The following is a 144,179-nucleotide window of genomic DNA, read 5'->3' as shown; positions in this document are numbered from 1 at the left end:
TCCTGTCTCCTCCTGGAAAGACTGCCAGCCAGGCAGGGCATGGATCTATTAAACAGATGGTCAAACTTATAGCTGAGGACTCTGTCTACTCCCTAAGATCCAATAACTTCAAATTTCTCCCAGATAACATGGTGGGCGTCTACCTCAAGCATCTCTACAGTACAGCCAACATTTCATTGATGCTTTACAAAGTAGGCTTTAATAGCAAATTTAGCCCATGTTCTCCGGAATTGTTCTTCACTGGCTGCCAGGAAATTTATAGTAGTGGTATAAAGCAACCTTAAATTGTTGCCAGTATAGGTCAATGGGTGAGCAAATTTTGTATCTCACAATATTTTTTAATTTCAGTTCCTTTTATTCCATTGGCAAACAAATGGGAAATCACAAGTCACCCATGTCTTTGCTAAAGCCACAATGAATGCAGCACTAAATCTTCTAGGTTTTATTATTGAATTTCCTGGGGGTTTCTGTTGAATGGTACAGAACTGTAGGTAGAAAATGCAAGCATCATTTGTTATGCTTTTATTTATTGCATGCATCATAAACTATTTTTATGGGTATAATTTAACACAAAACATAATACAATAAAATCCCAATAAGATGGAAATATGCAATATAAAAAAGTAGACGTGCTGACATAGCATAAAATAATACAAATGCTAACAATAAAATCATCTTTAAGTATAACCATAACATTGAATTTAACATACTAAAGACTTTAAGGACTCATAGAATATAGAAACTAAAAGAACAATGTATCTGTGGCTAACTTGAATTCTAAGGAAGCTTCCCAGAGCATACATATCTAGATGTGTTTAGAAGTCATCTTGGCTATGTCTTAACCACTAGACCCAACTAATTGTCTTTCTTATCCTTGAGTATTTCCATAGTTCTCTGCGCTAATCAAAAGTTTACTGCTACATACAGAGTAACATTATCCATTTTATTTCCCAATTGGATTAAATTACCTCCATGTGAGACTTAGAACACAGAAAGAGGAGATCCTAGGGGAAAATGTTGGCCATGTATGGTGCCAAACAGATTATTTATTAAATTATTCATTTATTTATTTATTTATTTATTTATTTATTTATTTATTTATTTATTTATTTATTTATTTATTTATTTATTTATTTATTTATTTATTTATTTATTTATTTATTTATTTATTTATTTATTTATTTATTTATTTATTTATAGGATTTGTATGCTGCCCACTCGCGAGAGACTCAGAGCAGCTTACAGATAAAAAGGAAGGGGGAAACATACAAAAAATTAAAAAAACAACATTAAAATTCCACAACATTCATAGCTTAGGATGGGGGCTGGATAAATCAACAGCCCCAGGCCTGCCGGAACAGCCAGATCTTGGTCGCTTTGCGGAAGGCCGGAAGGGTAGTAAGGGTCCAGATCTCCATGGGAAGATTGTTCCATAGGGCCAGAGCAGCTACAGAGAAGGCCCTCCCCCAGGGAGTCACCAGCTGACATTGACCAGCAGATGGAATCCGGAGGAGGCCTAATCTGTGCGATCTTATGGGTCTCTGGGAGGTAAATGGCAGGAGGTGGTCTCTCAGGTAGCCAGGTCCTATACCATGTAGGGCTTTAAAAGTAATGACTAGCACCCTGAAGCATGTCCGGAGACCAATAGGAAGCCAGTGCAGCTCGCGGAGGATAGGTGTAATGTGGGTGTACCTAGGTATGCCCACTATCGCTCGCGCGGATGCATTCTGGACTAACTGAAGTCTTTGAACACTCTTCAAGGGCAGCCCCATGTAGAGTGCATTACAGTAATCCAGTCTTGAGGTGATGAGGGCGTGAGTGACCATCCGAAGGGCCTCCCAGTCCAGATAGGGTCGCAACTGGTGCACCAGGTGAACCTGGGCAAAGGCCCCCCTGGTCACAGCTGACAAGTGATGTTCTAGCGTCAGCTGCGGATCCAGGAGGACTCCCAAATTGCGGACCCTCTCTGAGGGCCATATAGTTTCACCCCCCAGGCTAAGAGATGGAATAGCTGGACCATCCTTGGGAGGGAGCATCAATAGGCACTCGGTTTTGTTGGGATTGAGTGCAAGCTTGTTTGTTCCCATCCAGACCCTGACAGCCTCCAGGCACTGGCACATCACTTCTACTGCTTCACTGAGTTGGCACGGGGCGGACAGATACAGTTGAGTATCGTCCGCATATTGGTGGTATTTAATCCCGTGCCAGCGTATGATCTCACCCAGCGGCTTCATGTAGATGTTAAATAGGAGGGGGGACAGGACCGAACCCTGCGGCACCCCATAATCGAGGGGCCTGGGGTCGATCTCTGCCCTCCAGCCAACACTGACTGTGACCTGTCCGAGAGGTAGGAGGAGAGCCACCGTAGAATGGTGCCTCCCACTCCTACCTCTTGCAACCGTCGCAGAAGGATACCATGGTCGATCGTATCAAAGGCCGCTGAGAGGTCAAGAAGCACGAGGATAGAGGAGTGACCCCTATCCCTGGCTTGCCAGAGATCATCGATCAGCATAACCAAAGCAGTTTCTGTGCTGTAACCAGGCCTGAAACCGGACTGAAAGGAATCCAGATAATCAGTTTCATCCAAGATCCGTCAGAGTTGAAAGGCCACCACCTTCTCAACAACCTTCCCTACAAAGGGGAGGTTGGAGACTGGACGATAGTTGTTCAAAATGGCTGGGTCCAGAGAAGGTTTCTTCAGGAGGGGTCTCACCACCGCATCCTTTAGGAGGTGCAGGAAGGATCCCTCCCGGAGAGAGGTGTTAACTATCGTCAGGAGCCAGCCATGTGTCACCTCCCTGCTGGTCGAGACCAGCCAGGAGGGGCACAGGTCCAGTATACAGGTGGAGGCACTGACCGCTCCCATGGCCTTGTCCACTTCCTCAGGAGCGACAAGTTGAAACTCGCTCCATAAAATCCGCTCAAGACCTTCCCCCGGTACCTCGGCTGGTATCGTGCAATTGGAGTCCAGGTCCATCTGAATCCGAGCGACTTTATCTGTCAGAAACTGGACAAATTCCTCAGCTCTACCTTGTAAAGGGTCATCCGCATACCTCCCTTTCAAGAGAGAGCAGGCTATTCTAAACAAGGCGGCTGGGCGCGATTCTGCGGATGCAATAAGAGCGGAAAAATGCGCACATTTTGCCACCCGTATTGCCACGAGATAGGTCCTGATATAGGCTCTCATCAGTGCTCGGTCAGATTCAGAGTTACTAGCCCTCCAGCAGCGCTCTAGGCGTCTCTTTTGGTGCTTCATCTCCCAGAGTTCCTCGGTGAACCAAGGAGCCCTCCAGAGTTCCTCGGTGAACCAAGGAGCCCTCCATTACCTCAGAGAGGCCGTAAAGGCGCAATCCGGTTTAGAGCCGCCGCCGCCGCCGCTGTATTCCAAGCAGCGACTAAGGACTCCTCCCGGCTGTGGACGAGAGCGTCAGGTATTTCTCCATCTGAAATCCTATAGGGTCCCTCAGGCGCCTTCTTTATAAAGATTTAGACCAAATAAATGCACAGAATTATCCAGTGGAAACAATAATGACACGATACAAAATTCTAAGTTGTGTCCTTTGCATTTTGACATTATAACGCATATTGTGTCTTTTGTCCCTTGTGGACATTTATGTCCGGTACATTCATGCATTAAATTTAAGACAATATATGCTTAAATCATAGTTTGCTAAATGTCTCTATTGATCTAATTTGCTTGTATAATCGATGGGGCAAGCACAAATTAAGTCCAAGGGAAATCAAACATACAAGACTATACTGCAAAAATGTACTAACTAGGACACAAATGAGGAATCTGTGGTCTTTAGTACTGCTGAACTTTCTTCACCACTGGCTATTCTGCTGAGGACATTCTAGATAGAGGCAGCTTTTCCCAAACAGACTCTGACTGATATTCTAAGCAAATAAGTATGACTATATCCCACCTATCACATAATGTAATAGTGGGAGTCACAGAAGTGGCCATTCTTCATAACAAAAGCTGTTCCCACTTCCATGGCCTTCTAAAACCTCATGAGAAACTTGTTAGAGTAGACTTTTAGAAATTCCTATGTTATGATGCCAAACTTAGACAGTTTTTGTTCATTATTCATTGTTAGGAACATAAATCTAATGGTTGGGTTGGCAATATATAAATCATGTAACAATGCTATACCTGTTTCTTTAAATCATACTGTAAAATGTGATTGGTTGCTGTTTTCCTCAATTGGCCACAAGAGGGAGCCAGAATGACTGTTAACTCTGTCTGTTAGATGCTGGGCTGTTCTGAAATGAGTGTTCTGGAAACTGGCTGTTAGAAAGTGCCGTGAGCTATTGTAAGTTTTGCAACTGCTAGCAAACAGTGAGTACTAAACTGATTATATGATACTGGACTGTTATTTGGATTATCCCTTAACTGAAATATGTTGATGACTGACTGTCTTATCCATGTATGACTTGAACTGTTTGATGGACTCTGAAACCTCTATTTCTACGAAAGTAAGAGCCTATTTAAACTGCAGTGTCTCTGTATGCTGGTTTGTGTGCTCTCCAACACAACTCTCACAACGCTTCGCTGAATGACCTCGCTCTCCCAACGGGGAGCTTACCTAACAATTTATATTGTAATATTGTTGGTTATGCAGAATTGATACTTTTGCTCCTATAGTATTTATATTTGGAATATTTATAAGAAGAATCAGTCTGTTGTTTCACATCACACACAAACACACACACACACATGTATATATGTATACCATGTTTCCCTTTTGACCTCCAAAATAAGTACTTGGCCTTATTTTGGGGAGGTCTTATTATTTTTGAGGTGCAGGAGACAGCGAGCGTGGTTACCTCATAACTGCTGCTGCGTTGCAATATTTTTTGGGAGGGCTTATTTTGGGGGGGGCTTATTTTAGCACATGCATTCAAAAGCCTGATTGGGCTTATTATCCGAGAGGTCTTACTTTTGGGGAAGCAGGTGTATGTATGTATGTATGTATGTATGTATGTATGTATGTACGTACGTTTTAAACTATAACCATTGCAATATCTCAACAATATACAACTTTCTGTTTCTTTTGTATTGTTTAGCATTATACAAACATAGACTGGCTTCATATTTCTGAAACTGGTGCTGTAAATTGAAGCAATTTAGGAAAGGCTAAAAACATTTTCATTAAAGGGAAGCTGAAACATTAGTTCAAACAGTTGGACCTCAGCTGAATTATGTTCTTGTTGAAAGAGGTTTCCAAATGCTGGCCTTACTGGAGTAGAAAAATATCATTGCCTTCTCTGGTTCATTAGATCTCTGAGATTTGAAGATGCTGAGAACAAAGCCAGCCAAATAGAGTGAGCATGAAGAAAGTAGCATTTTCCTTGACAGGCACTGCAACACCTATTTATTTCTGCCTTCCTGATTCTTTTCATCTCATCTCAAAACTCTGGATTAGTCATTTCTGCTACAATTCACTGACTGAGTACAGATTATGTTTTCAGAATTAATACTGTGCTTCTGAAACACAAACATTCTAGTGGATTCATCTACCTGTGGCTCTTAGTATAATACAGGAGCTAGTCCTGAAGTTCAGAGTTGATTTCTCAAGCAGAATCTGTTTTAGCTCCTATAGAAATGACTCTCATGGAGCCAGTTGCCAAAACCTTCACTACATGTAGAGCTGAAAAGAGCAATTGCCCTCTCTTCTGGTCATCTACCATAAGTAGAAATCAAGCATGCCCCACCTCTAATTGTGAATTTTTCATAGCTTTCACTTATATAATTAAGAAATCACAGATGAAATAGCATAACCCAGAAATAAGACAGGCAACTTTAAATAATGCAGAACTATTGAATGAATAAGAGTTTACAATGAAGTGTTTCATGCAAAAATTATGGATAAAGAAGAGAATCTCTGAAACTGTGATAGGAACTTTCACGTCTCATTAGTGAGTTCATTGAAACAAAGACTGCTTTGGTTTACTGAATCTCTTCTTCCTGGGCTTTTGATAGCTGTATTGAATTACTGTATATTATATAAGCTGATAGCAAACTCCTCTTCTAATAGTTGGTTCTGTCTAACTTTCCTCTGGTCACTTTCCCGTCTTCCGTGATGTCTTTTGACCCTAATCAGATGCCATCTTCAAAGTGAGTAGTGCAGTCAAAAGGCTGGCAGGAAAAAAATCATTTTAATTTCCTTCCAAAATATGCATGTCTTTGTAAAAAAAAAATCCATGCTGCAGTGCCATAGGTAGTGAAACTTAAAAGAGACTAGAAGATTTGAACGTCGGTTCTGGAATCTTGCATCTGACTTTATAAATTCATAATGCTTTCATATTTCCTGCAACCCAGCAATAATGCCTTGAAAATAAGTAAAAAAAGAAAACAATATGATTAACCAATATGAGGAAACAGATCTGCTCTACTATATATTCTTCTATATGAGAAAAAAAAATCTATATATGTATACATGTATTTTATTGGCTCAGGGATGCAGTGGCTCAGTGGTTAAGTTGCTGAGCATGTCGATCAGGAAGATTGGCAGTTAGGTGGTTCGAATCCCTAGCGCCGCATAACGGAGTGAGTTCCCATTACTTGCCCCAGCTTCTGCCAACGTAGCAGTTCGAAAGGACATAAAACTGCAAGTAGAAAATTAGGGACCACTTTGGTGGGAAAGTAACAGTGTTCCATCCACTTTCGGTGTTTAGTCATGCTGGCCACATGACGTCTTTGGACAGCACTGGCTCTTTGGCTTTGAAACGGAGATGAGCACCGCCCCCTAGAGTCGAGAATGACTAGCACATATGTGCGAGGGGAACCTTTACCTTTATCTTATTTTATTAGCAAGGTTGATTCCATGCTACAGCCTAATAACTTTGGTTGCAGGTTGCAAATTGAGGCAGATGATAGAAAATAAATAAATAAAAGTGAGTTGGATTTACTTCCCTTTGGAGACATTGTTATTGTCGTATGACAGAATCCTGGGCTCAATACAGGCTGAGCAACAATCTTCACTACTTGAGTTTGCACCAGTTTCTATTTTATCTCATCCCACCTCAAAGCATTTTTTGAACAAAAGGGGGAAAGAAAGCATCTGTCATAGAACCTGCTGCAATAAATAGTTAAATGTTTTTCAGACTTGGAGACTGTTGAAGGTTAATGACTGCGTAATTCTGCCATAAAAGAAAGGACTGATTTTCAAGCTGACTCTGTTTGAAACTTCATTTCAAAATCCTTTTAGCAGCAAACTTAATACACTTCCTTCATTGTGCTTGGCTTTCTACTGCTTACCTACTGTATAATCAGTCATTTCTCTCCTTTCATAAAAGTTGTTATTATCAAAGTCATTTTAACTCGTTCTTTGTTTACTGTTTGAATTGACAATGCACAGGCCTCTCCTAGACATGGCAGACATGTGAATAGAGTATAAATTATACCTGGATAATTAAACATGAAGAGACCAACCCCTCTCTCACTAACCCTAGAGAAACAAAGCAGAACATTCAGGTCCACAGTTTATTGAAATATTTATGATACCTGGAAATGGGACTAAGGCATTTTTTTAACCAACAAAATGCTGATAGACTGGTAGTAAAATAAGCTTACAAAGGTGATGAAAATATTTGATTGGTTTTTACTTCCATCTTTTTCTTTCAGCTTGTAAAAAATTACTGGGCAAGTTTATTCCACAACTGCGTGGAGGTTCCAGTGATGACATTTCAAGGCTGATTTGAAAATGTTAATTAAGAGGGAACTGGCTTGTGTTTATTAGAGACTAGCCAATCACCCTGTGTTGCCTGGGTTTTATTCATAGGGGGGAAATGTCTAGACCAAACGTAATTTCTAATGTTAGATTTTTCTTCTTACCAGAGGGAGTCCCCTTGCGGAATACTATGAAACCATTACCATGGCAACTCCATTTTATGGCAGTACAGTAGAATCCACTTTAAGCACAACAGGCTGTATCTTAACAGAACACACACCCTGAGGGTTTTAGGGGTGTCTTACCCCCACAATATTTGTTTCCAGAGAGTAAGTCATCTGTGTACCAAGTTTGGTTGAAAGTGCTCAAGGCATTCCAGAGTTATGCTGGAATAGATAGATAGATGATAGATAGATAGATAGATAGATAGATAGATAGATAGATAGATAGATAGATAGATAGATAATAGATAGATAGATAGATAGATAGATAGATAGATAGATAGATAGATAGATAGATAGATAGATAGATAGATAGATGATAGACAGACAGACAGACAGACAGACAGACATTACAAAGAAGAGTGAGTCTGGGGAAAGGCAGGAAGCCAAGGTTCACACATTGTAAGAAAGTGATGGAATGCTTAAGTATGTTGGTTGAATAACCCCTCAATAATTAATAAATACAATATCTTAAGACCATAAAGTATAATTTACCAAACATTGCAAAACGTTGCCAAATAATATATAACGTTGTATAATTTGTAACCCCAGCAAATGAGAAGAAGAAATGAAGGAAACACGTGAGGCTGAAATATCTTCTAAAGAGGATGAAATTTCATTGTCTGAACTTGTGAGTTGGTTTCCTAACATTTCATTATCAAGCCAGGTACTTTCTTCAATGGAGTTTAGGGGATGGTCATTGCTCTTCTGTTTATAATGGCTTCAGGTGTTGGTGTGTCAAGTGATGGGTCAGCTGTAAGTCATCAGTGAGTCTTGTGATCTCGTGATGGGTCTTGTGATAAGGAGATTACCTTTATAAGCCCTTATAAAGAGAAGAACAATGACATCTCCTGAACCAGGGGTCTCCAACCTTGTCAACTTTAAGACTTGTAGACTTCAACTTCCAGAACTCCCCAGTTAGTATGGCTGTCGCAGGAATTCTGGGAGTTGAACTATACAAATTTCAAAGTTGACAAGTTTAAAGAGCCCTGTCCTAAACTCTGATGAAGATATTACCTAGTTGGTAAAGAAACATTTGGAAACCAACCCATAAGCTTGGAGAACAAATCTTCACCCCCCTCCTACACCTGAGTGACAGATATTTGCCACTATTGCATATCTTCCAGTCTTTAACTAAGGTTAAGAATCATAAGGGATATTAGATTCATATTTATCTATTTATTTGCAAGTCATAATCTATACGTCCTAGGGATCAACAGCACTAGAACAATATTAAAACCAGGGAAACAAACCAAGAATAATATGTCACAACATACAAAGAGCCAGGCAAATATCAACATTTACATCAAGAGTTTCTTGTTTTAAAAACCTCCAGGAGAACTACTTGGATTTTTTCCTTAGCAGATGTTTTAATTGTCTTTTCTGTGATCTAAACCTATAGCTCTAATTATGACTTTTGAATCTGCATAGCAACTATCATGTCCTTTTACATTGTGCATGTTATTACAATGCAGGAAGAACCAGGTAATCAATACCTCAGCTTCCTTCAATGTCCATTTGTGCATTTTATGGTTGAAAAGGGAGGGAACATTTCTTTTTTACTGCAGGTTTCCCTTTAGGAAATTTAGAGCTGTGGCATCTTCGTATAAAGAACCCCAGGGTGCCTCTAGGCTATATCTTTAGCTTGTCCTGCTCAAGAAATTAAATAAAATGAAGAAAATGATTTCTCTCAGCCAGCTTGTGCTATCTGGGAAAATGGGATTTTCACTTCCCTGCTGGTATGAGAGATGAAAACAAAAGGTCGGCCAAAATGAAGGCTGAAGCTGAATATATTTTCAGTCTTACTCCTTTCATGTAACAAAGTGTCCTTCTGGACTTTCTACAATGTATTGACTTAACTGGAAAAAAAAGCATCTGTTAGTTAAGAATGCAGAACAATGGCTCTCTTCTGATAAGCACATCCCTGTGATTTAGGTCATTCAGTTTAAGTTGGTCATTTTTAAAAATTATATACACAACAATGGGAAATCACAGCCACCAGTTCTTTAGTTAGTGTTGGCCTTCACATGTATCATTTTCCCCCCTCAAGAACCACATATGTTGTGATGCTGGCCGACACATGGATTGCCCCAGATTGCCTACTCTTGGTTTAAGCCAGTTGTAGAACAATTTACTTTAGATGACTGTTAGATTATTTAAGACAACACTTTGAAATCATCAATATTTCCCCAATATCATTGAAAGAAGTTATGAACTGGAATGAGGTCTCCCTTTACAAAATAAAAGCAAATGTGATGCTATTCTGTGGCTACCAGTTATAATTTTTATAAAAGGAGAAAAAACATTGCTTTTCCTTCCTGTTTGAAAAATGTTAGCAACCGGTTCTCTGCCCGGTTGCTGTGTTGGTGTGGCCATGGGGATATGGTCTACTCAGCCTCCTGCACCACAGGGGCGGGGGTTGCCCTCCTCAGGCTCCAGAGGCTTTCCTCAAGCATCCGGGATGGCGAAAATGGCCTCCCCTGGGCTCCAGAAGCCCGCCAGAGGCAGGAAAAAGGCCTGTTTCCAGATTTCCAGAACTTTCAGGAGAACCATTTTTTGCCCTACCAGAGCCTTCGTGTGGGCCCTGACCTTACCTGGCATGATGAATAGGCCACGTGGAGACTCCTCTGAGGGATGGGGTGGGGTGGGTCCTTCCAACTACCTATTCGACGAACCAGATGTAAAATTAGCATCCGGTTCATCCAAAGTGGCCCAAACCAGCTGAATCCCACCCCTGGAACTGCTGCTGCAGGTTTTTCAGAGCATGTAAAAATGCATCTTTAATAATAACATGAAATGATACTGAAATTTTGCAGTTGATTTTTGAGGGTTTTATATTGGAAAAAGTAATACAAATTGAGTATGTCAGCTGTGTTATATTTGAGGATAGTTATGCTGAAGGCAAACCCCCACAAAGATTAGTGCTCCAGCACAATCACAATGATTGTTGCAAAAAAACCCATTCAGACATAATATTTTTCAGTCTTGCAAATAATGTTTTAAAAGTACCTGTCCAGTAATTATTGAGAAAAATTGATATTTATGCTAAAATTAATGCTCATAGTAACTGAGAGCTGTAGGAATCATCCATCACTAAAATATTAAGAAGCTTTTGCATATGGATCCATTTTATGTATATTTGCTGCGCAACCTGAATTTTCAGTACTGGTAGTCTTCCTCTTGGGACTATAATTAGGTCTGGAATTATGGTAATTGTGGCAATCATTAAGCCAATCATCATGTCACAGAGGTGGTATTCTGCCGGTTCTGACCGGTTAGCCTGAACCGATAGCGGAAATCACAGATGGCCCACCCACCCACCCCCATCTCTATGCTATCCCATTTAGGCACTTTTTAAAGCCAAAGTGCATGCACGGAAGGCTGAGCACATGTGCAGATGGGACGTGGTCACATTTGCAAACCAGTAGGGAAGGTAAGTGAATACCACCCCTGATCATATGGCCATCTCCAATTTTACAACCTTATCTATAGAGGTAAGTAAACATCACAGTTAAGCAAACACCATGATCATAAAGCAATTCCATTTTCCCAATGGACTTTTTTTTTTTTTGCTGGAAACTGGGGAAAAAACCCACCAGAAAAACCAGCAAAACCCACCAAAAATTGCAGTCAAAGTCATCTAGCAAATAAATGCAAATCAGTTGCCAATTGCTGAAAATATTATCATGTGACCACAAGGGTACATTTCAGGAGTGGGTTGCTGCCAGCATTACTGCAGGTTCATTGCGTGCATGTGCAGTTGCCTCTAAATTGTTATGCGCATACAGAATTAAAATTAGGACTAAAAACCATGCCGGCAATGCCAGCGGCAACCAGGGAACCGGTTCAGAGGCATAGCCAGTCTGGGTCACTGCCAGTTCTGCGACCCAGGCCAACATGCCACTACCGGTTTGCCCAAACCGGTGTAAACTGGTAGCAACCCACCTTTGGTACATTTGTGACTGTGAGAAATTTGAAAATGGGCTGTAAGTAGTTTTTAGGGATATCACTCCTTTAAGTTAAACTAACCAATTAAGCAACCGGTTATTAAGCAAAGACTACTTGTAAAGAAAATCTTGAACCAATATGAAAAAAGAGACCAGCGTTTCTATTAGTATCTATTTTCCATCAGCAAGCTTTTTGAAAAAGTCATGAAGAAAATTTCATGTATATCCTGTTATTTTTGAGGGTTGAAAGGACCTGAAAGAAAACTACTTCATCTTTGTTGCATTAATACTTACTAAAAAGTTGAAGAAGGTCCACAAGGACATCTTGATGTAAAAATTCAAAGTTTTGTGCTTGCTTCCCAGCAGTTTTAATAAATTGTTTTTCTTCTCTGTACCATGTTTTCCTTTTCCTACTGTGAAAGACAATAGATATTTGAGACTGAAATGAACACTAAGCTGCAGGTCATCTTGTATATGCTGATTTGTGGGATTATAAGAAGAACTTGTCCTGAATTGAAGAGTGAAATGCCTACTGAGCTCTCATAAAGAACTATTTAAAGCTTCCTCAATAACTTGGTAACAAAAAGGTCAAATAAGAATTGCAAGCAGGGAAGCTGCTGGAGATCTCCAGCAACACTGAAATAAAGGGAAGGAAAACAAGTCAGGGAGAACAAGCATGTTATCAGCCTCCCTATCTGTTCAGGGACGTTTGAACATCTGTTTAGGCTGTAATTCTATTTCCTTAATGCCCAAATCTGTCCACTTTTCACAAAATGATGACTAGCATTAAAGTTAGAAGGTACAATGTAAACTGAACTTCATTTTGTAGTCAACATTTGTAACTGGTTGAATTATGGTTGGTATGTTAAACCCAGGATGGACAATTAACACGTTGGGAATGTCATCAATCTGGATCTTAGACTCAGTGGAAGGTGTTCTAGTTTACATCATGATGAAGGAGAGCTTCATGTTATGTGCCAGTTGCACCCTTTTGTGGACTGGGAATTCCTGCGTTCAGTAACTCAAGCCTGGTTAATTCCAAGACTGGTTGGATATTGCAACACAGTCTACATGGGGTATCCTTGAAGAGTATCCAGAAGTTTCAGCTCCTACAGAACACAGCAGAGGTGGGTTCCTACCAGTTCAGCCCAGTTTGGCCAAGTAGGTAGTAACTTGGCTTACCACGCCTCTGAACTGGTTCTCTCATAGGTGCTGCCATCTTGTTTTTTTGCTTATGCACATGCACAGAAACATTTTTAGTAGTGTGCATGCACGCACAATGCATCCCTGAGCAAACTAGCAGTAGCAGCAACTGGAACCCACACCTGGAACATAGCCACATTATCAGTTCTTGGGGCTTTTAGAGTATCCCATGTTATACTGCTGTTCTGCAAGCTGCACTGGTTGCCAGTTTGATTTTGTGTCCAATTCAATGTATTGGTTATCTTTATAGCCCTTCATGGATGAGTTCAGGTTATCAGAGGAACCAATAGGATTAGCACATCTCACCCAGGCGAGCAGAAGAGGCTTGCTGCAGACCCCTACCAGTCAGGGAATTTTGACTCATAGGTTCCAGGGAAAAAAGGCTTTTCTGTCATGGTAGCCACCCTCTGGAACATTGCTCCCCCTCAGTGAGATCCTCATGCACCTTTTTGGCCTTTGAAAAGGGACTTGAAAACTGCCAACTAGTCTCGGATCCCAATGGGGAAGTGGCACTCAGGAGGTAGTTAATGGCCCCATATCATGTACACTTTGCTCTGTTCCTCTCCACCTTGGTCAATTGAATTTTAACTTAACTTTAAATTTATGGTCCTTATTTATTGTTTAATATTTTATTTGGTATTTTTAATGAATGACTGTAAACCACTAGAGTTGCCTTGGCAAGATGGGCAGTTTAGAAGTTAAATAAAAAAAAGAAAGAATGAATGAATGAATGAATGAACAGATGAATGAAACCGTTCAATAAAATCCAATCAGGAAAAGACCTCAAAAAACAAGCTGTGATGTAATCTGATAATCACAGATCTATTTCACATGTGTAGAATTAATGTAAAAGTATCCTTTGGGGTGGTGATGGGTGGGGAGAAGGAATGAAAAAAAATGTTCATCACTGATCTTAAATTTAGAATAGATTTATATGGCTAGCTAGGTCCCAAATAGTGTACAGCATTACATAAGTAGCTCCAATTTGATTGGAAATGCATAAATAGCTGGCACATGTTTTGCAATAAAGGTTTATATGATCTAACTGGTCACTTCACCAACAGTCAAGTGACCATATTTCAAATAAGCTGAAGTTTTCATGTCATGCATGATAACTAAAACAAGCTATCACCTTCTAACAGCAGTTTAATTTTATCAAATTTCATTTCATGACAGCAACGTGATGCCATGAGTTTGGTACACGTGATCTTGCCTTCGTTATACTTTATCTTCTACAGAAGTTTACAATTACTAATTCCAGAATTCTACAGATTTGGCTGGATACAAATGAGAGGCAGAGCTGATAGACTCATTGTACTTGAACCCAGGTTTGTGAATGGCTTCTTCCAGGTATTTGTTGAAAAGCATAGAGGACAAGAGAGTTTATTGCAATACTTCATAGCCCAATAACTTTGGAGGTAGCTAACATTTCCCATTATCATCTTCTGGGCTACATCTCCCAGGATGATCGGAATTGCCATAATGCTTAATCCCAACTGCAATAAGTGATGTACGATAAGTGAGGGGAAATGATACTAAAACTCAATAAGTTGCTAATTGGTAATGAACTGGTTACTGTAATGATTCATTTAGCTTTTCAAAAATGTTAATGTAAGTCAGTCACTCTAACTGAGGATTGGGGGGAAAATTCAGATATGTTTTAAATAACAATGGATTTATTTGGAATATTAAATAATGCTTTATATATAATCCATTAAATTTCATTTTTAATATTTTCATTGACTATATAAAATATTTTACAGATTGTATTCTATATTCTCAGCTCTCCTGAATCTTCAGGAATCCCTAGAGGTTTGGAGTAAAGAAATTGATGCAAAATGTTTTCTCTGAATGCTGTTTAATTGTAGCTTTCCAAATACACTGACATTATGAATCAAGTTCCAAAACTTTCAAAGGTCTCATCAAAATTCTTTTTCTCAGGATAAGAAACAGGATCTGCATATTCAGGAAAAGTTGCTTAATACAGCTTTTGTGGCAGGAAGTATTCCAGTCTTTGCCAGAAGAGCTTGCCATATTGAGATCACATAGTATCAAAAAGGCAATGCCCCTTTCTATACATCAGCAGAGTGGGGATGTCAATCATTATTCTTTCACACTGATTCCTTCTCTCTTACATAAGACATGGCAGCTTAAAGGCAGAGATCTACACTGCATGCTTTTGGGGGGCTTAATTTGCAGAGGAATGAAGGCAATTTTGCCCACTTAGAATATGGTTTCCATTCTTTTCACAGGAGAAAACCACAACTTTGGTATTCAAGAGTGCTCTGTATACCCCACATTTACTGGAAATGGCAAGAGCTGGGAATTTTGCTAAAATGTCCCAGTGCTTATTCCAATTGGCACAGACAAAATGTTCCTTAATTGACTGTTCCAGGGTTGGCCTCACCATTAGGCAGAGTGAGGAGGTATCTTAGGCAGTAGATTTTGGATGACATAAAAATACCACTAAGTATTAATAGAAGCACGAAGACTAATATATATCCAGTCAATTTTACTTTCAAATTTGCAGTGTAGATTTCCACACTGGTGGATTTATGTTCAAAGTTTTTTTTAAATAATCTGGCCTACTTATAGGTTTTCACAGGTGTAGGTATGCTGGTCTTGTTGTATTCGGGTCTGGTAGGCAGGACAAAGCCAGCCCTAGTCAACAAACGAGCCCCACCCACCACCCAGGCAGTTACAACACAAAACAACAATAGACACACAGCCAGCACTAATCAGCACCAATCTACCAATCATGATACAACCAAACAAACAACCAATCATTTCACTTACTGAAACAAAGTCAGCACTCCACATACCCCCACCAAGATTTATAGAAAGACGGCAGCTCCGATTACACTTTATGCCCAAAACTCAGATTGCTAGTGAGACCTCACTGAAACATTGCCAAGACAATCTCAATCTTACACAGGAAAAGACCCGAATACAACAAGACCAGCATATATATATATATACCAACATCCTATGTGGCTGAGGTACTGGCTGTGGGTCTATTGTTCTTTTGTGTTGTAACGATCTCGGTAATGGGCTGTGTGATAACATCCTGAGCTCTATTGTAGTGATATCCTGAGTCCTGTGCTGCAACCTCCTGGGGGGTTGGCTGCATTGTAACATCCTGAGCCTTTGCTTTGTAACCTCATGAGTTCTGTGATGTAATTCTGACTGTCAGAAAAGAAGAAAAAACCTCCTCCCTCTTCTAGCACCTTAAAGCAACAGGACATGAAATTGATTTTGAAAGAACCAAATTAATCTCCAAAACTGAATACTTCAACAAGAGAATAATTATGGAAGCCATCGAAATAGAGAAACACCCCCACAACATGAATAAACGTGATGATAACTCCTGTCTACCAGACATCTGGAAACTAGCCCTAGTCAGCTTACAATGGGCATAAGAAGAGTTTTTGCTACAAAAATAAACAAAAATTAAAAATCCACCATTATCTTACATTTTTTTCTAAGTGAATCTGATTTCTTTCAGGAAATGATCAATTCCAGTCAGACTTTGTCCTGATTAGAGAATATCTTGTCATAATTTCTTTGTTTGATTTTATTTGCCTATCAGAGTAGGAAATTTAATTGTTTTTTGAAATAGCTTTTAAAATAGAAATTGAAGGAAGAAAAAAAAACATGGATACTCTTATGGAAAAAAGAATGTTCTCATAAACCAGTATTCCCACATGCAATGGCAAAGCAATATGTAGGAACTGAAAACATGGATTTGATTGAATAAATTTCAGAAAACTTTTAGTGATTACCCAAAAAGCCTTTGCAAATATTCCAATAGATTAATATAGGATTTCACAGCCAGTATCTGTTTAATGACCTGGGCTAGACAACATATTTCCTGATGTTTCATTAGCAATCATTCATTTATCAGAACTGTACTTTAACACATCAAAACCATGATGGTGGGCATTCCCAGGGTTTGGAAAGAGATTTTTTTTCTATATCCCAAAATCTTAAGGAGTAATGCATCCTTTTTAAAAAAAAAATTGAAGTGTTCTTTGGTTTCCTGGAAAGGATTCTAGAAATTGCAACCTCAATCTCTATTGAGCAGAACACTCCACAAAGACTAAAGATGCCCACTGAAAGTGTTCCTAAAAGAGCTTTCTGGGAAAGGTCTTCTGGAAAAGTAGGAAAATCAGCATATCACTGATCCCACTAAGTTAGTGGGAGTGGCTTGTTGGCCATATGACCAGGTGGAAGTGGCTTGCCAGCCATGTGACTGAGTGGGAGTGGCTTGGCAGTCACATGACTGGGTGAGCGTGGCCAACTTGTAATATGTGGTGAAACTCACTTAACAACGCTCTTGCTTAGCAACCAAAATGTTGGCTCAGAAACTCTGGCATTTGAAGCACACAAGTCTTAAAGCTGTCAAGTTACAATACCCTTGCACCTCTAAACCTTTAGAAAAAAAACCCAGAGGTGTTCAAACTTGACAGCTTTAAGACTTGTGGATTTCAACTCCCAGAATTCCTCCTTCAGTCATGTTGGCTCAGGAACTCTGGCATTGAAGTGTGCAAGTCTTAAAGCTGTCAAGTTACAAGACCCTTGCACCCCTAACCCTTTAGAAAAATAACCCAGGGATGTTCAAATTTGACAGCTTTAAGACTTGTGGACTTTAACTCCCAGGATTCCTCTTCTCACTCTTCATCTTGATGATGTGCGGACGGGTGGGGGGAGGGAGCTGGAATCGGTTCTAAACAGCACTGTAGATTTGTGAGAAGAGGTTAGAACTGGCAGGAACCCACCCCTGCACTATGTCAAGAAAATACTCTGGATTTTTCTCCCGGATGCTTGAGGGTATAAGAATTCTCTAGTTTAGTATAGAAAGTGGCTCGAATCACATTACTATACAGATAGTCTCACTGATACTCTAATAGATTATAATACATATGTTAACAGCTTTAATTGTACCAGAATCTCCTAGTAATGCAGCTGAAATTTCTATATAAGAACAACAAAACTTCCAAGATGGATTAGGTCAGGGTCATTTAGTCAAGCCAAAAAGATGCTTCTGGGTTGCTCAAGCAGGAGACAACTGGTCTCTCCTGCAACTGGTGTTTGGGGGAGGGATGCTACTCCAACTTGGATGTAATACTGAGTTTTCAAAAACAGTAATCCTTAAAAGATTTGTCCTCTGAATGTATCTAATCCTCTTTTAAAACTGACCTAGATTTCTGCATTCATACATCTGGTAGCAATGAACTGTACAGCTAATTATGCACTCTGTGAAGAAATCCTTCTTGGTCTGTTGAAATTTACTTCCCATCAGCTTCACTGGGTAAAGAATACAGAAAAAAATGCTTGTCTATTTCTTCCATGCTATGCATTATTTTGTACATCTTAATCATGTTCTCTTTCAGTAAGATTTTCCCCCCAAGGTGATTTCCCATATATTCTAGACCAGGGCTGTCAAACTCGCGCCTGAGGGCCAGATGCATCATGCGCTGGCCACGCCAAGGGCGGTTTAGTGAAGGGGGAAAAAAAGTCTTGATATGTTACATGATGCCGCCATGACAACACAAGTTTCCACCACTGAACTATATCTTTCAGAGATCCTGGAGCACCGGGGAAGTACCAGAGGACTGGAAAAGAGCTGATGTGGTTCCCATCTTCAAAAAAGGGGAAAAAACAGATCCAGGAAACTACAGACCTATCAGCTTGACCTCAATACCAGGAAAGATTCTGGAAAAAATAACCAAGCAATGAATTAGCGAACACCTAGAAGCAAACAAAGTAATAGCCAAAAGCCAACATGGGTTTGTCAAAAACAGATCATGCCAGACTAATCTTATTGCATTCTTTGATATGTGACAAAATTAATGGATCAGAGGAATGCCATCGATATAGTTTACTTGGACTTCAGTAAGGCATTTGATAAGGTAGACCATAACCTACTACTAGATAAAGTAGAAGAATGTGCGTTAGACAGCATCACCACCAGATGGATTCGTAACTGGCTGACCAACTGCACTCAACGTGTAGTCCTCAATGGAACTGCATCTACATGGAGGGAAGTATGTAGTGGAGTACCTCAAGGCTCTATTTTAGGCCCAGTACTCTTCAACATCTTCATCAATGATTTGGATGAGGGAATAAATGGGGAACTCATCAAATTTGCAGATGACACCAAGCTGGCAGGAATAGCCAACACTCCAGAAGATAGGCTAAAGATACAGAAGGATCTTGACAAACTTGAACATTGGGCACTATCTAATAAAATGAAATTCAATGGTGAAAAGAGTAAGGTTCTACGTTTAGGCAACAAAAATGAAATGCAGAGGTACAGTATAGGTGGTACCTTGCTCAACAGTAGTAACTGTGAAAGGGATCTTGGAGTCCTAGTGGACAACCATTTAAATATAAGCCAGCAGTGTGCAGCAGCTGCCAAAAAAGCCAACACAGTTCTAGGCTGCATAAATAGAGGGATAGAATCAAGATCACGTGAAGTGTTAATACCACTTTATAATGTCTTGGTAAGGCACACTTACCAAGGCATTATCCTGAATGCAGGAATACTGCATTCAGTTTTGGCTACCATGATGTAGAAAAGATGTGGAGACTCTAGAAAGAGTGCAGAGAAGAGCAACAAAGATGATTAGGGGACTGGAGACTAAAACATGTGAAGAACGGTTGCAGGAACTGGGTATGTCTAGTTTAATGAAAAGAAGGACTAGGGGAGACATGATAGCAGTGTTCCAATATCTCAGAGGTTGCCACAAACAAGAGGGAGTCAAACTATTCTCCCAGGCACCTAAGGGTAGAACAAGAAGCAATGTGTGGAAACTAATCAAGGAAAGAAGCAACTTAGAACTGAGGAGAAATTTCCTGACAGTTAGAACAATTAATCAGTGGAACAGCTTGCCTCCAGAAGTTGTGAATGCCCCAACACTGGAAGTCTTTAAGAAGATGTCGGATAGGCATTTGTCTGAAATGGTATAGGGTTTCCTGCCTAGGCAGGGGGTTGGACTAGAAGACTTCCAAGGTCCCTTCCAACTCTGCTATTGTATTGTATTGTATTCTGTTCTAGACTATTGTCATAAGGAAGGTACCCTTTTGATTGTTGCTTTCTGCATTTTTGCAGCTCTAGAATATCCTTATCCAAGTATAGTTGCAACAGTATGATTACAACTTGAAGTGATCAAAGATGTGCTATTTAGTACTGAACAATTAAATAGGGTGACCCCATCATAAAGTATTATGATCAATTACTTATTTATGCAAAGGATCTGTGGCATCTATGTCAATAATCATGAGGTAATTAATCTGAAAGACATTTTGGCACTTTTTCACATTCCATATACAAATGGAATATACACTACTTTATCTTTAGTAGTGGCGATGAAACATTGAACTTCACTTTATCTAAAACAAGGGTGTCAAACTCATGTTTCATCATGTGACATATCTCTACTTTTCCCCTCTTCACTAAAATGGGGGTGGGTGGCCAGCACACGACACATCCGGTCCATGGGCTGCGAAGTTGTCACCCTTGATCTAAAAGAAACAAACTAGTTTGAAACCAGGTGATATTCTTAACTCTGTTTGCTCCTTGACCTCAATGTCTGATGCCTGCTAGGTTCATCACTAGGTAATTTGGAGTTTATGGAAGCGTCTGAGGACAGTAAGTATCCCCTTGCTTCTGTTTTCATAACAGCTCCATTTTCAGAAGTCTGGAAATACACTAAATGCATAACATCAAACAATACAAATATAAAATATGGAATATTGTTAAAGACATTCTAATGGGACCTCGTTTGGCATGACACAGTGTTAAAATTGATACAACCCCCTGAACAAATCATTGATCCTTGGAAATCAGATCCATAGATTATTGCTTCATATTTTTTTAAAGGACATTTTAATGATTTTTTTTTCATGAGCTTTTTTTTCATGAGCTAGATTTTTTTCCTGTCTATTTGGCTTTGCATCTGTGACTTGAACAGACAACCTTATGGAAAAGCATCAGACACTGAAGGAAAATCTGATTCTTGGTAATTTGGTTTTTTCATTCCTGGCATTAAAAAAAGGTATGGTAGGGTTTGCCAATATTTAACCATAACAAATGTTTTAAAAGAGCAAAGAACGGGGGGAGGGGCAAGGAAGGGAGGGGGGAGGTTCTTGCAATATCATTCTAAAACAATTGCTAATTATAACCTTATATTGACCCCTAGTGGCAGTATTAGGTGTAATTATTCCTCTAGTCCAACATTATAAGTTTCGCATAACATGACAGTATTTAATGGATATTCCTTTTTTATAACTTTACAGCCAAGTGTTACCATCATTCATAAACCAGCTTTCTCAACTTCACATTTCTAACGTGTTGTGAGGGGGAAACTTGAATTTTCAACATATGAAGGTGGCATTTTCAACATATGAAGGTGACAGCCCCTGAGAGAAGCTGCCAAACACCAGCCCTGATTTCTATTCAAACTGAATTGCTTATCATCTCAGAGTTAACTTAAATTCAGCTTTATAAACCTGGATGGCTTCCTGGGTTCGGCAGAAAATGGTATTCCTGTGATATAACTTGAGGACTGCTTTTTAACCATACAATGCTTTCTGGTGGGGCATAGTAAATCACGCCTATGTAAGTGCATTCCAAATCTATTGATTACAATAAAACCTACATTACCTCCTACATAGGTAAATGAAATTTAATATGCCTAACCAGTGGTGGGATTCAATTTTTTTTACTACTGGTTATGTGGACGTGGCTTGGTGGGTGTGATGTGGCTTAGTGGGTGTGGCTTGGTGGGGGTGACAGGGGAAGGATACTGTAAAATCTCCATTCCCTCCCTATTCCAGAGGAAGGTTACCCCATTCCTTCCTGATCAGCTGGGACTCGGAAGACAGAGAATAGATAGGGGCGGGGCCAGTCAGAGGTGGGATTTACCAGTTCTCCAGAACTGGTCAGAACCTGCTGAATACCACCTCTATGCTTAACACTAGCTGAAACATAGCTGCATATTCTTATTAATAACAAAGCTGTGGGAGTCTAGATGGGGATGAACAACAGGTTCAGCTTCAACCCAGCCTGAGCAAGATGGAGCTATTTTGAGCATTAAAGCCTCATGGACCTGGTGATTTTCTTGTCTTACTTCTTTCTTACAGATGAAGCTGTTGCACAATTTGGGAGTTTCCTGAATACACAGATCCTGTGTAAAAAGCTGCTGGAAGCTGCAGCCACGGGGGAGCTTTGAATAGTTTTGTGTTATGTATGAATTGCACCCCTTGAAACTCTTTGTGTTGTGTACCAAGTGCCCTTGGAAACATCCAGAAGCTTCAATTTGTCAAGAATGCCATAGTGTGGGCAGTTATGGTACGTCTCACTATGCCCACATTGCAACTTTGCTCTGTGAGCAATACTGACACCTAATTTGCTTCTGGTGCAGTTGGTAACTATATAACCCAGCATGACAAAAGACCAGGATATTTGGAGGACTGCCTTACTCCCACTGTTTCTATCTATCCCATCAGGCTGAGCAGGAGGGGCATGCTCTGTGTCCCATCTATTAAGACTGTCATCTACCCAGACTCAGGAAATGAGTTTTTGCCATAGCTTTGTCTGTACTCTGGAATACCTTAATGCCAGAGGTTTGGCTGGCCCCAACTTTGCTCGCTTTTCAGAAAGCCATGAAGAACTGACTGTTTTCCTAGGCATGGGGGCCAGGAGAATAATTGAGTCCATGCTGCCACTATATGGTGTTTTAAAGAACCACTTTGTATTTAGTTGGCTGAGAAATATATTGTTTAATACATCATATTGATGCTTTGTTTTTAATCCATGCTATCTGCTCAGATTCACACCTGTGAGATGAGCAACCATTTAAATCTACTGAATTAAATTATATATATATATATATATATATATATATATATATATATATATATATATATATATATATATATATATATATATATATATATATATATATATATATATATATATATATATATATATATATGTAATCAGTATGCTTCCTCCCATATTTGGGCATACCAGGGGTTGTGACATAATACATACCTATTTCCCTGGCCTAGCTGATAAAGGAAGAGATCCTGTGGCTTAGCGGTTAACATAACTGCCTGATATGTAATACAGCCCAGGTTCGATTCCCAGTAAGGGTATGGCTAGCTGATGAGAGCTAAATAGCTCGAAATAGATCTATACTAGTCTCCTTTTATTTATTTATTTATATATATAAAAGCCTAATACAAAAATCACCTAGAGCATTTCATTGGATATAATTCATCTCAAACAGAGAAAGCAAATTATCTGTTTTGGAAAGAAGTAGAAAACAGCTGAGCTGGTAACATAAAATAGGAAAGTCTAAACAAATCTTGTTTTAATGAAGCATGATCTTGTCCATATACATACTGTACAAACTTGTTCTGATTTAATAGTTGTTAAATCAATTGTACATAAACATGCTTCCAATTAATTCCTGAGAATAGAATCTACCAATATTAAGATGAAATATGGCTTTTCCTATCTCCCAGGGTTTTCCCTCTATCCTATGAAATCCATTTCAATCTTTCTAACTCATTTCCAGGATCAGAATTTCTCTGGGAAGTCTTTTTGGGGTGACTTCTTTGTTGGGAAGTGGCAGGATGCGGCCTCCATGGCATGCTTCATCTCTGTGTCCGTCCCTTGCTGTCCACAATTTCTGATCTGAAAAAAGGGCTCCAGGGAAGTGCTCCCTCAGGAGGTCTTCCTTGTGGAAATTTACTGAAGAGAAGAAAGCTCAGGAGACTGTGGACGGATGAAGAGATGATTGTGCAAAGAAATTCAGAAGAAGTCATACATTTTGGTCACCATATTAATAAGTTAAATGTAAGAAATTCACAATTAATCCAGAGAGGTGAGACAATAATTGGTTGCCTAACAAACTGAATGAGAATGAGACACAGAAGAATTGTTTGGCACTGCATCCCAATCGTCCTTCTTTACTGTAAGTGTCTCATTTACTTCTATGATTAGAGCTGCCTATATATGAGGAAGCATGGCTAGCCACCATATCCATATTTCATATCCCAATTGCCCTTTACACACACTACTATATTAAGGTCACTTGGACACAGTCCTTGAAAGCATCAGGCATTTCTTTACTGCAAAAATGATCTATAAAGCTGAAAATGACATAAAGGGGAGTCATAAACTTAAGCTAAAATTCAAATCTCCCTGAGTGAATTCACTTTCAGCAGATTTGAAAAAAAAACCATCAGAAATCCAAAAAATATCTATCCTTGAGGCATTGCACCAGACTGTGCCTTGTTGGGATGAATGAAGCTTGCATTAATGAAGTACTGTGAGGATTGAAAGCACTGCTTTTATTTTCACAGTTCATCCTTATTTTGGGCAAGACTGGAGTAGCCACCTCCACAGTTTTGACAGGAAGTTTCTTTACTGGAAGAACAGTCCGCCTCTTCAGCTCAGTTTTGGCGACAGATCAGGAAAAAGTAATATCTGATTTCCTTGACACTTGGCGTTCCTCTTTCTTTTGAGCTTTTAAAAGAATTCTCTTTTCATCCTTCAAAATAGTTGACCACAATATAAAATAGCTCTGTCAGCTGGTTTTATTCCTTCCTTCATTTACAGAGCCAATAATTTCTGCCTGCCTTACAAATTAATTGTATTTTATCAATCTGAAATTATGACTCTTCTCTGACTTCTATCTTGACCTTACAAATTTCACTACATTCTATCTACAAACAATCTACATTCACAATAACTATATCAACCCACAAGAAGGAGAAGGGCTACCTTCTGGAAAGCCTTAAAACAGGATTTAGGGCCAGGATACTAATGAAGTTTGATCTGTGTGTTTTCTTCATTTGACAGTTCTTTTGGTGGCATGTTTGATTGCTTTTTTTTCTTTAGTGTCTTTATGTGCTTGTTTGACTTTTATGGTTTATTAGCTACCCACAGTTATTTGCTTAAAATGGGCAGTCATGCAAACTAACAACATAAATAAATAAAAATAGTATGTGTGTTGTGTTGACTAGCATTCTGGAGTTGAATTTAAGACTCACACTATGTCCATTGTGATCCTTCCTTCCTTCCTTCCTTCCTTCCTTCCTTCCTTCCTTCCTTCCTTCCTTCCTTCCTCCCTCCCTCCCTCCCTCCCTCCCTCTCTTTCTTTCTTTTTACTTCTTCATGTATTGCTTTTTGGTTAGGTTTGTCTAGCCTGGCTCTTTGCTGATATTTATTTTTGAATTCATTCTCTAGCTACCTTAACAAGAAATAGAGTGAAGCCAATTTCACACTGTAATAACTGACAAGATGGCAATCAGTTTTGGCTGGATAGCAAGGAAAACCTCTAATCATTATTCAAACAATCCTGTAGTTAGAGAATACATAGTGTCCATCCTGTGAAAGATCTCTTTTGCATGAATAGCTCACCAATTTTCTGATTATTTTTTCTTTCTTAAAAGGAAGGTTCTTTTGTTCTTCAAAAATATTCTGCAATGAAGCTTAAAATAAAGGAAGAGTACTGTACAGGATTCTATATTAGAAGAAAAGGGAAACAAAAATATGGAGACTCTCAGGTTTTGGATATTGCTTCTTATTCTCAGGTTCAAAACAAGCAAGAGAAAATCTCATTTAATCTAATTCTCTGTTGACAGACTTTAGCTAATTAAGTTCTACAGCACATGGTATGTGTCAGCATTCAGCTTGAGTATGGTAGAACTTTTATACAGTTTTCACATAAAATAGTAATTACAATACTGTAACATTATTTTTCTTGCTTTCTATCAATTCTGTGAGTTTTGAATCAGAGACTCAAAAATGCATTTTGAGCAAATGATGTTCTGAGTTGGTGGATATGAGCAACAATGTGTTATGCAGGTGCAGTATTTAGAATTAAACTAAGCAAGAATACTTTGAATACAATATGGAAACTATTTGTACCCGTTGGCTGGTTTTTAAAGCCCTTTACCAGTGCTTTCTTGGTAGCCTAACAGATTTAAGAAAATAGCAATAGTACTTAGACTTATATAACCATTCACACTGCTTTACAGTCCTCTCTAAGCGGTTTACAGAGTTAGCAATTGCCCCCAACAATCTGGGTCCTCATTTTACTGATCTTGGAATGATGGAAGGCTGAGTCAACTTTGAACCTGGTGAGATTCAAACAGCCAAATCTGAGTTAAGAAGATGTTTAGACATAGGCAACAATGCCAAATCTAAATAATCTTTTCATCCAAATACTGCAACACTCTATTAGCTTACATAGTATTTGCTATATTGAAGATATTAGTTTGCATGGTTTAGCATAAGTGTGCTTAAGGTAAATACGAATATAACCTAAGGTAAATATGAGTATAAGTTAAATTTGTAGTATACTAGCCAAAATGTCCAAAACTAATTGGTACTATCCTTACCTTCCTATGGATCACTGCATGTGTACAGGCATAATTCTGGCTGATAAATCTAGACTACACAACTCTTATCTTATCAGAAAATGTTAGATGAAAGATCTGATTGAAAAGAAAAAACTATGACAGAGAGTGGAGGTTAATATTTGTGGGACCACCTGGCAACAACCCTGTTACAGGTAGTCCTAGCTGACAAAGAGTAATTGGGACAGGGAACTCTGTCACTAAGCAATGCGGTTGTAAAGTGTGATATCATGGGACAACACTGACATATGCTAGCAGTTGTGGGAGTCCCACTTGCTACTGTTAGGTGAATCCTGTGCCATTTGCAACTTCCTGCCACCTTTTTAATTGACTTTGTTTCTGGGAAGCCAGGGGTGAAGGTTAGACTTAGAATAACTTTATTGTCACTTTGAATGTACACTAAATTTCATTGCATACAGCTCTCAAGGGGTCACCACTTCCAATAGACATTATATAAACATGACAAAATAAATAAATAAATAAATAAATAAATAAATAATAAATAAATAAATAAATAAATACAGAATTATGCATATACACACATAGTGTATATTATATGACACAGAGAAACAACATAGATTAATTTGGATGTACACATGTATATAGTGAGAAAAACGAATCTTGCAAGTTTGCCAGAGGGATGGCCTAGGCAACAAAGCTCTTATAGAATCTGGTAGTTCTGCTAGAAATACTTTGAAACCTCCTCCCTGAGGGGAGCGACAGAAGCAGACCATGAAGTGGGTGTGTGGGGTCTCTAACAATGTTTTGAGCTGTAAACACATAGTGCTTATAAGCAGTATACTGAATGACAGGAAGTGAGCTTTCTATAATCTTCTCGGCTGTCCTTACCACTCTCTGAATGGACTTTCTCTCTGAGGCACTGCAGCCACCAAACCAAACAGTGATGCAGTTTGTTAAAATGCTCTCAATCGTGCCTCTGTAAAAAGTGGGCAGGACAGAAGGAGAAATAGCAATAGCAATTAGACTTATATACCGCTTCATAGGGCTTTCAGCCCTCTCTAAGCGGTTTACAGAGTCAGCATATTGCCCGCAACAACAATCCGGGTCTTCATTTTACCCACCTCGGAAGGATGGAAGGCTGAGTCAACCCTGAGCCGGTGAGATTTGAACAGCCAAACTGCAGAACTGCAGTCAGCTGAAGTAGCCTGCAGTGCTGCATTTAACCACTGCGCCACTTCGGCTCTCCTCATGTACTCTCTTCATCCAACACAAGAAATGCAGGTGCTGGTTTGCACGCTTCACTAAGGATGACATGTGGAGAGATCAGTGGTGAGTTCCTACTGGTTTGGACCAGTTTGGCCAAAACGATAGTGATTTGGTGGCCTGAGTCGCTGGCCTGCCATGCCCCCATCTTGTTTTTTGCTTCTGCGCATGCGCAAGACAATTTTAATTGTATTGTGCATGCGCATGTAGCATGCCCACGAGTGAACTGGCAGTAGTGATTGCTGGAACCCTCCCCTGGGATAGACTAGATCAGATTGTTAGTTATCTGCAGCCCCAAATATTTAATTGTTGCAAGTGTGCAACAATTGTGTAGCAAATGTGATCACATGACTGCAGGACTCTGCAATGTCATAATTGTAAGCTGGTTGCCAAGTACCCAAATTGGGACTCTGTGACCTCATGGTTGTTGCAACAACCATACCTATGAGCAACTCTTGTTACCATCTCTCATTCAGCAACATCATAAGTTTGGATACTTGCTGAACAAGTAGCCATTCAGCAAGGATTACCTGTATTTAGAAGAGAAGTAAATGGTAAAGATCATGTATTAGGAAACAAAGGAAACAAAAGGAAGAAAATATATTGTACAGTATGTCAGTAAAATTAATAGACAGGGGTTTTCTTCTGAATGGCAGGGGCTGGACTTGAATACTTGCAGAGAAGTGAAAATATAGGTTTACTTTGGAAGGAAAGGCAAAATATGCTAGAAAGTATGAATTGGTATTGCCTGTGTTGTTGGTGCAGATGAAAGTTAAAATTCATAGTCTAGTGATTGTTGTACATTATGCTTGGATGAAGAGTGGAAATGGAAATGGAAAAACCAAACGTGAGTTATTTGGGAAACTGTGCAACAATCTGAATGAATGAGAGCCAGAAAAAAATATTGTGTTAGTTGACATAAATGGATAAATGAATGGAAATGAGATTGGAAAGTATTGACAGGGAAACTGAGACCCCATAAAGAATAAAAATGGTGATTGAAAAGTATCTACTTAGAAGAAGTCTGTTTCCAAGAGGTAATTTAAGCATATTCATATGTGGCAAACGAATCAGTGTGTATTCAAAGCATGGCTGATTGATTTTTTTTATGATCAAAGTTTAAGAGAATCAGTGAAAGATGTAAGAAGATATTGTATAATTATATATTGTATATTTTGCAGTTAGTGAAAGATATAAGAAATTTTAAATGCTGGCACAACCTTTATTTGACAAAAGTAAAAACAAAAAAAGAAAGAAGTGAAAGTAAGTAAAATGAAAGTAGAGTGACTGCAAGAATGAAAATACATGTTTGGTATGAAAAACTATTTAGCAAACAGATTTATCTTCTATAGAATGAAAAGATGGCTCCAATAAAAGGATATGGGAGCTGCTTGGAACAATGAAAAGAATTGTGTTGCAGAATTGTAGAAGAGTGTGATGGTGTGCATGGAAAAAAAGGGAATTGGTTGCTGCAAAATTGGAAATGAGAAAAAGATATTGAATAGAATAGAATGACAGAGTTGGAAGGGACCTTGGAAGTCTTCTAATCCAACCCTCTGCTTAGGCAGGAAACTCTACACTACTTCAGACAAATAGTTGTCCAATCTCTTCTTAAAAACTTCCAGCATTGGAGCATTCACAACTTCTGGAGGCAAGTTGTTCCACTGATTAATTGTTCTGACTGTCAGGAAATTTCTTCTTAGTTCTAGGTTGCTTCTCTCCTTGATTAGTTTATAATCCATTGCTTCTTGTGCTTCCCTCGGGTGCTTTGGAGATTAGCTTGAATCCCTCTTCTTTGTGACATCTCCTTAGAATATTGAACAATTTATATCATCATTATCATCATCATCATCATCATCATCACCACCACCACCACCACCACCACCACCACCATTTTAGCCATTGTCTATCCACTGGAGGAAGGCCTTTTCCACATGTTTCCAACCAATACGGTCTGACCTTTCTTTTCCCAATTGAGCCCACAATACTGATGTCACCAATCCATCTACAAGACATCAAGGAAAGGATACAATTAGAAGAGAAAGAAACAAAAGGAAGCCTTTTTAGTGAAATTAAAAAGAGAATAAAGAAGGGTAAATGAGGAGCTTCTGGAAAGGAGAAATGGAATTAAAAATAACAACAAAATTATTCGGAATTAAATTAAAGTGAACAGATGCTGGGAGGAACATTGAAAAATGTGTATGATAATATCAGATGGAACTGAAATGGGAATGAAATACAGAGGAAAGAAAAGGAGACACCTAATGAACTTTTGGGGCTTACATAACAGTTTCTGATCAAGTGAAAAAATAAAGAAGAGACACTTAAAAATTGTAAAGAGAATAATGCAATATAGCAAAAGCAGAATACCAGGAAATAATCCAAAATTGTAAGAAAGTTCAGGAAAGCTAGTCCTCAGAATTCAATGAGGCTGGCCATGAATGCCAAAAATAACAAAAAAGATTATTCGGTGTTTGTGTGTGGATCAAGAACAAAGTCAAAGAAGTGGTTCTCCACTGGCTGGAGAAGATGGCAAGATGGTAATGGACAACAGGGAGAAGGCTGAACTGTTTAAATCCTATTTTGCACCTGCCTTTTTGCAAAAGGAAAGGGGAAAATTCATCTTGCCAAAGGTCACACTGTTAGGATAGAAAGAAAAAGGTCAAATAGATAAGGAATTGGTGAGAGAATACTTAGTCTCTTTGAAAAAAGGGTTCTGAAGATTGTGTTTTTGTTCTTGGCAATTGAAAGATTGCTCTGTTTCCCTGTACAATGAAGAAGGTAACAAGAATAAGCTCAAAAATATAGAGAGATCAGTTTGTCAAGTGGAAAGAAGACTGTTAAGTGGAAAGAAGGTTGGCAGAATTCAGATCAAAAGGGTATCAAAGGTTGCAATGAAGAAAATTTGTGATTTGAAGGGAAGATTTTTACTCTTCAACAAGTCATTGAGAAATATATGAAAGTGAGAACACCTATATTACATTTGCTGATTTAGATAACAGATACTGTATGATAAAGTGAATGTACTTGAATTATGGACATACATAAATATGGATTTGAAGGTTGGTTGCTGAATGCAATAAAACTGTATACAATGGGAGAAAACATCAATGAGAATAAATGAACGTATACAAATGGTTCAACATTGACAAGGGAGTAAGACTAGAGTGTGATGTTTAATGTATTAATGGTTAAAGAATCACTTATGGTGTTGACAGAAGTGTATTGGTTGGCAACCTGAATGCATGCATATTTTTGAATGCAAGTGATGCCGTGTTGTTGGTTGAGGACACAAATGATTTGCAGCAAAAGTCATAGGTATAAATTGAATGATGCATGAAGAGTGTAGGACTGAAAATTAATATATCAAGGGAACAATATAGTTATATTTGATACAGAAAATGGAGTACAATAAAGCCATCCATAAATGCAAAGACCTATGGCAAGTAGATGAATTTGTGTACTCTGGCAGAATGTTGACTAAAGATAAAGAACTGTATGGAGAAATTTTGAAACATGCAAATGCTGATGCAAAGTTTGTGGGTAATTTGTGATTTGTGCAAGGAATAAACTTTTATTGAAAGAAATGAAAGTGACTGAGTGTAAGAGCATTTGTCTATTTATTTTGTTATATGGAAGGGAGAGTTGGATACGACAGGAGAAGCATAAAAGCAAGTTGCCAGTAATGATAAAGGAGAGGAAAAAATATATATGCATGAAACGAGAGGTCTAGAGACTCCTAAAAGACCCCTAAAAGCTACAAATGACCCCATTCCAAACTTGGTAAATGCGGTGAATGCAGTGAACTGTGAATGTCTGATCTTTTCTTATATGGTCTTCTGTCCAGAGAAAAGCTTTCAGCCTTCCTAGTTTCCTGCACTTTAGTTGCATGCCAAAGAAAGATGTATACTCCTCCTGGATCTTTTTAAATAGAAATGCTATTTGTCAGAGTTAAGGGGGATTCCTGATGTTGAGAAGCCATTGGAGATCCCCTTCCCGCCCCCTGAGACATTTGGAAAAATAATTTTGCTGTTCATGTATTTGTTGAAGAACTTTTTAAAACCCAGGCCTAAATGAGCAAGGCAAAGGAACAGAGAGATAATGATAGAATGGCTTTTGAGTCTCTGTGGAATTTTGTATCAGAAGATAAGAATGATAAAAATATCAATACTAGTCAAATTAAATGTTCTGGAAATCTCACCTTTAGAGTGTCCATACACATGTTTTGGTTTCTTCTATGGAGCTGCTGATTGACACATTTTGAAACTATATACTTTAAAACACCCTAGTCATGATACAACTCTTCAATGCCATCTTTAAAAATAAATGTCTACTCTATGCTGGGCAGATATCAAATGATTTCCATTTCACTTCCAAATTTGGTTGATAGTATCTTGTCACACAATGCATCTCTGTGTCTCCAGAAGACTGAAAATGTTTTGTAAATACAAGGTTCAGATGTACGCCATATGTAGAAACCGTAACAAACAACCTCTGTGGAGCAATAGTCATTCAGACCCTGCTTGGCAAGGCAAGGACAGCAGACAAAACAGGCTTTTAATTTGGCCTTATGAAGGTGTCTATGGCAACAGAATCACTAAGCAAATTTTATGTTTTTTGTAGTTGACACAGAATACCCACCCTTCTATTGGCTGACAAATCTTCCTCCCAAGAATATATTATTTAGAAAGATCAGAAATAATTATGTAATCCAGTGTAATTAATATCTTATATAACTCTTATAAAAGCTCTATTAATAGCTTGTGTCCGAATGTGTCATGCACTATTTGATTTGATAACCTTTGCTTAGGATTCATGGTTTGTTATTTCTTCTGCTTAATGGAAATGGTGAAGTTCAATACTGCCATGTCATCACAATGTAGGGTGTTCCATGTATTTACAAATTTGTCTTTCAAAAACTTCCAACTTCTATTTTCCAGGAGCATTGCTTTTTAATTTTTTGGCACTCTAGTCTGTAATAATTATTTTTGGGGCATGTTCTAAAAATACAATTACATTGTATGTATGTATGTATGTATGTATGTATGTATGTATGTATGTATGTATATGCATGTATATATATAATCCTAATTATCCTAATCTGCTGATGTCAGTTCACTGTTGTCAACAACCTGATGTGCAGAAAGAATAAATTTCCAGGCTTTCCAGATTTTAAAGGCAACCCTCTACAATATTGCATGAATCCTGTTGGCTAGAGTCATTACAATTAAATAGCAGAATAAGGAAACTGGTAAAGGTCCAATAAAATGAGAAATAGTAATGTATTTTCATTCCATTTCTGTCCACACTTTCTCCATGTAAATACAGCTGGTGGCTACATCATTTGGCTCCTACCACATCTTGTGCTAATACCATGGATTTCTCATCTTGTGTCATATATAGAACTTTTGTTTGTATATTCTTCATTTTTAAATTCTATATAAGAAATGAGGGATCACATAGCAGCGGTGAATTATTATTTGAAATGCACACCACTGACTTGACCGGGAGAACTTTCCTAAGATGATGAAAATACTGTATACATTTTCCCCAATTTATCACTCTTTTTGACATTTACTAATGCTTCATATTACTGCTGTGCTGAAAAAACAAATTTTTCTTCCTTGAAAGTTTTCATTCAATTTAATTCCAAATTTCATTTCCATTTTTTTTCAAAGTAGAAAGAGATTAACCACCACCAAAACAACAAACCTTAAAATGGTCACTGGCAGCATGTAATGTCTTTGTATTTATTTATTTATTTCTCAAATGGCCACAGTCAATGTCTGAGTATCCTGTATTTCTCTATACATCTCCCATCAATTTCAGTGGGTCCTGGTTGAACAAAGATAAAATCTGGATTTGAAATACTTTCCTTCTGATCTCTGTCGTCTGACAACAGCAGTGTCCATGTTCCATGGTTTTATTTCATGATTTGGGGAGAAGGACAGGTGTTGAATTCTAGGAAGATTTAGGTGACACCAGCTTTTCTTCCTCAACATTCTGCTTCATTTACCTCTTCACGGAGCTATGAAGTGATGTTTTTGCTCACTGTAATCCTTGTACAATTCCTTTCAAGAAGAGATGGCTGAAGTATGCCACTATTAAGAGTAATTCTTCTCTGTCCCCTCTAATTCTTCTCATGAAAATGCAATGGTGGAAAAGTGCAAAATAAATAGTGTGAAAACTATTCCAGCTTCTTCTTCAATATTTTATTCATCCATCTGGAAACATTTTTTCAAAATGGACAGGTAGTCATCGATTTACAATGGTTCATTTCAGTGACTGTTCAAAGATACAACAGCACTAAAAAAGTGACTTATGGCCATTTTTCACACTTACGACCATTGCAGCATCTTCATGGTCAAGTGATCAAAAGTCAGATGACAAGCAAAGTCAATGGGGAAGCCAGATTAACTTAACAACTGTGTTACTAATTTAAGATATGAAACAGAGGTGGTATTTAGCAGGTTTGGACCAGTTCTGGAGAACAGTTAGCAGAAATTTTGAGTTGTTCAGAGAACCATTAAATACCACCTCTGACTGGCCCTGCCCCCATCTATTCTCTGCCTCCTGAGTCCCAGCTGATCAGGAATAAATGGAGATTTTGCAGTAACCTTCCTGGAATGGGGAGGGAATAGAGATTTTACGGTATCCTTCCCCTGCCATGCCCTCCAAGCCACACCCACAGAACCGGTAGTAAAAAAAATTGAATACCACCACTGATATGCAATGATTCACTTAACAACTGTGGCAAGAAAAGTTGTAAAATGGGGCAAAGTCACTTAACAAATGTTTCACTCACATAAATTTGGGCTCAATCATAACCCAAGGACTACCTGTACCTTCCAATCAAGATTCTTAATTTCAGCTAAGAAGTATGCTTATAAGTATCTCCTTCCACTTCAGATTCCACGTGGCACAGAAACATAATGGAACACTCCCAAGACTAAAGGACGTTTGACTGTTCACTGTGACTTCTAAGCATAGTCCTCAGCTTTCCAAATGTAAATCAAAACTAATGGCTGAGGGACTGTTTATACATAGATACATAATCTGCAATTCTGAATAAAAAATGAAGTGGTTTATACTGAAATCTGTATTCACATCAAACAATGTGATTGGAAGAATCTGACTTCTACAGATAAAAGTTGTTAATATTTCTGAAGCATTTATGCGTTTCATAAATATTCAGAGCTATTTTTCACAGTTGATAAGTATTTCTTGAACTGACTTGGCAAGCATAATTTGCATTCATTTTAGGAAGTAGCTGGAACTGATAACTGGATTGCTCAAGAACTTCTAGAAATATGAAATATGATCCTTAAAAATCCCTCTGTGACGATTGCCCCAGGAATGACATCCTTGGAGGACAAGGAGATTACAGTCTTCAGACTATAATGAGAATGGCTTATGTTTGCTATTCCTCATGCACGCTGCAAACCTGTCATGAAAATAGATTGCCCTGGTTTGGTACTATTTTCTGTTCTTGTCATGATAATAAGACATCAGAAGTTTAATGTTCAATATAGGCCATGAAATACAATAGTATATAAAGATGTGTGGATATTAAAATGCTTGCAACAGCAACCTCTAGCCTTTATACCAAGGTACCAGAAGCCAGATTGTAAAATGCTCACCAGGATTCCAGCTTATTACCTTTCTCTTGATGAGATTTATTTGTAATTTAAAGGAGATGCGCATGCAAGGTAAGGTGAAAGAAACTTTTACATTTGCTGGATTGCTTCTTTATCCATTCCATGGAAACAGAGTTCCCCTGACTTAGAAAGAAAGGGACAAATTGTCCTGAGGGAGAAAACTCCATCCATTCAATGGAGCATCTGTAGATCTTTTTATAACTGCTTTCATAATATTTCCCAGGTGAACAGTGCACTATTTCTTCCAAAGGCCCACTTTAGTGCTTTAGGAGAAAATGCCTGCATTTTTATTGTTGGAATGGATCTTTTGGATATGATTGCTAACCCTTGGCCACCTTGGATTCCATTTTAAAACAAACAGGTTCCGTTTTATGAAACTGTTACACATTGTTCTATTAATTTCAGCTTTGTAAGGGCCAGAAAAACAGTCCTGAGATTGTTCTGATTTATATTATATAATTTGAATTTAATCCTTGTTGGTTTCTAGATTTTATCCTGGCAATTGACTATTTTATTTGAACCTGTCCACAAAGGCTCTCTTAAAATGATTGATTGATGGAATGAATATAAACACAATTTATCCCATATCTTCTGAAAAAAAGTTGTGCTTTCTGGGATAAGGACACAACAGTTGAGATCATTTATATACTTTATACTGTTTGTAGTTGTACATGTGATACACCAAGAATCATTTGTTGAAATGGGCAGTTAAAGGAATGAAATAAAAATAAATGAATAGATAAATAAATCTAATATGCTGCAAAATTCTGCTTCCACTTAAAGATTTTAAAACAGATTTCCACTTCTGCTTCCATTTTAAGATTTTGTTTAATAAAGAAATCTGGATAAAAGTGATCATTTATAGAATTTAAATATACCATTAGCAATAATGGACTTGCGGGTTGGCAGTTTCATCAACTCCCTGTTCTATGGATAAAATAATTTATATGAATAATTTCTTCCAATAAAGGTTAGTGATGAATTATAGATTCATGAGTTCCTTTATTCCATCTGCTTCTGTCAGGCTTTGCCTCCTTGTTTGAAAGCTTTAAGTCCAGCCTTGATCAGAAGGAAGCCATTTCTTTTGGTGATGCCCAGCTTTTACTTTCTATTGTGGAAATCAACACTATTCGATTTTTGGGAAGATTAAATATGGAGAAAGGTTGCATAAGAATACAAGTTAGGAATCACAGGTTCATTCAATTCTTAGATTCAGATCAGTTTCAAAAACATGCCCTGATTCACAGTTGTTCCCCTTCTTCTGTGTGTCAATCCAGTGCCTTGATGTGTGCATGCTTGAAACAGCAACAAAGGTCAGTGAGCCTTTAAGGCCTCAGTGACTACAATCTAAAACCAAGCAAACACACAAACATCATCATGAAAACCTTATGCCAGTTCACAAAAATGAAATGGACTATTCTCATTTGAAATCAATACAAGACAACTGACATCTCTGAGATATTGTAACCTTGTGAAGTTTGGCATTCATTCCTTCAACACTAGCGCACTGAATGCTGATCCCATCCCATTTTTGCTGGAAGGGATTAAAAAAAAAAGCTTCACCAGCACAAAAGCTTATCTGCAGAAATTCTCCGTGTGCATTTCAGGCAAAGAGAGAACCCACAGGGTTCTTCCTACTACCGTGGTAGACAAGGCTGCACATACACTGCTGTGTGTATTTAGAGTTCTCGCTTCATTTTCCATTTGAGGATAGGACTGGTAAGTCTCAGTCAGTAAACATATTTTCAATTGCGATGCTGTATTCTTTCTTAGAACACTTGTTCAAACCTAGTAAAACCTATAATATTGACTCCCACCAGGGATAAACTCCCAAATTATAGGTGTTGAAACTGCTGAAGTTATAAAAGGTAATACAATCCACTCTCAAAGTCCTGTACTCAGATTATCTGTGGTGGAAGTCATAACTAAACAACAGCCATGGGTGAAATCTACTTACCTTCATTACCGGTTTACAAATGTGAACTTTTTTTTTTTACTACCAGTTCAAGCTAACTGGTCCGAACTGGTAGCATTTCACCCCTGACAACAGCCAAAAAGAAGCAGCCAAGTAATTTGTACATGCTTAAAGGAATCTTTTTCATCCATCATGTACATGTTCCATAGATGTTGGTGGTACAGGAAAACAGGGCCCATTTTAAGTCCTGCCCCAAGCTGAATTTTGGATTTACAGGGGTTTCTACTCACATTTATTCTCACAGCGTTGGCATTTTTATAATATAAGTTTCATTACTTCAGGCTCCTCAGAGACAGCTGCCTTCATTTTTAACTCCCTTTATTCTGTTTGGAATACGTCTGTATTTGATTTTGGTTCACTGTGCTTGGCAGGTCAAATGTCACCTTTATTCTTTCCTCAAAGAGATCTGCTGGTCATTTCAGGACTCACCAAAGGACCATCTGTCAAATGAATCATAATCTCAAGCTTAACCCTCATCAACAATTCATACAACAGGTGACACGACTTGTATGAGTTTTGTCAACTTTATTCCTCTGCACTGTTTTTCAGTTCTTTCCTTGGTAACCTTTATCTGTATAGCTTTTCCTCATTCACCCTTGCCTCAGTCTCCTTTCAAACCCCATGCCTGTTTAACCATTCCACGCATCTGATAAAATGAGCTGCAGTTCACAAAGCTTTGCCTTTAAAAAATGCCAATTAGAAGATGCTCTCCACCAGACTCCTCTTGATGTTGAGTATAAGTGTGGAAGTTGCAGGATCCAATATAGGTCAGTCACCGGGAACAGAGTTTTAGTCTTCCAAGCTTTTACACTCATGCTGGAGCCATCCTCAGGGAACTTCTCTCTAGCAGAATGTGTCACATTCTGTTGTGGCCCACCAGGCTTGGACAATGACGAGGTTGGGAAAGAACTTGCGCCAGTTCTGGGGCTTGGGGAAGGTTCTAATGGATGCTCAGCGTCGGACACAGAGATAGAGCCAGGGCCATCTGACATTTCCCAGCCACCAGAGGCAGCTGCCTTTGGAGGCTGCTATGAGTGAGGAGGAAGAACAGCTGGGGCATGTTCCAGATGCACTTACGTGTAGAGCTTTTAGGAGAGGAGAACAACTGAGGACAAGGAGTCAACTCTGGAAGCAAGGCACATGTGGACGCTGAATGGCCCCTCCCCGACTAGGAAATAAATAGAAGGGAGTGGTTGTCGTAGGATACAACAGTTCATATTTCTGAAGATTTTGCTCATTGTGTTCCATGCCTTCAGAGACTGCTTGCCAGAACTTAATTTACAGTCATTATCACAAGGAACTGATAAATTCTGTTACTGCAGTTAACTCTTTGAAGGACTATTGCCTGGGCTTTTTGGTGTGTGAATGCCATTAATTCAGGAGATGTAAATAAAAAGGGGGTTTTCCTGACAAGGAGGCCGTTTCTTGTTTCTCCTAAGGATGGGTCAGAACGCATTCGGCTAGAGAGAAGTTCCCTGAGGATGACTCCAGCACAAGTGTGAAAGCTCAGAAGACTAAACCTTTGGTCCTGGTGACTGACCCAGATTGGATTTTGCAACATTATCATGGAACATGTATATTTGCCTTCATTAGTGTGGAAGGTATCTGCCATTTCCTTCTCCAGGGCTTTTTTCCCCTCTCAATTATTTCAATTTAAATTGAAGTCTTGAGATTTTATCATAATATACCATTCACACTCTATCCAGGACTAGCTGTGTTTTACTTTACTTGTTTCCTACAACCCATAACCCTGATGTAGTAAATAAAGAGGAAGGTCCATCATTAGAATACTACTATTGAAAATATTTTTTTGTAGTTACGAACCACTTCTTCTCTAAAAATGATCGAACATTGAGAAAGATTTCTGAAAAGCCTATTAATTGGTGTATCAATCTCAAAAGGAATAGTAGATGAGCCAATATTTATTTTCTGATATTGCCTGTATATATTATTTATTCATTTGTCAAATGTATATAGAATTCATTTCACAAACAAGTACTTCAAATTCTAGTGATTTGCTTTCTTTGCAGTAGGGCAAAATGCTCTACAAAAAGTTACCAAGGTAACCATAGAAAACAATGCTGCTATTATTTTATTTAATATCAGTGACATTTTCTAATGTGATATTATTTATTCAAAACACAGTTTTCTATTCCAGATTACAATGATGTTAATCAGCATCATCTAGAATTTTTCCTCTTTTGCCCCACAGGTGCAAGAATTGAAAGCTTATATCGCCATCTTGTGTTAGTTGGAAGAAATAGCCATCACCTACGTTCACCTTTATGAACACTGGTGGTTATGTGTAAGAGTGAGGACACCTCATGCTCTCCTGATGCATTGGGCAAAAAAATCATATCCAACCATTAATGGGGAACGATGACAGTTGCAGTCCAATATATCTAGAAGATACCCGGTTGAAGACAGCTATTGTAACTCTTAAAATATTTCATTATTGATTGTCTGTTCCCTCTGTTCAAAGGGTGATTGTCATGGATCCATAGCATGAATGTGCAGCAGACTGAGCTAACAGAACTTTAAATGGCACATTGTACATTCTGGACTGGTTCCAGGGCTCACTTTTTTCCTAGCTCCCTTAAAGAGCAAGTAGACTAAATTGTGTTTTACAACAGGGATCCCCAACTGGTACTGGCCCATGGCCTGTGAAGAACTGGACCACACAGCTGAAGGTGAGCAGTGGGTGAGTGAACAAAACTTAAGTCCCCTCCCACCCAGTCCATGGAAAAATTGTCTCCCACAAAATTGGTCCTTGGTGCCAAAATGGTTAGGGATTGCTGTTTTACAGAGGTATATATCTTCCTCCAAATCATCAGATTTATTGGGATAACCATTCTCTGATTTGCCAGACAGCATAACCATTAGGCATGCTAGCTGGGAATTCTGGAGTTGTAGTCCCCATATGTAACAAATATGGAGTACTTGGTGAGGCTGAATGAGTACATAAGAAGAGAGGTTTCGTGGTTTGGTACTTTTCTATTTTTTTTTCATCTGGTAGAACTTTCAATACATAACACTTCCCAGTTGTTGTTTGGAGGAGAAAAGTATCACCATTGATTACAGGTCAAGTCAGCCTCGCACATTTCCCATTTCCAAGCAGCACTCCTTACTAAGCCTGTCCAGTTCTCATTAGGTACTATTGGCATCCCAGGAATATAGTTAGATTAAAAAAAACCCACTTCTGCAAAGCTTAAAAATGTTTACTTCCAAAGTAAGTGGATGAATGCAAGGTAGGTTTTTTTTTTTTTAGGTTGCTTAAAGTATATCGCCGCAATGGCAAATCTATGGCATGCATGCCAGAAGTGGCACAAAGAGCAATCTCTCCGAACATGCCAGCCGTTGCCCTTTGCTCTCCCGGATTTCTGCATGCACATGTGTGCTGGCCAGCTGGTCTTCATGCATGCATGCGTACTAGAACCGGAAGATCAGGTGACTGGAACACATGCACATGCTGGAAACCGGAAGCACAGGGAACTGCTCTTCCTGTTTCTGATGATCTCCTGCACACGCATGTGCGCCCTCAGTGCCGAAAAGGTTTGCAACACTGGTATTTACCTCTGAATGTAGCAAATAGAATAATACATTTTCATTCACTGTATAATTGAGCCAACACTTAACTTGTGGCAAAATGGATGCCAATAAAACAAACAAAAAACTTTTATATGAAGCTTTACCGACAATTAAAAACTTGTGTGATGCCATGAGTAGAGTCTTGGAGTAAGACTTAAATCTGCTCATCTATAAAGAACACATGTTGACCTGGGATCAATAATTCACTTGTAACATAATCCAACCCACAATATTGTTTGGGTGTGTGTGTTTATTAATACCCAACCATTTGGGTGATATTGATTTATCTCAGCCCTAGGAAGGAGGCAATGACAAACCACTCCTGAAAACCTTTGTCAAGAAAATTGTAGGGACTTAATTCAGGCAGTTGCCATGAGTAAATACACAAATGAAACAAAGTATGCATTTAGCTTTATCTTATCTGACTGACTGTATGTTCTGCAGAATCACCATAAATGAAGGGTGCCAAATAAAATATAATATTTTAACAATTGATTGAAATATAATTGCGTTCCTCATGTTACAATCATGAATCTTAAAAGCCAGCCCATTTTTGGCAATCTTCCAAAGTATAACCAGATATGAATTCTGGAAGATTAATTCCAAATACATTTAATACTTTCAGCTGAACTTTATTGTAAATATCACTGAAATAACTGGCTCTTGTTTTTATAGTACTACTTTAATTTAATTCATGACATCTCAGAGAATCATCTAAGAAGCTATTTGCCCTTGGAACCGTCAATGATTACCAATCACTTCCTTCAGGTGAGAAAATAGTTCTCTTTATCCTGTTTTCCAAAGGCAATAGATACAAAATATCAAATTTGGTGGCTTCAGGTAAGATGGACAGTAAAGGACACTACTGACAAACTTAGCAACTTTAAGATAGATAGACTTCAACTCCCAAAATCCCCCAGCCAGCATAGTTGGCTGGAGGATTCTGGGAACTGAAGTCTACCTCTCTTAAAAGTTAGCATGACTGAAAAACTCTAGACCCATTCATATGCCTTTATTGGTTTTGCAAATGTAATTCTCATTTTTATGTATGCATCTTTAATCTGAGCTATTTTGTCCACATTCATTTATTACTCATTCATTTTTGATACTTCCTCTTTTTTATTTAGCACGCAAATGTCTTAAATACCCCTTACCACCACACTTTTAATGCTTATTTTTATATTTCTCCTAAACTGCAACCTAGTGCTAGGTGCCCACCAGCCTGGGTGGGGGGAGTCAAAGAGAAATTGAGGAGGACAAATAAAGGGTTTCTTCAGGGCAGGCAGAGAATGTCTGCAGCAGTTTGCCTCAAGTAAGTGACTCCTGCAATTATTACAATTTTTTTTGAAGGCCTGCTCACATTGTGTCCCCTTGCTTAAAAACTATTCTATTTAAAATCACACTGGTGAGAGTTGCAGTGTGACTCAACTAAAGGCGGGAGAAGGTTGTGGTATGTTTTCCATATACTGTGATATATGCCCAATTATGCCTCCTTATAAACCCTAAATCAGAAAATGCGAATGAATGTATTTTTGCATGCAGACAATTTGTGCTGTTGAGTGCAATCCCAAATAATTTGCAGTGAATATTAAATAGACTGTATAATACCGTAAGACTTGAGGGCTTTTGTCTGTCTCCAAGTCAGCCTGTAGTTTTCTTAGCAAGCCTTTCAAAAGTGGTCCCTAGGACTGAAACATGGGTGGTTTGCTGCTGGCGTTGCTGCTGGTTTGCTGCACCTGCACACCAGATGCAAGCTGCGCATATGCAGAACATGAAAAAATTACTAAAAAAACATGCTGGCAACAGCAATGGCAATCGGGGTACCTGTTCGGGGGCATGGCCAGCCTGGGTCGCTGCCGGTTCTGCGACCAAGGGCAAAATAATACTATCGGTTTGCCTAAACCGGTGCGAGCGGGTAGCAATCCACCTCTGGACTGAAAGAATGAGAGACTTTGTACCTAAGGTAGGACTAGAACTCACAGCATCCACATTGAAAGTTTTACTACTATCCCTCACTGGCTCTCAATCATGATTATGGGTCTGAAAATGAATGTATATGTTCAAGATGGTTTATGTTTCACAGGCAAAATGGAGTACAACTGCAAGTTCTACATAAATAGTGAAAAACTACGGCAAATGTATGAATCTGTGTACCTAAAAAGAATATTTGCACTAGGGTGCAATTCCAATTTTTCTCCCTAATAATATCTACAGAGCCCACAAGCCCATTTGGAAATAAAATACTACGTTTCAATGCTTTGCTTTGAAGCTTTTCATTTATTTTTAATTACAACTGTATTTGGCAAAAAGGTAAGGCAGGGAATTTTGCATACACTAAATTTAAATATCGCATTGAAAGCAAAGTACTTTTGGTTACAATTTAACATTTTATAATGCAGGGAGTTGTATATTCAATGAGAAACAACACAAGGTGAAAGTTCAGACGAATATGAAGTGCACTTTTTTTTTTTAACAAATACTTTGAATGCAGTCTAGATGATTTGTTTTTGTAATAGTGACCACTATGATTTCTCAAATGTAAGCCAAGGAATAAAAATCCCATGCGTATTGAGGGTCTGTGGTCTCTTCAATAAATATATACGTATACGTATACGTATACGTATACGTATATATGTATATATATAACTTTATTATATTTATATATTCCATCAGGCATTTCGCACTCCGGTTTTGCCCATTTTCTGAAATATTACGGTAGTCCTTCTCCAAGATGGGCCTTCTCTAGTCATCGGTTTACTTTAAAGAAAGCTGGCCTGTAGTTTGCAAGAGTAACCACTAGATGGCAGGACTAGGTCTCCGAATATCTTTGACGGCTGAGTCTCAACGGCGCTGGGAGTGGGACGCATCGCCTGCCCTCCGGTCACACTTGAACTTACTGCTTTGAGGCTGATGAACTGCCTCTCTCGACGGTTTCACTTCCGCAGTTCACGATTTATAGAGATTGAGAGGAGCGCTCTCGCTCTTCCAGCCATAGGGAAGCATGCGCGGGGGCTCCTTTCCATCGGAACAGCCCTCTCTCCTCGGGCTCAGATGCGCGGCATCAAACTTATGCAAATGCAGGCTCAGCTTCCATTTTATCCTGAAAGCCGGTCTTCCTGAACGGAGTGCTTGATATTGGCACCGTGGGCCATCCCTATGGGCCCCGGCAAATCCCAGGGAGATAAGACGAAGGGCGGGGCGGGGGGGGTTCCTCATCCCTCTAAGTCTTGTGATCTCTAAGCGCCTCGGTTCTAAAGGGAGAGGCGCCGTTTTGACGGTCCTCGCGGCGCGAGTAGCAAGGCGTTAATTAGAACAGAAGAGCCGAATTCAATGCCATGTACCGAAGCGGGGAAATTGTGGGATTAAATGCCCCTTGACGTTCAAAAGAACAAAGCAAAACATGGACGACGGGCAGAACAATTTGGCGTCTGTCTATAATGTTCGGATTGACTTCCTCGCCCATCGACCTCAGCTCGGGAGGCGGTGGCAAGGAATTGTGGGAAGTGCAATCTGGAGGGCGCCGAGCTTGAAATAAGAACGCTGTAAAGAGCAATGCTGCCTCCCTGCACGGAGGAAAGGAGCGCTTGGGGGACAGAGCTGGGTTTTCTCCTTGTGCTCGACGAATCCGAGGATTCCGAGACGGGAAACTGTCGATCTAAGCCCGCTATCTGCGGGGTCAGAATTTTGTTTGAAGGCAAGTTGCCAACTGGGCTTGCAAGATTTGTTCCCGTGGGGAGGTGGGTCAGGGAGGACCGTGGATTTCAGGTCAGCAGAAATGCCTGACTGTCTCCTAATTTGTTAATAAATGTCTTGAGACGCAGAGGAACTGTGCTCAGATTTATGTCAGTCTCTTGGGGGGCGAAGGGGTGGGGGAGCCGCTCCAAGAGCCCTGCTGCAGGTGCCTGATGGTCCAGTTACTTCACGCCCCGGGTTGTTTCCAGCGCCTCCTTCCCCAGCGGCTTCCGAGGAAAAGGCTGGGTTGGCTCCAGGGGCATCGCCGCTTTCAACTTTCCCGCAGATAGTTGCCAAGGCACCCTCTCGGGTGTTTTGCCTTGGCTTTATTGCACCTGCGATAAGGGCTCATAAAAAAGGGGGGGGGCGCTCTTATCTGCCGCCTAGCAATCCGCCCCTTCTGTACTGGCTGGGCGACGGTTCCCTTCGCTTCAGTGGGCGAAAAGGTTACGGTGGTGGGGAAGGAGAGGTTCCTTTCGAAGAAACCAGGAAGGAAAGGTATCTCGAAAAGGCCAAATGACCACTTCACCCCCTGCGTGCAAGCGAGTGGCTGGAGTCCCCAAAAGTCACACCACTGCCCGTTTATTAGAGATACCACAAGGCTCTCCGTTTGGGTTTTTTGGGGGGTATGTGTGTGACCCTTCGACAGATGTAACCAGCCTCTGGCAACTGTCTACTTTCAGATGAAAATCCCTCCCCTCGCAAATGTTTTGTTGCCAGAAAATATGGCCCGAAAGCGCCCCAGTTCTCGGGATAATTTTTGTCTCATGACTCCCCGGCAGCAATTCTGCAGGGCGAGCAACGACACCTCATCTTGGCCCACCTGACTTGGAAATCAAGTCTCGTCCAGAACAAATATATTCGTCACCCCCGCACAGTCCAAAACAGTTCGAGTGAGCGTTGCGCTGCCACATCAGCTACCCAGTGTAGCCGCACCAAGGCGCAAGAAACAGGCGCTCCCCCCCCCCCCTCTCTGTGTTTGGCAGCTTCTCTCCCAGCCGTGAGAAAGTGTCAGCTAATTTTTGCTCTTCTTCAATAATGGGACCTCTTGTCCCTTCGGAAAGGAACGATCACAGAAAACGAGACGCCCTACCAAGCGGTTAGGAAGTCACTCTCAGCGCGCCACATAAATTAAATAACAGGGGCGATATTCCAAAGCCACTTTCCGTTCGCGTGAGCTAAAAGAGACCATTTCCCCCTCCCACTGCCAGTACTTTTATTTGATGGGGAGGTTTCTTTGAAGACTTTGCCTCGCTCGCGCTAAATACTTGTGCTCCTCCTTCCTTCACCCACGGCTCTAGCTTCCCTCTGTGCTTTCACCCGTTAAAAGAGGGTGACTGTCCCCAGGATTTATGACAGCCTCTTGCCCAATCCTGGGTAATGGGTTTACAAGCTCCTGCCCTGCCACGTGAATACCCGGAATGATGACAGGGTGATGTGAACATACTTGGTAAACAGCTGGACTTCGACATCATCGTAATCTTCATCATGTCAGGGTCCAGCTGTTAACCGAGATCATGGTGGTGACGGTGATGATCCCGATTTCTCCTGAATTGCTTGAGGATTAAGGTGATTAATTTGGGTAGAATCGGTAATCCTTGTTTAAACTGCACCTTTACAGATCTGTTATTAAAAGACGGGTGCTGGAATCGAGTTTTTAGAAAACCTATCGCAATTTCTTGGAATTTGGAAGTCAACTCTTTGGGAATCCGCGAGACTTTCTTCCAAATAAATGGGTTTTGAGAAAAGCTCACAGCCCCTTCCAGTTTTCCCAGTATTTTAGCTGAGCTTGGATGAGACTGAATCAGAGATGTGTAGGTTGTGCATAATATTATTCCGTTGGCCCTCATTAATTTTATTTCATGATCCATTTGAAATAAAACAACAACAAAAAAGATAACGTGTTGATTTCCTTTCCCACGAACTCATGAAACAAAAGAAGACGAGCACGATTCGGAATTTCTTGGCTGACCTAACCAGGCATTCAGTTTTCAAATTACTTTTTTGGTGCTGAAAATCGCAGCACTTTTCTCATCGGGGAAAGGCGAAGGCTTTGGCTTTGCTTCGGCCATTGGCCCTGAGCGCGATCTCCTTAGGCTCCTAAAGGCACGCGACACAACGCTCCCGGCGGAGCTCTTGCAGTCCAATCCCATTCGCATGAATTGACGCAACCGCCCACCGTTCAGCTTGCTGGGGTGGAGTTTAATTGCAGGTAAGAGTGGCCCGGATGGCTGCCTTCTGCCGCTTCAGTTCGGCCACCCAGGCGCTCAAGTGCTGCAGGATAAGGCGCTCGCTCGACAAACCACTCCACTCCGAGGCTTTCCAATCTCGTAAAATAGACAGCTTCCCCTCGATATCGGGGTGGGGGGGTGTTATCTCTCCACGTTTAGGATCTTGGTGTCGGTTCCGAATTACTAAAACCGGTCAGGCCTAAGCAACACTATTAAACTGGAAGGGGGTGGAGGGTTTAGAGTCGCCTCCAATGTTGGGAGACTCCGTATCCTATGTGACCCTGAGGATTGGCCAGCGTGGCTTGGATTGGTGCCAAAGGAATCCGTCACTACCTGGAGGCCTGTAAAATATTCTCCGAAAGTACCTTAGAAGCGGCACGCGAGGCAGAAACTGCACAGGGGGAAAGGTAGCCTTTAAAAAAGCACCTTGATGGAACCGCTTCAGAGGTTGAATTTGGTCTCCCAGTTGTTCTTCCATGGCATTTCCATTTCCCCATCTCTTAATTCGCTGCAAGAAAGAGATGTAATTCACCGCTCTAAAAGGCGTATTTTAAAATGTAACACACACACATACGTTTCCCAACCTGAAGACCTCCAGGCGTTTTGGGCTGCCATTCCTATAATCCACCGGAAATTATAAGATTTCATCCTACTTGTAGCTGGTGAAGTACAGCATATGTATAGCATATCATCTCCCTATCACAGATACCAGCTGAGTAGATCCATTAAGCTAAACCACAGTTCAGTTAACAATGGTTTGTAAAATAAGCAACAATTCGCCAAAGGGCTAAGGAATAAATCAGTTTACAAGCCATGGTTGAAAACCCCTCGCTACGAAAGCACATTTCGACGCGGTGTGTGAACCGAACCCTTAGCACCGAGTGCAAATCTATGAAATATTTATATGAACAATGATTAGAGCAGTGTTTCTCAACCTTGGTGACTTTTAAGTCCTGTGGACTTCGACTCTCAGAATCCCCCAGCCAGCATAGCTGGCTGGGGAATTCTGGGAGTCGAAGTCCACAGGACTTAAAGTCACCAAGGTTGAGAAACACTGGATTAGAGGGTGATCGCCAATAACTAGTGTTTCTGAGCATTCGCAGAGTGTATTTTATCCGACGACACCTCCATCCTAGGGCCTGAACAAATCGAATGGTCTGTAACTGTATAAGACTTTTTAAAATGAGGTTGTTTTCAAAAGAAGGCATCTCAAAAACCTCATGTTTTCCCACGAAGTAAACGCTCGGGCGGTTTGAAGTTTACATTACTCTTCATTGCCCGATTACCCCACGGACAAAAAGAAGAAAACGCCCCCCCCTCCCCGTTTCTAAACCAGGCTTGCTTTCCCTCCTCTTCCTAGGCTGTTTACTTGAAAGTAAAGCTCAGCTAGTTAAAGGAGCCCGGTAATGTTCCAGCCAACCTTTACCGCCATGAAATTGGGAGGAAAAAACCCCCACAACGGCATAAGTTAAAGATCACCTTGGGGAGGAAAACCAGCTCTTCTATGCCCCGTTCTTCGCCTTCTCGTTTCCCACCCCTGGTGGATATTAGCCATGAAACTTCGAGGTGGCCCGGCCTGCTTAAATCGCCTCCGAAAGTAGAAGAGCCTGTTCGGGGTTTAATTTTGAAACAAAACCACAGGTAATCGTCGCTGGCAGTCACTGAGATTCAGCCAGGGGAGATCAAATAGCTGTTTACCGCGGCCGCTCCGGTTAGTAATTTCTGCTGCCGCCCAGTCAAGACGGGAAGGTGGGATGGGGGGGGGGGGGGGGTCGGGGTGGAGAGAGATTATTCACTGTAAAGCGGACAAGGCAGGTTTTCTGATTAGGCCAACTCCACAGCAATACTTCGAGATGAAGAGTGCTGTTAGACCGGAAAGCCTGCTTCATTAGAACTCGGGGAATAAAAAAACAAAACAAAACCCGCGGTTATTTAATGCACACTTCACCTTTATTTTCCGTTCAAGTAAAACACACTTCTTCCTTTTACGCCGGCCATGCACATATTTCAGATGCGTTTTTCTTGGATATCTACACAATATTTACGATTGCGGGGGGAGGAATGGGGGATTCAAGGCTGAAAATGCCCACCTAAACTCTCCTAAATTTCTCTGAGATTGCCAGACTTTCCACTTTCTTCCTTTTATCCCATTTGCTCTCGAATATGTCCGTCAACTGATCTTCTGCATTTATCTCTCCGCAAATTGCAGGGGATTTCTCCTGGTGGATCGAATGCGGTTACCTGGCCCTTAGGACGGAAATGATACTGTCCTGGCTGTGGCGTGACCTGCCCTGGGAAGCCCCAAATGCTCTTCTGCAGCTCCTGAAGAGGTGCCGCAACACCTTAGCAAATACCTTATCAGGTATCTTTCCAGCAGCAAAAGCCAAAGCTTGAGCTGGCCAGATGAAAAATTGGGTTCATAGAAGATGCTAAATTTAATTGGCTTAGTTTGTGTTTAGTGGTGTGGAGCGAATCGGCCCGAAATGCGAGCCTCAACTAGTACGGTATTTAGATAAATAGGGGCAATGTTAAATCCTCTTCGCTAAAAGCTCCTTTAAGACTGACACTGAGTGGCAGCTGCTACTACCCTTTGAAGCATATGAGGGGCGCAATTTTGCCCCTGCTGAAGCCGCTCCGATACTTTTAAGGGTGGAAAGGTGGGGCCACACATTTGTATCCGTGCAGCGATATAAAGTATGTATTAATGGCAGAGGGTTGGATGACACCATAAATCATGTCGGAGGAATGTCACAGGGACCGAAACGCTGGTTTACTGGGGTCTGCATTTTGTAAGTTTAACCTAGGCTCGAGTTATTTTTTTAAAGCAGTCAAATTATTTTACTTGGTTATCCATGTCGTATCGAGTTGGTAATCAAGCGGTCGAACTTCGGAATCAGACTAAATTAGGACCACCACACATCCGAGATGCAAAAATCAGGACGAGATGGCAAGAAAACTAGCTCTCCTACTGTCATTTAGGGGCTATGTGTGTATCTGCAGCATAACCCAGGGAAGTTAATCCTACAGTAGCTTTGAATGCCAAACGTTGGAAGACTCACCGATTCAGTCAAATCCTGATGCCAAGTACTAATCTAAAGACGAAATCCAAGCCCCTGTTTAATTCCCACTAAATCAACCAGTGTGATTAACAGTTACTAGCTCTATCCTGGCTTCTTTTTAAATGTGCATCTCACGAAGGAACTGATTTTTTTTAAAAAAAAATAGGCTAGAATTTACATTTATTAGGTTTTAGCTATTAATAGGTTCGTTGGAATCTGGTCGTTCAACCTCTCTAGGTCTGCGCAGATATAAATTCTATTAATCCTCGATGTACTGCAAAGCCTAGGCTTGTTGTAATTCGCTTACAAATTATTCGTATCCCACCCCTGGCAGGGGACAACTCTGGCTGGCAGAACACCTACGGAATTTGGGTTCCTGCCCGCTAGCTCCGAATGGAGATGGGCAGCAGAATGGGCTCCGTCCAGCCTTGCAAAGCGCTGGACGAAACCCGTCGAGTCTCGCGTTTGATTACACAGAAGTCCAGTTTAGCATGTTCCTATGTATTAGCAGTCCGAAAGCGCGTCAAAGGGCAAGTAGAAAAATAGGGACCACATTTGGTGGGAAGGCAAGAGCAGTTTAGTCATGCCGGCCACATGACCACGGAGACGTCTTCTGACAGTGCTGAAACGGAGATGAGCACCGCCCCCTAGAGTCGGGAACGACTAGCACATATAGGGAACCTTTACCTATGTGTACAGTTATTGTTAGACCAATAAATGCCTGCCTTTGGGATGCTATCGGCATTCTTCCTGCTACACGCACCCCTCACGCTTTTGGTGTATTTAACGGAAAACTACTTTCAGGACAGGTAAAAGCCTAAGAGAAACCAGACAGGCGCCTAGCACTCTGGCCACGCCCACAGCTCCGTCCAGGGAGGTCACTCTGCTACTCCTGCAGCCCTCGGGTAGTGGCTTCTTGGGCCTCTGCAAAGCAACTTGGACGAAAATCTCAGGAGACGCCAAGAGACTCACTTTCAATGAACGCACACAGACCTTGTTTAAACCCTCTCCCACCTGCGTCGCTTGGCAGCCCTTGGAGAGAGTTCTACTCCGTCTAAGCACAGAACCGCTGGTTTTTCCAGCCCAGGCGAGGCTCAACGTCGAGCACAAGGCGGACAGGAGCTCGTCCGTGGGGGAGGGGGGGGAGGGGGGGAATGGCTCCCGGGCATAAGAAACTGAGGCCCAGCCGACGTGCGGGAAAGCAAAAAAACTTTCAGTTTTCCGTGTGCGCCTAGTTACTGTTTAACATCCCCACCCACGTTTCAGTTTGTTTAGTAAATCGATCTGAAAGCGCCTGCTGGGGCCCCGTCGCCATTAAGCCTGGTTCCTATTTTTATTTATTTTTTCCTTTCCCTCCTCCGGGATAGATTTACGCTCGGTGGCTGGGCGAGCGAAAGCCAAAGGCCCGCCGTGGGAAACGGAGGGGGAGGAAGCGCGGATAATGCTCCTCAGGCGTCTCTAAGCTGCTTCGCCCCGCCAGGTAAGTTTTTATTTCCGCCGGCGCCTCTCATAGAAAGACGAGAGCAGAGCTTGGCCGCCTTCGCGCCGGCGCCTTCGCCTTGCCCGGAACTACGAGGCCTTTCTGGTCCAGCTGGGAGCCGGCGGAGCTTCCAGTGCCTCTCGCTGCCGGACTGCTCGGCGGTGACAAGACGAGAAAGAAACGAGAGCTTCCCTTGCCTAGCCTAGCCTACCCGGGGTCTTGAAACGGCGGGACTCACTGCAGCCTCCTATTAGGGAACGAAGGCAGCCGGCTCTTGCTTTCCTTTCTGGCTAGAAGGGGTTGGATCCGCTTCTCTCTCAGAAAATACCTGCTCTTTTATACTGAAAGAAGTTTTAAGTCACTTGGGTTTTTAAAACAAGTTTTGGGGGAGTTCCCTCGCCACCCCGATAACTTTATCCCACTTCCGGTGGGAAGTGTTTCATACTAGATCAGTGTTTCCCAACCTTGGCAACTTGAAATGTCTTCTGGGAGTTGAAGTCCGGACATTTCAAGTTGCCAAGGTTGGGAAACACTGGAGTAGACTGTTAAGGAGAGGTTGCCCCATGATTTAGGGCAGCTTCCTCAACAGTGCAGAGATTTCTAGTTATTCTCAGGGCGTTTCCCCAACTCATTGTAAATTGCACTGTGGTTAGGAAAGAATAATACAGTTGTGCTTGCCTCTACCTGAGATCCTGCAACAAAATATTGCCTCTTAGTGTTCTGGTAGGGGCCAATGGCTCAGTGGCTAAGACACTGAACTTGTCTATCAGAAAGGTTCACAGTTCGAATCCCTAGTACTGTGTAACAGAGTGAGCTCCTGTTACTTGCCCCTGCTTATGCCCGTTCAAAAGCATGTAAAATGCAAGTAGAAAAACAGGGACCACCTTTGGGGGGAGGGTAACAGCGTTCCATGCCCCTTCGGCATTTAGTCATGCCGGCCACATGACCACGGAGATGTCTTCGGACAGCGCTGGCTCTTCGGCTTTGAAATGGAGATGAGCACCCACTAGAGTCGGGAATGACATACGATATGTGCGAGGGGAACCTTAACCTTAGTATTCCGGTATGCATTGTCCTGCCCCTGGTTTGGGCCTTGTTTCCAGATTTCGGCTTCATTGTTGTATATCTATTTCATTTTCTGAATTTACTAAATGCTGCTTGGATATTATAGCAGGTGGTGGTATAATCCTGCATACTCCTTGCACTCGTTTTAGAATTAAGATTCTGCAGCCCCATATTTAGGGCAAAGAGGTCTAAATAAAATAAAGGCACTGACAATTGAGGAAGAAAAAAGTGAGGGACCATTACATTTGGTGGATCTAAAGTTATCCAAAATAAAAAAAAATCCTTTTCATAAATGATTATTTTGACATGCAGATCTTTCAGAATTTGATTAATTCTATCAAGTTACTTCATATATATGATAGCACATTTGCATGAAACCTCCTTGCTGTCTGATTATGGTTTTAAAAAGCAATTATAAGATTATTTAAAACAATATATTTTTAAAACAATTATATATTTAAAGCAATAACTAAAGATATTGTCTTTCACCATACAGAACTACCTGTAGCCCAAAATGGCTGATTATTCAAATCAGTGTATTTCATTACCTCCCACTCACATACTTTTTGGTTACATTTATTTCCCAAAATAGTAAAAGCAAAACTGATTATTTTTCTCTTTCCTGTTTGTCTTCTAGTTACAAAAAAAGTCAGTTGGCTCCAAGTCTTATCAACTGCTTTTTAAGGATAACTAGAATATTAATACCCAGTATACATTATCTTCAATGTAACTCTTAAACGACTTCTAGAGGTTTGTCCCAGGATACTTAAGGGGTGCTATATTGATGTAGTATATGAATTATTTAAAGGAGATGGATGAAAGAGTAGATGATAAAAAGGCCCTGCAGATGCCATTGTCAAATACCTTTCATTAAGTCCTCTTCTTTTAGCCTGGTATTTCTCTTTATTTTGATTCAACCTTCATTTAAGGCCCTCAGGATCTTAGAGCGGTATTTCTCTGCTTGTTTCTTGTCACAACAAGTTTATAGCATAAAGTATGTGAGTTTTAAAGGTGAGCGTCCCAGTCTAGATAAGGAATGAGCAATGGGTAGGTCCTACCTCTTTGATATTGTTGACCTCAGTTTCATTGTCCTAATTCCCATGGACAATGAAGGCATATGGTGGGAATTGCAGTACCTCAGAATCAGGGGTTCCCATCCTGTGATTCCTCAGCCATCTGGGTCCTTTTTCATAATATCGTTGAAAATACAAAGTACAGTTTCAAGATAGGAAATAGGTAAACTGTGGTTAGGCCATGAAATATGTATAAAACAATTTTAAAAACTTCAAAAGCCACTTACAAGGCCTTATGTCGTCCAATTAAACACGAATGCACCAATTATTTCTGCAAACAGGAGGAAAAGCTGTTAAACTCAAAACTCTAGTGAGACTTTTACAACCTTGTTAACTCGAAACTTAAAGACTTACAAGTCATTCCACCCCTAAAAGAGGTTGATTGTAATGACAATGTTGGTCAGGCCAATCTATTCAATACAGTTTTTAGTTCAGTTTTTGTGGATAGCAATGGTTGCAGTCCCCCATTCACAAGTTGAACCACAAACTGCTGAATATTAAATTTACAGTAGATAATGTTGAATTAGCATTATGTAATCTAAAGCTATCCCTATCCACAGGACCAGATGAATTATGTGCTTTTTTCCCCTGAAAAAGCTTCCTGCTGTCCTAGCTGAACCTTTGTGTACAATTTTTGAAGTATTGTTTTGAACTAGTTCTCTGCCTGATCTATGGTCATCAGCTATAGTTATACCAATCTTTAAAAAGGTTGAATCTAGTTCAGTTGAAAATTATAGACCAATCTCTTTGTGCTGTGTTACATGCAAAGTTATGGAATCAATTATAAACCAATCCATTGTTCACCACTTAAAGACAAACCAATTGCTGTTTGACAAACAGTTTGGCTTTAGGAAAAACTCATCCTGTAATTTACAACTTTTGCACTGTAAAACATCTGGACTACATGTCTTGATCAAGGTAAAGCTGTAGATGCAATTTACCATATTTTTCAGAGTATAAGATGCACCATGATTTTTGAAGAGGTAAATTAAAAAAAAAAGTTTTGCACTCTAAAGGCCTCCCAAACCCTTTACCCCTGCATTGCAAACCCCATTTTTTGCAAAAAAAAAAAAAAAAAAAAAGAGCATGCAGAGGCTTTGGGAAACTTGCAAAGGGGACGGCATTTCAGTAGGCCAAAAATGCTGTATTCAGTGTATAAGATACACCCAGATTTTCACCCTCTTTTGGGGGAGAAAAGGTGTGTCTTATATTCTGAAAATATGATACATAGATTTTTGTAAGGGTTTTATTACAGTAGTACATGCTGATGAAATTAAACTTATGGCATTTCTTGACCTTTGCACAAGTGGATTGCTGTTTTCCTGTCTAATAGACTGCAGAAAGTCAGAATAGGGAACTCGCTGTCTAAACCTAAATCAGTTAACAATGGTGTTCTGCAAGGCAGTATTTTAGGTCCCACACGTTTCTTGCTCTATATCAGGGGTAGTCAACCTTTTTATACCTACTGCCCACTTTTGTATCTCTGTTAGTAGTAAAATTTTCTAACCAGTTCCACGGTAATGGTGATTTATAAAGTAGGGAAGTAACTTTACTTTATAAAATGTATAAAGCAGAGTTACAGCAAACCCCTACCGCCCAGCATGAAAGCTGGAGCACCCACTAGTGGGCGGTAGGGACCAAGTTGACTACCACTGCTCTATATCAATGATTTGTGTGATCAACTTAAAAGCAATTGCATCCCTTTTGCTGATGATGTAAAATTATTCAATACTACAGATAATTCTGCTGTTTGCAAAGTGATCTCAACTATGCCACAAATTTGGCAACTTCAAATTTTGATTAATAAATGCTCTGTCCTACATATTGGTAAATGTAATCAGAATGTCAAGTATAAGCTAGGTGGAATTGATCTAGCAGATGACACTCACTTTTTCAAGGACCTACCGTAGGTGCACTTATCTCTGATGATTTATGCTTCAAAGTTCACTGTAACAGCATTGCTAAAAAAAAGCAGTAAGAGTTGTAAATTTAATTTTGTGAAGCTTTTTTTCTGGAAACATTATGTTGCTAATTAGCTAGACCAGTGTTATATTGTTCAACAGTTTGGCATCCCCGCCATATATCTGACATCAGTACAATCGAGCGGGTTTAAATGTTCTTCACAAGAAAAGTCTTGCACTCTTCTGTACACCATAGAATTCCCTATGCTACTAGGCTTGAAAATTCTTGGATTCTTTGGATAACTTAGAATTGTCTCACTTGTGGCCAGACCTAGATATTGCATACAAAATTATACGTAGTAATGCTTTACCTATAAATGACATTTTATCATGTAATTGCAATAATATGCATGCGAACAACTGCTTTAAACTCAATGTAAATCGTTCTAAACTTGACTGTAAAAAAATATGATTTCTGTAACAGAGTTGTCAAACTCTGGAATGCTCTACCTGATTCAGTTGTCTCAGCTACAAATTTTCACAGTTTCAGTCACAAATTGTCTTCCATGGACCTTACTTCATACTTAAGTGGTTGTTAGTAGAAGGAGGTGTGTATGTGCACTAACGTGCCAATTGTCCCTGTTATTATATTTTTATTCTTTTATTCTTGTTCTCATTTTTGTTTTTGTTTGCAAATTCTAATAAATAAATAAATAAATAAATAAATAAATAAACACCCCCCCCCCAACTCTTCAAATTCAGCACAGTCCTCATGCATTATGTGCACCACACCTGCTGTATTAAGTGATTATTATCCACTTCCTGATCTAATCTAAATCATAACGTGCCTCTACAGTACCCTGTTTTTGTACCCTTTCCACAACCACCCGCCATCTGATGATATTCTCTTTCTGGACTGAGTGACAACTTGTCCAGCTTCTGGAAGAAACACCAGCTTGCTTATGGAACTATTTCTGTCTTAAGGACAGACCTACACAAAACAGTTATTTTTAAGATGTAAATCTGTCCCTTCCCTTCTATAAACTGTGCAGGCCTCCTTAGAGCCTAAAGCCATGATGGCGAACCTATGGCATGTGAGCGGTCATCCCAGCTCAGTTCCACCGTGCATGCACATGCACCTCCCACCGGCCAGTGATTTTCAGATCTTTGCTGTGCATGCGCAGGGGGGGCAGCACATGCAGGCATGAGCATGTGATGGGGTGGTTAGCACAGAGGAGGTACAGCGCACACATTGCATTATGGGTGTGGGTATCCGTGCGTGTGCTGTCGCGTGTGCCCGCACGCTTTCAGCACGCAATGACAAAAAGGTTAGCCGTCAGTGGCGTAAAGTTACCACAGTACTATTACTCAGTATTGCAATGAGAAAAGGGATACTGTCTTTTATAAAACTGACCAAGCAACTTTGCCCAAGAAAGACTCTGGATCTCATGTGGCATGTTGGTAACTCTGTATAGATACACGGTGTAATAAGCATGTCTAGAAAATTCCTGAACGTGAAAGAATAAGTTGAAAATAGAGGAACTCTGAATAAACATTTGGAGGAATACTTCGTTATTACTGTATTAATGGAATTTACTTTGAATTAAATGTATTTGGAATTTAGAACTGATGACATGAAAAAATAATTCCTGGTTCTCCAGTAATAATGTCTTTTATTCATATAGTCACCTATTTCTGAGGAATCTGGAGTTCTAAACTCCTTGTAGATAAAACCCATTCTTGTATATGATTGATCAGAAGCAAGTCCTACTGGGTTTAGTTTGGTTTGTTCCTCCAGAAGATGATTTTGCATTTCATGTAACATCAACAGACACAAAAGTAGACTATACACTATGAAATATTCAGGTAAAATGTCAGTTGTGGGGAGGGTGTTTTGAATGTTTTATTGATCATCCCATTCTCTTTTTCTCTTCTTCCTCTTGTTGCTTTTTGAAAATGTGTTTAAAGGGAGTTAAGATGGAAAAAACTTAAAATGTTCTTTTGTAACCTGCTCCTTGCTTCCCATAATTCCTCTGTCACTCTGCAGCTTTGAGAAAGGGGGGGAAACCACCACAGTTAGATGCTGCTTTCATTGCTTACTACTTGCTTCCCTGTCTCTTTCTTCCTGTCTCACAGATGCACAACAGCTCTGCCTGAGGCACACCTCATACACATTAAAAAAAAATCAAGCATAGGACAAGATCCCAATGCATCTATTTTTTTCAGAACATTGTCTTTCATTATTGTGGCTTGTGCAATTGGAAAATGGAATCATTTCTCTCTCCCCCCCCCCCACCAATGTTCATCAGACTTGATTAGGGATAGGAAAGCAGAAATTGTCTTTCCTCATTTAACACTGAGTAAACGTGGAAGAGCTGATCTGCTTTCAAATTAACAGAAATAAAGGTTGCATTTTCTACTGTGGGATGAAATCCCAAGTGATATGTAGAGGGAAATAAGCTATTGGCCAGTTATTGGCTGTTATTGTTGTCCTTCAAGATAGGTTGGGCCGGGAGTTTCTCAACTTCAGCAACTTTAAGATATGTGGACCTCAATGCCCAGAATTCCCCAGACAGCATTCTGGAAGTTGACATTTATGTATCTTAAAAGCTGCTGAAGTTGAGAAACACTGTGTTGGATTATAACTTCTGTCTTTTCAGTCTGCAGGGGATGATGGAAGTTTTAATCCTATGGTTTTTTTTTGATGCCACTTTGCTGAAAGTGTTACTACTTTACGCTACTATCAAACCTCAAAGTAGCAGAAACCATGCCTTCAATTTTTAGTAGCATGGTCAGAAGGCCATAGATCTGTGGTGGTGAACCTATAGCACATGTGCCACAGATGGCATGCAGTGACCTCTCTGTGGGCATGTGAGATGTCACCCAGTTCAGCTCCAGTGCGCATGCACATGCATGTACGTCTACCGCCAGCCAGTTGGTCGTCAGGTCTCTGCCATGCATGAGTGGGTGCGGGGCACATGTGAGGGATGCACACATGCATGGGGGTTGGATGCATGTGGGGGGCGGGGTGTATGAGCAGGAGCGGTGCACGCATTGCATTTTGGAGGTTCAGGTGCATACTTTGGGCATTCGGTCCGGAAAAGGTTAGCCATCACTGCCATAGACTCTCAGGGTTCCTGAAGAGACTTGGAGGGCATGGCATTCTCATTTTGGCAATTGGCCAATGTGACTCCATAAGGTGTAGAAATTAAAGCTACTTAACTAATTCAATAAACAATGGTTCAGTTGTAAGACGTTACTCTGTTGCACAAAAAACACAGCTATTATGAAAGTAGTCTCATTAGAACATCGCATCCCAAATTTTGGAATATTTTATTTATAAAGTTTCTATGTACTTTTTTATGCTATTCACTAGCATTAGTAGGAATAGCACCCTGGTAAGTAGTACTGAATTTCTTCTGGATTCTTCAAGTATATTTAAATCATTATCCTGTTTTTGTTTTGTTCTGCAGATTACCTTCAGTGTATCACCTATAGAAACAAGCTCAGTTGCATTGAGATTTATTTATTTCTATGTAGTGAGGTAGTATTTGATTGAAGAGTCTAACACTACAATGTTGGGAAACAAGCAAATTCCAGAGAATTTAATGAGATTTATTGCCAAGTGAGTATAGCAGAGATTCAACAGGTTTTAGTGGATGGGGAGGAACAGAATTATGGTGCAGAATATGCAAGGGTAAAATCCATACAGACAGATTATGATTTTTGGAGCATCTATATTTTGGGAGTTGGTCTTTATTTTTAAACTATATTAAACATTTTTAGACTTAGACTACATTTTTGGACTTTCCTGATTCAGTACAATGAAAAATACTGTTTTAAAGAGAGCTTTAGTGTCACAAAAAATGCTCCTTAAATTGGAGCATAGGATGGATGTTTTAACTATGAATTTATGCAGTGTATATTTTCCTTTTTTACTGAGGTCCCCAGGTGGACTTAGGCAAACCATTATCTTGAAGCCTCTGTTCTCCATTCTTTAGCATGGAAGATGATAATGGTTTATTTCACAGGGTTGCATTACATTTAGAAGTGTGCTGAATTCTTGAAAGGCAGTAATAACATACCATACTGCTGTAATTTCATAGCTGCTGTTCAAGAAGGTCACTCAAAAAACTTTTTTTTAAAGGCTTTTTTCTTGCTTTATTTTACTCATGGATTCCTGAAACAGAATTACTAAGATAAAGGGAAGTTGTTGATTTTCAGAGCAACCAATAGATGATGTTACAGTGGCATATGTATAATTTAATTGGGATTTTCTGTTTTCTAACAGGGCTTCCTTTTTCTTTTTATCTATCTATGCAAATATAATTTTATAACATTTAAGAAGTGTCCAGGTTTTATTTCCCTATCCAGGAAGGCTTTTTTATTATCTGTCTTAGTGGTAGATGGGAGGTTTCTGGACAAAACCTATATGGCAGCAAGGAAATAAACGAATGAACGAATGAACAAACAAACCTCTGACCCATTGCTACTATCTGGTGGTCACCAGGATTTTTTATGATTGGTCAACCCAGGTAGACATTTTAAAGACTGAACTTGCAGTTTAATACTGAATACTGAGCCAAATAAATAAATGTATGCATATTTCTTTGGGTCTGGCTAAATGTAATGTGCAAACCCAGCACTTTTTTAAACCATAGTTTTTGAAATCTGAATTCTATAAATGATGCTGTAATCAATACAGATTACTTATAAAAACTGAGGTGAAAAAAAATGAGGTGGCTGGATGGAGTCAACAAACAATGACAATAAAAACTGTAGCTTAGCGTGTTGTGCGAACTAGTCTATACATTATAGGAAACATTTGAAACAAAACCCAGCATGGATTAATGTAGATGAGTCAAACTATTTTCTGCTACCGAGATTTTGTGCCTTCTTTCCCATCCTTATTTATGATGTTTTTTCCACTATTTTTTTTTCTATTCCAGCTTGGTCACATGACTTTTGGCATCAGGATCTCGAAGGGCATTGGGATTTGCAAACTGGGGCTGGAGGTTTTGTATTCCTTCTTAAGAATAGAAATGCAGGCAAGCCTTAGAATGTTTGCACCAAACATTTTTCCTGACTTCCAGGAAGCGTTGCCTCTCTTAATTCTGCATAGCATTGTAGTCCTTGCCAGTAGAGGAATTGCTGCAAATTTTTATCCCAGTCCACATACTCCCAGGTAAATGTATATTCAAATACCACCAGAGTATCTAAATCCTAGTCAATTCAATAGTTTTGCATGCAAATAAAATTCATAAGGTTACTTGGAATGGGAGGAATTTTGCAACAATTATATTAAAGCTGTATACTAAACATTATGCTGAGAAGCTGTTGCTTTCTCATGTTATGACTAGTGTTTCAGAGAGTCCAGTAAGAGTTGTGAAACATTTAGTATTTCTAAAAATGCATTTTATTATTGCATAATTTTTATTACAAATCCTATGGATTAGATGTACAGAGTAAATAGGTAGTATTCACTATGTTCCCATTTTTAATTGAATTATATTCAGACAACATTACTAGAAAATAGGTTCAAGGATAGCTTGACAAGGAAATGACAGTGAGATGTTGAGTGACATGCCATAAAATGCTCATGTGTTCAGAAAAAATATGAAAAAGAAGTAGTGGGAAGCAGAGGAGAGAAGAAAGATAGGAAGAGAGGGATAGGAGAGAGGGGAAGGGGGGAAGATGAGGAGAATAGGGAGGAGTAGAATGAGGAGAGAGGAGAAGGAGAAAGGAAGGGGAAGTAGAGTAGAAAAGGATGATGGAGGGAAGAAAGGAGGTGAGGGGGAGGAGAGGCAGAAGAAAGTGGTGTATGGAGAGCAGAAGAGCTAATAATTGTTTTTTATCTTTCTGGGAGTTGATGGCAAGAGGAACTGATGTAATTATTACTTAATACAATATGATATTGGCTATGTAATAGTATACATGTGATTATATGTTATGAAAATGGAAAATAATAAAAGTATTTCAAAGTGAAAAAAAAGTCAGTTGATCTGAAAATATTAAAAAATAAGGTTCAAGATTGATGTAATTGGACAAATGCTAATTCATTGATGTGATTTCCTTATAGAATAACTGGTTTTTTAAACATGTTTCTAAATAAAACTAAATTTGTGCCTGTTGATTGGAAGAATATTTCTCTTCTACAAAGGTAGCCAAATAGAATGCAAAAATAATAGGGGATTGCAAATTGGTTGCTGAAAGCAATGAGAATAATATGTGATGGAAGTAAAACATGTGAGGATAAATGGAATACTTAGTAAATCAACACAGATAAGGTAAAAAGGTAGGCATGTGTGGTATCATTTGGTTGTTTAATGTATTTATAGAAAAATTGTAAAGAATGCTTGTGATGACATTAGACACATCAGTTGGAAATGCAAAAATATGCATACTCTGTGGTGTTAAGAACTCAAATGATTTGCATTGAGATTAGATGACATAACAATGAGTAAGGATCTAAAAATTAATATGTGAAAGTCAAAGGTAGTTGTCAGGAAAAATTGAAGAAAGGATTGCAGGTAAAAACAAAAAACAACAAAACAACAACAATAACAACAGCAAATAGAAAAACGTGAATACTTTAGTTCAATATTTATTAGAGATAGACAATCAATGGAAACATTTTACAAAATAAAAAATGTATTTTGTAAGGGATGAATGTTTATTGAAAGAGAAAATTACTGTGTTTAAGAGTGTTATTTTGCTTACTTTGTTATATATAGTTCAGAATTTGGGTAAAGAGAAGCAGAAAGTAAGTTGAATGTAGCAGAAATGGGATACATAAAAGTACTTAAGAAGCATGTGCAGTAAAAGAAGAAGAGATAGAGTTAAGAATTCAAAATACATTATTTTTAGGGGCCATTCAGGGGTGGGTTGCTATCTGTATTACTGCCGGTTCGGTGCGTGCAAAAATGTTGCATGTACACACTCGTTTTGTTCTCACGCACACTAGACACACACTATGCATGCATGCGCATTTGCGCAAAAATAGATCTGTACATGCGCAAAATGTAAAAAAAATAAAAAATAAATTTGTGCAATTACAGTTGTTCTGTGCTTGCACAGAACTGAAAATCAAGATGGCAGCCCCATAGGAGAACTGGTTCGGGGATGTGGCAGATCTGGGTCGCTGCCGGTTCCAGCAACTCAGGCTGCCAAACCACTACCAGTTCGGCCAAACCGGTCCGAACCAGTAGGAACCCACCGCCGGGGCTATTCATAGTTTGATCCTCCCTGAATATATCCAGTCTTCCTTTAAAACCATACAAACTGGTTGTTGTTAACGTAGCTACTAGCAATGAATATACACTTGGTAAAAAATAATGGCAGTGTAGAGAATGACTCAGAATTGTAATATTACGTATAAGAAAAAATTATTTGTATCATCTAACCTATATGTGATTTTAAATATAGCACTTTTGTCATATTTCTTTACCTTCCTTTGTTTCAAACAGAAAAACTCCAGTTGTTGCCATAGTTTTTTTAAAAAATAAAATAAAATAAAGAAGCCACGCCACCCCCTATTTTTGTATATTTTTGCTCCTTTTCTTTTTTTTGATGTGGTAACTGAATTTGTACCCAGGTCAAGTATGTACTCACTACAGAGTTGCAAAGAACATTATTGTATCAGTGAGCCTGTTTTTTAGTTTCTTTTCTAATGATTCTAAGCATTGATTTCTACCAGAGCTGCACATTGGTTGACATTTTCAGTGAGATGTCCACCCTGACTCAAGAATCCCATCTCGTTAATGTATAGGCAAAATCTGCAATTTTTATGCTAACAGAGATTGTATTTGCCATTTAAAAGTCTACTCATTAGCGGAGATTTTTTAGGGTCTTTGCACAATTCCTCTTTTACTTTTTCCACTTTGAATAGTTTGGTACCCAATGCAAATACGGCCACTTCAGGGCTCAGCTCTAATTCCAGGTTGCCTATATGCAAGTTAAAAACACTTGAACTCAGCCTTCCATTTTGCATAACTCACCAATCTGAGAATTATCTGTTTATTCCAATTTCTTGTTCTATTAGCAGTCATGGCAGTTAATATTTATATAGAGGAAAATGACCTGATATAAGATTCTGCTAATACCAAAACTAAAGACTGATGAAAACTGGATTTTCCATCAAAAGGAAAAGCAGTTCAGCCCATTTCATAGCTTAAGCAAGAGAAAATATGCAGAAATTTGAACTTGGATTTCACTATAAATAGAACTTGTACTTGAGAAACAGCAAGCTGGAATTTTTATCATAGTTCTTGGATTTTTCTACAGTATAGCTAGTCCTCACTTAATGTCTACTTGTTCAGCGAGCATTGCAAGTTATGAATAAGGGGGATTTAAGGCAGGTCTGCATAGTTATGGCCATCACATGATCATGATTCAGGATCTTGGCATCCAACCTGCTATTATAGTATCCCAGCATAACCATGATCATGTGATTGCCATATACAACCTTCATTGCTGGCTTCTGAAAAGCAGAGTCAATGGGAAACCTGGCAGTAGATTGGAAATGGCAGTCATTAACTAGAAGAGGCTGTGACCAGATTGGATTTGACTGCTCGATCAGTGGTGGGTTGCAGGCAGTACAACCCGGTATGGGCGTACTGGTGTCTGCTGGGAGCACTGGGTACCTTTCCGGTATGGTGCTCTGGAGGGCCCACCCGCCTGCCCACACTCCTTACCTGTATTTGAGCTTTTTGGTGCGTCTACACACGTGCATGGAGTGTATGGCGCCTGCGCGACACTCCGCCGAGCAGCTGGTGCATTGCGGAGGTGTCACAGGAGATAAGGACACATGTGCGTGCTGCACATGTGTGCATGCGTGCTGCACATGTGCTGCGCACGTTCATGTGGTGGACGCCGGGCCCTGTTGCACTGTACCAGTTGCACCGAGATCCGGAACCCACCACTGTTCTGGATCTGCCATTGTAAATTGGTGCAGCTGCACCAATGGAGTTCCCAGTCCCAATTATCATTGGTAAGCCTACATTGGTAAACAATTGGTCAGATAAATTTTAATTTTTTGTGTGATTCCAACTTAGTGAGAAAGAAGATGACAGCAGTTGACAATCTAGGAGAGTCCTTGTCCTCTTAGGCCATGGTAGCTAAATTTGCTCAGAGTCTTTAATGAGGGATTTGTCAAGAATTTATTGAAAATCTATGTATACAGTATCTATTGGTTCACTCAGTTAGACATCTCTCTCTCTCTCTCTTTCACACACTGTCTCTCCATATATATTACTAATAATTTAAACTCCAGTCTATATAATATGAAATTTAGGTCAGTCTAAGATTACAACTTTGGACCTGAGAGCAGCAAAGAATGTGATTTATCCGCTCACATAAAAGCAATTGAAAGGAAGGCTTTGGATGCTAAGTTGCTTGCTTCACAATGTTTTGGCTCATTGAGCTTTTAACTTTATTTTTTTAGTAGTATTAATGGTAATTTTATAGGTAGGTTTGCAGTTTTAAATGATGATTAATTTCTTTCTGACATCTTGTTTAAGTGAAGCCTGTATGAGAATCCATCCTTGCATCGCAACTAAGCTGAAATAACAGGTAGAAGTTGTTCCCTATTACAGTGACATTAAGCATGAAGTAAAAGCAGGGTTGCATATCCAGTATCTGCTTTATGAAGCCAATTCTTGTTGCTACCTGATTTATTGTTCATGTAGCTACTTTATTCCAGTGCTTATGCACAACCCTACAGGATGAAAGGATTGTTATTGTTTGGCTGATAGGTGAATTTTCCTAGAACATTATCACTCTAACATAAAATGCCATTCTTTAAACAAAGGAACACATAGCATTCTCATTTTATTTGTGTTATATTTTATATTAAAACTTAAAGTTCAATTTGATGAACACCAGATGCCCATACTGAACTTTGTAGTACACAAATCTAAGTAAATATTCTCAAGGTTGGGTCATGAATGCATTATTATTGTGAAATTCTGATATGATAACATAACTGCCATAATTGACAGGTGGATACATCAAAAGCAAAACACAAGTGTGCTAAATTTTTAGGTATTTTGTAGATATTTTAAAATATAATTCAATCACTGCGATCGAATCAGGTTTTCACTTTACATTTTCTTTCTTCCTTTTCCCCCCTTAAAGTTAAATTCAGGTTGGAATAACACATATAATGTCAAAGCTGAAATCTATCAAACTGAAAGAGCCAGGCTACATTTTCAACCCTTTTCCAATTGTCAATTTAAGTTAATTGAAAGCGAAAGGTCTCGGATTCAGGATTGGGCCATTTAAACACAAGCGTGCTGCTTTCATTTCGTAGAAGGGCAATCTCCCTGCACACACGTATTTTTAAAAGGTTCATTCATAATTCTCCCTTCACACTTCTATTGGAAATGACAGAATTCATTATTTTTGAGCTTCAAACTATTTTCCTCCAACTTGGGTGATGAATTGTATGAGATTTACTTCACAACATGACATGGCAGCCCTTGAGATTTTAAAATACTATGAGCTAGCTGCCTGCCCTTTGTAACTTCTGAGGAGCAAGAGTAAAAGAAACTTTAGGCTGGCCCTCTGTGTCTTAGGATCTTAGGACGGATCACAAAGTAGTTTTAGGCCATCATGCGAACCATAATTTCAGAACCTTCAGCACCAACAACCAGAAGCTTTTGAGGGACAGGTTGTCCACTTTGTCCTGCTTTATTTCCATGGCAGTAATGAACCCAGCTAGTTCCTACTTTCCCCAAATATTCCAGTTGTATATTAATTGTGAAAAATGGCTTATGATTTGGTTTGGTATCTTCAAATTGTTCCTGAAAGATATGGATATGTAAATATATGTGTATAAACAATATAGAAGGCTGTATTTTTTAAGTCTGCCAACAACCGACTACTGTTAATATTTTGATGATGAATGTAATGGAACAAAATAGATGAAGTTTATCTCTAGGTTTTAAATCCATTTATATTGCCTTATTGCCAGTTTCAATTCTACAGAAACTTAAACATTTAACTTTACTTTCATGGCTAGAGGTTGTTTTTTCTGATTTTTCTTAAGATTTGCATTCTATCTTTTGGACCGTCTAAAATTTGAGGGCTTCTAATGTGCCAAGGGTCCCAAAACTATTTCCACCAAGTTTCCTCCTCTACCTCTCTGTCTCTCATACACATACACATATACTTGAAACTGGAAAATAAATATGTTGCAAAGTTTCACAGCCCTATCCTCTTATTAATTTTATTTTAGAAAATAAGATGATGAAAGTCTGAAATTAAGTTTAGAGGTGTGAAGAAAAAAGACCAAGATGAGTAGTAGGTAAAAGTGCTTTGCTGGAATAAGGGCTAAAAGCTGTGACAGGCAGCATACTAATAAATTGACACTTGCATGATTATGATTATGATTACATGATTAAATGATTAGGGCAGCCATTCCATGAATAAACAAGGCCAGAGCAGATGTTTTGAGAAAAACCCTCACAATATCATCTCAACATTCCAAATGTTTCCAACACATCAAAAATTGGATATTTTTATCATATAATTTAATGTTTTCTTTTGATCTAATAGATTAATTCTACTGCTGCCTAGCAATTGCTTTCTCTTTGGAATCCTTGAGCTTTTTTAGTGGGAAAATACTACCGTAGAAAGCTTACTGGATCTATCCATCCATTGTGAATGCAAAGTTCCTTTGTCATGATTTTGCCTTAAGTGGAACACAGAAACCCTCTTGAAATTATCTACTCTCCTTCTTTCCTTTATTTGTTTGTTTTTTAATTAAGACTTTAATGCAAATAAAGTTACTAAGACTGAATTTTGCAATCTTGGTTTACTGAACATTTTGGAAGATTGGCTGAGAAAATAGACTTCTTTTTTATGCTAACTTGTCCTATTGTTCTGGACTGATTATTTGCTAAGCAAACAGGAATGCTGTTATTCTTATTTGCATTTCAGTCCAGCACTTAGTATAGGAGTGAAACAAGTCTCTACTTTACCACAGGAGCGTGCAGGTCAGACACAGACACATGTTCTAAGAGCTCTGAAAGTGAGACTTATTAGATTGTTCCAGATAAACAACTTAAGTATATATCAGTGAGCTGATTAACATAATTATGATTAGCATAAGTGCACCAGCATGCCTATCTTTCCTGTCCTAATGTCCCCATTTATTTGTACCCCTTTCCTGTGTTCTTATTCATGTTTCCTCTTATTCCTGTTATCTTGTACATGAGTGACAAACTAACTAACTAAATATTTTGAATACTGTAGATAATATTCAGATTTTAACTGGGATATCACAAGACATATAGACTTCACATATGTACTTCACAAGGCATTCATTTTGATTGTAGGAGCCAACTGGGAAGCATTGTGTATGAAACATTATAGCAATTCGTCTCATGATGTTTGATTGGTAGCATTTCATTTCTTTCCTTCATAAAGGACAAATGAGGGAAGATATATGGCTACTCTTCAATTAGACGAACCCCTTATTCCAGAGTACAGGTCATGGAATCACGATAATAAATTAAGGAAAACTTTCTAATAGTAAGAACAGCTTGACAGTTGATTCCCCTGCCTCATTAGTGGGACATCTTCTAGCAAAATCTGAATAGACATTTGCAAAGGAAGCTTAAATTTGGATTCCTGCAATGAGCAGAAGGTTGGATTTAATGGCCATGTCGCCCCGTCTGACTTTATGCTATAATAATCAAAGTGATGGGCATACCTTGATTTTCCTTTCTAAATTTATCAAGTGTACAGAATTGGCTGGATTAGTAAAATAGAGTTGCCAATAACTAGACTTGGACAGTAATATTCCTTCCTGTGGTACCTAGCTGCGTTTCCAGATTTGGTTCTGGATGCTGTATCAGATCTAACATCAGATTAACAGAGTTCGAAGGGACTTTGTGGGTCAGCTAGTCGAATCCCCTGCCCAAGCAGGAGACCCTACACCATTTCTGACAAATGGCAGTCCAATCTTTTCTTGAAAGCCACCAGTGATGAAGCTCCTACAACTTCCAAAGGCAAGCTGTTCCATTGGTTGATTGTTCTCACGGTCAGAAAATTTCTCCTTATTTCTAGGTTGAATCACTTCTTAATTAACTTCCATCCATTATTCCTTGTCTGGCTTTTGGATGCCTTGAAAAATAGTTTGACGCCTTCCTCTCTGTGGCAGCCCTTCAAATATTGGAACACTTCTATCATGTCTCCCGTGGTCCTTCTCTTCAATAGACTTGCCATGCCCAGTTTCTGTAATCCTTCTTTATATATTTTAGTCTCCAGTCCCCTAATCAATTTGGTTGCTTTTCTTTTTCTAGAATCTCAACATCTTTTTTATAGTGTGCCGACCAAAAATGGATGCAGTATTTTAGATGTGGTCTTACTAAAACTTTATAGAGTGCTATTAGTACCTCACTTGATCTTGATTGTGTTGCGTCCTCCTGACGCAGCCGGCAGCCAAGCCCCGCCCCGCCCCGCCACAACCTGATTGGTCCAGGCACGGTTGGCTGCCGGAGGGAGAATTGCGCCTCTCCCATTGGCTGGCCGCCTGACAGCTATCCATATAAATAGCTGTCAGGCGGCGCTGTCCCACGCGTGAGTCCTGAATAGTTGTTGCTGTTAAACCTGTTGAATAAAGTTCTGGAAATCACCTCACGCCTCACCATCCCTCTATTAATGCAATTTAGGATTGCATTGGCTTTTTTGGCTGCCACACACTGCTGGTTCATATTTAGCTGGTTGTCCACTAAGACTCTAAGATCTCTATCATAGTTACTGCTATTAAACCTGGTTTCACCCAGTCTATATGTGTACTTTTGGTTTTTCTTGCCTAAGTGTAACACTTCACTTTTCTTTACATTGAATTTCATTTTGCTAGAAAATATATTAAATAATAATATTTCTTCCTATGGTACCTAGTCTCATCTCCAGATCTGATTCTGGATGCTGTACTTCAAGGAAGATGAAAACATACGAAAGAAACTTGGAGGATAGTATAGTATAGCATAGCAGGAAGAAATTCAATAGATTTAGTCTAGGTCAGGGAGCTGACTTAGGATTTACTCAAGGCCTGAAGGCTGGATCTGGTCCATGGGGTACTTAGATCTGGCCCACAGGGCTGCCCTGGAAACAGTGAAGGATTGGTGCCTCTGCCAGTGGAAATGGAGGTCGGAAAGGCCTTCCCAACTGTGTTTTCAGAAGGCCATTGCAGCTGAAAATGGAGCTCATGAGGGCTGCAAGCAGCACTCCCAAGCTCCATTTTCACTGGCAGAGGGATGCAGGAAGCCGAAGCAGCTAAAATGGAGCTCATGAGGGCCATGGGTGGTACTCCACATTCCTTTTTCTCTGGCAGAGACCATCAAGCTGAAAACGGAGCTCAGGAGCCTGTTTTCCATGGCATAGCACTCGGGCCACCATAGGCGCCCCCAACACAAGTGACGTCGAGAGCCATGCCCACCATGGCCACACCCACCTCAGCCCACCAAGGTCAAACACAACCCTTATATAGCCCTCACTGAAATCGAGCTTGATGCCCCTGGTCTAGATGTTAATGACCTAGTTAAGAAAAAAGTAAATTTCAGTTAAACTTTAGGAAACAGTTACACCACTTCAGCAATGAAGTTAGTTATCTTGGAAGATGAAGGTAGATTCATTTTTGCTAGGGGGCTTTATGTATCAACTAGATCAGTATTTCTCAAACTAGGCAACTTTAAGATGTGTGGATTTCAACTTCCAGAATTGGCTGGCTAAGAAATTATGGAAGTTGGTCTCAATGCAACTTAAAGTTGCCAAAATACCAAGGAACATTGAACTAGGCATATCTTTTTGTAGAGGCTCTGCTTTGGATGGGGAAGTAGAAATAAATGTACTGAGTCTGAGTGCCATATGTAGTGCTAATGTTTCATACTATTTCATTCTGTTTTCAGTGAATCAGTCATAGCATCAAGAGTTTGGGGGGTATCTGCAGGTTTTGATATATGGATTTTGCGCATACCTTTGCCTAATAGGTTTTTCCTATGCAATTTTCCTAAATATCTGCAATATCCCTTTTTTCTCATAGAAGCACATTTTATGCATATTATATTTACACAACCTTCTCAAATAAGTGCTGATTTGCACAGACTTTCCTTCACAATAATAATGTATAGCAGAAAACTGTTGCTGCCCATGATGTGGCTAAATACGTTTTGGAAAATTGTAGCATGTTGAGTAATACCCATAACTAGTCGTATCTGTAAGGCATGGCCATTGTGATAGGTGATAGGTGGATCAATCACACTGTTATAGCTACCATCTTGACTTCTTAAACCCTTGTCTTTTGCGTAGTTAGCTCTAGATACCCAGCATAGAGCAAGGAGGAAGTAAGGATGGGAATTCCAGGAGTTAAGTCCACACGTCTTAAAATATCCAAGGTTGAGAAATACTGGGTTAGTGATCTGGACTAGTTATATTCATTGATCTGTAACTCTCCATGCCTGTGAGCAATTGGGTTTGGATATGTTCATGTTGATGTCCCCAAATGGTTGCAGTACACATTCAAATTCAGCATCATTCATGTTCTTCAAGAAACAGTTTACAATACAAAATTATCCCATGGCTTCCAACACATGACTCATTCTTTGGCACTAACTTGTTTTTTTCCCCATTTATGCACCTTCTAAATTAAGTTGTCCAACATTGATTTCTTCCAAGAATCTGCCTCTTTATTTTTTTTAACTAGCCCTGATGTATTTTTTTCCTAATGTGGCTAAAGAATTATGTGTGTTATATTTTTAAAGAATCTAAATCTATCAGTACCTGGATGGAGGGTTGATGTGTGAGATGAGATAGGCCATTGACGATCTCCTCTCACTGACGAGAAGCATTTAATTCTGTTATTGGTATATGACATTCTAGATCACTGTTGAAAATCAATAAGCTGCTAAAGGTCAGCCTTACAGCTTGACCTAAATCCATTTAGAGCCACTTTATATACCTCATTAGTAATGTAATTTAAAGCTAAAATGCCTTACCCACATACTGTTATATAGTGTCATTAGTATGTTTATTTTTATTTTTCCCGTCACAGAGCGTCTTGATAACTCTGTACGTGCCCAGTGGTCTCTAGACACCTACATTTACAGAATAAATAGATCAGAGGTTTTTGCATTGTGGTCCAGAAAGCTTTTCCTGCTGGTTTGCAAACAACTGATGGATGACTTGATGGTATATCTTCTTCCTTATTTACAATGAGTAAATTGTATTAGTAGAAACTAAAAACCCATTTAAATTTTTCCCTTCTCATATTATCTATATGAGTAATTGCAGTAATTTCAAAACAATTATATGCACTTTTGAGCATGAGAAGTGAGCTTATGCAGAAATGTCTGTCTACTATAAAATAATTCATAGTACAACTTAATAACTTAATAATACAAGAACATCTTTGCACATATCTAGTGAGTTTATTGAAAATTCCAAGGAAGTGCATCCTATTAAGAATCAAATGATGATTAGCATTTTATGAGAAATTATTCTCTCTGCTTCTTCCAGATTATTGACGTATAATTAAGTTGGATAAAAAATAATTTCAGACATTTGTTTATTTATTGAACACGGGAATAAAAAGACTTATAGAATTTGAGTAGGTTAGCTTTATTAAGAGATATATTTGTTCCTATGAATTGATCATGTGTTATCACGATCATATAAAATCTTAGCAACCACACAGATACATTTTTTTTCTGTGATGATCTGTCTCTCAAGTAGCCCTTCTGATCATCTAATGGAACAGCCGTTGCTATTGTCACTGAGTCCACCCCCTAGTGCTTGTTGTCCCTTTCTTTTTCCTTGTCATAGCACTAGAGCCTTCCCAAGAAGGCTTTGAATAATCTCTAAAAGTACCCAGATGAACCATTATGAGCCCTGCAGTTTTCCCCAGTGGTGCAATTCAGGCATAACTGCATACAGTCCCCAAACTCTGCAGTTAAAACTCACAGAAGTGCAGAGTTAAGGATGATATGGGGCAATGTAATAGACTGGCTTTGAAAAAGCTGCTTATGGATGAAAAGCAGCTTGCTTTGAACCATTTATGCATTTCTGTTGAAAAATTCCACTTTTGCAGCCCTGAAATGGCAGAAATATGCACTTCCCATGCCCCCCCCCCCAATCCAGAGCATTCTATATTAAGTTCTTTTGATAGCAATAGCAATAGCAGATTTTTATATACCGCTTCATAGGCCTTTCAGGCCTCTCTAAGCGGTTTACAGAGAGTCAGCATATTGCCCCCAACAACAATCCGGGTCCTCATTTTACCCACCTCGGAAGGATGGAAGGCTGAGTCAACCCTGAGCCGGTGAGATTTGAACCGCTGAACTGCTGATCTAGCAGTCAGCCTGCAGTGCTGCACTTAACCACTGCGCCACCTTGGCTCTGATCATATTTTGTTAAATGCCTCAAAATTCTTTTGTATAATTAGCTGGTTCATTATCTTATTGTGGATTATCTTATTGTGGATTCAATAGGTGCTCCATCTATTTTTCCCCAGTTGCCCAGCCATATTTATTGGATGTGGTTGCAGAAAATATTCTTCATTCTAACCTGCCATCTTCTAGATCCCTTTGACTACAGTTCCTATCATGTCCCATCAGCAGGAATATGAGTGCAAACCAGGGAAGGTGTAGTTTAAGGCTCCCCAAAACACTATACAGTGGTCCTTAACTTACAAGAGTTCATTTAGTGACCATTTGAAGTTATAACACCACTAAAAAATGACATGTCTTTTTTTCACTTGTATAACCATTGCAGCATCCCCATGGTCATGTAATCAAAATTCAGATGCTTGGCAATTGACTCATAGTTATGGTGGTTGCAGTGTCCCAGGATCACATGACCACCTGTTGCAAACCTCTGACAAGCAAAGTCAATGGGGAGCCAGATTCACTTAACACTCGTGTTACTAACTTAACAACTGTAGTGATTCACTTAATAACAGTGGCAAGAAAGGTCATAAAATGGAGCAAAACTTTGTTTAACAAATATCTCACTTAGTAACAGAAATTCTGGGATCAGTTGTGATCATAAGTAAAGAACTATATTTATCAGGGACAGGTTGTAATTATTCTTAAAGCTAATCAGTGGATTTTATTATACATAGCAAGTTTGTTCTACCATTTGGCAATTCTTCAGAACCTCAAGAAAGCACTTTTTTTATCCATTGACAAAAGTGTTTACCCTGTGTGTGTAGGAAATGCTTTGGAGACTTTAGTTTTATAAGAACACATTATTCTGGAATGGAGGAAGGCTGATATCGTGTTAGAGAATTCATCAATGATCAATGATGCCAGTGTCTCATGTAATTGTAGTTGCATATGTTTTATTATTTTTCAAATAATTTTAATGAAACACAAAAATATATGAGTATGCTGTATGCGTTGCATCTGATTCTGTTTAAAGTGGGAGAACAGAAGATTGTGTGATTAGCATTTTGAAAATGTGGGTATCATATTAGACCTGTTAGATGAAGAAATGGGTTTGTTCAGTGGTGAAATTCAGTTTTTTTTACTACCGGTTCTGTGAGTGTGGCTTGGTGGGCATGGCAGGGAAAGGATGCTGCAAAATCTCCTTTCCCACCTAACTCCAGGAGAGGGATTCTGCAAAATACCCATTTCCCCCCCCCCACTCGGGGGGGAGGGGAGGATATTGGAGCCAGCCAGAGGTGGTATTTTCTGGTTCTCTGAACAAGTCAAAATTTCTGTTACTGGTTTTCCAGAACCTGCCAGAACCTGCTGAATTTTACTCCTGGGTTTTTTCTACATGGAGACAGATGTTTACATATTCTGGGAAATAGGTTGTTGCAAGGCAAAATTTATGAGGACAACTCCAGATTTGTTCCGCATCAAACAAATTTGCTGAAATCATTGGGTCTTCAGTTAAACTTCTTGACTTAGTAGATTCGGTCTAAGTATAACTCCTAGAATTTTCTAGGATGGAATTTAGAAATTCTTCCTGCCAGGAGAAAATATTTTTTGTTGGTTGCTTGTAAATATTTGCCAGTCATATCTGCTGTAACAATTGTCCTGATGGCCAACATCATGCCAAAAGAGCTGAACAGAGTGAGTGAGTGAGTGAGTGGATTATTTCAATAAAAGGTTGAATTATGCTATATCCAAGCCTTCTGGTGGCCAAGAAACTACTTGCATTGTTGGCATGGTGTTAGTCCATCTGTAGATTGTGCTAATTCAACATAATCGAGAATTCTGAAGCCCCCTGTCAAATACAAGTCACATTGATCATGAAATTAAAAAGATTAGGATGCAGCCTAGGTCCAGTCAGTTTAAGGTTGTTTCAGTCTCATTTAGGATTCAGCCTCCTGTCTGGATCCAGCTCATAGCTTGTGTATTTCCACAAGTTCTTTCCACATTGTATTACCTGGGTGCTGAGCTAGCAATTGGTATTAACAATCTACTGCATTTGTAGGAGATCTCATTTTATTTAATCCTTTTGTTGTCATTCCCTCTGCAATAGCAAAAACAGCTGCATACTCCCCGAAGCTCAGGTTTGTTGATGAATCGAAAAGAATTTGCAGAACTTGCGAGAATGGGACTTATGAGATTGGTTGTGGTTGGCATTCTCATATGTGATTCCCCCCCCTTTTTTTCTTTCTCTTTTCTCACCCCCCATCCCCTTTTAATTTTGTTTGAGATTGAATTTTAGAAAGAGCTTTGTTCCAGGCATAGCTTTTGGCAGTGGGCTGCAGAGATGAGATTTCGTTGAATCATGTACGAACAGAAAATATGTGAAAATTGAAATGACAAGGTAGAGTAGCTTGGTTGTTGAAGTACATAAAATAACTAGGTTTGCAGAGAAATGAGAAGGATTGTATATGTAGGTGTTTGTGAATCTTGAGTCACAGTTTTTGTTAATATGCTTATAGATTATAAACATAAAGTTATATATTATAAACATAAATGAATGAAATCTATTCAAACCGCCCCCCCAATAACTGTTGCAGGTATTTCATTGTCTGATGAAATGGAGCAAACAGTTGAAGAAAGGTGGATAAAATATTGATAAATATGCTATTTGTCAGCGTTTTTATTATTCTGTATAATTTCTACATCATATCACTGTGTCGCTTACTTCAGCGATAGGGAATTTGTACCTGGAAATAGCTTTCCCTGCACAGATCATCTGTTCCATGAATATAAAAGGTTTATATGAATGAATAAATTCTATTATTCCCAGCTTTCACTGAGCACAGTATAGCAAAGTTGTAGACTGTGAAGTCTCCATTTCCCCCCCACTTTCCTCCTATTTTATAGACCTCAAAACTGATGCATGAATCTGCATTTATGTAGGGTGTATTGCTATAAATTTCAGCAGCGGTGTTAACAGATTCTGTTTTCTCAACATTTTCACATTTGCTATTAGGAATATGTAAAGCTACAAATGAGTGATTTGATTCAAAATATTTGATCGTCATTTCTTCAAATAAACTTTTGAACCAATTCAAAGTATCAAATCAAATTAGGTGCCTCTGAATTACTTTGGAAAATTCAGAAATGATTTGGAGATCTGGTGGACTCTCTAGCCTTGAAGAGACTCAGACATTGCATCAGCTTTCCTCCTGCAAAGGGATAAAGTTGAGGGGGCAAATTGACTGGTATGGTAATGTTTCTTCATCCACTATTATATTTTAAATCTTCAGAAACATATGTTTATAAAGCAACAGGTTACAAAAGAGCACCAGCATATGAATACATTCATATAGCAATAGCAGTATTAATCTTTATTAATTGTTTGATTTATCTTGAACCCATCTTTAAAAACTTTGGGTTGCTAACAGTATAAAACCAAACCAAAGTTGTTCAGGAATCAAAAGGCATGTATTTCGATCCAGGAATGATTAAATTGCGCAGTTGTACAAACCATGCAGCATATGAAAAATGTATTGAAGAATCCTTAGCTGTTTACAGTTCTGGATTTATTACATCACATTATCTATGCTCATAATGGGCTGCACAGGCTTCTTTGTTGGACAGTTACCTTCTTATAGACTTTTGTTCTTCATGGTTCATAATGGTCAGTAGAAGGATCTAAATGGGTTGTTCCTAAAAAAGAAGAGAAAAGGGAAAATTGAGAGAAAAATATGTCTCGGATATCTGATTTCCTTCCAGTTATAGTGGTAATCTTGGTGTGCAATGCTGGGAAAGATTCTTCTCTTGGTAGGTACATCTGGTGGAGATGTAGGAACTAACCATTTTGATGACAGCTTCTCTTCTAAGTGAAGTCAAGTTAGTTTCTCTATATTATTATTTTGTCACCTCATAGAAGTTGTGAAGTGCTAGGGTATTTTGTTGTTTTGGCTGAGAGATTTCCAAAGGATTTTTGAAAGTCTTAACAATACATTATTTATTAGTCTATTGCTAGCTACATGCTTGCTAACAAAGTCTGGTCTTTCTCTTCAGAAGCTAAGTTGGATCTACCTCTGTAAGGTACTTTTTTCCCCTATGTTCTTGATAATTTTACCCTACATAAGGTTCTGAATCTATATTTTGCTGCCCGCTTTCCTGAACCGTTCTCTGCTGGGTAATGGAGATCAAATTGCTGATTCCTGCAATTATTATCAGTGGGGAATTGTAATCGTTATCAGGATTACTGGGGTCATGTGGATAAAACTCATCTCCCATCCAGCTGGCCTGATCACAGAACTGCTGAGGCCTAGGGAAGAGAAAGGATTTAACATTACACATATCCCCTAGTGAATTCCTGTAGAAAAACATTGGTCTTTAACAGAATCACTTGGGTGAATGTGTGCCTGAGGCTAATGCGTCTCAGTAAGTCTATCTCTGACAGTATATGTGTGGTGTATGTCCTGATCCAGTTCACAAGGCCTACCCATCAGCCTCACACATTCCTTGATATCTTCAGAATGATTATCTGTTATTTCTTAAACTTTCTGAATATAAGGATAATCCTATACTATGAGTTAGTATCTTAAAAGTACGGTTGATATTGGAAGGTTGTACATTTTAGTTAAAACATTAATTTTAATTGCTGGGAACTATTTTGGCATTTGTTAACTGTGGCATGCGTTTACATGAGCATTTTATCCCATGAATGCTGCTTTTTCTTCTAATACTCCCTTTCCTGTCTCTTTGTTTTGAAGGTTCACTTTTGTCTCTTATCAGGTTGTTTCCAGTTCCAAGAGAGGTGGGGATTTCTCAGAATTGAGACTTTATCAGTGTTTGCTTAGAACATATTGCTTTTCTGCCATAAAAATAGCTATATAGCTTACAATGGCTATAAACATATGGATCAGATTTTTTTCCCCAAGCAAGCTTAATGTAATTTCTTCAATAATGTCTGATAGGAAACTCTTTCAGTGATTATTTTCAGTATTAAAGCACTTATGATAATGATAATTATGATGGCTATTATTACAAGTTTTTAAAAACTGATTTTTATTAGGATATATTTTTTCTTCTTATATCACATACCAATTCTGTGATTTTGAGTCATTTTATAAATGGCCTCAAGATGCTTCCACAGATATAGAAAATATTATCTATATTGAAGCTTCAAGGAGCAGAAGAAAAGACACTTGCTTGGTAATAATCTGCAAATAACCAGAAAAAGAACTTTGCAAGGAACTTTTTGACCTGGGTTGAGTTGACTACATTAACTGCTTCATGGCTTGGAAGAGTGAATCAAAGGAGTATTTCTTCACAGAGATCTAATATCCAATGCTAAGTTTATTATTATTATTTTAATTCAATTAAATGATACATTTTATCATATTTCCTTCAGCATCTTCAAAGGTTGTCTATTCAGAAATGTAAATAGAATGCAATTAAAAAACGAATTGATATATTAAATTGTAACTAAAAGAATATGCTTTAGTTAGTAATGTCTAAGCCAGATGTATTTATCTTCTAAGCAGTCTGCATAACATGAGGTTAGATAATAGCAGAGTTTGATTCTGAGGCAAGTAACGTATTAATTTTTTGCTAGTTAATAACATGGCACTAACCTCCCCCAAAATCTAAATTATAACATTTAATTCAGTTATGAATACGTAATATAAAGACTCAATTTCATTAATCAGGCTAAATTGTCAGTCAGCAAACAGTTTGACTTTTTAAAAAATAAATATATTTCTTAAGCGATGCAAATATAAAAGTGTGCTTAAAAGAAGTAACTCCTCCTTTGATTACACTGGTGCTAATACATGTTTTCATCACCTTACATTAAAATCTTATTGGATCAGAATTACTTTTTAAAATTTATATTCTGATTGAATCTGTTGGTAGATTCCCACTTTTAAAACATTTCTTTTGTTTATTTATATCCTATCATTATCAGGTTTTATAAATAATTCAAGGCAATGAACATATCTAACGTACGTCCCTCTTACACAGTAACAGTTCTATGAGTTGGGTTAGGCTGAGCCCAAAGGCAGATGTGAATGGCTCAAAGTCATCCATCTGGCTTTCATGCCTAAAATGGGACTAGAACTCACAGGCTCCTGGTTTCTAGCCTGGTGCCAACCACTAGACCAGTGGTTCTCAACCTGTGGGTCGGGACCCCTTTGGGGGTCGAATGACCCTTTCACAGGGGTCACCTAAGACCATTGGAAAACACATATTTTCGATGGTCTTAGGAACCGAGACACCAATTTTATGGTTGGGGGTCACCACAACATGAGGAACTGTATTAAAGGGTTGCGGCATTGGGAAGGTTGAGAACCACTGCACTAGACCAAACCGACTCTTATTCCATTAATAGGATGGTGGCCTTAATCCACCCTCCTCTATGTATATGTATGTATGGCTATATATATAAATAATCCTGCAGCACAAAGAAAAAGAATAATGAGTATTATTAATGTATTATTCTACAGTATCCAAGAGACGTGTGATCCAATTTTGTGGTGTAATGTATCATTTTCCTCATGGTTATGGGCTATTGTTTTTAAGCATTTGGCTTTTAATTTCTGCATGTGGTCCAAAGTCACTTCTGTGGGATGAGTGGCCATATTCTATATTTATATTAAGTAAATAAACTTAAATAAATATGTAGGAAAACTTCGCTGTAAGAATTGAAGTCTAGTATTACTTGATTTGTCCCTCATTCTCAATGCTAATTAATTTTATTATATTGATACTTCATAATAATTACTATAAAGCAATAGACATGAAGTATAGGTTCTATCAGCATTTTAGTAATGACCAGGCCTTAAGATGATTGTTAAATAATACTGTATTTCACTTACATCTTGTTTGTTTCAGTTGTTATGAGACAGCAGAGTGGTTATTTTTAGCATTATAGCAGCAAATTTCAGTGACATTCAAGCCCAGCCACTAAAAATCATTTGTTCATGAGTGACAATCAGAATTCTTTGGGTTAAAAGAGCTTCTTGAAATATATTTATCTATTTGCCTTTTCATTCTAGGCAGAGTTGAGATAGAATGATATGGATAAATGTTACTCAGTAAAATTGGTGGGGATTTGAATCTGGGTCTTCTTAGAGTAATAATTTAACTGCAGTTTTTTTGAGGGCTGAGATGGGTATGGAAAAATTAGTTATATGATATTCTTTAGCTACAAGCATTGCTTGGTTCCAAGGACTGCCATTAAAAAGCACAGCTATATAAACAACTTGGGATATGATTACTTTAGTGCATTTTTCTGGCTTTATGCCATTTTATTGCCCTTCTAATGGCTATTAGATTAGGTGTGTAAGACCTCTGGAAATGTACACATTGAAATGTACAAGAAAGTAAATGGTTCCCACAGAGAATCTCACTTTTCTTTACTACAGATGATGGAGAGACTAATTTACCTTGCATTGATAAGCCATATTATGGGTGATAAGTTTAAAAACAGGTTCATTCGTAGTTTTTATTATGCTCTATGCAGCTATGATTTTTATTGCAGAAAAGGGACCCCACTGGGAGACTGACTGTTGTTATAATCGAGTATTTTTATTTTTTTCTTTAAAAAGACAAGGTAATGACATTTTTAATCCGAGTGCTATGAAAAGCTGTGCTAAATTACTTTTGACATTAATTTTTAAATAAATATATCTGGTATTACCCAAATAAATTTCAAAGATAAGATTAGCAGTAGTGCTTTCAAAAAACCAATGATAGCTTGGTAATTTTCAGCTTTCTATTTTGCATTCAGTGCAGTTCCTCCAGGGCAATAAAAGTAATAAAAAAAACACCTACCTGGTCAATGGAAGCTTTGCTTAGATCATTAGAATTTTGTTGGACCTGATTTACCACATTTTCTTTCTTTATTTAATGTAATGGATGCCTAGTAACTGCTATTCACCAAGCAATGTGCAGCCCATAATAAAACCATAAAAATACAAAAATAGAATTCAGAAACAGCACTAAGACTGCCAATATAAAGATGAGAGAACTAAAACAAGCTCGTACCAAGCCCTGATGTTCACAAGATTAAATGTTTCAAGGAATAAATTGGATTCTATTCATAAGTACAGTCATAGTGACATTTTAGCACAAGAGTACAATATATTTTAACAGTAAAATATATTTTACTGAGACTCAAAAGCTTGTTTTGGGAAGTAGATGAATATACACTTTGGAAAAGAGAATCCATTTTAAGATTATTGCAATTACAAGTACATCATAATAATTAAAGCAGTTTTTCTGGCACAAGGTAAATGGCAGTCTAATGGAATAAACAAAATGATTTGTGCCTTTGATATGCATGTTTTATTTCAAATTCAAATAAGTTATTACATTTCAGTTACCAAGAATTTAATGCTTCTTGAAAATCATACTTCTTGTTTATTTGATAGAGTTCAGATCTGATGTGGGAACCTGGCTCAAGTTCTGCCATGAATTCAGTGTCTGGCTTTCAAGTTGATTGTTACATTTTTACCTAGGTTCCATATGCATAAAATAGGAATAATAGTGATCTATCTGGGATGCTATGGTGGCAAAAGTAATAGAGTTTGAAAAATGTAACTCATATTATTAATATAACCATGATGATTTATATTATTTATAGATGTCCATGTTCCTTCTGATCTTAACCTTCTAGTGTGGTAGAGATGTGTAGTACAAATCAGTGGTGGGATTCAATTTTTTTTTACTACTGGTTCTGTGGGCATGGCTTGGTGGACGTGGCTTGATGGGCATGGCAGGGGAAGGATACTGTAAAAACTCCATTCCCACTGCACTCCAGGGGAAGGATACTATAAAATCTACATACCTTCCCTACTCCAGGGGAAGGTTACTGCAAAATCCCCATTTACTTCCGATCAGCCGGGACTCGGGAGGCAGAGAAGAGATGGTGGCAGGGCCAGTCAGAGACGGTATTTACTGGTTCTCCAAACTACTCAAAATTTCCGCTACTGGTTTTCCAGAACTGGTCAGAACCTGCTAAATACCACCTCTGGTACAGATGTGACACTGAAATAATTTCTGCTGCAGTGGGAAGAATCAAATGACATATGAAAATAAAACAGTTTGAATTTGTTGAATTACTTTGGCTTAATGGATCCCAGTTCAGTAAATTACAGTCCTAATATTAGCTTTATGGAGAGCTAGGATGATAGGCAAAAATGTTAGTCTAATGAAGAACAATTTATTTAAGACAATTTTTGGCATCTTCTTTCTTCATTTATTAATACATAAATCCCTATCTTTGATGTCTTCTGATGTAGGACAGTCATGTTTGCTGGGATTGGAGATTATTCAACATTGTTGGGGGCCAGAATCCCAGAGTCACAGTTCTGGGTGAAGAAGGATAATAGGTAGCCAAGAGCACTATGCAATTCCTGATTCTAAAATGCAGTATATAGTACTTGATTCTCAGATGATAACAAAATGTTTGACAGCAAGATAAAATATAAAATAGAATTATTTATATCAACACATTTGGGACTTTTGACAGGGAACAATAATGAAAGTGCTTGAGGTCTCCTTCCAGGCACTCCAAAACTTCCAAGAAATGGGAGGTGGAAGAAGTATAAGGTACATTTGCTGCTTTGATTATTTATAAAAATAATAAAGGAAGTTGAAAATAAAAAATAACTATTTGAACAATTAGACCAATCAATATTTATCATTCAAAGCAATAAAACAAATAAGTAAAATAATAGTTCCTAGATTTATTTGATTTTTTTGGGTTTCCACAGAGACGAGTGGTCCTCAACTTATGATCACAATAGAGCCCAAAATTTCTGTTGCTAATTTTTGTGAATTTTGCCCCATTTTACGACCTTTCTTGTCACAGTTGCTGGCAAGTGAGTCATTGTAGTTGTTAAATTAATAACACGGCTGTTAAGTGAATCTGGCTTCCCCATTGACTTTGCTTGTCAGAAGGTCACAAAAAGTGATCACATGACTTTGGAACATTGCAACCGTCACATGACCATGGGATACCACTATAGTCATAAATGTGAAAAATGGTGATAAATCACTTTTTTCAGTGTCACTGTAACTTCAAACAATCACTAAATGAGCTGTTGTAAGTTGAAGACTACCTAGGTCAGTGTTTCTCAACCTTGGCAACTTGAAGATCTCCGGACTTCAATTCCCAGAATTCCCCAGCCAGCGAATGCGAAGTCTGGACATCTTCAAGTTGCCAAGGATGAGAAATACTGACCTAGGTAGTACACGGGTTTGAACTACATGAACTAAAACAAAACCCAAAAACTGCAAGGACAATAAAGATTAGCTTGTTACCTGATGAAAAATAAAGTAGCTAGTATGTGCATGTGTCAAATTAGCATTTTAGCTCCAGGTCACATACTCTTTTAAAAGTCTGTAAGAATTCTGATACATTTCCTTGGTATAAACTTCAAATATATGATGCCTTGATTGCATTAAAAAAAGAAGAAGTAATGAAGAAATCATCTTCCTGTGTGAGCTACCTATACTCATATATCATCTTCAGAGTTCATGTTCCAGGTCCCTTGAGTGCTGAGATATGGTGAGGAAGTGGAAATAATCTGTAGTAGACCCATTGACTTTGAAGTATTTTTATTGAAGTATTCCTGGCACCATATTTACCATTTTCTTGATGCCAAACAAAAGCCTTTTTCTTCCTTCAGAGCATTAAATCGATTAATGCACAAATTTAAGATATATATGTTTCACAGAGCCTTTTCAACTATTCTGGTTTCTGCTTTTATTATTTGAATATTTAAATAATTTTGTTTATTCTGTGATAGAATTTAATGAATATTTAAAAAGTTGTTTTTTAATGTATTACAACTATTATATTATATTATAATAATGTAATGTATTATAAACTCCTCTTTGGAGAGCAGTTTTCTAATTTTAATAAAGAAATAAATGAATACGTTATAAATTAGAAAGTTGTGAACACATTAATATTCAGGCACCAACTCCCCCAAATTGATGCAGATAAAAGGAAAACTAGTTCTTGGTATTCTGAATCACTGGTTCACACCAGGTTTATATTAACTAATTACAGCCATAACAATTCAACAGCACTAAAAGAAAGATGTGTGAACTACATAATACTTGTAACAATTGTAACAATATTGCACAGCTGCATAATTCTTCTGTTGATCTTGTGCAATCCTAATAAATTTCCATAGAGGTTGGGTATAGTAAATCACTGTCATAATGTGACTATAGCTTGCATTCTTGGAATTGTTTGAACCTCTGTCCTTTCAGAATATATCCAATATAGCCTTCCAAGGATGTACCCAAAATTCTGGCAACCTGATATTTTGGATGATAAGAGAGAAGCACCGAGAACTCAAATCTTGATCATATTGGTCAATATTCTCCCTCAAACCTCTTCAGAGCTCATAGACAGGAATGGTATTTAGAAGTATCAACATTATTTAAGGAAGGTTAGTTGTACATATTTCCAGACAACTGAAGACTCTTGGAAATGTCCAGAATGGTAAAAGCGAGAAAGAAAAATGCCAAGAAGGTCAGAGTGAGAAATCTCTACTATGTTAAGATTGCCTGCTGGTTAAAAAGGCTGCATAAGTGATCAGACAAGAAAAGGATCATTGCTCTGGTACATTGTGCGATTTCCTCTCAATCTGTCTATTCCTGACTATAGTGGTCTGTGCTGCCTGTTTAAAAGCACAAATTTATAGCTAATGATATCATGCCATAATGTTTCCGAATTGAAAAATATTGAGCAGTTGATCATCATTTCAAAAAGAGAGTGATTTTTTTAACCATGGTGAAACAATCGTATTTGGGGACCACTATATTTTGTTTACATATTGGACTAACATAGAGGTATCTAGACATGGACGTGCAGTCACTAGAGGCAGGAGAGGCGGGGCCTCACCAGTCTCACGAGGAAAAGGAAAGAATTTTAAAGAATTTTTTAAAAATAATTAAAAAGGCCAAGGTAGTTGCTGCCAGACTCCAAGTCACAGTGACTTTGAGTCTGCTTAATGTTAACTGTAGGGGGAGGCAAGAGAACTATGGGCCTCCTTTGCATAAGGAATTTTTCGCCTTTTAAGAGTTAAGCAAGGGTTAAAAAGCAAAAAAATTCATATGCAAAGGAGGCACGTGATTCTCCCGCCTCCTGATCTGGGAGCAGCGAATCATGCCTTGCAGTTGAGCAGGCTTACGTTGGGCGGGTTATTTCGCTCTTGTCAGAAGAGACCGCACGAGAGCCGAGTCCGGGAGGAGTCAGTTCTTCAAGCAAACTTCAGGCTCGAGGGACCGCCTTCCCTCCCACCGCTCAGTTTATTTTTTTGCAAAGGAGCTGGCGCTCCTGGAGGCTTCGGAGCAACAGCCTTGACTGCGGTGGGCTTTGACTCAGCTGGCTGGGTTTGGGATTCTACCACCCCGGATGGGGTAGAATTTTTAGAATTTTTTAGAATTTTATTAGAATTTGTAGGCCGCCCTTTTCCCTGAGGGGACTCAGGGCGGCTCACACAAAAACTGGGAAGGGGGAATACAGACATTAGGACAAAACATGTAATAAAATAGCAAGCAACATACATTCATCATTCGGGAGGGGTAGAAGGGGAAAGAGACCTTCGGGACTGAAAACGCAGCATCCTCCCCACCACCCAAGCAGAAGGTAAGTGGGAACGGCGTGCTGCCTTTTTGGCCCTCAGGCACGTGTCAAGTCGCGGGTGGCCCTCTGTAGGCGCTCGGACGGCATGGCTGCCTGTAGTAGAAACTTTCGGGGGGGTGGGGGGGTTGAAGTCAAGGACTCTGTAAAAGGCGAGTCTTTCAAAGCCTGTAAGACGCGTCCTTGTTTGAGTCCAAGATAAGGCAGAGTTAACCTCCAAGAGTTGCCTGTGGCTGAGTTTTTCCCCCTTCTCTCTCTTTCGCTCTCTCGCTCTCTCCTTTCAACCCTCCACCTTCAACAAATCGCTGGCGCCAAAATGTCTGCTTTATAGACCGGTGCTTGGAGATAGACCTTGATCTCGACCAGGTGAACCGTGAGGAGCAGGGAGGGAGGGAGGGAGGGAGGGGCTGCCTGCCTGCCTACCTTTGTGGAGTGCAAAAGCGAGAAACTGGTATGACTGAGGGTGGCAAGAGGTGCACGCCTGGGTTTTTTGGGTGTGCTTGGTGTGTGTGTGTGTGAGGGAGTGAGTGTGTAAGTGAGTGAGTGCGGGGGGGGAGGAGAGCCCAGACTGGCAATCACTCACCTACCCTCCTCCCTGCCCCCGCCCCGCGCAGCTGGAGGGCCATGCTAGGGAAGAGGCCATGCTTCCCAAACTTCCTGCCCCTCTCGCTCGGCCAATGGGTGCCAAGAGCTGCCACCGCGACCGCCGCCGAGTGAGCGCTTTCTCAGCCAAGGGACCGCAGGAGCCGCTGCAGCCGCTCCCCGGGGAGGACCTGAGCACTCGCCCTCTTCTCCCTCACGGAACAAGCGCACGCCGACCGGTGAGATGAGCGGGCCTCCACTTCAGGGCCCCGGCAGCAGGACTTTAAAGTCCCAACCCGGTCCCGCTCTATGGCGGACGCGGCACCGGGGCTTCGGCAGGGCTTTTGCACTTGCCTCACCGGCCATGAAGCTCACCACACATCTCTATATCTAGAAATACAGCAAGCTGCAGGATAATGTAAAATGAGCCCATGTTAGAATTAAATTAAGCAATTTACTTTTAAAAATGCAGATGAGTTTTATCAATGAATTCTATATTTCAGTCACAAATTTTCTTCTGGTTATGAAGCAGAATTGATTTTTTGGACCACAGGATCATAAAACAAGATGTGGTGTATTAGATACACCTTCTTTATATAATAAGTAAAGCTGCCAATATAAAGTAGTCTCACAATTAACTGCATTTATGTTATATGTGTATATCTACGGAGTTTACATTTCGTTAGGAAGGACTGATAGTTTTTTAAATAAAATAATTGCTAATTTTTGAATCTTGTATTGCCTGCGTGGTGGAAGCAACCACATTTCCAAAGGTAAGCATCAGCTGCTTTCTTTGTTAAAGAACAAAACCCCCCTATCTAAATGATGGTAGATTCATGGGGAGCTAAGTTTGGAAGGAACCAAAGGGTTGCTTCTTCCAGTGATTTACACTTGAAAACAGTGTACAGCAAAAGGATACTTTTTCACCTTGAAATCTTAGGGAAAGAGAAGGAGTGAGTATTGACTTGGAAAAATGATAAAGGGGGTGGGGGATAATTTTATTCTGTACATATTTAGATGCAAAAGCTACATTTACATCTAAGATACATTGATTAGAACCACTTTTTGTTCTTCACATACTGTATATCAGTAACCTGTGATGCGGTGTTCTAAATGTCAAATGCATCCAATATAAGATATATTAAAAGCATATAGAAAATATAAATATTAAAAGCCACATATTAAAAAAGGAAGTGGTGAAAAATATAATCTTCTATTAAGTTAAAGCCCAAAATTTATGGGAATTAAGAGAAATGCTTATGAACAAATATGCAAATATTTCTATGACATTTGTTAAAAAAATCAGAAACTGATGTATAAAAAAAGAATACACACCAAAGATTTTCAAAACAGAAAGAGAAATTGTCAAAAAGTATTAAGAGAAAGTATATGTGGGAAGTGGAGAGAAAACCAACTACCAATATATAATGCCATCTGATCGTTTATTTCTTTAAGGCATTTTCATTCCACTCTTCATCTAAAAATGCCCCCAGAGCAATTTTAATCAAATTAATGAAATAGAAGATTATTCACCCACAGGCTTATAAACAAAAAAAATGTATGATATCAAAGGGGAAAAATGAAGACAGACCAAATAGCCAAGCTCACTCACTAGATTTATTAAATTCTAAGTTAAATTGTAGTACTTACCAGGACTGTTTGTGCTATAATTCAGAGAAAAAGGAACTTGATAAAACTGAATCTTTAGGGGGGCTTATAACAATGGCCTTGCTTCCCATCCCCTTTTCCCTTGCTGCATAATTTCTGAGTGTCATCTCTTTCAATTCTGCTACATTGGGCAGAAATTCAGAGAAGGCCTCTCCCAAAAACCATCAAAGACAAATTCATAAGAGAGAGAGACTGTGATAGTTCAGGTATATTGACCCCCAGTTGCACAGGGATTTATAGTTTATAAGCAGCATTGTGCATTGTGTTCATATATAGAACAATATGCAGTGGAATTGTTTTAACAAGGAATCACAGGAGAGCAATCACTCCCAGATATCAATCACACATTTTGAACCAGCTGAGATTCTTTTCAAAGTCTGTTCTATTACTGAGCTTTTCACAGGACTCCAATGTGTCATTATAGTCAGACACAACAGAACAAGCGCACAGAAGGCACAATAATTTTATCTGTGCAAATGTATTTCTGGCTAAGACTGCCAGTTTGGTGTAGCAGTTAAGGCACAAGCTAGAAATTGAAAGACCATCAGTTCTAGTCCCACTTTAGGAATGAAGCCAGCTGGCTGACTTTGCCCTGTCACGCTCTCTCAATCCTAGGAAGAAGGCAGTGTGGCAAAATCTTGTCAAGAAAACTTCAGGCAGTCTCCAGGAATCAACACCCAGCTTGAAGACACCCCCCCTCCCAATTTGGACATCAACCTTATCTGAGCATCGATGTTCAAGGCTTTGACTTCAAGTAGAATATGACTCAATCCACTCAGTCTGAATTTCTTCTTGTATCTGACTTTGAATTAACCAGTGAACCATCACATTTTTGTCTATTTGTCTACTGTCATCAAACATGACTTTGGTTCAGAAACCTAATATCTTCAGCCTTATTGTGATGGTGTTAAATACCATCAAAGACCAGCTGGAATCCTGAGAGCCACCAGAGGCTGCAATTTTGCACTCTTTAACCACCACTTTCTGATATTATCTGCCAGAAAAGGACCAGAGCATCTGCAAGCAGGTTTTCCAAGTCCCAACTCAATAAATGTAGAAGGATAATCCAGACAAACTATATTTTCTGTTGTGACTTCTTTTTTCTGCAATCCTGCATATCAAATCTCCCCAACCTATTAGTCTCTACAAATGCTGAAAATCCAGGAAGTTGTAATCTAGAAATTAACAGGTAGGAGAAAACTATTGTACAGAACTACTGAGAAATAAATTATTGCTTTCAGTGAGGCTTTCTGGAATAGAAAAAAGAAAAAATTCAGAATTAGCAATGAGTCTGAACATATTGTACAAGTGATCTGCCAATGACTTCGACTATTCATGTTATAAGAACTGACCTTTGATTAAGAATATTATTGGAATTAATCCAATTACGTTTTAGTATACTTTTTGGAATGCCAACTCCAATCTGGATTTTTAACATTGTGCTCCATAATGACACATGTAACTGTAATTATCACTGTAACAACTGTCCTATCTCTCTTAGGGAAACTTTATTATGAAATTGTATGTTTCTCATGGATAAGATGTTTGTAGAACTTATCTAATCATCTATATAAAACGTTCATAATCAAGCACGAGTTTTGAATTACTGATTATTAATGAACAACTACTTACCTAACTATTCTTCAGTCAGGAGGTTTAATTGATCTGGAAGTGTTCCTTTGGTGAGGAGGTGACAAATGTCTTTTTGAAAGAGATACTCAGGGCCAAATTGTAACATGTCAATCTTAGAACTGTCAATTGCTGCTTAATTTGATTTTCTCAGATGGTATGCTGAGAAGTAACCTTGATTTTTATTAGTTTGTTTTCAGTTTTATATCATGATCCATATACATGATTAAATGTAATAAGAACACAGGATAATTAGCACACAAAGACCTTTCATTGATAATGTTGGAATGCTTTCTGATAGCGTTCTTATCAACCAACTAGTTTTTTTTAACAAAACATTGTTATGTACTGCATATATATTCTTCATTTTAAAGTAGTATAATGCAAAAATTTTCCAAGAAACGGCAGTTATTGTAGTTTGTACTCTGTGGTAGTTAGAGTTTTATATATTGTATTATTATTATGCTGTACACACTTTTTGCGGGCAAGTCACTGTTTCTTTTTTTGTGTAGAGCAAGGTGGTAATGAGTTTGTTGGTTGAAGCCAGAATCATTCCAATTCAAAATTAAGCAGGATTTTTTGTCCATAATGAAGCTTTTGGGTTAATATGATTCCAGTACTCTTACTTAATAAGTACTGGTAGCTCACTCAATATTATATTTGATGAAATAAATGGACAAATGAAAGACTGAAAAATATTTCTATGCTCATTGGATAGTTAATACTTGTTTGATTAACAACTTCAGATATCTGAGACTCTTTTTTCTTTGAACAAGGTTCAGAATACCATGTTAACTATTAATGAGATGCAATGAATTAGTTTTACAGCTCTTTAAGGAGACTGTATTCTACAGAAAGTACATTGCCAAGTAATGAATTGCTTAGTCTTTGGGCATTGTAATCTGTTGATAAATATTCACAGAACATGGCACTGGGATTCTGATTTCAGGATCTAGTTGTAGATGCATATTGTAAGTTTATATTTATAGAATAGATGTACTAACAATGAAGCAAACCCGTTACTTTTTTTAAAGAAAATGTTAAAATAAGAGCCTTTTTGTCCTAAGTTTATTTGAACAAATACTTATTTTTTCTTTTGAGAGGGAAAGGTCTCGCACGCTTTTCCTTTCTCTTCTAGGTAAAACCTAGAGTAACCATGGAAATAGAAGCATTTATAGTACATCTCCACACAAGTAGGATCCAGATATTTTAACCACTCACATTTCTTATGGTGGTATTGTGAAGCTGCTGCTATGTAACAAACGTTTTACGGGCTGTGACTGAGAACGGTTCCATGTTTTTGCAACTTACAAACTCAATGATAAACACAGGGTTGCGTAGGCGTGTGTAAAAGTTTGTAAAGGTGTATAATAAAAAAGGGGAAAGCTAGAAGTAGAATAAGAAATGCTGAATTAGTATGATAACTCCACCCATTGTGCTATGTTATGCAATGACAGTTAATATTTTGATTATCAGTCACTGAGGCCAAGGGAAAACAAGTGTCCACTGCATTTTCTGTACTGGAGAAACGGACGTTTTTCAGATTCATATACAGTAATGAGAGTCTCAGACCCAATTCTGAACATGGATATGGCAAATTACTCTGAAGTCTTAGATCCAAGTTATGCTAATTTAGAATTTGAAACCATACAGGTGTTGTACAATGGCAATGGTGAGTTTGAATTATTGCATTTATGAATGGATGACAAAGTAAAGGAGACCAGGTAATTCAGATGATGGGTTTAAAAAGTATTTTTGTCAAAATGTTTTTTTATTTAGATTTTGTTTAATATTCCTGAGTAAATCTATGCTAACAAATTAATAGAGCTTTGATTGTTGAAAGGTTTATAAGATACAACCTATCAATAAATCCTACCAATAATGGATTAATCCTATTTATGTAATTGGTAAGACTTTTATACAATTGACTTACATTTTGGGAACTGTATTAGATGAATATGAGAGCTATGTAAGATATTCATCTGTAATGAACCTTCTAGGAAATAATAAAACAAAACATACAGTAAAAATAATTTATTGAAATAATTTGATAAATTTACATATTATAGGAATCAAAAAACCCTACCAGTATAATATATCTATCATGTGGATGGAGGCCACTCTTTCCTAGCATTAGAGACTTTTCTGAAGATTTAAGTCTTTGCATAAGTGTTCAAAGTAGGGTAATTTAAGCCTAGTCATTCTTGCCTTGGGTAAGAACTTTGAAGTGAGTGATTTAATGCTTTTGTCCATTTGTTTTGTTGGCTGTCACCGGGATTCTCAAGTATATTTCCAACCGGGAGATTATGGCAATACTTTTCCTATCTTCTTTCTTCAAAGCCCAATTTTGCTGCTATAGAATGTCACAAGGAATACCACTTCTTGCACGATTCTGATCACAGATTATGTCTCCTCTTGCATGTGCTAATTTGTAGCTGATTTCTTGACTGCTTGTTTCATAACTGTTGATAGTTGATCTTAAAAGGCAGAAGGTATTCCCCATTTTGATATCTTCATTGTTAATTATAAGGCTTGGTGTTCTAACTGTTGCCATTAGTTTGATATTTTATTTAATATTAGCCCCATTTTTCACTTGCTCCTTAACTTTTATTAGTAGAATCTGCAGAAATTTTACCTAGTGAGGTAGTGTTATCAACATAGTGCAGATCATTGATGTTTATTCTTCCATTATTAAAATCATGCCCATCTTCCAATTCAAATTCCTTCAGTATATGTTCATTGTATAGTTTGAACAACTGTGGGGAGAATATGCAGCTTTGTCACGTTCCTTTGGCAACCTGAGCAAATCTGTTTCATCATGTTCTGTCCAAAATGTGGCTTCCAGACCTGTATATAGGTTTCCTATGAAGATAATAATAAGATGTTCTGGGATTCTCATTTTTCTGACAACATTCCACAGCTTCTTGTTTTTTTCTAAGACCTCTCTGAAACTATTAAGTTCCTTTTTTGAGGTTTTGTGTTCTCTTGGCTTTGGCTTTCATTCTTGGCAATTTCATGTTCTGATATCCAATTTGCTTTCTTCTCTTTCTTCATTTATGGCAGTGTCTTATGTCTTTTTTAGTCTCTTAATGATTTTATAAATCTTGCTTAATCTGTTAATAACTTTTTAAAGTTAAACCCATAACTTCTATGGTTTTCTATCGATGAAGTTCCAAATTTCAGAACAATTCCTGATATTTTCTTTGAAAAATGGTAAGTATAAGTTCAAGATCATATGAAAACTGACTGGCTTTATTCTTTAGTTTAACTTGGAACTTACACATGAGCAATTCATTGTCTGTTCCAGAGTCAGTACCTGACTGTGTCTTTGATGCTATTATTGTCTCCTGCACCTCCTTTTAGCAGCAATACAATCAATTTGATTTCCATGTACTACAGCTGGTGTTATTCATGTGTAAAGGCATTATTTTGGTTGTTGGCTATGAAGAAATCATTGGAGTGGCAGAAATTGTGAAGTTAGTCTCCTGATTCATTTTGGTTTCCTAAGCTATGCAATCCAACTACATTTTACACTTTCATGCTCCAACTTTGGTATTCAGTCTCCAATCACAAGCAGCACATCATGGTTGCACGTTTGGTCAATTTAACATTGAACTTGATCATTAACCTCCTCTTTTTCTGCATCGGTGGTTGGCACATTTGGAGCTTAAACTTGAATGATTGTCATATTAAAGGGTTGTCCACAAGTCGAATCAATATTATTTGGCCATTGATTGCTTTGTAGACAAGTAGTGTTCTTACTGTACCCTTTCTAACTATAAAATCAACTTTGTTTCTTCTTTGTTTTTCACGTCTTAAGTAATAAACAGTGTGATTTTCTGACTGAAAATGTCTGATCTCAGCCTGTCTCAATTCACTGATGCCTAAGATATCAATTTGTAGTTGTTTCATTTCATCTTTCACTGTGTTGAGCATTCGTGCTTCTTACATTCTATGATCCTAAAAGGAATTCTATCTATGCAGCTTTGGCATTTCTTTCCCCATATGCCACCATCAGCAACTAGACAAACTGAAAGCTTTAATCTAGATACATCATAAACACCATTCAATCTCTGATAGATCCTTGTTTCTTCCTCGGTAGCATGTCAAGTGCCAGCCAACTGAGAGACCCATCATCTGGCACTACATCATCAGTCATTTTATATTTTCCGTTCATATGATTTTCTTGGTAAAATATAAGAATGAGTTACCATTGCCTTCTCCCATGCAGTATAATTTAATGTTTTTGCCATTGTTACTAAAGTGATCATCTGTCCATAGAATCTTTCTATGTTACTGTTGCCCTGGATAGGTTTTTGTGCACTTTTGCTGGGCAGCTGGAACGACCCCTACATGGGAATATATAGCATACACAGCCAAAGTTCTTCATGCATTCCTCACATAAGCACCCACCCCATTATGATGAAGTAGCACAGCAGGATTTAGGGTGATGGAATTAAAGGCTACTCTGGAAAATATTCTTATGTCTGTTTAGATTTTACAGGCTGTAAAGTCCTATTTCTAGATTTCCAGTATGCAAACAATAGTCATTTATTAACCATGGTAAATCTTTGCAATTAGTTGAGATAATTTCTTGCTATTTGATTAGAATAACTTTTAACTTTAGTTGGATTTGAATTGTAAATGTCTATATTATTTTTTCCTTCCAATGCAATCATGACTGAGTCAGATATAAAGCAGATTAGGCAGATATGGCTGTAAGAGGAGACAAAAAAAGAACAAATGTTTGATTGAATTACTTTGTTATTCAGTAATGTTAGTTGGAACTTAAATAGTATTGTTGCACTTTTTAAAAAGGATAATTCTGTATTTCAAAATTAAATAGCAAAATAAAAATAGAGTTGACCTTTCATTATCATGGTCAATAGTAACAGAGAAGATGTGTTCTGGTTATTTTGAATGGTGCACTCATTTTATTTATTTAAATATACCCATATTTCACATATATTTGACTTGCTGATTAACCAAATGAAAGAGATTTAACAAGAGATTGGAAGAATGAACAAAATTGTGGGCAGAATTAGAGATAAGCAACTCAAGCAATGTATTTTCCACTTACATTAATATAGTTTGATTAGTTATAAACTATTATAAACTAAATTTAGTATAAGATCAACATAATTCCAATGTAAATATTAATATGTGTACTGGAAACAAAAGTTTAGAAAATAGACATTGCAATACTTGAGACAACAAAATAAAAGATAAACAACAGGACAAATACAAAATACAAAGACCTGCAAATAGAGTAGAATACCTGTCACAAAAGAAAGCAAAGGTAAGTACAATAGTAAAAGGTACCTTGGTCTAAAAACATCTGCAGTACTGCCCTAGACAAATCTGGTGTGTAATCTGCAGGCCTTCCGGCACTCACAATACCTGAGCAAGTGGCATCTGTGGCCAGGAGAACCTTTGCTCAGTTTCAGGTTGTGTGTCACTTACATCCTTTCCTAGATGGAGAAGCTCTCTTTTAAATCTCCCATGGATTACTCTGGTAATCTCCCAGATGGATTACTCCAATGTGATTCACATGGGGTTAGTCTTGAAGAGTATTTGGAAACTGCAACTGGTGCAGAAAGCAGCACTGCAAATGTTTTGGGTATCCCTAGGATAGTGCATTTACTCTGCTATGTGAGTTGCATTGGGTGCCAGTTTGCTTTCAAGTCCAATTCAAGGTGTTGATAATCACCTTTAAAGCTCATTCAGGACATGGGACCAGTATACCTGAGAAACCATCTTGTCCCAATTACATATACTTGTCCCATCCAATCGAGCAGGAGGGCATGCTATCAGTTTCAACTGGTGGGATCTAGGATAAGGGCCTTCTCACCTGATGCACTGTCTTATGGAACATTTCACTTCCAGAGGTGAGGTGAATCCTCACTCTTCTTTCGTTCTTTAACATAAGAGCATCAAGACTTTGCTTTGCCAATAAGCATGGAGGTATGAAAGTATAATTCTCTGGGGATGGCTGGTGCCCTAGAGTTACTCCCGCTGCCTTGTTAACCTCCTAGTCTTTTTAAGTCATTTATCTTCACTTGTAGGTTTTGACCTGTTTTTAACTCTGTTTTTAAACTAAACTTTTATTCATTTTTCCTGTGTATGATTCAATTATGCTATTGTAAACTGCTCAGAATCACTAAGTTGAGACAGATAGTATAGAAATTTAATAAATTTTAATAAAACAAAATAAATTCTAAGAGCAAATTAAAAAAGATGAGCTGTAAAATCTTCAGGATGGTAACATTTAACCCCCTGCTGTGTTTCTCTTTCTTCCCTAGTCAGTGTTCATCTTCTAATTGTAGACTTTGTTCTTCTCCTTCCTCAGGCAGTTGCTCAGCAGAACCTTTCAACATGAACAGTACTGACAATGTGATTGGTGGCATTTGTGCAATATGCGGGGACCGAGCAACTGGCAAGCATTATGGTGCCTCTAGTTGTGATGGATGCAAAGGTTTCTTCCGGCGTAGCATACGAAAGAGCCATGTTTACAGCTGCAGGTGAGAGCAATATAACTGCTAAGGACTTCTTATTTCTCTGTGTTATGTTGACATATTTCTATTCTATCTTTCCTCCAAACCCAGAATGGAGCATATGGTAAAGAAAAAGTAATATTGGAAGTGAGGGCACAATAACACAGTTGTGTATGAAAGGTACCAACCTCAGTCCCTGGTATCTATAATTAAAAATATTTGATTTGGGAGTTCATACAAAAAGAACATAAATTCTAACTTAAAATATGAAATTAAGCCATTATTACTAAAACTGGTAAAGCCAAAGAGCTTCAGAGTCTTTCAGGAAAGCTTTCTAGAGTAGTTCTGGCCTTCATCATACATATCTTGGAATAATTCTAGAAAGTGGGTACAGAAATGATTGCATAGCTAGATGCTCTATGCCATGACATATCTGATTACAGTATTTGGAGCATACCAGGCCCAAGCAACCAGAGCCACACCTAAACAATTTTATTGACTTCTCCCTATGTTACAAGAATCTCTTCCAATTGCTTTCCTTTTTGTGGGAATGAGAAGGTAAAGCTTCCTGGATCTTGGGTGAGATCAAGCTTTTGTCACTTGTAGCTGTGCAATGTTTCCAAATTAGATCCTTGCTTGACCCTTCCTTCAACCCAGCTGGCAGGTTCCCAACGAGAATGAATGGATATTGTTGCATAGAACATGCAAAGATAAATAAGGTAATCATATGATCTGAAGTATTGAGTCTTTCAAGGTCAACTAGCACTTTGAACTAAGCCTCAAAATATGCTGTTTGTTGAACAGGTTTGTCATTGGTGTTATAAATTTTAATTTATTAATTATATTTCCTGCTTTTCCATTGCAAAGAATGCTCAAGGGCATCCCACATAAAGCAGATTGCAGTAATTATGTCATGATAACCAAGTCATAAATGTCAAAGTCCAGTTTTCACAGAAGAGCCATAAGTGAAAAAATACTCAAAACTGGTAAAAGCACTGCTAATACATATACACCCAAAAGAAGTATTGACTTGAAGATCACTTCAAAGTTCATTTAGCAAAACCATAACATTGTTCAAGATATATTATATGGATTGTGTTTGGTGCTTACTGAAGTATTTAAAATGTGATTAAACTGGAAAAAAAGATAAGCAAAGATCTTCATGGATTTGTACATAGAGGATACCTAGAATTTATGTCTTTAACTTGACACATAGATAGATATATTAAGACTCATATTATCTGGAAATTGTGAGAGTTGTAATGCCTACACATTTGGGTAAAAACAGATTGGGAAAGGCTGCCAGGTTAGCATTAATATGTTTAACGAATGCCAGTTTTTTCCTTTTCTGAATTGGATATACTGTATATATTTGGCTGCAGGAGGACAGGAGATAAAGAGACAAAGAGCCTTCATTCCAACAAGACACATACCTTAAATTAGCTTTCTTTAATAGCTATTCTGAGTAGAGATTAGCAGACGAAATTTGAATTACCTTCTTTAACAGAACTTTACAATAGAATAACTGAGTTGGAAGGGACCCTGGTGGTCTTCTAGTCCAATCCCCTGTTTAGGCAGGAAATCCTATATCATTTCAGACAAATGGTTGTCCAATCTTTTCTTTAAAACTTCCAGTGTTGGAGTATTTACAATTTCTGGAGGCAAATCTTTCCACTGATTAATTGTTCTGGCTGTCAGGAAATTTCTTTTTAGTTCTAGGTTGCTTCTCTCCTTGATTAGTTTCTGTCCATTGCTTCTGGTCCTGCCCTCAAGTGCTTTGGAAAATAGTTTGACTCCCTGTTTTTTGTGGCAACCCCTGAGATATGTTAATATTAAACTCCACTCCAATTTTATTCCAATTTCCAATGTTAAACTCCATTCCATTTTATTCCCAAGTAGCACTAAATATAGATTTTGATCTTCAGAAATTATTCCTCTGCCAGCTTTCACTACTTCTTGTTGCCTTACTGTGCTTGTTGCCTTACTGTGAGTCCCTTGTTTTATTTTTTAGTTCTCCTATCTCTGTTATTTTTTCCCCCTCAAGTATGACTAGATCTGTGCTACAAAGTGCCCTCTGGCATTTTGTTTTATCTTTTTCTCCTTTTTTGAGAAGGTTGACTAGGATTGCTGCCGAGGTTAAAATGTATTTTTGCCTCCACTATTACTATTGTAGATTCAGGTCTTCTTTTCAAGATATTTGTTATCTTGAATTTCTGGCTCAAGTAGTCACAATTTGTATGTGTTGCTGTGGAAAATGGTGAGTCTTTTGCACACATCTTTTGAGATTTCATTTATGGTGAATCAAGGATTATGTATGTGCCTCGTTTTACTGGCTCATTTAAAACACAGTAGCTCATCTTTTTATACCACTCCTTACTCAAAATGATGCTCTAATGGTATTCAGTAGATAAAGCCCCATCTCACTCTCTCTCTGATCAGGATATATTCCTGTCTCTTTTATTATTTAAAGAAACTGCTTTGCTTTTCCCCATTGTTCTTACATGAGTTTATAACAGTGTCCTAGTATGAAATAATGATGTCAGGACAGGTAGCCTCAATGTGTCTCTGGCTTGAAATATTTGTTAATTCTGAAGAGAGTCTCATTGACAGATTAATTCATTAATTTGCTCAAAAGATATATTTATCAATTGCTATTAATAAAGATAAATGGACCTTTTCTGATCAAAAGTAATATCTCTTGGATCCAGATCGTGGTACACATAATATGGAGAGACGATGCTTTAATCTTTTGAGTGGCTATTTTATAGAAGCATCATTTTGACCACTTGGAAACTAACAGCTAAAGTAGATAAGCCTTTATTCTGATCTAACAGGACTCATTTCTTTTGTTTTTTTGCTCCTGATCATATTCAACAGCAGGAACAGATCAAAGGGAGACCAAAAGAGTTATCCTAAGCATTCGTGAAACCGAGAGTGGAATTTATATGCCTTGCTTTCAGTAGATGATGAATAACCTAATGGGATTTTACTTGCCCATCAGAAGGAATTATTCCTGTTAGAAGAATGGCAAAGAGAAATGTTTCAAGTCTGATTAAAGAAAAAATAGTGGCGAAGGTTGAGAGTCAAAGACATTGTTTTGACAGTGCCCATTAATTATTTCATTTGTGCTAATCAGGATCCTCCTGTACTTGTACTCTAATATATTTACCCTTGATTCTGTCCAACAGATTTAGCCGGCAATGTATTGTTGATAAGGACAAGAGAAATCAGTGCAGATACTGTCGCTTAAAAAAGTGCTTTCGTGGTGGGATGAAGAAGGAAGGTAATTAAAAAAAATATATCAGGAAATAAAATATGTAAGAATATGTACTAAACATTGATATATATCTTAGCTTGAAGAGGGATTTTTTTTAAAAAAATAGTAGTTTAACTATATCTTTTATACATTGCATTGTTATGCAATTTTTGTTAAAAATGTAAAAAAAATTGTGTGGTAATTTCAAACATATATAAACATAAGATTCAATGTATCATAAGACCAAAATGCTTTTTCCAAAGCTTTGTAAAACAAATAGTAGTGAGAGAGAAACCTATTGTGATTTCATAGATTAAATGCTGAATTTAGATAGAAGATTTGAATTAATAGAGTCTCAGGAAATATCCTTTTAGATGAATTTTAGTGTGGCACTTCTTTTGGCTTCAGCTTTTCACATAAAAATTGAGAAACGTAATGGTAATTTATCAATTATGGTATGAAACATGCTATATTATTATTAATATTACTCTTACTTCTTTATAAAACATATTGGTTGTTAATACTTGTATAAATTATACAAGATCTAAAGAATGATTGATGGAACTAGATGTGAATAGTAAAACTATGCATAGAGAACCTTGCCATCTCATATATGAAAGAGAACTGTGTGGTTTGGTAGTACTAGCGGTAGTAGTAAATATTACACTTAGATAAGTAAAATATGTGTTTTACTGGATTATGAGCCACAGTGGCGCAGTGGTTAGAATGCAGTACGGCAGGCTACTTTTGTTGCCTGCCGTCTGCCTGCAATTTGGCAGTTCAAATTTCACCAGGCTCAAGGTTGACTCAGCCTTCCATCCTTCTGAGGTGGGTAAAATGAGGACCCAAATTGTTGGGGGCAATATGCTGACTCTGTAAGATACTTAGAGTGCTGTAAAGCACTATGAAGCAGTATATAAGTCTAAGTTTATTTCAGCATGTAGAAGTCAAAGTAGGATTATGTGGCAAGATTGAAATCTGTGACCATAGACTGGATCACTGGGGTGAGAGGCTTGGTCCTCTGGCTAATCATATTTCTGAGTATTTACTGTACTTAGAAGTTTTTCCTAAAAATGAATGGCTGAATGAGGAAAAGTATACAAGAAGGTATTAAAGAGAATTGTGCAACAGATCTTGCTAAAGGCTCAACTCAGTGTCTCTTCACAGAGGCCTGTGAAAAGATAATTGCTAACAGTTTATCTTAATCTAGGAAAAACAATCCACAGTGAATTGATGGAAATTTCTTATTTTCTAAAATATAAAAGTGAGAAATTTCTTCCATGTTTGTTTCATGTCTATATAGACTGGCGTTCTTATATCTGTATCAGACATTATGAAGATCACAGTTTTTCTCTCTGGAGTTTACCTTCTGCCCAGGCAACATTACAGGATTATCTGGTCATTTCAGAGATTACTGAAATCTCTCTGCCAAGAATCTGATAATGTCCGGCATAAAACATCAGGACCATATGTAAAGGTCCAGTTAATTAATCATGCCTCTTCACAAGAAGCACTGTCTTGGCATTAGAAAAGGGTCAAAGGATTTCAAGAAAGCTTGGACATAGTCCATTTGTGGCTATGTAGAGATTGTAGGCTTTGACTTTGCCTCAGGTTCTGCTACTTTTCTTACAGACGATGTTGTTAGTGTGCCAGGTTCTTTAAAGAAATATATACATGATTTCATGATCACCCGATTACTTTTGAAAAATAATAATGAACCCCTTCTCTATTTTCATGTAGTCTGAAAATATTTCTGGGGATTTTTAAAAAATTCTCAGACAAATTACTTGAGGTATTATTGTGCAAACCATCCGTTTTGATATTGAAGAACAATTTAGGTTTGACAATTCATTGCAAAATGGCTTTTCTCCAAAAGACTTGCCTTAAAAGTAATTAAGAAGAGCCTCTGAAAGTGCAACTGGGAAGCCTTACAGGCAAAAAAGCTATTTAATATCACCTGACACCCCCAATTCTCACCAGATTGGAGCAAATCATTAATTCAGCTGCTTTACAGCCAACAGGGAAATATTTTATTCAGTCATTCGACTTATAAGGCCACATCACCCATATAACAGTTATGGGCTATGAGCACTCCCCCCCACTTTAATAGCAGAAGAAGCTAGAAGGGAAGTTTTGAACAACAAACAAGAGGAAACTGGTTCAACGGTTTCTAGTTGTAGCCACAGAGCCTGTTTTTCATTAAATAAACAAACAAATAAAATTTTGGGGAGGGAAGAAAGAAATGACTATCCATGCCAGCTGCTCTTTGTATACAAGTCTAAAATTTAACCCTATTAGTAATTGAGTTGAGGAACATTTTGGATAAAGAGGAAGCTTATACATTTGCATCATAAACAAATACAAATCCCATCTGTTCTGAATTCTGTTTGGAAAAGTTACATTGTGGTTTATTTTCAAATCTAAATGAAATAGCAATACCAAAGCCATTAGTAAACTAAGAGTAATAACATTTAAATTTCTTTTTCAATTGCCATTGACATATTCAAAATAGAAATGTTGTCAGCTCAGTTTCAGATTATTTCTAGAAAACTGTTTAGTTTACTTATTCTGAGATGGTGCATGAGAGGCAGGGAAGACAGCAATACTTTATTGCTTAATTTCATATAGTGAAACCTTGCTTTTTTAGAAATAAGTTCCATTGAGTTCAAGGACACATACTGCCAAATACACATTCAAAATCACCTTGCCAAATGCCACCTTGCCTCTCCTCCAGATATGTGGATCTTCATTTCCATCATCCCCAGCCAGCATACATTGCTGAAACATCTTTGTAACACCCTGTTGTAGAAAGGCTGAAGTATAGAACAGCAACACCATTGTTTTCTTAAAGAATTTCAGATCTATATAAAAGAAATTATCATGACAGTCTTCCAAATAGTCTCTTGACCACATTTTTGCAATCTTTATTGTTCATCAGGACCTGATGCTGTACAATGGCTATTTGAGATTTAATCATCCGAAAACTTCAGTTATAGAATGCTCTTGATGGTTTCTTGATATTCCCATGACTCTGTTGTTCTTCATCTCTTCCCTCTTTGCCTATCAATGTCTTCCCTACCCTTTCTGACGGAAGGTTAACTTGAAAACTTGCCTAGGATGTGATGTGATGTACCATATGAAATTGAAGAAATTTAAGGGAGAAAAACTTTCCTGGTCATGAAGAATTATATCAGTGAATTCTATGCTTGTCTTTCATATTCTTTCCAGATTTCATATTTTAATAGCACTTCATGCTACAAATATTATTTCATGAAACACACACACATACAACAACACTTTCAAGATGAATGACATGCAAGCTAAGTATTTATTACTGGGAAACTTAAAAATTACATTTTCCTCCCCACACAGCCTTTCTACTTAGCTTGGCAAATCAAAACAGGTGAGGATATCTCTGGTATAATTTTATGTTTAAAACTTTTAACTGCATTTTGTTGTTCAGGTGCTGAGTTAAGGAATGAGAAAGATAGCATTTCTCCAGTTAAAAAAAAACCTAGGACATCATTCTTGATTCATGTCTGCATGATCATTTATCATTTAGTGTTTATCACTGTATGACGTTTCTTATTATGACCTTAATAAAAGGCCCATCAGAGAATGTCCTTGGCTAAGAATCTAGTGTGTCTTCACCATAAAGTGTGTTCATTCTTCATATAAATTGTGAATACTGTATAGTAAGCTGAACACATTTTTTATTGAAGCATTGGTGCTGCTTACAACTTCTTGGATGCAGATTGCTTCACTAAAAAGCACAAATAGATAACTGGAAATAAAATCACTGCTCATACAAAATGTGATAAGGTTCTGTATGAACTAAAAAGATACCTTTACTGTAACTATGCTTTTCTACCCTTGATATGCCCTTATACTTAAACTCCTCCGTGGTGGGAAATGTAGCCTTATTCCTTTTAATGGATATTCCTTGCTGCAGTTTCAGCCTCTTCCTGTATATTTTTATATGATTATGGTCTCAAAAGTGCTTTTTCAAAAGGCAGCTGGACTGTTTTTTCTTGAGGAAGAGGAACAAATCATTTCATTTCTCATCCAAGAAACTTCATCAGTTGGTGGGGAGGGAGGGATGGAGGATAGGTACTGACAATTGAGATTGGCTGCTGGTGGTGGAAGGATAGATTCTGACTGGATGGTGGTGGTGGGAAAGGGACGGATTGTATTTCTTGCAATTAACTGGTCCATTCATGTTCTCTGTGAGAGCTCTTGAGGCCATCTTTGCCCTCTGGGTGTAATTGGTTGTGGAATGTTCTTGGCACTTTGGCAAAAGCTGCATTGTAGACTGGAGATAGATGGTGTTTTATCCCTCCCCCTCTTTTGAAGGAGGGCTGCTCAATGCAATGTTAACATAAATGGTCTATTTTACACCTCTTTCAAACTAATGATCCTCTCTATCCAAAATGTGGACTTTGCAGTCTTCAAAAGAGTGACTGTTGTCTTTTAAATGCAAATGGACGGCTAAATCTTGTCCTGATGGGTTTGATCTCCTATGTTGTGCCATGCACTTGTAAAGTGGCTTTGTTTCACCAATGTACAGATATGCACATGTCTCACAGCATTGTATTGCAAATATCACATTGCTCAATTTTTGTCTAGGTATTTTATCCTTGAAGTGGACAAACTTCATGAACTTTTGTATAGAGGAATACAAAAGTCCACAAAATAAATTGATCCCACAGCAAAAAAAAAGTGAATGAAACTTATGCAAAGTCTTTCTTCTCTTTGCTGTAAAGAATCTAGAATGTCTTCAGGAAAAGGAGTCTGATGGTCGCGAGAACTGAAAGGGAGGAAGGAATTGCCACCTTACCTGCTTTCTCTTAGGATAAATCCTGCATTATGTTTTAAATACTGAATTTAAATGTCTTAAAAATATTTTGAGAAAACCTGAATTTCATGTATCATTTCTAACATGTCATATGTGTTTAGTTAAGCTAGTTTGGGAAATGATGGAAAAATCTGTCATAAATGGTGAAAGTGGAAAGATTATATTGTGTACTGTATAGGAACAATGCAATCTGTTTCTCAGACTTCCTTCAGCTCTTGGCTTTCAACATGCTTTTATTTTTCTACATACCATGTTCTACCCACAAGCATGTAGGACTTCACAATAGTTTCTTGTAGTTATCCATCCTCAATCCTTGATTAAAAAAAAATTAGCCAACATACTCTTGATGTACTGAGATATTTTTTTTAGTGGGGATCATTTTAGTTTTCTTGCTCTTTATTACAATATTTCTTTTCTCTGAAAAAAAAATGGAATTTCTGCTGATACTTTTTTCTCTCTGTGTGTATATATGTCTGTGTCTGTTTGTGTATGCATGCACACATGAGGTAGAACACTCTAGAAATACAGATATATTTTTCATACATCTCTAGTAGTCACATAAAAGATGTATTTCAGCAAGTACAATTTGTCATCACAGGAAATTTAGTCTTCTAAATTTCTAAAGGTGAAACAGCCTTCTTTTGCTTGCACCCAATAGTTCTGTCTCTTGTGCCATGTGAGCTCCAGTTACTTGTCCCTCCTTCTGCCAGCCTAGCAGTTCCAAAGCATGTAAAATGCAAGTAGAAAAATGGGGACCACCTTTGGTGGGAAGGTCAACAGTGTTCCATGTGCCTTTGGCATTTAGTCATGCTGGTCATGTGACCACGGAGATGTCTTTGGACAACACTGGTTCTTTGACTTTAAAAAGGAGATGAGCACTGCACCCTAGAGTCAGGAATAACTAGCACATATGAGTGAGGGGGGCCTTTACCTTTACCTTCAATAGTTCTATATTGATTATGTAAGGGCCAGAATTCTTAAAGTATCCTATCAGTTTGATAACCTATAAAATCACATGGCTAGACTTTTTAAATGTTATAGAACACGGAAAAAGAAGATTTGCTGGCTATTTAATATTTCAGTCTATGTTTCGATGTTCTATGATTTCCTTGCAAATATCTTGAGTTTTATGATAAAAAAATATTTACATGCGCCATTCAACATTAAACTTGGATAATAAAGAAAAACCAATGAATGAATCAACATTACAATAGCCACACAAAAATAGCTTTAAATTTTTCAGTTGAAAACACAGAGAAATATCCATTAGAGTAAATACTCTTAAATGTTGAAAACAAACAGCTAGGTTAATTATCATTGAAATAAAAAAAGATAAAGAAGTCATTGCTGACAATAGGGGGTAGAGCTCATCTCCGTTTCAAGGCCATTAAGCCAGCATTGTTTGAAGACATTTCTGCAGTCATGTGACCAGAATAAAGTCATGGAGCGCTGTTACTTTCCCACCAAAGTGGTACTTATTTATCTACTTGCATTTATATGCTTTCAAACTGCTAGGTTGGCAGGAGGTGGGGCGAAGATGGAAGCTCACTCTGCCACTTGGCGCTTGGGTCTTGAACCAGGGCTGCCAGATTTCCAGCCGACAAGCCCAGCGTCTTAATCGCTGAGCCACCATGTCATCTTTTATTGGAATATAATTAGGTGCTACAACCAAATTATCCCATATCCAACAAGTGTATTTCTGTTTGCAGACAGGCAATATCAGACATTCCTTAGAAACATGAATACCGATAAAAGCAAATCCTGGGTAGTGTCTCAATTCCTCTGGGGCAAGATGTGGTATTCAGCAGGTTCTGACCAGTTCCGGAGAACCAGTAGCAGAAATTTTGAGTGGTTTGGAGAACTGGTAAATACCATCTCTGACTGGCTCCACCCCATCTATTGTCTGCCTCCTGAGTCCCAGCTGTTTGGGGGAAGAATGGGGATTTTGCAGTAATCTTCCCCAGGAGTGTGGTGGACATGGAAATTTTACAGTATCTTTCCCATGCCATGCCACGCCATGCCATCCCCACCAAACCACGCTCCAGAACTGATAGTAAAAATTTTTGAATCCCATCACTGCTTGGGGCCTCTCTCTCTCTCTCTCTCCCTCCCTCCCTCCCTCTCTTTCTTTGCTTTTTACATGCAGGAATATTTTCTTTGGCTCTCCTCAAGAATTTCAAGTGCTGAGACAGAAGGTATAAAAAGTATTGGGTGGTGAAGAATTTATTTTGCTCCAGTTTGAAAAAGTGTAGATACAGAATATTTAAATCTATTGTAGGAGAAAATGATCAATTTTAGTGCACAATATCTAAGTTCAAATTTCTCAAAATAAGCCTTGATATGGTTGACTGCTTCCCCAACATATTCTACAAGTAATTTGCTTCCTTGTGAATTACATTCCTCTGAAATCTCTATTTTGAGATGACACAATTTCATTAAAATATTTTTTTTAAAAATAAACCCCCATTCAAATCTATTAGTTGATTAATTAAAAGGAAGTAGTTGTTAATTCTGTTACTAATGAAATGCAAAATCACTGTGTCTTTCATTTCTTCATCAACATATTTGTCAACTTATTTCAATCTTTTTAAAATGAGTATTTCTTATGGATCATCAGTCACTAAGACAAATTAGCTTTCATTTATGTGCATGTCACCTCAGGTCTGTGTGCCTCTTAGCCTTCTAGAAATTATATGGACAAGTTTTCTTGGCATGCATACATATACAGAAGGACACCCTATTTTTTTAAGAGTGCATGCACATGCCACACCCACACATGTACCTCTCCCCCCCCCCCACACAGAACACAGCTTCCTGTGTTTGTTCACAGATAGTGTTTGCTCTAAGCAGAAATTAATAATTTAGGAACAATATATAGATTACAATTGCCAGGAATAACGATTAAAACACAGGTGTCATTCTTCTCCATGGCGAAATATGAGTAAGACCATCCTTAAATATATATAACTTTGTAATACCACTTCAATGCAATTCAATGCAATTCTTTGCATGCAACCCAATATGAATACCTTATGTTTTCTTTTTCTTCCACTTCTCCTCTTCCTCCAGCTGTTCAAAATGAACGGGACCGAATAAGTACCAGACGAAGCACCTCTGATGGCAGTGCTCCTCCTTCTATTAACACACTGTCCCAGGCTGAAGTGCTTTCTCGTCAGGTACAGTAATCTACTATCAGTGCCTAAAGAGTCACCTCAATCTCTTGAATACTCTCGGAGTCCATTATTTATAACCATATCTATTCTTTTTGCATTTGTAATAACGGAATAAGGCAAGAAGGCTCTCTGAAGAGAATTCTAATTTTATTCAGCTTATTTTGTAATATCATTCAATGCACTTTTCACATTCAAAATAGTTAACTGAATGATTCAGGTGAGAAGGATACCATTATCGCCATCAGGTATAATCTGTAAGGAGTCCTTATGAAATGTTTCTCCAACCACTTGGAATATGCATGAAGAAGTCAGAGGGAGGTCAAGGACTGCAACATCTACTCTAAATACTTTTGCTGTATTGGTGAAAATTATATTACCATAAAAGTGAGATGATGTGATATAATATACAAATCCTTACTATATAATACATAAACATCTTCATATATTTCAGTAGATAAAATACTTCTACTTATGTTTCCTTTTTCTTACTCTTTTTTTTGTGCCTGAACCAACAGCCATCACATTTTCTTTCTAAAACATTTTGTTTTCCTTGAAATTGCTTTAGCTTTGACTCCCAGCTCATCAGGGTTTTTTTTCTTCTTCTGCAATCTTTTAGCTGTTTTTGAACAGTTGTTTCTATTGTACTGCATATGAACAAGATGGGCATCTGTCAAACCTCCCTAACCAAGAAAGACACACAAATTTACTTCTAATCACTTTCCTTTATTGTTCCACACCTACAGTCAGAGATCTTAACCCAACTAAAGTAAACTACTCATATCATTAAAGATATATTCTGAGAACATCTAGAGAAGAGCTGATTTAACCTTCTTTCTTCCTCCCAACCAAACAATCTAAATTTTGCTGTCTCTTATTTCTGCTCTTCCCCTTTGGAATCTGGAGCACATTTTGCCACAGTATCATCTGTACAGCTGCAGATGCTCTTGGAGACCCACTGTCTTCAAAAAATACCCCAAAGCAGTGATGGCGAATCTTTTAAACCCCAAGTGCCCAAACTGCACATGCCCAAACTGAAAGTTGCATGTGTGTGCGTCCGAATGTGTGCATGCGTGGAAATGCATGTGCACAGACATATGCAAGCATGTGCATGCGTGGACATGCACAAAAATGCACCTGCACGGACATGCGTGCATGCCCAGCAGAGACCCGAAGACAAGCTAGCTGGTGGCAGTGTGCAAGAGGTAAGATCTTTTTTCTTCCATGAGCTTCTGTTTTGTCATTTTCAGGAAAATAGAAGCTCACGAAAGAAATGCCATGGAGAGCTGAGCTGGGGTGATGGCGCATGTGCCAGCAAAGAAGGTTCTGCATCTGGCCTGCATGCCATAGGTTCGCCATTACGGCCCTAAAGTATTACTCTCTATTGAAACAGAGTTAATATGTAGGCCTGATCTTTGACCCCATTTTAAGAACTTTTTGTGAGGTGATCATAATTTAGAACCATCATTAAACAAGTAGTTGTAAGTCAAGAACTATCTGTAATTATTTTTAATGATTAATGGTAATTGTTAACTATTTTTAATTGCTTTTATTTATTTATTTATTTTATTTTTTATTTTTTATTTTTTATTTTGTTATTTTATTTTATTATTATTTTATTTTATTATTTTATATTTCTCTTTTTTGTGTGTGCTTTAGAATTGGTTGATTGGAGGATTTTATAAATTCATCAAAAAGTAGATATAAAAGTAGATATAAAAGTAGATATTACTACTCAACCTTTATCTGTATCTTCAACTGTTATCTTCTTTCTATTTTTTTACATTCTTTCCCCTTATAGTTGTAAGTCCTTGACTTACAACTATTTTAATGAATGTTTTATATTATTCTGATTTATTATTTTTAAAATTGTGCTTAATAGTGAACAAGTAATTTAAGATGTAATATATGGAGAATTGAAGCATATTAAATAATCAATATATGAGTTTTGAATAGAATTTCTAATATACTCAGAAATAGAAAGTAAATAAAATTGAATTTCTGAATCCTAAATAATACAGATTTTAACTTATTTAACTTTATTTATATCTACATTTATAAATGGTAACTTATCAAGACTCGTATAGTGTTTTGAATCTTTAACCAATTTGAGTTTTTGTATCACACAGATTCCTCTTTCAAGTTTAAACGTTGGCACTACTGACATCAGTGTTAAGAAAATTGCAAGTATTAGTGATATTTGTGAATCTATAAAGCAACAGCTCTTGGTTCTTGTAGAATGGGCAAAATATATTCCAACTTTCTGTGAACTACGGCTGGATGACCAGGTATGAAATAATCAAAGCACCTGTTTTAAACGCTTTCTCTCAGTTTGGGAAGAATATCATTCTATGATTTAAAATCAAACTTAGGATTTCTACATTTATATTCACACAGAACTACTTATGGAATCTCAAAAAGAAGTGTGGTAGGATTCAGCCCTAGGGTAATGTCAACCAGGATAAGGCTCCAAAATTCTCTGTAACGGAGGATGGAGCCAATATATTTATCCAAGCCTTCAGTAGAAAGTCAAGGGAAAATACGATTGCTTAAAAAAAAAAGTATGACTTTGGAAAATCCATTGTTGCTTTGCATTGTTATTTTTTGATAAGAATTTGATGGAAGAAAATTGGCTTTTAAACTTGATTTCAGTTGAGAGTGTAATTTGGTGCAAAAACTGCATATGAAAGTTCTATCTTTCAGTAGTTAATTGAAGTCAATTGACTGACTTCCCACACTTCTGTGAAACTCCAAAATAAAGCATCATATAGAATTCCTATTATTTTCAAATTGGAAAAGCTTCAAAGTGCTGGAAAAAATGAAATTAAAAATAATACAGCTATATCACCAACAGTCAAATTATTCTGAAAAGAAAATTAAAATTCTTAAGCATGTTGAGAATTAGAAATATCTTTTTTCATGTTCCTTCCCACCCTTTGACACCCCCTCCCCCTTTGCCTTCTTCTGCCATGTAGAGAAAAAAGAAAATGTATGTATGAGAAAATATACATAGTTGTAAGCCATGTGTTAAACTTGCATTTAGTTTTCATTCTATGGCAAACCCCCCAGATTATTTCCTTTGCAAAGAAGGATTGGGAGCATGAATCTAGTGTAGTCAGGTGGAATAACTACATCAGGACTCAGGAGAGCAAGAGGGAAAAAGTTGAATTCATGTTGGTGTGAAAAAACTATTGTTCTATCTTTCATAGTCAACTATTGTTCATAACTATTAACATTTGTACACCATAAATGAAGATAGCATAGAGCAAAACAACATAGAGCAAAAAGAGATAGAAAGAAAGAGAAATACTAAATTTCAATTCAATTTAAAATTAATTAATTAATTAATTATAAATAAATAATTATTTTCTGTTTATAAAAGATAAGTTAATGTGACTATATTCAATAGTTTAAATATTTTCCTCTTCTGGTCCAAGGTCATTTAGACCTTAGACCTTATGTTCATGTAGTCATTAATAAACTATGTGGAATTGATTAGGGCTTCTTAATAGGCAAAAGTACAGTATGGATATATTCTATTGTTTTATAGGGCAGGAATGATTCAAACACTGTATATTTATTTATTAAACCTATAAGCCACCCATCTCTCTATCAAGAGCAACTCTAGGTGCCTCACAGTATATATCCACTTCCTGCCTCATTAGGTTATTTGTGATGAGTTTGAGAAGTCTCTGAGGGCCACATCCAAGATTTTATGGGCTTCAAGATGTTGTATGAATCTAGCTATTATTAGATCAGCTATCCATAATTAAGGTATTGCTTAAGGTAATATGAATTCAGTGCCATTGACTGATTTTCATGAGATATTTAGGTATCAAAAATATTCAAGAAATAAATTATCAGGAAAATGAATTCTTTAAAAGCAAAAATATATTTTCAAATAGCGTATTTTCTGGAGTATAAGACGCTTGAAGTATAAGACTCATCTAGCTTCGGGGAGGAAAACAAGAAAAAAAATCTACCTCTGCCTCCCAGCAATTTGCCTCCTTGCAGCAAACAGAAAACAGCCTGTTTCAGTTTCAGCTTCAGCACAATTAGCACAAGCAGCTGATTGTCAGTTGGATCAGCCTCTAGACCATCAGCTGTTTCAGACTACAGGGATTGCCATAGCCTATTGCCGCTGCCCCACACCCCGTTTTCAGTCTCCGCATGCCCCATTTTCGGCCTCTGTGCAACCCATTTTCTGCCCATTCCGGATGATGGGGATCAGAATGTGAAAAATGGAGCACATGGAGACTGAAAACGGGGGGCGTGGAGGTGGCAATAGGCAATGGTAATCCCTGCAGCCTGAAACAGCTGGTGGTCGGGAGGCCGATCCAACCGACAATTAGCTGCTTGTGCTAATCAGGCTGTGCTGAAATTGAAACAGGCTATTTGCTGCAAGGAGGCAAATTGCTGGGAGGCAGAAGCCAAAGGGTGGGGGCCAGTGGATGGGCAGGACTATATTTGGTATATAAGACGCACCCAAATTTTCAGCCTCTTTTAGGGTGGGAAAAAGTGTGTCTTATACTCCGAAAAATATGGTAGATTTTGGAAGTGAAGTCTCATTCTTCAACATTTCTTTTTCTGGGAAAGAAGAAGACTTTAAAAATAATAGGAACTGCCTAATCCTAATTCGGTTCTGATTTCCTTTAATGTTCTATTTTAATATTTTATTACATTTGTACATGTACATTTTGCACTGATGTTTTATCTGCTGTTTTTTTTTATATCCAAGGTTGCTCTGTTAAGAGCACATGCTGGAGAACATCTTTTACTTGGAGCAGCAAAAAGGTCTATGGCTTACAGAGACATCATTCTTTTAGGTTAGGTTATATTTATTTTGGCTTTTTATCAATAAAACCCTAACTATGTTTACTGAAAAGTATGCATAGGATTTCAGTTTGGAGCGTCTTAATTTGTATCCAGAATTAACAGTACAAAACAAAAAATGTTTACTAAATCCTGAAGCAGGACTAAAGTAAATATTCTTCATACTTTAAAAAGTGAATCAGAGTTTACTATTGCTACCATACATTATAAATTTTATTTTGCAGATGAAGTAGTTGAGGTTGTTGTTATTGCCATTATAATTACTCCGAGGGACATTTTACTTTGAGAAAAACACTCAAAATAGTACTGCTTCTGGACCTGTTTGCCTTTTCCACAAGCATGACCCTTGAAATGAGGGATTTACCGTATTTCTCCTCATGATTGGCAGAAGAAAACATTTTGGCTCATTTCCCAATCTGTTACATATGGTTTGCATAGCCTTTGCCTTATTCCTTTTCTCTGCTATTGGACATATTCCTTGAGGATAAAAATATTCATATGGCCCTGCTAGATCCTGCTGGTTCATACAGGAGCTCTTCTCTTTTGCCCCTAAAACTTAACTGAAAGTTGAAAAGTAGGTAACGTCTTAGTCTCAGCTTTGAACATACTGTATAATCACAACCTTCAGCAATTGACCACAGGCAAATGGAACATGTAGGATTTTGTTCTTCAGAGCACTCAAACAAATGCTTTTGGGGATTCTGTGACAGGACATGAATTTGCACTGTATTTGCCTTTCAGCTGTTTTATATATAGATCTACTTTATCCAGATTTGACTCCAAAAATACACATATTTAGATAAGTACATAATTATGAAATGAAATGATATTATATTTGCATGGTTATATAATTAAGCAGATTATTGGTGACATATAACATGTGGGAAAAACACAATGAGGTGTATTTATTCATTCAAATTACTGTGGGGTGGGGGTGGAAATGGTAATTGGCACTGTAGTTTTAAGCTACATATATCATTAATAATTTTGACCTGCTTTTATTTCTTCAGGTAATGATTTTGTCATCCACCGCAACAGTTCTGAAGTAGAGATTAGCAGAGTAGCAAACCGAATTTTGGATGAACTCATTAAACCATTTCAGGAAATTCAGATTGATGATAATGAATATGCGTGCCTAAAGGCGATTGTATTTTTTGATCCAGGTATATTTCAGAATTTCATTTCCAAATGTAACAAAAATTGTTGCTTTCTAAGTATAAGCAGAGATATTATAGGTCATCTAGTTTGTCATCTAGGTCTTGATATGATTGGGATTCACAGGATTTTACTTAAACTTATTTTGAAACGTCAGAGCGCTGGCTGGGAATTATCTGGACAACATCAGATTTATAATGGATATTTTAGGTTTTCAGAAAAACTTTAATCCTCGTGCCAGTTGAGAAATGAAAAGGTTTTATGACAACCCTGCCTTAGGTTGTGTCACCAACTCCTAAAGAAAAGACTAACAGAAAGCGAAGGCAGCTTTGGAAACTGATGAAGAGCAGGCGATACATTTTGCCCTTAAATTCCTAAGTGTGAGACCTCAGGGTTCCCTCCCTTGGCTGGCCTTGAGAGCTTATCTGTTGCCAGATTTTCTCTGAGTAACATATTTATTGCCACTAGCCCTGGATTGTTCAAGATAAATTCTTTAGATTTAGTGTTCATCCTGCTGGTATCCTCGGCACGTTCAGATGATGGTACATATGTATGTACCATATGTATGTATGTATGTATGTATGTATGTATGTATGTATGTATGTATATATGTATATATGTATATATGTATATATGTATATATGTATATATGTATATATGTATATATGTATATATGTATATATGTATATATGTCTTTCTTTCTGTCTGTCTGTCTCTTTCTTTCTTTTTTATTTATTTATTTATTTATTTGTATTTCACCTTTATTATTTTTTATAGAAAACTCAAGGCAACATATATATTCAATGTTCGTTTATTTGTTTCCTTCTATCATCTGCAGCTTCATTCCAGAAAGTTTCAGAGCTCTTTCCACATAACATGGCTTAATATTTTCTGTGACAGAAATAATACTAAAAATCTTAAATTAGAAAGCGCTTCTAAGCATGTGCAAGGTTGCTTTTCTTTGCTCTTTACAATCACATGTTATCCTATTAAGACGAAAGGATTACTTTCCAAACATAAACATTGCTGAGTTTTTTAATCAACGTATTCTGAATGTTGCCAGCACAGAGACTAGGATAACTGGGTCTTTAATGCAGTGGCTATTTTTTCAGTGCTCCCTACTTACCATAAAAGGAGGTTGGAAGACTGCCATTTTGTGTCTTTTTAAAAAAATAGAAACAAATTAAGGAAAAAGAAATTGTGATCAAACTGTCAGGGCTGGTACAATCAGGTAGCCCCCTCCCCCACTTTTTTTCTAGGTCTCTGAGGCTTTATTTTTTTTATTCAGAACCATCATCTTCTTAGAGCCAGTAGACGCATCACAGGAGAGTCAGGAGAGTAATTCTTGAGATTCAGTTAAGTTCTCCAGTTATGTGTTGTATATTTATGTAACATTTCTCTGCATTTGAAGATGCAAAGGGACTGAGTAATGCAATGAAGATCAGGAACATGAGATTTCAAGTTCAAATGAGTTTGGAGGATTACATCAATGATCACCAATACGACTCCAGAGGTCGTTTTGGAGAACTCCTGTTGCTTCTGCCTACACTCCAGAGTATCACCTGGCAAATGATTGAACAAATTCAATTTGTAAAAGTATTTGGTATGATTAAAATTGACAGTTTACTTCAGGAAATGTTGCTTGGAGGTGAGTAAGTTGATTAAATTATGCTCATCTTTATTATGACTGGAGAAAAATCATAAAAGAATTAAAGTAAATAATATTATTCAGGATGGCCAAATATTTGAATCAGTACAACATGGTACTGATTAAATCATAATCATACATTATGATGGATTTTAATTTTTGTTGTGTTTAAACAATGTTCTTCTTCTTCTTCTTCATCATCATCATTATTATTATACAATTGTATCACAGCGGCCAGTTGTTTCGCCGGATTTGGCATTGGTTACTAGTCGGGCCCCACCCAGGGGCCTAGGACGTCGTAACGTATTTTCGTAATATGCGTGCAGATCCAAGCAGTGCGGCTTTTTGCATTTGACTGATGGTGATTTTGTCAATATTTAACTGTTTTAAATGTAATTCCAGTGCTTTTGGAATAGCACCCAGTGTGCCAATTACCACTGGAATTACCACTGCTGGTTTGTGCCATAGTCATTGAATTTCGATTTTTAAGTCCTGGTATCTTGCGATTTTTTCATCTTCCTTCTCGGTGACCCTGCTATCACCTGGTATTGCGATGTCTATGATTGTGACCTTATTTTTCTCAACCAGTGAGATGTCTGGTGTATTATGCGCCAGTATTTTGTCGGTTTGTATACGGAAATCCCACAAGATCTTGACCATCTGATTTTCTGTGACTTTTTCAGGCTGATGTTCCCACCAGTTTGTTGCTGTTTTAATATTATAATTTTTGCACAAATTCCAATGGATCATTTGTGCTACTGAATTGTGCCGCAATTTATAATCAGTCTGCGCGATTTTTTTACAGCAGCTGAGTATGTGATCAACAGTTTCGTCAGCTTCTTTGCAAAGTCTGCATTTGGCATCATCAGAGGATTTTTCGATTTTGGCCTTAATGGCATTTGTGCGGATAGCTTGTTCTTGCGCAGCCAGGATTAGTGACTCTGTTTCTTTCTTTAATGTACCTGTTTTTAACCATAACCAAGTTTGTTCCCTGTCCACTTTATCTTTTATTTTTTCCAGAAATTGACCATGCAGTGCTTTGTTCTGCCAACTCTCCATTCTTGATTTTATCACATCTTTTCTGTATTCTTGTTTTGTCTGTTGGGCCTTCAGTAGATTTTTGTTCTTTACTTCGATTAATAGATGTTCTTGACTTTCTTTTAAATAATCAGCCAGTGCATGTTTTTCTTCTTCAACTGTTTGCTTCACTTGTAATAATCCTCTGCCACCTGATTTTCGGGGCAGATATAGTCTATCAGTATCACCACGTGGATGTAAACTGTAGTGCATTGTCATTAGTTTCCTGGTTTTTCGATCCAAAAGGTCCAAATCAGTTTGTGTCCAGTTAACTATGCCAGCTGTGTATCTTATAACTGGTATTGCCCAGGTATTTATGGCCTTGATTGTATTTCCACCATTCAATTTAGATTTCAAAATTTTCCTAACTCTGTTGGTGTACTCTCGTCTGACAATAGTTTTTACTTCTCCATGCTTGATGTTATCCAACTGCAGAATGCCTAAGTATTTGTAGGCTTCATTTTCTTTGCATTTAATTAGTTGGCCATTGGGCATTTCAATTCCCTCAGATGCAGTGATTTTGCCCCTTTTTATGGATACAGTGGCACATTTTTCCATGCCAAACTGCATTGAAATATCGGTGCTGAATACTCGGACTGTATTTGTCAATGATTGGATTTCTATTTCTGACTTTCCATAGAGTTTCAAATCATCCATATATAGTAAATGCGAAATTTTTTCAGCTTTTTTGGCTGTTTGGTAGCCTAATTTCATTTTTTTTAAGATTACTGATAGTGGGATCATTGCGATGATGAAGAGAAGAGGTGAAAGTGAATCACCCTGGAAAATTCCTCGCTTGATGTTAACCATTCCGTAGCTCTCATTCCCTACTGCCAACTCAGTTCTCCATTGTTTCATTGCCTTTTCAGTAAAGGATGTAATATTTTTGCTAATGCCAGTTGTTTCTAAGCATTTTATGATCCAACTATGTGGCAGTGAGTCAAATGCCTTTTTGTAATCAATCCAGACCATATTCAAGTTTGTTTTTCTGTTCTTACAATTTTCTAATATCATTTTATCAATTAGAAGCTGATCTTTTGTGCCCCGCTCCTTCTTTTGTTGCCTTTTTGCTCTACTGGCAAGATGTTGTTTGTTTCCAAATAATCCATCATGTTATCTGCAATAATGCCTGTGAGTAATTTGAAGGTTGTTGGCAAGCATGTTATTGGTCTATAGTTTTCAGGTGTTGTTCCTTTAGTTGGATCTTTCTGAATCAAGTATGTTTTTCCAGTTGTCAACCATTCATCAATTTGGCCCTTTTGTAAAATTTCATTCAGTTGCCTGGCCAATATTGCATGTAAACTGGTCAGATATTTGAGCCAGAAACCATGTAATTGGTCCTTTCCAGGTGATGTCCAATTCTTTACCTTTTTAACTCGATTTTTGACCATCTCAGTTGTTATTTCTAATACTTGCATTTGTTTGTTGCCAATGCTTTTCTCAAAGTCATGTATCCACTTTGCTTCCTTGTTGTAGTCCTTTGCATTTTCCCACAATTCTTTCCAGAATTCAACTGTGGCCTGTTTTTCTGGTTTTTCACTTTTGGTGTCACCATTTACATTAAGACTTTGATAAAAACGCCGTTGGTCTGATCGAAATTGCTGATTTTGTTTATATTGGATGATTCGTGCCTCATATCTTTCAATTTTTCTAGCTGTTGCTGTTATCTGCTGTTTTACAATCTCTACAGCTTCATTGATGTTTCTTGTATCCAATCTATATCTCCTGATTAGCCGATCTATGATTTTGTTGTTTTTAAGCCGTTGCTCATGCATGTTCTTTAAGTTACTAGCATCTGCCCTTAATTTTTTTATTTTTTGTTCTAAACGGATTTTCCACTTTGGCTTTGATGCTTTTTCTGTTGTATGACTAGGTACTTTAATTTTAATGCCTAGTTCATTATTATTATTATTATTATTATTATTATTATTATTATTATTATTGTTATACAATTGAATCACAGCGGCCAGTTGTTTCGCCAGATTTGGCATTGGTTACTAGTCGGTCCCCACCCAGGGGCCTAGGACGTCATAACGTATTTTCGTAATATGCGTGCAGATCCAAGCAGTGCAGCTTTTTGCATTTGACTGATGGTGATTTTGTCAATTTTTAACTGTTTTAAATGTAATTCCAGTGCTTTTGGAATAGCACCCAGTGTGCCAATTACCACTGGAATTACCACTGCTGGTTTGTGCCATAGTTGTTGAATTTCGATTTTTAAGTCCTGGTATTTTGTGATTTTTTCATGTTACTTCTCGGCAAACCTGCTATCACCTGGTATTGCAATGTCTATGATTGTGACCTTATTATTATTATTATTATTATTATTATTATTATTATTATTATTATTCATAAACTTAAAATTCTTCAGAGCTTCTAAGTTTATGAACTTCTTTTTCATGAAAAACACTGATCAACTGTGCTTTCATGTTTAGCTAATGGTTAGATTGAAGTTAACATACACTGATTTTCATCTTTATCTTTTCCCCTGTAAATGGGATACTAAATTCCTTTTTGATTAGAAAAGCATACTTCTGATAGTAGCAACCCATTCACTTGAATTGATATTCATTTGATGACAATGTTGCAGGTACATTTAATGATGCTACTAATCTCCAGTCAATTCATCCTCATCTAGGCCAGGATCCAGTTACTGGGCAAACTCTGCTTATAAGTTCAGTAGCAGCTTCTGCTCATATGGAACAGATAGGTAAGTTGATTAACAATGGATCATTTGATCATAAATGTAGTTAATTAATTAATTACTTAATTGTTGTTTAATTAAATAATTATGCTCAATTGATTAATTAATTACTCTTACTTTTAACAGTAATCTCAAGGAATTTTCATTCCATAATTCCATAGATATTGATGCCATATAGAAGGAAGAAATCTATTTTCTTCAATGCTAGTCCAGAAATTATACAGAAACAGATCTCTATTTCTGCAAAATGTCACTGAAATTGTTATCATGCCCAGACACCTTCCAAATTCATTATTTTGCTATGAACAGATAATTTTTACTTGCTTAGTAATTGCTTTCAACAATAACAATATGGCAGCCTTTTGTGATTTAAATGATTGCATTTCTATTGCTTTATTGTCCAAATTTAATGAGATTTGGGTTTTCCCCTCCAGTTTTATAAAAAATAATGTTTTCACATACAGTTTTGGTATTCATCAGGTAGTCATTTTCATTCTAGTATTCTGTGGGATTTAAAATTCAAAATTTTGTTTCATTTTGATTATCAAATTGATTTGGATATATCAGACAGTAAGACTGTCTGATATAAATACAATTCACAATACTTGTTGATAGTTGATAGATGAAAAACAAGCATCAGCTGCCAAATGTAACTGGAACTCTTGATAGGAAACAATGGAATTCACAATATATTTATAAATTTTAAGATTTCTGTATTTGGCATTACTAATTTTGCAAAAGTCAATCCTATTTGGAACAGTGTACATTTTACTGTGATACTTCTGTTACTTCAGGTTTTTAGCTAGATCATTAGAGTCAATAGAATTAACAAAGAGTCAGATAGTGATATTATTTGGGTCATATCATCATCATCATCAAATATCAACATAGTATTGCAATATATGCTGGGCAGTAATGATTATCTCATAACATAGTTAAGATATACTTGAGTGTTAGTTAACATTAGGGATAGAAATTATTTTGAGGCTGAGTCTACATTTTTCAATGTCTAATCTGTTAAGGATTCTAGAAGATGAAGCATGATAGGATCTGAGTTAAAAATAGACAGATAAAACCTTTCTCTTTCTGTCCTTCCATATTGCTCTTCTATTTTTAGAATTCACATTTTCTTACACACAGAAGAAATCTGAACAAATTTATTTTATAGGAATTTGCCATTGGTCCCAGAATTGCCTGCTTTTCATTTCTGTTTTAAGTTCGGGAGTCTTGTTGTGATTGTCATTTGCAAGCCATCCAGATTACAGGGTAACTTAAGTTTAGGTTTAGTGGTTTGCACTAGATGGACCTTTGATTTTTTTCAGTATTATTTCAGCTGATCTAGTGGAATTGGCCAACAGTCAGATTACTTAATTATTGGATCATACTTCAGTGCTGTATGAAACTGCGTGAGCAGTAACAAATAAAAGTGGTGGTTATTTATAATTCAGTTCAGCCAATGCTGGTTATTGCCCCCACGCCTACTCCATACTACTAGCACAGCTTTGATTTGATTATTGATAATTTCTTTTCAAATTCTTTTCCAGCAACTCCTGAAACTCCACTACCTTCACCTCCACAAGGTTCTGGCCAGGAATACAAGATATCTCCAAACCAAGTTACAGTCATTTCACAGCAATCACTTCCAAAACAAAAAACATTGTGATATTGATCAATGGTTCTTTTATATTGTAAGCACTGCATTAACAATCTTGACATTGACAAACTCAGGGTAGATAACTTTGATCCAGATAGAATAAAAAGAGTTTTGTTTTTGTTTGTTTGTTTTATAATTTTTGCTCAATGCCTGAATTGAAATATTTGTGGATGTTAATATTTGAAAGCTGTGCCTTCTTTGCAATGCCTTTGAGTAATCATTGAAGAGCATTAATATGTTGCCCCTTCATATTATGTGTTAACTATTAAAAATGTGTACAAAATGCAAATCTGATTTCAATAAAATTACTAGATAAAATATAGGGGATAATGAAAAAGTAAAGCAAGAAGTTTTAACAATTAATCTAAACCAGGGGTGTCAAACTCAAGGCCCAGGGGCTGGACCCAGCCTGGTGAGGGTTCTTAGACATGGCCCAAGGTGCTTCTTTCAGGGAAAATGGAGCTCAGGAGGGCCGCACTCCCAAGCTCCATTGTCGCTGGCAGAGAGTTGCAAGAGGCCGTCATAGTTGAAAACGGAGCTTGGGAGTCCATTTTCGCTGGCAAGCACACCCAACACAAGTGATGTCGATCTGGCCACACCACCCTGCCCCCACCCTTTCGAGGTCAAACACAACCCTCATGTAGTGCTCAATGAAATTGAGTTTGACACCCTTGATCTAAACAGTTATTCATTTTCTTGAATACAGAACAGAGGTTGACTGCCAAAATGTTTCCTACAAGGATTGGCATGATGACTGTAGGTATCATTGATGGACACCATGAACATAATAATTCAGGGGTGAGGTGCTACTACAGAAAAGGCTGTGACTGCTGATACATGTTAACCAACGGATCCATGGAGCATTCATTTCTAATTAGGGATGGGTGGAAGCTAATTAAGGAGAGGAGCAACTTAAGGAGAAATTTCCTGACAGAATAATTAATCAGTGGAACAAGTTGCTTCCAGAAATTGTAAATGCTCCAACACTGGAAGTTTTGAAGAAGAGGTTGAATAACCATTTGTCTGAAGTGGTGTAGGGTCTCCTGCCTGAGCAGGGGGTTGGACTAGAAGACCTCCAAGGTCCCTTCGAACTCTGTTATTATATTCTATATTATTCTGAGTGCAGAGGCTTGTAAGCTGTTGGGAAACAAACCTTTGTAACTGTTTGCCTTATGTTTTTCTGGGAAGCTTAAATGTTGAATTTTCCTGATAGTCTTATTCCACAAACTAACATGAACTCATCAGATTTGACTTCTAAGCACAGCCGATACCTTTCAGGTACTGATTATTTTAAAGGCCTTCTGATCCCAATGAGTAATATGCATCTTCCTTAATTTTATGTCCTCTACCAGAGGCTTGAGAGTATGAAGGTTCTGCAGAATATTTTATCTGTTTCTAACACTGTACTCTTCTGCACAGAGAACTCTGTTGTTGTTCCTTGGATCTGATGGAGCCATTGTCCATCTTAAAAAGCATAGCCCTGAATGCTCCTACCACTATCAGGACCACTTTGGACTTTACTTTTCACATCTTTGAGTCCTGTCACTTCTCCATCTTCTTGTAGTCCTTCTTGATGCTAGTGTCACTTGGCACTGCTATATCCATCACCACTGCTGTCTTCCAGTCCTTGTTTACTACCACAATGTCTAGTTGACTGGCGTGTAGCTACCCATCTGTCTGGATCTGTAAGTACCACAGGGTCTTAGCTTTCTTACTGTCCACAATCTTCTGTGGAATCTCCCATCTGGACTTAGGAAAGTCTAGTCCATACACTATACAGAAGCTCCAGTATACAATGCCACCTGCTTGGTTGTGCTGCTCAGTATATGCTTTTACTGCCTGCCACTTGTACCCTGCTACTTTGTGTTGAACTGTTTCTGGGGTCTTTCTGTACAGTCTGCACCTTGGGTCCTATCTAGTGTGGTAGACATGGCTTGTAGGGATCTGGTGCTTAGTGACTGCTCTCATGCTTCTAAGATCACTGCCTCAGTGCTATATTTTAGTCCAGCCCCTTCCAGCCACTGGTAGGATTTTCCAATGACTGCCATCTCAGATACTTGTAGATGGTACATCCCATGCAGGATCTTGATTTGCCATGGGGCTTCTTCTGCTTGAACTTTTTTCCATGTCTGCTACTGCCTCAGGCATTTTTTTAGCAGCTCATCTTTGGGTGCCATCTTCCTGATGTACTCATGTGTGTTTGGGGTTTTATCCAGGACAGTGGCTTTGGTTGTTTTACACATACACACACACACTCACTTACACTTTTACATGATGTGAGATCCTGGTCAATGACCACTATAAAGATATTGGCCCATCTGAAATTCAATGATTTTTTTTAGGATACCAAAAAGTTTTTCCCCAATTCAGAAATAAAAAAAAAACTTGTCCTTTTATAACTCTTTTGTATTATTACCTATTTTACACAAACCTTTTAAAAAGAATATATTGTAATTTATTGAGAAATGATTTATTTTATAAATGTAGAAATTATTTTTGTATGCCTAATTGTATACAATCACAATGACTAGCTTTGTTTCAAATAGTATTGTGTTAAGTTGTTTGGACTATGATGTAATGTATGAATATAGGCTTGAGTAGCCATGAAATGGTTACCGCAAATGTTTTTAGACTGACTGTTTTTCATCAATGCTCAATAAACATATATTGAAAACATATGAATGTGAAATGGGCCTTGAAGTAACTTTTTCTCCTTTGCATAATGTAAACAGTGATTTTTTTTCCAGTTGGCTGTCATAGCTGTAAGCAAAAAAAGTTAAAACTTATTGAAATCAGATGAAAACCCATGTAATGGTTCTAAAGAAATCAGATGAGCTTTAATTAGACTAGATTCTTTCCTATGCTCTACTCTGTTCACTATACCCCCACCTCTGAAATTTCTAAGAAGTGGTCTTTGAGAAGAGTTATTTTCAGATCAGAAAAAGAATTTGTGATTGACAGGGTAATCTAAGCGAGTTGAAATTAGGAAGGAGATTTCATGGAATATTTAGTGCTAACTACAAACTCCTATTCACTCAGTGCAGCAAAGGTAGACAGTAGATGAACTTTTTATTCTTTTCAACACAATGTGAATGTGAGGAGGAGATTAAGTAAAGGAATTCAGGATTTTGTTCATAAGCATGATCATTATAAAACTGAACAGAACAAGACCAGAGGTAGTATTCAGCAGGTTCTGACAGGTACTGGAGAACTGGTAGCGGAAATTTTGAGTAGTTTGGAGAACCTGTAAATACCACTTCTGATTGACCCCGCCCCCATCTATTCTCTGCCTCCCAAGTTCCAGCTGACCAGGAGGAAATGGGAATTTTGCAGTAACCTTCCCCGGGAGTGGGGAGGGAATGCAGATTTTACAGTATCTTTCCCCTGCCATGCCCACCAAGCCATGCTACGCCCACCAGCCACACCCACAGAACCGGTAGTAAAAAAATTGAATCCCACCACTGAACAGGACCATATTTTATGTAGGGAGAGATGCTGGTCAAAAGAAGTTTGAAAATTGATCGTATTTATCTTGATTGTAGAAAAAAAGATTCCAAGAGCAAAAAAAGCCCTCCCTTTAGAGAAACCATTGATCCTGGGATTTTGGTAACTTCTCTTTTCCAAGCAAACCCTCCATTGTGCATCTAAACCTTTATAGTTTAATTAGTCACCTAATTTGTAAATTAGTACATCTGAATTACATCACCCCATGTATCTTCTGTTCCCAAGCACTCAGCAATGTAATACAGGCAGAAACATAGACACACTTGGTGATGCAACACATCACATAGAAAATATGATCGCTTCAATTAGAAGCTACATACTACTTTTCATGTTAGGAATTAGAACACTGGAGAAGCGAGAGTGACATTAGTGCTCTGAGTGATGGCTTTCATTCTCCAACAGAAAATTGACCTCAACTGAGAAATATCAGTGAAGGTGGCTTGTTCTGTAATGGTACCATGAGTGAACAGGACAGAACCAGGCAAACACATTCCCCAATTCCCTAGGGTTTGTTTATTTATTTATTTATTTATTTATTTATTTATTTATTTATTTATTTATTTGCTGCCCATCTTGTGTTAGTAAAAGGTTTCTAATTGTATGGAAGGAGTAGAATCTAATTTTGATCCTAAATACCTGGGAAGAACTTAATTGAGCAAGTGCACTATTATATTTAACAGAAAAGTAATTATGTCACATGATGATCTTTTAATACTTAAGTGTAACTGCTGTTACTGGCTTATTTTGTGCATTGGATCTTTGATATATTTGATTTTTCTATTAGTTTTCTGAGCCATTTTTAGTTAGAAGACTGCAGAAAATATAAATCAGAGGATTTCCTGGAGGACTTTAGAGAATTGTAGTAAGGAAAGTGAAAGAACATCCTAACAACTACTGTATGCTCTTTTTTCTTTTTGAATATTTTAAATATTATAAATTATTCTAAGTCAATCTTTCCTGGTGCCCTCCAGGTACACAGGATTCAACTCCATCTTCAATATAATATGCTGGTTAACACTGGGAATTCTAGTACAACATGGTTGAAGCACAAAACGTTGAGAGGAAACTGATTCAACTTATAAATTAAAGTTCCTTTCCTATAATATTTATTTCAGACACTGATACTAACAGTATTTTTTATTAAGAAAGGTATATATCAAAATGAGAAGCGGTCTTTTAGTTTAATTAGTCACATTATCTGTGGATAAGGTAATCTATATTACACTTCCACCAGAATAGAAACAAGATAAGAAGGAATATTAAAATGGTTACTACAGAGAACTCTAGATAATTGTGGAATGAATGAAGGAAGGGAGGGAGGGAGGGAGGAAGAAAGGAAGGAAGGGATCACACTGGATCACCAATAGGATTCTTAAAGTTAGCATTTTTCATAGTAGTTTTTAAGTTTGAAGAATAAATTTGTATATTCCAGAAAGAAACAGATTCAAAATCTCTAGGAACTTAAAAATAACACTGATGTCAAGTAAGTACATACAAAAATATAGCAGCTGAAAATTACTCCTGTATAAAAAGTAAGCTAGATTGAAAAGTTAGACCAGGCTAAATAGGTTGAATGCATACAGATTTCTATCAGAGTTGGAGTCGTCTTATTTTTCCGTTTAATATTTTCCCTGGCTTTTTAATGATATACTGTATTTTTCAGACTATAAGATGCTCTGGACTATAAGACGCACCTAGCTTTTGGGGAGGAAAACAAGGAAAAAAAATCTGCCTGTGTCTGCCTCCCAGCAATTTGCCTCCTTGCAGCAAACAGTCAGCTTCAGCACAGCCTGATTTAGCATGAACAGCTGATTGGCGGTTGGATTGGCCTCCCAGAATACTGCCTATCAGGTTGCGGGGATCACCACAGCCCATCACCGCCATTGCTGCCCATCGCTGCCGCCTCCACATGCCCCATTTTTGGCCTCTGCATGTCCCATTTTCAGCCTGTTCCAGGTGGTGCTCACTACCACGCACCAATCACCACTGCCTGGAATTGGCTGAAAATGAGGCACGTGGAGGCCGAAAATGGAGCATGCGGCCAAAAAAAGGATGCACGGAGGTCCAAAAATGGGGCACACAGAGGCAGAAATAGGCAGCGGTGATGATGGGCAGCTATGGCAATGATGGACGGTGGCGAATCCTGCAGCTTGGAACAGCTGATAGGTGGTATTCTGGAGGCAAATCCAACCGCCACTAAGCTGCTTGTGCTCAATCAGGCTGTGTTGAAACTGACCAGGCTGTTTGCTGCAAGGAGGCAAATTTCTGGGAGGCAGAGGCTGAAGGGTGGGAGCTGGAGAGTGGGTGGGGCTTCTGCAACATTTGCTCTATAAGATGCACAGACATTTCCACCCACTGTTGGGGAAGTGTGTCTTATATACCATAAAATATAGTACTTTGTGTTTCATTTTTTATTTCTGATAAACATTTGGAAAATAAGATTCCTATGACAATTTAGGGTATAAAACAAATGTGGCTGACTGGCATTCATATAACATAGGTTTTTGACCCTTTTTGTACCATCACATGCCCAAATTTCAATTCTGGGAATTAGAAATCAAAATACTCTGATGTAATGTTATACCAATAACTCTAGTTTAAACTATAGAACTTCAAGCACCTGTGTGTGTGTGTATACATTACTGCAAATATTCAATAAAGTAGCTTTGGACCCAGAAACAGACAGTGTTTACAGTAAATAATGGTTTGCGTGAGCAAGGTATTGACTGAATGGCTGTGGCTCCAATTGTGAATTTTTTCACCTTCCTCCCCGAGAATATACTAGGGCAGTAACACAACAAATGTGTAGCCACACAACTGCTGAAATGAAATGAAAATGAAACTGGTGAAAAAAGACCCAGTGTACTAGCAATCTTGGCCTAAATCTTGAGCTAAGAAAGAAAGATAAACAAGTCCAAAACATTAATGACAAGAAGGTAGATATTTCAGGATCAGATATTTCAGGATCAACTTTCAAGATTATCTGGGGGGAAAATATGCTTAGCCCTCTAACTTTGCATTCGGAGAAAAATGTTCAAATGTTTTTCAGAAACTCTGCATTAATGAATTCACTAATAAATGTGTGGAGTTTTGGCTTATGAAGCTTCCTAAATTCAGCATATTAACCTTTAACAGTCTTGACAATGCCCTTAATGAGATTTACTGTGAGTTACTTTTTTTTCTAAATTGCACTGGTAAGGAATTGACACCCAGGAACAAACTTTGGGACGGACACACACACACACACACACACACAGAGACACTCACACACACGCACAAAAACACACACAGATATTTGAGTGCTGTCTGTTTTTAATTTCTCCATTAAATTACTTACTTGCTTGGGAATGTAGAATATGAAAAGAGTATAATTGTAATATATTGACAGTGACTGTATACTAAATAATAATACACATTATTAAATAAAATAATACACATTATTTTGTTTGATCATATTTTTGGAGCTATCTTTACTAATACATTTTTATTTAATTAATTAAAATGGCAAGGTAGATCTAATTACCCTAAATGCATCTTTTAGTCCACTAATGATGATCATGTAATAATGCAGGGGTGTCAAACTCAATTTTATTGAGGGCCACATCAGGGATGTGCTTGACCTCTGTAGGCATGGGTGTGGCCGAGCTAGGAGTGGCTGGGGTGGGTGTGGCCATTAAGGCCTTACTCATGTCAGGGGCACCTGTGGTGCCCAAGTGCTAAGGCAGAACTTCCCACAGACCCTTCCTCACTCTCATTATAATCTCCTTCCTTCTTTCCTTCCTTCCTTTCCTCCCTCCCTCCTTCCTTCCTTTTCTTCTTTTTTCTTCCCTCTTCATTTGCCTTTCTTCCTCCTTCCCCTCTTTCCTTATTTTTTCTTCCTTGTCTCTTTCCCTCTTTCCTTCTTTTTCGTTGTCTTTCCTCTTTACTTTTTTCCTTTCCTGTCCCTTCTTGCATGCTCAAAGGCAAAAGGGGAAACATTTTGTTTTGTTTTTAGTTTGTTTTGCTAGCCCTCTGCTAGCAAAAATGGAGCTTGGGGGGCTGCACATGCCCCTCCAAGCTCCGTTTTTGCTGGCAGAGGGCTGCAGGAGGCCATCGTGGCCTAAAATGAAGCCCAGGAGGGCCACAGCAGTCCTCCCAAGTTACATTTTTGCTGGCAGAGGCACTGTGGGCCGGTCCTTTGCTGTTTCCAGGGTGGCTAGATCTAAGCACCCTTTGGGCCAGATACAGCCCGTGGGCCTTGAGTTTGACACCCCTGTACTAATGCAATGCAGATCAGGGTTATTTAGAAACATATGTGATGATGTCCCAGCAACTCCTCACAAGATTCAGGGTAAATATTTGATATGCGGTAGGTAGGCTTAACCCAATGGGTTGCATTATTGAGACCAAGCTTTTACTATAGAACTAAATAGGCTTGAAAACACCGATAGTCTGCAGTAGCATCAGGAAGAAACAGATTTGAAGAGGGGTAGTTGGTGGAATCAAATGAAACAGTGAGCCCTGAGATCCCTGGCCTACTTCTATGGCAGATCTCACCAAAAAGCCTAAAATCTATTTACAATTTATTATGGTTCGTTGCACAGTCAGCCAGATGTTTAGACTGGATTTGACATTGTTATCCATCTATCGATCCATTCCCAAGGACGTGGATAGGCAGATATGGACTTTCAATGGTGTTAAAATTATCATCTTAGGATGTAAGCTGTTCCAAGTAAAGCTGCTTTTTGCCATTGACCAATGGTGATTTTGTCAATACCAATGATGTTCAAGTGATGATCCAATTATTCTGGAACTGCACCCAATTATTATTATTATCAAATTTATTTTCTGCCCATTCTGTGGTTCCATTTATTTCTTCTACATGAAAAGGACAGATCTGGATATCTCTTCTTCCTGATAAATTAATGCAGCAGTTTTTATATTCTCCTTAATGATGGGCAAACTGACCCCATTAGTCGTCACGAGTTATAAATCTAACATTTTAAATTTGTATTAAAGTGCTCTGTGATATATCTCAGTGCAATTATGAATTTAAATTTAACGAATAATATAAGGTAGTCTGAGAGCTTTTGCACCATGTTCTTTTTTATTTTATCTCTTTAAAAGTAAAAGCCTTTCTGAGAAGCTAATAACTGGTGCTCCCACTGCATACTTTCAAATTGTGCCTTGAATGAGCAGGAAGAAAAGAAGGATGGCCCATAAGGGAAGCCATTGTTTCTCCTCTGCTACACATCCCATGGACACAAAATTAACATATTCATTGAGTGTTATTTCTAGGAACAGTTCTCAATCTATATTATCAGTGTGGTTTCTCCAGGGCTACGTTTTCCATCCTCCTGTGCATTGGTAAAGATTTTTATTTCAAGAAAGATATTATTTAAAAGCTTTTGGATCACCTTTTATTACTAAATGTTGTCTAAAATGATTTTTCCCTGTACCCATAAAGAACAGGGCAAGCATAAAAAAACCCGAACCACATCAATCCAGTTTTAAAATTGGGAAATTTCAGAGGATCATTATATATTGAAGTATGAGGAACAGTCCACTCACAAATCAACAAATATTATATTCTGTGCCATCGCTGATCTTTATTGCTATAGAAAAAAGTCAGTAGACTTTTTTTTTAATCAATTGGTCACCGTTATCCAACAAAAATGCATTTTTGGATGATTTTGTTCAAAAACATCTCAGATAGTATTAAAAAGCAGAACGTAACTTCAGATCTGATGTTAATGTATAATTATTCAGATGTATCCTACTCAATCTTCTTTTTCTATAGCCTAAAGAAAGAGGCTTAATTCCAAAAAAAAAACCCCATTAAGCAGACTATTTTTGTATTTGAGTAAACATTTTTGTTCTGAATGAGAATGTAATGTTGTATTTCAAAGGCTCTGATGCACTAGATTGGAGCAGCAGAGTTATCTTTAATGCTTTTGTGGATTTCTCAAGGGAATAACTCCATCATTAAGGATACATATCCTATTTATCACCCTTATCCTCTACTATCATTTTTCCTCATTTTAATTCACTTTTTCATTCTATTCTATTGTATTGGTCTCTATTTTCAAAATAAGTCTTTTTCAAGCCTCTTTGGAAAATGTAAATGTGCAGTGTATTTAATACTGCTCTTATTAGTTATATCAGAAAATATCCTCAATAAATCTGTTGTGTTCTGTGATGTCAGTATAGCTTATTTGGAATTCTTCTGTAGCTTGTTAACTAACACCCTAGTCAGAGCCTTCTTATCCCATATTTTGGGTATATATTAATCTATCACAAAATCTTGTAATCTATTAAGAATTACAATTTATGAATCCAGTGATTTTAAGGGTGGTTCAGAATTTCCATTCTCCCTTGACACCTGTCTATCACTTCTACACCAGTTTAAGATCTTAGCACCATTAGCCCGTGTTTTATGTGTTTCCTTTTCCTTTTCAAACAGTTAGCCGAATACCAAACCTATGTTCTTTATTCATTTTTTAGCTTTGCAGGCAAAAACCCAAATGAAAAAGTTGCGCTGTGGATATGCATTAGGGAAAAAAAATTCAAGAGAATATTACAGAAGTGTACTTTGCTATCTGTTGCTAAGAAATGACGTACAGTACATATTGTACATAGTCATAATGTTCTTCCCTTTCATAGTTGGCAACATTATACAGAGTGTGGAAAGGAATGAAAATTAGTAAGTCAAAGAGAAAAACAAAACAAAAGAACTAAAGAAAGCAAAGGAAATATAATTAAAACCACCCACACAATTTACTAAGCCTTTTCATACTTTTCTATCTTTGCAAACTATCTTTACATCCATCAAAACAATACAGTGCTCTGTGCATTTCATTTTGTTCTTTGAACTTCTCATCAACTCCATCCAACCAAAATTGTATTGATCTTCTCTGGACCCCATTTATTATTCCTTTTAAAATTTGTTGTTAAATTTCACTGTATTCATTCTCTCTATATGACCAAATCATCTGCATCACGGTAACTCACTTTTTAGTTCCATCCACATTCAAACAGTATTTTTGCTCTTTCCTTTTTGGTTTGAGGAAATACACTTAAATATTCCACTCTCACTATATTCAATGTCTACATTCCTCAGGTACACCCAGCTGTTCTATATACTGTGTTTCCCCAAAATTATGAAATGTCCTGATAATAAGACCATCCCATATTTTTCCTGTGGGCAAAAATATACGCCTTCCCCCAATAATAAGACCCCTGGACAACCCCTCCTCCAGCCAGGCATAGCGCTACTCATCAACCTAGTGATATCCCAAAGGCGCAAAGCTGCAGGAGCTGTGGGGAGGGTGGAAAAGGTACTAATATTGCTTGACACCTTTGGGATACGGCTAGGTTGGTGGGTAGCGCTGTGCCCAGCTGGAGCAGGGGGTTGCTGAGAAGCTGCTCTCATGAGCAGCCGCCCGCCAACGCCCCTTTCCAGCTGGGCAGAGTGCCACTCACTGATCTAGTAATATCCCAAAGGTGCTAAGCTGCGTTGCACTCTGCCCGGCTGGAAAAAGAGGTTGTGTGAGCACTTGTTCTGCCTCCAGCTCACGTGCCTCCCTGCCTCACTATGCCCAACTCTCCCTGCAGGGCTGGGCCAGAGCGCCGCTACCACCGCCCCACTGCCACCACTGCTGCCACGCACCGAGCATAACTGGCTTCCAAACTCCGGAGATCCGCTGCTGAGTCTTCCAACCATAGAGCATAGTCCCAGAGCAGCCGCTGCCAGAAGACTCGGCAGCGGATCCCCGGAGTTTGGAAGCCAGTTATGCTTGGAGCATGGTGGCAGTGGTGGTGGTGCCCTGGCCCAGCCCTGCATGGAGAGTTGGGCATGGTGAGGCAGGGAGGCACATGAGCTGGAGGCAGAACAAGTGCTCACACAACCTCTCTTTCCAGCTGGGCAGAGCACCACACGTCTTAGCGCCTTTGGGATATTACTGGGCGGTTGAGTTGTGCTCTGCCTGGCTGGGGCATTGCTGCCTGGCTCATGAGCGTGGTCACCTCATGGTGGCTTTGTTGCAATGCTGCGACAGCGCAACACAGCCGTTTGCCCCTGAGGCTGTGCCCGGCTCTTCGGGCGCCCATTCACAAGAGAGCAGCCACCCGGCAATCCCAAACCAATAAGCCCCTCCCCCGATAATAAGGCCCAAGCAAAATTTGAGGGGGTCAAAAGAAAATAAGACCCTGTCAACAAAATTGACAGAAGCATTACTTTATATATAGTCATTTTTATTGACATTCATTCCTATTCTAGCAATTGATTGATATACCGAGCTCTTACAAATTGGCTTGAAATGTTCCTCATAACAATATTTCTACAAATATTTACACATGTAAAAGTTCACCATTTTTCTATTTTTAGTAAACTTCTTAATAAGGTACTAATTTATCTACTTATTCTATTTGATTTTTCTAATTCTATGTAACTTGCAGTCACTCACTCCATATTCATTGTCACGCACAGCTACTTTGGTCTTTGATATATTAATTTTCAGATCCACATTCTATAGTGCATTATACAATCATTGCAAATCTTTTCAGTTCTCAGAAAACATTGCATAATTTGCATGTCTCTTACATGTCCTGAACCAATAAAGCTGTAAAATCAACATAAGCATTCTTTACACATTTATCCACAAATACATTAAGACAAACATAATCTTTGTCTTATTTCCTGCTCAATTTTTTAGCATTTTGTATTATTGTATTGTATTGTATTTTACTATTCTCATACATGTTTTATTTCTATCATATAAAACTTTAATCAGCTTATGATCCAAGGCTATTCACATATTATTATGCTATATTATATTACAAGCATACAATAAACAGTCTTCTTTCAGTCATCAGGACAAATGTGGCCTTCACACATGTTAAATAATTTTCATAGCTAGACCATATGCAAGCTATTTCCATATTTTAAGATTTAAAATATTTAAGTTACACTATCTATGCCTGCAGCTTTAAAAAATTTCATGGCATTTATGAATTTCTTTTAACAATTTTTTTAACATTAACATTCATAACATTATTTTCAATTTCATTCCTCAACATACAATATTACTCTTATTCCATATAAATCTCATAAAAAGTTTCTTTCCACAATTTCCTCAGTTTCATTTCATCCCCCAAATTTTATCATTTTCATTTTTAATTTTATTCAATTAGCTTGAGGCTTTTAGGTTCCTTCACCCATTTCAATAACTTTCTTTTTTAAAAAAAGAATTCCATCAAATTTGTTCTGCCTTTTCCTTTCCATTTTTGATATTAACCATTTCTTGTTCTTTTGACTTTGACTATTTGGAATATTTTTCTCTATATACATAATATGCCTCCTCATTTTTATCAGCTTTATCAGCTATCATTACTGTTGCATCCATGGCCCCTTTCACTTCATCATATTACCAAGTATCCTTTTTCTTACTTTCTATTAACATTGCTACTCATACTTCTACCATACTTTGTAACAATTTTTCACTTTGTTCTAATCATTTGCAACTATTTGTTTCCTTTCATCCACTTTCAGTGTCTCTGTCTCTATTTTTAAATATTTTAATACAGATAGTCCTTGATTTACAACGGTTCATTTAGTTCCATTCAAAGTTATATCAGCACTGAAAACAGTGACTTATGACCATTTTTCACTTACAACCAGTGCAGCATCCCAGTGGTCACGTGATCAAAATTCAGACAGTTGGCAACTGACTCATATTTATGATGGTTGCAGTATTCCATATGATCACCATTTGCGACCTTCTGACAAGCAAAGTCAACAGGGAAGTCAAGTTCACTTAATAATCATGTTATTGACTTCATAACTGCAGTCATTCATTTAACAATTGTGGCTGGAAAAGTCATAAAATGGAGGAAAACCTGGTTAACAAATGTCTCACTTAACAACAGAAATGTTGGGCTCAATTGTGGTCACAATTGAACACTACCTGTATGAGAGTTGCACTTTCTCTTCAATTCTTGTACTTTCCTTTATTCCTTTCCTTTCTTTGATGTCCATTTTTTCTTCAAGTTCAGATGTTGAGAATAGCAAAAATTATCTCATATACAAGCCAACATATTATCTGCAATTTAAGAATGTAGAGGATTATGCAGTGTCCATGCATACTGATAGACTGTGTAAATGCACTGTTTATATAACCATATGGTTGTATTGTATAACATTCCAACTCAGGTCAACATACAGTTGCCTTATTGATTTGTCTTAAGGTTGCTTATGTCATTTAGGGATTATTTTAATGATTATCAGTATAGAAATGGTTCTTTAACTTGATCTAAATGGTTTTTTCTTTCAATTCTAAAACTATATTGTTTCTTTTTTGGTGTTGATACGATCTCATTATAATGATGGCTCCAGCAGGTGGAGAATACCCTACGTGATATGGACTTTTGTTTTGCCTTTCTGCTACATTTGATTAGTAAATCTATATCTCAAATGGGAGTAGCTTTTGCAGAGTGTAGAATGAGGAATAGTCGTCATGTGTTTGCCGAGTCAGACATGCGGGCAACAAGAACTCCAAATCTAGTTATAATTCAGAATCTCAGTCATAAACTTGTATCTGAACTCCATTCTCAAACTCGTGATAGAAATATGACTTCTTTTACAGCTTTTATAATAGATTTCATAGTGCTAAGTAGCAAACAATAAGCACATTTGGACTGCATTCAAAAGCAAACCTGTTTCAATGAAAGTAGTTCATTAATTCCATGCTTTCCCATTTCCTTTTAGCTGAGCAAAGGCAGAAGAACATAAATCTGAGGAAGTAATTGCTATTCCACCTGGAATGTTATGCAACCTTTTTCATTAATGGAGTCTTTTCATGAAACAGTCAAGGAAACAAACAAAAGAAGAAAGAAAAAAGAAAAGCGAAGAAGACAGAAAAGCATTTTTTTTGCACATTGTACCTCGAAGTTTTATCATAGTAAAATTCTAAATGCTTCATGCAAACAAAAAAAATGCAGAATCAGGTCAGCTATACACGAATGTCAGTAGGCTGGATGCAAAATGCACTGCAGGCAGAAAAAGATGACATTTATCAGTCATCCATACATCAGTAACTAAAACAATTTTAGGGTTGTCTAGACAGGCATCTATTATTTCTTAAATTTAAAAGCTTTAGTAAAAAGACAACAGCAAATGCACTATTTATATTTGGGATTTTTTTTCTTCTTTCAAGAAAAACAAGACAGGCAATGGAAAAATAGCAGTTTTCAAACAGAAAACTATGGATTTGCTGATTTCTAGAAATATTGTTGACAGGAGGGCTCTATTTATGTGAGCAAATGTAAGATAATTTATTGCTTTATCTCAATGACAGTGGAAATCTATTAGACCAGTGCATATATTGTATAAGATTTTTTTTCTTTATACTTTAATGGATTTAAAATTATGGCACAATCCAGTTCTGAAATAAGCATTTGTAAGATACATTGAATTCAAGGAGATTGTTAAGGACATGGTTAAATCTTTCCACAGAAATATAAGGAATTAATTTAGATTTTGTATATTATTTATTTATGATGTTTGCATCGTGACTTTCCCTTATGCATTCTTGCAAATTTTATCTTTGCAATATTTCTACAAAGAAAGTTAGACTGTGATAGTTAATTTATAAACATGAAGAAAGGTTTGAGTATCCCTAATTCAAGTTTAATATTCTGCATTTTAATATCTTAGCGTAGAAGCATAGTTTAACAAAATCAAACTGAGGAATTATACTACGTATCAAAGACAATGTAATATAACTGATAATCTTCCTTCTTTTATTCAAGTTGCATTGTCTTACTGTCAGCCTATCTTTCCTTCAGGTCATACAAAGTTGCCCGTAGGGTATGATTTAAAAAAAAGTTACAATGGGGGCTGTATGTCATACATTAAAAAACAGGCAGATCTTCAATTGCACCATTGTATTTCACATCTTGACTTGTAGACATCATCCCTGCAATGGAAATTAGCTGCTACTGTCTGAATATAGATACTCAAAATATTATTGAGTTGGATTAGGTAAAATTAATGGGACATGTATGGAATTTATTCTCCAAGCTAACTTAAGGAATTAAGGCAAGTGATGATATGAATAAAATTGGTTGAAATGTCCTGGGAAGAATTAGGTAGCATTAGTCCAATAGATTGTGTAGACTCTCCTATGTTTTATTTCTGGCCATTGAGGTATCCCCTGTCCCCATGACATTTAGCAGTCAACTGCCAAATCTTGCCAATTTGTCATTGGTTTTAAGATCACATTTTGCAATGAATTTTTCAAAGAAGTGTAAATTCAACTGCTGCTTCCCTGTAATAACATAGGCAACCATTCACCCTGCAACAACAAAAATCATCCTATGCAATCTTCTTGGGGCCAACGAGAATGAGTCTTGACAGAGGAAGAATATCCCTTCATCTGGCAACTGTGTGCATGTGCACACTGGGAACAGGCTCCAGCTGTTCATCTGCCTCACTGATGTCTGATTCTGAAGACAGATGATAACTGGCATACGGCTCTGGCTTCCTCTCTGCCTCCAACACAGAGCCCTCATCAGAGCCTTCTCCAGACTCCAGGACTGGCCCATGTTCCTCCCCACCTCATTGTCTGAATCTGTTGCCAGCTCCACTGGCCACTGGTGGGCCACAACAGAATCCTCAAAGCTTAGTAGTTCTTTACTGTTCATACTTCTTTCCCTTTTGACTTTAAGTTTGCATCTATTTCTAATTTCAAGACATAGTTTTGTGCTTTGTAGCGTCTGTGTCAATGTTTTCAAGTATGCAAGAGGTACACAAATCATATGATTTGCATATATGATATGTAACATATTAGCAAAAATTAATCATTTATATCAGGGCTGTCAAACTTGCAGCCTGTGGGCCGGATGTATCATGCGCTGGCCACATCCATGCCTGGTTTAGCAAAGGGGAAAAAAGTCATGATACATCCTGTGACGCCGCCATGATGACATGAATTTGATACCCCTGATTTATATTGTTTGGTCTGGAAGCTAAGCTAATCAGTCCTAGTTATTTTTCCACTATTGCCAATAAAGCTGATGGTTGGGTCCTTGTAGTCACCAGGTGTTGAATTTGACCCAGAGTTTGGGTCTTTAAAAACTTTTTCTGCTGTTTAAAATAGGTATGCTTTCCCTACCTGGTCATAAATTACACAGTGAAAAGCACTCATTTTGTAGGTTGATTTATAATAATGAAACTTAATTTCTAAACATTTCTAATATTGTCTGTTAGCCTAATAAATAAAAGATAAGCCTCGAAATAATAATGGCATACTTTAGGCCAAGCATTTTTTTAAAAAAAAAATAAAGTGTTGTAAATCATCTCCTGAATCCCATCTCTTATACTGATAAAGGGAATGACCTGCCAACTGAGCACAACACTCTATATGATATATCCAGAAAATAAGTCATGGTAGAGAGAACTTCATGCTGTGTGATGGAGAGTGTCCTTCATATTCAGATCATATGGACAGGCTATTCAAAACACAAAAGGAAAACATTATGCTGTGTTATATATTATTGTTAGCTAATTTGAATGTTAATTCTGCTGGAAAATTGAAACTCGATCATCTTAATTCTTGCCTATGATTTAGTTTACGCAAAATACCAAATTTTGATTTTAAACAATGCTTTGTTGGATAATACACATAGCCTAGATCATTCATAAAATTAAGTCACAACTGGTAGCATAACATAAAAAATGATGTTGTGATTCTAGAAAGAGTGCAGAGAACAGCAACAAAGATGATTAGGGGACTGGAGGCTAAAACATATAAAGAATGGTTGCTGGAATTGGGTATGTCTAGTCTGATAAAAAGAAGGACTGGGGAGACATGATAGCAGTGTTCCAATATCTCAGGGGCTGCCTCAAAGAAAAAGGAGTAAAGCTATTCTCCAAAGCACCTGAGGACCGGACAAGACACAATGGGTGGAAACTAATCATGGAGAGAAGCAACCTAGAACCAAGGAAAAATTTCTTGACAGTTAGAACAATTAATCACTGGAACGACTTGTCTCCAGAAGTTGTAAATGCTCCAACACTGGAAATTTTTAAGAAGATATTGGATAACCATTTGTCTGAAATGGCATAGAGTTTCCTGCCTAAGCAGGAGGTTGGATAGAAGACCTCCAAGGTTCCTTTGAACTATGTTAATCTATTAACAGAGCCCTAGGGTGTTGGAGAAGACTCCTGAGAGTTCCTTGGACTGCAAGATGATCAAACCTGTCAGTCCTAGAGGAGATCAATCCTGACCTTTCTTTCTTTCTTTCTTTCTTTCTTTCTTTCTTTCTTTCTTTCTTTCTTTCTTTCTTTCTTTATTTATTTATTTATTTATTTATTTATTTATTTATTTATTTATAAAATAGTATTTATTAAATTTTCCAACATTTAAAACACAAAGCACAAATTTACACCTATAACAGCTTTTCCATATCGGTATCAATATCTTTCATAACAATCCTATTTACAAAAATTCTAACTCTATATCGCTATCTTAAATTAAATCCTTACTTAAATTATAATAACATCCAATCACATGTTGATATATATTTCTTATACATTTTGCATTTTATATATTATACTTTTACATCTTATACCTTAAGTTTTACATTTACTCTCAAGCCAGGAGTACCATCTATTCCAAATTTGATAGCACTAGGTTTGTTCCCTCTCCTTCATTTCCATCAACAGTGTCCTAACTGTTCTTTAGAAGGCCAGATCCTGAAGATGAAGCTCAAATACTTTGGCCACCTAATAAAAAGGAAGGACTCCCTGGAGAAGAGTCTAATGCTGGGAAAGATTTAGGGCAAAAGAAGAATGGGACGACAGTGAATGAGGTGGCTGGATGGAGTCACCAAAGCAGTAGGCATGAGCTTAAATGGACTCCAGAGGATGGTAGAGGACAGGAAGGCCTGGAGGAACGTTATCCAAGGGGTCGCGATGGGTCAGACATGACATCACAACTAACAACAACCACATCAGGCAAAGGCTTGCATCATAGAAAAAAAGCTTACTTTAATGGGAAGATATGTGATACTTGCATGACACTGGATGACCAGGAGCACAAATGCATCATATATTGAAGAAAATGTAATGCTGGTTTTGTCAGAGAATCGTGTTCCTTGTCTCTCTAGCTTTCTCCCAGCTATATTGAACTACCTGCTTGCATGTTTCTCCTATCTTTTATTCCAAACAGAGGTATGGCCACACACCATACTTCTTGAGCAAGAAACCTTTGGGGATTGAATGGAAAAAAATGCACCTAGAGTGCTTTAAAAATGGGATGAATTGATATCCAGAGATGATGTAATGAAGTCATATTTGGCAATGCAATTTAGCTTTGATCCTACTTCTTCAATAATGAACTATATGGAACCTATGGATGTCCGAAAAAGAGCTGAGACCTCAATATTTATTCTGTGCATGACAGGTAATAGTTTTAAGGTGGAAGAGTTTCCAAAAATAACTATGCTGATAGTCTAATAATGGAGCTTTGAAAACATTAAAATTCAAGTGGAGAGTTGTCATATATCCTTGACCGAAGATTGGTACACTCCTTTTATCTGAGAATGTCAGCCTCTTCCACCAAGCATGCAGCTTCAGGAGGGATGCACATGGAATGGTGAGGGAGGAAGGGGACACCCAGCTAGCCAATCAGATCAGCTGAATCAACCCTGGTGATCAATGGGGTGGCAGATGTCGCAGCCAGATTGCCCTCACATCCTGGAGAGTTGTCTTTTACTTATCAAAGACTACAGGCAATCTAGGAGGATCTGTTATGGGTACGGGTTGGTTCAGTGGTGAAATTCAAATCCTTTTTAGTACCGGTTCTGTGGGCATGGCTTGGTGGAGATAGTAAGACCTGTTGAGCATGGCAGGAGAAGGATACTGCAAAATCTCCATTTCCACCTCACTCTGGGGCCAGCCAGAGATGGCATTTGCAGGTTCTCCAAACTACTCAAAATTTCCGCTACCGGTTCTCTGAACTACTCAAAATTTCCACTTTGGTTGCTATGGTTGGGGTGGTTGCTATGGAGCTTGAGATTCCTGGAATCTTATACTCCATAGTGGGTTTCCTTGGAAGAAAAAAATTGTGGAGGTGACTTTTTGAAGTAACCTCTCATCTTTAACGTTGGTTTCCCTGTTGTCTTGCTTATAGCAAACTGACAGGGAAGGTTGCGAATGGTGATCACATGTCTGTGACTCAATGCAATGTTATAATCCTGAGCTGGGCACTTGAGCACCCAAACCTTGCCTGACCACATGGACTGTGCAACAGCTGCAACTTCACAGATTTTTCCTAAGTGCCACTCTTCAGGGGTGTCGTAATTTTGAACCATTACGGAATGAGTAAAGGTGACTTGAGGACTAATTGTAATTTAAATTTTGTTCACTTCCTTATCTACAGTTAGATATGAATCTTTATTTCCACAAACAATAACTGTAAATTATTCAAGGCAGCGAACATATCCAACACACTTCTTCCTTTTATTTTCCCCACAACAAAAATCCCGTGAGGTCAGTTGGGCTGACAGATTGGCTGGCCCAAAATCATTCAGCTGGCTTTCACAGCTAAGGTGGGAGTTGAACTTAGGGTCCAGAGGCCCGGTTCAGCAGAACAGGTAATAATTTGGCAGGCCGAGTCACTGGAACTGGCAGCGACCCAGGCCTGCCATGCTCCTGAACCGGTTCTCCTACGGCACCACCATCTTGTTTTTGGCTTCTGAGCATGTGCAGAAGCATTTTATAGTGCTACACATGCACAGGTACTGCTCATCAAGCGCATCACATGCACACGGCATGTCCCTAAGGCAAACTTGTGGTAGCAGCAGCCAGAACCCACCCCTGTTAGGGTCTCCCACTTTCTAGCCTGGTGCCTTAACCACAAAACCAAAATGGCTGCTTTAGCTGTACTAGAGTACAAGTGGGATAACATTTGATAGCTGTGCCCTCACATCTTAAAGCTGTAGTGAATAGGACAAAAATATGAAGAAATCAGAGTAGGTTTTTCACCCTTCCCACCCCAATTTGGGAATCGAATTCATTTATGTTTTTGCTTGTTTGTTTTCAGAGTATGCTAAAATTATTGCAATGTGCATACTATTATTTATTCAAAACAGCTCTATGTTTTAAATTTATCTGTAATATAAAAGTGTCTTTAACACAATGCTTCCCATAAAAACAACAACCTGACACTTGTTTACAATTCCAGCAATTGATGAAGACAATTAATAACATGGGAGAATAAAATACTTTGGTATCAAAAACAATAAAGGGAATATTAGGTGGAACACTTCCACTTCTGGGTGGAAAGAGGAAACTACTGTATTAAAAAGGATAGCCAGATGTCAGTCAGCAATCCAATGAAATCCTAGGCTGCATTAACAGAGGCACAGAATCAAGATCATGTGAAGCACTAGTATCGCTTTATAAAGCCTTAGTAAGACCACACTTAGAATACTGCATCCACTTCTGATCACGATATTGTAAAAAAGAGCTGGAAAGAGGACAAAACACAGAAACAAAGATGATTAAAGGGCTGGAAGCTAAAACGTATGAAGAACAGTTGCAGTAATTGGGTATGTCTAGTTTAGTGATAGGAAGGACTAGGGGTGACATGATATTTGAGGGTGACATGATAGCAGTATTCCAATATTTGAGGGGCTGCCACAAAGAAGAGGGGGGGTCAACTTATTTTTCAAAGAGAGCAAGACAAGGAACAATGGATGGAAACTAATCAAAGAGTGAAACTAGCTAGAACTAAGGAGAAATTTTCTAACAGTGAGAACAATTAACCAGTGGAAAGGATCGCCTTCAGAACTTGTGGGTGCTCCATCACTGGAGGTTTTTAAGAAAAGACCAGATGGCTACTTGTCTGGAATGGAATAGGGCCATGATGGTGAACCTATGGAACGCATGCCATAGGTGGCACACAGGGTATGTGAGGCATTGCTCTGTCAGCTGGCCAGCGTGCATGCACGCACTAGTCATCTGACTTTGGCCTTCTTTTGAGGCCATTTTTTTCCCTCCCAAGCTTTTAGGGGCCTTCAGGAGGCTTCCCTGAAGGCTCTGGAGGGCAAAAAATGTACCTACGGACAAACCAGAAGTCACACTTCCCAAACTTCAGGGTTCTCCATAGGTCTGTTTTTCGCCCTTCGGAGCCTTCAGGGGCCTTCAGGAGGCTCTCTGAAGGCTCTCGAGGGTGAAAAAACAAACCTCCAGAAAAACTGGAAGTCATTTCCAGTTTGCTCATAGGATTGGTTTTTGTCCTCTGGAGCCTTTAGGGGTCTTCAGGAGGCTTTCCTGAAGGCTCCAGAGGGCAAAAACCAGCCCTATGAACAAACTGGAAGTGACTTCTGGTTTGTCTGCAGGTCTGTTTTTTGCCCTCTGTAGCCTTCAGGGAAGCCTCCTGAAGGCTCTGGATGTCAAAAATTGGTCCTACAGACAAACCGGAAGTCACCATTTCCAAACTACCAGCTTCCCTGTAGGTCTGTTTTTTGCCCTCCGGAGGCTTCAGGAAATATAGCATTATGGGTGTAGCACACACACACAGAGCCCCCTTGCGCTCTCCCTGCTTTTGGTACGGGAGCCAAAAAAAGGTTTGCCATCCCTGGAATAGAGTTTCCTGCTTGTACAGGGGGTTGGACTAGATGACCTCCAAGATATTTTCCAACTCTGTTATTATGTCACTTGAAGCATAACATTCAAAGATGACTTCCAGGTACAAGTATGAATCTGTTTCCTATCACAAGATGCTGAGTACAATCATTTTTGGATAATAATGATTAGAGAAATATCTGGTTACTGCAGAGAAAAAGGGAGCTAAGACTTAAATGTCTCTTCTCAGCTCAGCAAAAATTACTTCATTATTGAAATGCACATAATATTAATGTTATTTATAGTCCAATTTGCAAAATCTGGGAGAACTACTGATTTAAATATCACCCCACCACTTATATTAAATCCATTGTTAAAGTACCAGAATCTAAAATGCAAGTCAATTTTTAGGGTAATAAGAATATGGAAAATGAAACTAGCACATTGAATATGAATTGACATTTCCTCTAGCAACTACAAATGCATTTTTCATTGCTGTCTTATTTTTTTCCCCTTGCTGCCCAAATAATATTGGCTCCTGCTTCATAGATATCAGCTGTTATACCTTGCCTTTCAGTGTTTTCCTTTCTATTGCTATCAAATTGGATACCCACTAGGTGGAGCTGCAACAATAGGTTTCTTCTATTTATGATAATAACTGGAAATGGTCATGAACCAATTTGGAAGGCAATGTTCATTTTAACAATTCAGATACACTCCTGTTAATTTGTATTTTATAAAGGTTGAGCAGCCTCCACTGAATGTCTTGTTAACCAGAGTTTTAAATTTGCTTCTAAATCTGCCATTTGGGCAGTTGAGAATAATGTTTCTACTCCCTCCTCTCACACCAGTGATTCCACCGTGCCTTTAAGAAGCATCCACGTGTGTGCATGTACATATATGAATGCATGCCTTCGCCAACAAGAGATGTGATTTTCAGCATAACCTTCTGTCTGGATTTAAAAAATAATTCCAGACATGCTTAAGATCTACACTAAAATGGAGCAACTGATGGTCTGTTCAGCTGCTCATTCATTCATATCCAAAAGAGAAAAAGAGAGGAATAAACAATCTATGTAAATAAATAAAGTGGATATAATAATAATAATAATAATAATAATAATAATAATAATAATAATAACAACAACAACAACAACAACAACAACAACAATATCAGATGGATACAATAATGATAAAAACAGCTACAATATGATTGTTTTCCTTTTTCTATTTTTATAAAAAACGAGGATAGGCTGTCTATTAACTGAAAGTAAAACATTGCATTTTGACTATTGATTCACTGATTAGTATAGCACCTTATTCTGCACATTTTGTTTGTTTTTATTTTAACAGGTAACAGTGAGATAGTTCACGATTCTATTTTATTTTTAATTAGCAGGAAGTCAAGATTAATTAGCATTCAGCCATGATTCTGAACACTGTATCCAAAGACTGACATGGATAAAAATGGAAAGCTTTGAATTCAAAAGGGCTTTTTACCACTGTCTTCATTTGCATATATTTAGAGAGTCATAGAAAAATACATCTTTGTAGATGCCTCTACGCAAATACAAAACATTCCAGAAATAAATACAAATACATAATATTCCATAAATAAATCTAAGAGGACACCCTACTATTTTTGAGTTACCTGATTCTCAATCAACATCCCTGATTTAATGCACTGCTCCTGTCCTCCAATTTGGTCCTTACCTAAATGTGTTAGCTTTTAACAAACAACATGACTATTCGATTCACCAGCCACACTGGTGGGAATTTCATTCCAATTCATCTGGAGGGCATCGTTAGGGAAGATCGGCCTATTATTATAAAA

The 144,179-nt window shown here is 38.0% G+C and overlaps 1 protein-coding gene across 3 annotated transcripts; it reads left to right on the top strand.

Moving 5' to 3' along the window:
* Positions 1 to 51,323: 51,323 nt before the first annotated feature.
* HNF4G (hepatocyte nuclear factor 4 gamma) lies at positions 51,324 to 120,577 on the top strand. 3 transcript variants are annotated; one of them, XM_087706937.1, is made up of 10 exons: positions 51,324 to 51,434; positions 95,735 to 95,906; positions 99,068 to 99,162; positions 107,060 to 107,166; positions 109,290 to 109,448; positions 111,899 to 111,986; positions 113,004 to 113,156; positions 114,560 to 114,796; positions 118,464 to 118,583; positions 120,122 to 120,577. In XM_087706937.1, the coding sequence occupies exons 2-10, from the start codon at positions 95,761 to 95,763 to the stop codon at positions 120,238 to 120,240; spliced, it is 1,224 nt and encodes a 407-aa protein (XP_087563063.1). In that variant the 5' UTR covers positions 51,324 to 51,434; positions 95,735 to 95,760; the 3' UTR covers positions 120,241 to 120,577. The 3 variants fall into 3 exon arrangements, with proteins under 3 accessions (XP_087563063.1, XP_013911379.2, XP_013911380.2); XM_014055904.2 differs by lacking the exon at positions 51,324 to 51,434 and adding an exon at positions 90,847 to 91,057; XM_014055905.2 differs by lacking the exon at positions 51,324 to 51,434 and adding an exon at positions 90,848 to 91,057 and having other exon boundaries at positions 118,512 to 118,583.
* The last annotated feature ends 23,602 nt before the right edge of the window (positions 120,578 to 144,179 follow it).

The sequence above is a fragment of the Thamnophis sirtalis genome, unplaced genomic scaffold, assembly GCF_051295495.1.
Source record: "Thamnophis sirtalis isolate CommonGarterSnake01/CBP01778 unplaced genomic scaffold, rThaSir2_p1.2 scaffold_2, whole genome shotgun sequence".
Classification (NCBI taxonomy): Eukaryota; Metazoa; Chordata; class Lepidosauria; order Squamata; family Natricidae; genus Thamnophis; species Thamnophis sirtalis.
This window is presented reverse-complemented; position numbering and strand designations above follow the sequence as displayed.

Excerpts from the sequence above, each read along its gene's own strand:
- HNF4G (XM_014055904.2), top strand. The coding sequence starts at position 90,943 with ATGAGAGTCTCAGACCCAATTCTGAACATGGATATGGCAAATTACTCT. Across the intron at positions 91,058-95,734 it reads GGTGTTGTACAATGGCAATG|GCAGTTGCTCAGCAGAACCT; the intron begins GTGAGTTTGAAT and ends CTCCTTCCTCAG. Across the intron at positions 111,987-113,003 it reads CAGAGACATCATTCTTTTAG|GTAATGATTTTGTCATCCAC; the intron begins GTTAGGTTATAT and ends TTATTTCTTCAG.